Source organism: Diospyros lotus, chromosome 8 (genome assembly GCF_014633365.1).
Source record: "Diospyros lotus cultivar Yz01 chromosome 8, ASM1463336v1, whole genome shotgun sequence".
In the NCBI taxonomy this organism is placed as follows: domain Eukaryota; kingdom Viridiplantae; phylum Streptophyta; class Magnoliopsida; order Ericales; family Ebenaceae; genus Diospyros; species Diospyros lotus.
Window position 1 is genome coordinate 6,501,309 of NC_068345.1, and position 144,179 is coordinate 6,645,487.

Sequence of the window (144,179 nt, forward strand, 5' to 3'; positions counted from 1 at the left end):
ATATGTAGTGACGCGAGACGTCAAGAAGCGAGTAAATGTACCATGTTGTGTTGTAATATGAGTAGTTTAAGAATTATGTACATTGTATTTATCGTCAGATGCTTATGAATTAACCTTGTAATGAATATCATGTTTAGTTATTATTATATGAGCAGGTTCGATTCAACTTTCGCTTTGTATTTATTTTCTAGTGTAGATATTTCGCACTAGATAAGGTCTTAGGGAATTTCGGGATAATGTAAAGATAAAAAAAAAAAAAATAGACCAAATTTTTTAAGGCATAACACGCCCTGAAGAAGTGGGCTGTTACACGTTGACCTTGCCCTTCTTAAGCTAGAACCGCTTCTTGTTGATGTGTCGGTGTGGTGACATGGACTTTAGAGAGATTACTTTTTCCCCGTGATAGGGTTAAGCACTGTGAGATTCTTTTAGGCTAGGGCTTAGCAGGTTGTATTGGTTTATTTTATGTCTTGCATATATTCATGAAAACGTATTTTTGAACTCTCACTTAGATGATTCATCATCTAATTTAGAGTTTGTCCTTAAAATATTCAAATATTCCAGGTAAAGACAACAGTGCGAAACGAAAAGGGATTGCCGAGAAGTGATGGCGATTAGTGGATAGTTTATAACATATCGTTTTCAATTACACGATTTATTTTGATGACGTCATGTAAACGTTTGGTTCGACTTTATGTTATAAATAAAGTGGGTTTGATTATGATTTATTGAGGTTTCGATCTAGTTTACGCATTTGAGATGGTTTACTTGTCTTAGTTTATTAATGGTTTATAATTGATATACTGAGAAAGTGTAACGGGATATTCGGGAATGATTTTTTGTGTCGAGTTTTCGTTGAAAAAAAATATAACCCTAGAATATTACATTACCTAACATCCTGGAAAGACGGGGTGTTACACAACACTTTTCTCTCTCTTGTACTGGTGGTCACCTCGCATTCTATACCTTATTTCTATCTCAACTTGATCTTCTCTCATTATAAATTTTAATTATTATATTTTCAGAAACAATAGTTTTTAATTTTTAGACAATTATATTAATTATTAATAAATGTATTATATTTTAAAATATTTTATTTACTAATAAGAATATTTAAAAATAATATAAATTTAATTATATTTCTTTAAAATACTCGTTAACATTACCTTCAAATGATATAATAAATTGTAATGTAATAATTGATAAAATTCTCAAAATTACAAGTTGTAATGTTGAGCCCCAAGAAGGTAAACAGGGACTCAAAATAACCTATTTCATAATAAATGGTCAAATATTTATATTGCAAGAAAATTTTCATAGAAATAAAGATCCACAAGCACACCTTACAATAATGCCCCAATTATCCGTCGAAATAAATAAATAAATAAAAGAATCCCGTTCGAAGCACGTGTTCACACTTGACGTTAGAAAGGCCTGCTTGCGCTTGCACGTGTTGGAGATGAAGGGAGTGCACGTGTTCGCATTTAAAGGCCAAAAGCCTGCGAGGAAAAGGGAATCTTCGACATGATCGTACGTCTGACCTGTCTTTAACGGCCCTCTATCTGCTTGTTAATTCATGATGTTGTCTGGTGCGTATTAGATTCCTTGGCATTCTCACATTTATGTTGCCATAGGCATAATTCGTGGAGCATCGCCAGCCAAATAATATAATTCTTTTTCTAAATCTTTTATGTTATTTAAATTTAAAAAATGTTAATTCAAATCAAATAAATAAGAAAATTAATATTTCATGCAAAGACATGAAAATACCTCCAACTATTATTAAAAAACAAATACCCAATGGATTGTTCCCACCCAACAAAACCAAATCTAACCAAACTTAAGCCCAATTCAAAAGGCTCGAGGACAGTTTAGCCCGGGACCTAATTTTTGCCCAATCACAATTTAAGGCCAAATCTCAGCCCGATCTTAGTCTTATGTAAATTTGTAGCAGCCATCACTACATTATATATTGGCTCCTTTTGTGCCCATTTCAGATCCTATTCTTATTAATAGGAGATCACATCATCGTTAATATCATTAATGATAGATTCTATCTATAATTAATAAAGATTCGATCGACACCATACCACCATTAGTGAGCTCCATCGACACCGAATATCTAGTTTCATTACCCCTGCAACATCTGATGCGAGCATGCATATAGGGGAATATTTTCTCTCTTTATATAAATTAGCTCTATGAAAAGCCTAAATATATTCTTTTCGAGTCTATTGATACTCTGTCAATTTACTCTCTTACTTAGTTGAGCGTCAGAGTGTTTGCAAGTGTCAGTCACTCCCGACGGACTGATCGCTGAAGCCTGTTTCCTACCGCTACAAGCCCAAGCCTGATCATTCATTTGAAACACCCAAAATTACGAAATATATAAAAATTTAAACTAACATATATATGAATATATAATATATTTACTAAAAATATATTTGTATATAAATTTAGGCTAAATATATATAATTACAAAGATTTACATATGCATTCTTAGAAAAAAAAATTATGTATGTATAAATGTATAAAATTTGGAAATAAAAAATACATATCATTATTTTTTCAAAATATAAACATATACATAAACTATATGCACACAAAAATATATTTTCAAAAGTAAATATATAGGGTAAATTAATGATAGAGGTATTTTGGTTATTTGGCTTGACAATCTTTAAACTTTAAAATTAACCCAATTAGCCTCTAAATTTTTAAAAATTAACCATAACATCCTATCCGTTACTAACAACGTTAAGTAAATAATTGACCATACACTATTTAAACTTTATGTTTTTGACCCAGATATTCCTTAATCTTTAGTTCTTTGGACTAAACATCTTTTAGATTATTTTTTTTTGCCAAATTAATCTTGGCTTTTTGAGAAAATTTAGCAAAAAATTTGGAGAAAAATAAAAATTTAAGAGATTTTTTGGGCCATGGCCTTGGTCTTTCTTCTTTTCTCTAAATTTGGTGTATGACTAATTTACCCAAATGGATGGGGATGTATGATTAATTTACATAAATATATACCATACAAAGATTCCACTAGCCGAACCCTATCACAAGATGCAAACCCCCAATCGATGCTGCTGCAACCCAATGTTGCAATTGATGAGATTGTCACAATATGAAGGAGCTTGCACGAGAGAAAGAGAAAGTAAAGATAGAAAGAATAAAGAATAAGTCCATAACCACTGGATGAGAGAAAAGAGTTTCGCCAAAGCCAATAAGCCAATATATATATATATATAGGGGGAAGAAAGAGAAAGAAAAAGGAGATAAGGAAAGGAAATTTTATACATTTGTAAAAATTTAGCAGTTATTTTATTATTGTAAGGGGGAAGGTGATGTGTGTTTCATAAAGTTTCTTAGGTTTCGTTATTATTATTATTATTATTATTATTATTATTATTATTATTATTATTTTAAGTTAGGGATGTTTGTGTATTTCTTTCAAATATCAGAGGTGTGAAGAGTGTATTTTAGCCTTATTTAAAAGAAAAAATGTGACTGTACCTCAAGATTAAGGATAATTACAAATAATATTCTTAAAGTTTGAAGAAATATAGTGATTATCATTGACTATTAAACCAGATTATAGTTCTTCCTACAAATAACACACTATCTTTAGATTTTTTTTAAATACCAGACTTACCACCTCTTTCATGGTTAAGAGTGATCAAAGATGAGGTATAACACCATGGCAATAGGGATATCTTATTGTTGATCGCCCATCATCAATGATATGAATAAGGTGTCTCGATTGCTTTTCTCTTTCTATATCTCTTCCTTCCTTGATGGTTTTGTAATCAAGAGGATAATACTAACAGTTTCATCTTTAACCTTCAATTAAAACAAAAAATAAAGACTTTTATTATCTCAATGTTATTAATGGTCTTTTTTGTTTAATGGCTTGGTATTCAACTCTTAACAATCTCAAAGATTATAGTTAGGATTGATCTCGTTTTCTTTTATGCAATGATTAATTCTCCTTCGAATGATAGAGTGTAACAACCCTCCCTCTTACCATCAAAATGTTCAAGAGTGAATTATATATAAGTAAAAAGATAAAAATTAAATTGACCAAAATTAAAAGGAAGAGGGCTAATTTGACCTTATTTTCATTTGAAAAATAAGTAAATTATAGAAATTGAAATGTAATAAGGTCATTATTTAATTTGAAATGTCTAATTCAAATTAAATATCATTATTCTTGTCATAAATATCCGATTAGTAGTTAGGTGAATGTGTTCCCAACACCAAGTAAGGTCTGAAATGAGATAACTGGGAAACTTTTGATTAATTTATCTAATAAGCCTGACTTATGGATTACAACGAGCACATGAGAGCATGGACATAATATAATAATTTATTAATAAAATAATAAATACAGTAATCCGATAATATGTGGTGTGGTCCCACCATATCCCCCTCAACTCAGCTTGAGCTCAGTGAAGTGAAGTTTACAATGAGCAACAGTCTCTGCAAGGCCCAGAGAAAGAGCACGAGTAAACCATGAAAACTAAGAAACCTCTGTCTCTCTGTTCCGTAATCGCTTCGCTCCTTCTATTATCCCATGGGACGGTAGACCATGGAGGCCGAAGCACGCGCAGCTCCATTCTCTTCTACACCATGGGTCGCTCCGGCTACGAATTCGACGTCTTCACTCTCCCGATACAGTTCGATTCCACGCCCAAATCCGGCTACGAGTTTCAGATAACCGACGGCCGCTCCGTCAACTACAACGGCCACTTCCCATCTATGATCTCATCATCGTCGCTGTCCATCCTGCCCAACAATCAAATCCTCACCACAAACAAAGACTTGCCGCCGCCAATCAACCTGATCTACGTCTCTGAGCGGAACGGATCTTCGACTATATGCCTCGACGCAGTCTACCATGGCGGTCCTGCTCGCGCCACAAGAAGGTCAGCGCTCGAGGTTTCGAATCGGGTTCAAGTCACTTTGGTCGGGGATCAACAATCCAACGGTTTGAATTCGATGAAGGATAGGCCCAGTTTGGTGGGTGATCATCTGATATACGCTTCGACACATGAAAACATCGGTGCCCCGAGGATGAGTTGGACAGCGGTGTACTCGACTCACCTGCGGACCAGGTTGACTCGGAGATTGACGCCTCATGGGATGACCGATTTCAGTCCAGCCGTGTCGCCGTCGGAGACGTGGACGGCCGTGGCGTCGTATGGAGAGAGAGGGTGGAGCGGCGAAATTCAAGAGCTGAAGACTGATATTTTTATTTTCAAGACCCACGACGGCTCCGACCGGGTCAAGGTGGTAGAGCAAGGTGGGTGGCCGTGTTGGGTGGACGATTCCACTCTTTACTTTCACAGGGTTGGTGACGATGGCTGGTGGAGTGTCTACAGAGCAATTTTTCCTCAAAGTGGCAAAATCAGCGTTGACTCAGTTGTGACTCAGCGAGTCACTCCACCGGGCCTTCATGCGTTCACTCCGGCGACTTCGCCGGCCAACAAGAGATTCATTGCCATGGCAACTAGGCGACCCGATTCAGAGTATCGCCACATAGAGCTATACGATGTTGTTTCGGAACAATTTTGGGAGGTCACTCGACCCGTTTCTCCCAAAGCCCATCACTATAACCCGTTTCTCTCCCCCGATTTCATTCGGATTGGGTACCATAGATGCAGAGGGCTGAGCAACGGGGGGAAAGATACCCACTTGTTACTCGAAAACATCCACAGCCCACTACCTGACGTATCTGCTTTTCGCATCGACGGACCGTTTCCTTCTTTCTCGCCGGAGGGTGATCGAATTGCTTATCTAGATCGCCAAGGCCTTAATGTCATGAACCTGGACGGGTCGGGCCTTCATTGTGTCTATTCCGGAACACTATTCGGAACTGCATGGGATCCAGTAAGGAAAGGGGTAATATACACTAGCGCTGGACCCTATTTTGCTTCCGTGGGCACCGAAGTTGACGTGATCTCCATCAACATTGAGGGCGACAAATTGAGCCACAAAAAGTTGACGGAGGGGACCGAGAACAACGCCTTCCCGTCACCTTCGCCAGATGGGAAGTGGCTTGTTTTCCGATCCGGTCGGTCGGGTTACAAGAACCTGTACATAATGGACGCTGTAAATGGAGAGAAGGGCGGGCTCTACAGGCTTACCGACGGTCCATGGGACGATACGATGGCAAACTGGTCCCCCGATGGTGATTGGATTGCCTTCTCATCGGATCGGGAAAACCCGGGTTCTGGGAGTTTCGCATTATACATGATCCACCCGAATGGAACGGGGCTCAAGAAGCTACTGGACAGCGGGTCGGGTGGACGAATCAACCACCCGTGTTTTAGCCCGGACGGAAATAGCATCGTTTTTACATCAGACTACGCCGCCGTGTCGGCCGAACCAATCTCCATCCCTTCTCAGTATCAGCCCTTCGGCGAAATCTTTACGATAAGATCGGACGGTACTGGATTGAGCAGAATGACCCATAACCCTTATGAGGACGGGACGCCGACTTGGGGACCCGCTTCCATGAGAGCGGCCGACGTGCAGCAAGCGGTTGATGAAGATTGCAACTTCAGCGACAGTTCTTGGCTCAGCGCCGCCAGGCCCTCAGCCGCAGTAGGAGGCCAGTGCGGGGCGGCCTATCGGCAAGAAGCCAGTAACTAGTAAGGACTGTTTCGTAATTATCAGAAGGAATTCGTAATTATCAGAAAGAATTATGTAAAGAAAGAGTCTTGAATTATGTAGTGTAATTGTGCTTGTGCCGGCAGTGGTCCGTCGAGGCATATAAATAAAAGCTTCTCAGTTACGATATAAAAACAGTCTTTATTAGTTGTATTTTGTAAAGTATCATCATAAATTAAGGGCCTATTCTTTTTGCTGTTTTCAACCCGTTTTGAGCTTTCAATTTTTCAAAACACTAAAAATGTGTTCTCTTTGTTATTTTCAAAAACACATTTTCGAAAACAATGAAAAAATTTGTAAAGAAAACCCAAAACAACATTTTGTTGTTTTGGGTGTTTTCGGTGAAAACACAGTTAAAAACCCAAAACACGGAAAACAGCCCCCCCCCCAATCTTGCATCTCTCTCTCTCTCCTGTCTTCTCTCTTTCTCTCAAGCCTACGGTTAGATTATTAGTTTACCAGGACACATAGGTCGCCTGAGAATTGAGCGTCGGTGAAGCCTCGGCAACCAACGTCGGCGACAAAGTGAGGCTCACTGTTGGAGGAGGAGTTGCAGCTGTCTAGGGCAGTGACAATGGAGGTGTCGGTGCTGGTGACAGTGGAGGAGTTGAAGCTGTAGTCGGCAGCAACAGCATCGTCGTTGGGGAATTCGATGAGGTCTTCAACGATGAAGTGGTAGCCGGCGGACTTGGTGTCAGAGTGGAGCCTTTAGGGCTTGAATTAGGCGGCGTTGTAGTAACCTCCTTCGAAGAACTCCGAATTTTCTATTGAATTCTTCAACCCTTTCGGCTCAATAACGAATTTTCAGAATATATATATATATATATATATATAAAGAGAGAGAAACAGAGAGAGTCGGAGAGGAGGTGAAGAAGAGAGTTTCTTTGCATTTGAAGAGGACTGGGGGACGCCTAAAAATGAAGGATTTTGACAAGGGCAAAAATCAACACTGAAAATTTCTGCTTTTTAAATATTCTTATTATTATTAAAAATATGTGCTTCATATATTTGCATTTGCTTTCATATCAACACTGGCAAAATTTTACAGTAACAAATTAATGCAAAAATTTAGACCCAATAATATATGGTTAGATTATTAGTTATCTTTTGTATTATATTTTAAATTTTTTGAATTAAATTTATAATTTATTAATAAGTATTTATAATTTTAAATTAAATTTATTAAATAAAATATTATAAAATAAATTATCTCAAAATTTCAAAGTAAACGCGTTTTCTAATTTTTTGTTTTAAGAAACAATTTTTCAGAATGACAAAAAGAACCCGTTTTCAAAAATCTCAAAACAGACACTCAAAACACAAAACTTAAAATAAATTCAAAACTAAAATACAAAGAGAACACCACTTAAATGGTTCAAATGGCATTTCCATTGTGCAATTGGAAGTTGAGCTGAGGAAAGAGAGACCTGAAGAAGGGTAATTTGAATAGTACATGGAAGAGGTGAAATCCCCAATCCCCATGTAATTTTATTTTAAATTATTTTTACTTACAAATAATCTTAATCTTTTAAACTATATATAAGCTCGTTCATTCTTTCTTTTTCTTTTTTGTCTTTTATAAAAGAAAACTCTTCTGTACTTTTAAGGCCTCTTTGATTGCACTTATTTTTTATGAAAAATAAATATTTTTCATCCAAGTTCTAATTTTGACGGTGTTTGATTGCACCTATTTTTTAGAGAAATTAAGTTCCAATTTTCGATCACGTGATGCTCTTTTCTAGTTTTAGCGAGAAATAATTTTCCTCAGGGGGGGCTTGTTTTTTATTTCCAGGCAATTCAATCACCGCGCACATAGCACATTCACTTCTGTCCACCTCGATTTCTCTAGTTCCTCTCTCATTCGAGCCAGCTTCGTCCCCTTCCTCTTCGTCGCCATCCATCGCCAAAGTCAAGCCTCGACTCGGGCTTTGTCGCCATCTCCGACTTCCTATGAGTCGCCATCCACCATCGAAGACGAGCTCCGTATTGGGCTTCGTCGCCATCTCCACAAAAAAGAGAGACTCACAGTGACAGCGACAACGTTGCGGCTGACCCATATGGGGACGATGGGGTTGGAGAAGTAGATGCTGCAGAAGATCGACGATGGGGTTGGAAGAGTCGATGGCGAGGATCGACGATGGTGAGGATCTAATTGTTGGCCATGGTCGCGGGAGATTGACGCTGACCCAGAAAATCGATGATGGGGTTGTCAGCCTGATCTTCTGCACCTTTAGAAACGCCTAGTGTAACACCCCGCCTTCCAGGGTATTAATATATGCTAGGATTTTTTTTTTCAAACATAACTGGCAATAAATACTCAACATAACTTTTATTTAATAACACTCCCAAACATAGTAAGGGAATGATACAATTTAAACATAAGCGAAAACAAGATCAGAACCTACATGAAATCTTGAAAACATAACTTGGGTTCATTAACATCATTTACCCAACACATTTATTTAAAATCCAAATAATACAGTTGAATGAAACATATGGTCTAGCCCCACATAGGACCCACAAAATTTCTATCGCGATCAAGTCTCGATCACCTCATTGCCCTTCCGGCCGCTTGGCTCGCCTGGAATGTGGAATATTCCAGGGATATAGTCCAATATTAAAAGATGAAATCTTCTAAGTGAGGGTTAGACAAGTATGAATGAATGAGTGATGCATGGACATTTATAAGCAGATACCCTTAGTGTAACTTTCCTGGCCTACCAGCCCGGCACGGAACCCTAGGTAAAATCCCGAACCTCTGTAGGATAACCCTAACGTTGTTTCATCAGTTTTCCTCGGAAAATTACGGCTATGCTCTTAGGGCGACATCCCAACCCCATGCACGAGTTCCAATATGATGATAATATCATGCCATGCGAGTATCACAACTTTCCATGCAATGGTATATGAACAAATATGGAGAAATTGATCATAACATGTGTAATTATCATGCATAGAAAGGTAATCATATCGAATATGAATTATGGGGGTAAAACCACTCACCTTTTACAATTATCGGGATACCTCGAAAAGCATGCAAACTGCCTCAATTTGTGTGCCAGCCTTGAAATTCGCACCAAATGTTTCGCTTCAAGTCCAAAAAGACCCTAGGCAAGATATTTATTCAACTAATCAATAAACACTATTTTTCCTCTATTTTCTTGCTTTTTTCTCTCTTTTTCTTCAATTTTTTCATATTAATATTCCAAAATAAATACCTACGTAACTTATTTTGCAAATATTTTTTTCATGAAAAATTATAAAATAATTTTCCAAGATTTTTTTAAAAAAATTACAAAAATTTTCAAGCTTGCACGCGCCTGGCGTGTGGTAGGGCATGTGAGACTGGCGCGTGGGGCCCACGTGCCAGTCGTCTTCTCCGGCCACGGCCTTGCCGGAAAAATGAGATTTTTCATCGCCAGGAAGCCCATGCCAAGCCGATCACGATGGCAACGGTTTCAGCTCGAAAGGAGCATCGGAGAACGTCCAACCGACCACTTGAAGGCTCGGCCAGGCGGTCCGTTCCACTTTCCGGCGAGGCTTCGAACAGCCCTCAATTCTCAACCAAAATGTTTCAAAATGCACAGAAATGATCCTTACCTTATGGGAAACAGAAGACCCTTATCCTTGCCTCTCAATTCGTCCAAAATAGCCCTCGATTTGAAGCTTCAATTCTTGAAAAATTCGGCCATCTTTGAGCTCTATTTATAGGCGATTTTGAAGCTTCAAATGGCCTTGGGTGCCTTGCCCATTGCCTCAAGAGTCTTCACCACCCCTAGATCGACCTAAAAGCACTGATATTCGCCTACAAAAACGAGTTGCAGGTCTCCCATTTTTGGCCAGCTTTCTTGGTCGATTTTCTCGAAATTCTGGCCACTCTAGTGGCCATTGTCGTCTCATCATCACCCCTTGGCCCTCCCTGACCATTGCCCATGCAACCCCAGAAGCTTTCGGCGATTCCTCGTGGCTTGGTCAAATTCCATGGCCAAAGTTTTCATTGTTTTGCACTTTTGCCCAAACTGTTTTGGTTTTCTCAATTTGCCCCTCTTTCTCTTAACCCTTGGACTTTCCTTAACTGCTATTGAGTCCCTCAAGTTCAAATCTTTCAATTTCTATTTTGAAACTTTTTGAAAAAAAAATGACATTTTGACCCCCTCGAGCAACTTCAGAAAATTACACTTAGGCTCGTTTCTTCGTTTTGACCCTAACCCTAATCGTTTATTCCTGAAAACACTAAAGGGTTGTTTTTTATGAAAAACCGAATCCCCCTCAAGCTTCCGTTGACTTCCCGAAAGTTTTCTTTAACGATTTGGTTTTTGCAGCCTAAATGGCAGCTGCATTTTTGTTGTACCGAAAATTGTTCTTGATTCGATTTCTTTTGGTCTTAAAAATCCTATCTCGATATGCTTGTTAAAGGCGTTCCTTTTTTCTTAGATATTTAAGCTTCAAGGTTCTCCTTCCGGCTGATTCGGTAAATTTTTTTGGGCTTTTCAGATACTTATTTTTCCCAAATTTCTATTTTTCCTTTGAAATAACACCCTAAAGTTCTTGGGTATTACACCTAGTAACGGCTGTGGCGGGAGGGAGATAGAGAGGGTGAGAAAGTGGGTTTAGGGGTGAGAGAAGGTGAGATAATGGGTTTTGTAATTTTTGGGTTTATTTTTATTTTATTTTATTGCTATATTTCATCACAAATTAATAAATAGAGAGTGTTTATTATTATTTTTAATTTTTTGTGATAAATAAAATGTATAGAAATGAAAAATAAAAATTATCAAATTCTAAAGAAAATGTTACCAATTAAACAGCAAAAGATGAAAAATAACATCATTTTTCTAGGTAGAAAATTATACCAATCAAACAGCTTAAACTCTTAGGTGGTGTTCTCTTCGTGTTTCAGTTTTGAGTTTTGAGTTTTGAATTCATTTTTAGTTTTGTGTTTTGAGTATTTGTTTTGAAATTATTAAAAACGCGTTCTTTTTGTTATTTTGAAAAATTGTTTTTCAAAATAGAAAACTGAAAAACGTGTTTACTTTTAAATTTTGAGAAATTTTATTTTATAATATTTTATTCAATAAATTTAATTCAAATTTATAAATATTTATTAATAAATTATAAATTTAATTTAAAAAATTTAAAATATAATATAAAAAATAAGTAATAATCTAACTGTATATAATACATTAAAATTACAAAGTATTTTTTAAAATAATTTTAATTTCACTCAATTATTAATTTCATAATAAATTTATTTTTACCTATAAATTGAAATCTCTCATTAATTTTGAGATTTAGATTACCCACAATATAAAAATTAAAAAAATATATAAATTATAAAATTACAAAATATTAAATTTTCCAAAATTTTAAAATATCATTAAAAAATTATATTACAGAAGCTATACTATTAAAAATATCATTAATAAAAAAACTATATTACAAAAGCTTCTTTGGGCGTGGAGGGCACTGAGGAAATGAAGAAATTGCATAAAGTAAAAATGGCAGAAAGGCAGAGGAAGAAATGGCAGAAGGGCGAGAGGAAGAAACGATCGGCGGTGATGGTGTGATGGTGGATCTAGGCATGGCGGTGATGGCGGATCTGGGCGTGGTGATCCATGGCGGTGGCGGGTGTGGAGGATGAACGAAGATGGTGGTTAGAAGAGGACGAACATCAGCTGTCGATGGCGATGGCGGGTGTGGAAAACGAACAATGATGGTGGCTGGAGGAGGATCTGGGCGTGGCAATCAGTGGCAATAATGGCGGTGGCGGGTATGGAAGACAGTGATGGCGGTGGCTAGAAGAGGACGAACGATAGTGTAGGATGGGGCTGACCTCAATTGCTTGTTGGGAGAGAAGAAAATACCGAAAGAGAAAGAATACAGAAGAGAATTCAAAACATGGCATTTTTCGTGTTTTGGTTTTAACAACGTATTTTGGTTGAAAACAGCCATAACGCATTTTTGATGTTTTGAGTTTTGTGTGTAAATTTGTTGTGTGTTTTGAAAAATGTATTTTTGAAAATGGGTAAGTAAACGCATTTTGAGTGTTTTGAAAAATTGAAAATAGAAAACAGCCCGAAAACACCAAAAAGAACAAGGCCTTAATTTTCAAGAATTCATTTTCCTTGCAATTCAATTATCTGGAATTCATTTTCTTTTCACCCAAATTCCACCCTTGCAATCAAACGCACCCTTAAATTTTGCTTTTTGAGTAATATTATTCGGCCACCCTCAAAACCATCTTTAGCTACATTACAAATTTACCTATTGAGTTAATTATTAACTTACCCTTAATTCACCTTTCTTTTTTCTCTATCGTTATCTCCCGCGCGACCCTTTCTCTCATTCCTCTTTGTCTCTCTCTCACTCTCTTACGCGCGCGCTCGCTTTCCTTCTTCCTCTTCCGGTCGTCTGTCTATCTCTCATTTCCTCTCATTCCTCTCTCTCTAACCCGTGCATCTCGTTCCTTTCCTTTATTGTAGCTTTCTCATCTTTTTCAATGCAGCAGCTCCAACCGTTTCTCTCTCTCTCTCTCCCCTCTGTCACATGTCTTCTTTGGCCTTAATCTAGAAGGAGGTAAGTCTTTTAAAGTGATATATACGTATATATGCGTTATTGTGTTTGGTCGAAACTTTAAGCTTATATCTATGGAGTTTCGGTCGTTGGATTAATTTTGGTAATTTTTGGGTATGTTGGTTAATGGGGATAGGGATGTCAAGTGGTTACCTCTAATCGCTGGAAATCACCGACTATGGTGGCCGGTGGTTGTAACGGCCCGCCTCCCAAAGCCCCTGTGCACCAAGAGGATCCGTGAGAGGGTCATTACTGAAGTGATACCGAACAATAACACAACTACAACTCACACACAACCCTTATTAAAATCATAATCTTTCTTTTATATAACATCTCATAATCGTTTTTTCATAACCAATTACCACTTAGGCCCACCTGGGCTTACATAACATAGGTCAATCTCAAAAACATAAATATTAATCTTAACATAAGCACAATGACACCTAGGACCTAGTCTCGGGAGAGCTCTGCACTTGCTATCATGACTCGACTATTTGGACCTAACTCCGCCGAACGCACCCGCCAACTTAGACGAACCTTGAACCTGGAATGATGTTCAAACGAAAGGTGAGTCACAAGACTCAGCAAGCTCTAGAAAGAAAGCCTGTAGGGTACAAACAAAACTCTACCCATAACATCCCATGCAATTCATGCCAATGCAAGGTCATGTCATGCCATGCCCAATACCTGCCTTATCTTCAGATGCATAAACATATAATAAACTTCACATAAACGGTCCTTGGGGCCCACATTAAACACACATTGACACCCAAGTCCCACATACATACCTGTTGGCAGCCTTCTATAGGCTACCATTCCATTTCCCTTACACATCCATTTCCCTATCACCATCATCTTATTTTGCCATTTACGTGGGACTCTAACTCGCAGTCTTATTGTTGCCGTGGGACTCTAACCCCCGGTCTTGCCATGGTTCACGCCGCCGTGGGTCTCACCCCAAGATCTTACCGTGGCCACACCCACCACACATACTCATCACTTAAAACCGCACATTCTCACCATGCAATGCAACAATTAGGAGATGCAACGGCTTATGTAGCATAAACGTGATGACAAGGCCCCCATAAACCAAGCATCAGGCCACGCTACGCCCACATAAGAATACACACATGCAATATGCTCTAAATGCACCGGCTTACCTAGGGAACCCAAGTTGGCTCTTGGACCGACCGGATCATGCAAATGTTCACACACCCCGTCACACACAAAACATGTCCCAATAATGAATGCAACCCAATCCCTATGTAGCACACATCATGATATGCACAAACCAAGACGAAATTCTGACAGTACTAACTCTTTTGGCCCGTCTAGCGCTTATCGTAATAGTCGATGACTGGCGCCCATACATCCAGCCATCAACTGCCACGACCCACGATCGACAGTTAGTGGATTTGTACCCCATACCCTTAGACACACATAGATGACATTAAACTCAGTCACTTAAGCTCATCATTTTGCACACTTTAACCATAACAACATAGCTACCATCATGTCATTTACATTCTCATCTCTTCTCATACACAGAAAATCATTTCCACATTCATAATAATTTATTAACATAACCCCATAACCTTGACCATAGCCACTTTCTAAGAACCTAACCCCAACGGGTTCGGCATCATTCCCAAGGAAAGTAGAGCGATACGAAGCTCCGTGACGTATGAAAAAGAAGACATCAAGACATCATTGCTTAGCTCATTCCATTAATAATAAACTCATTAATAAAATAAAAGTCATAAAGTGGTTACTACGCGGATTATTATTATTTATGCGTAGAACCGAGTCACGGTGAAGGAGGGTTTAAAATTTGAAAAATAACGAAAACTCTGGCAGGAAATGAAGAACATGAGGAGAGGGTTAAGAGCTTGCCTGAAATCAGCTGATTCCTACCTCTTTTGTGCTCTCGTTGCGAAGTAAAATATTTTGCTGCGTTTAATAGAATCATGGCTTAAATTAATTAAATCTAATCGCATAAAATTTATAATTTAATCATACAACGCTTCTACTAATTTTTATCCACGTACCTGATCACTTTTCACATCGAAATAATACCAAAATCCCTTTATTTTTGCATATATTTTCCTTCTTTTTCTTTTATTTTCTTTCCTTCTCCTTCTTCTTCTTCTTCTTCTTCTTCTTCTTCCCCACCTCTACTCCTGGGCGCCTTGCTTCTTCTTCTCCCTTTCTTTCCTTCTTTTTCTTTTTCTTTTCTTCATTCTTTATTCTTTTTCTTCTTCTTCTTCTTCCCCGTACCACTTCCCCTGCGCCTGCACACGTTGCTGCCATGGCCGACGACTGCTTCAGCCGCTGCCACAGCCCCTCGGCCAGCCATCGGCCGACCACAGTCGTTGCCTCCATGAGTCACCGCGCGCCATCACGCATCTGCTAGCCCGCTGCCCTACTTTGCCGCTGCTGTTGCTTGCTCGGCTGCCATGGCCGAGCTTCACTCGGCCAGCTTCCATGGCCGCCGCTCCCTCTCTCCCTCTTTCTATCTCTCCATCTCTCTCCCTTTCCCTTCCTCTTTCTCTCTTTCTTGGCCTCCCTCTTGGCCAGCTCTCCCCATCTCTCTCGACTCCCTACTCACTCACAAGCTCTCCTCTCTGTTTTAATTCCTGGGGAAGGCCACTGTTTCAATCTTGGCCTCCAAGCCATTCACACACACCACAGCCACACAAATTTAATAATATTAATTAATTTAATTTAATTTAAGTTAATTTCCTTAATTCTTTTATTATTATATGATTATATTAGCAATATATATGTGTATTTATATATTAATTCATTAATTTAAATTAAGTTAACATAATTTACACATTTATTATTATTATCATCATCCTTATCTCTTTTATCAGTATTATTTTACCATTATTTAGTTACCTTAAATCCTCAAATATTCAATACGGACTCCAAATACCGAAATTTAATAATTATTATCGTCTCCAAAATTTCGGGATATTACAGTGGTGGCTAACAATGCATTTTTAAATTTGGTCAAAAATTAAAAATTAGATGTACTAAAATCTAATTATTAAATCTATTTTTTTTTATATATGTTAACTCTCTTGATTAGGTGTTTCTAATGGTAGACTTTGATCTTAAGAAGTTTTGGGTGATGATGGTCGCCAGCAACGTTGGTGGCGGCAGTTGTGACTTTCGTCTGCACATATATACATATATTTATATATATTTACATATTCTCTTTTGTAATTATTTTAATTTATATTATAAATATTGATATTTAATTATGAATTTGTATTGAAGATGTTGAAGTTAATATTGAATTTGTGATTTTTGAATATTGTGAAGGTTAAAACTAAATTGAATTGATTGAAATTTTAATATTAATAAATTGAATTGGTTTGTATTTGTTTTTGTGAATTTTTGAATTGAAATTATTAAGTTTATTTAAGAATTGAATGGGAAGTAGTTGTTGTTAATTTTATTTGAATTTAGATATTTATTAATATGTATATATATATTTTAAATTTATATTAAATAAAATTTTAAAAAATAACCAAATAATTTCATGTGATACATAGAAACCGAGTTGTACTCTTTTAATTTTTTCTAACCAAATGGATAAACACCACAAGGGATACCAACTGCTTGTCCAAAAATTTGTTCATTTGGGTTTTTCTCTATTTTAATTTACCAAATTATGCATCTCTCTTGATTAAAATTTTTATTCTTTTAAAAACTTTATTTAGTACTAAGATCCATAATTTTTTATTCTTTTTAAATAAATAACGGAGGTACCAACTTATTCCCTACTTTGATGGTAGAGTAATCTATGTTGTATGGAAACACCTTATAGGTGTCGTTTCTTCATTTTCGAAACGTTTCTTATTCCGCCTATTTTTTTAGAAAAACGTCCGTTTCCACGTTTTCGTTTCCTATCAGAAACGTATCTCATTTCTATTTTCGTGCAACATAGAAAATAACAGGTTGATTTACTCCATACAAATACTTTTTGTGTTTGGGTAAATAAAAAAAATTAATTAAAAATATATTTTCTTTGGTTTAAAGTAAGTGGATTAGGAAATTACTTTTAAAAATGAAAAAAAAAAAAAAAAGATGAATCCACGCCCTGGTGGGTGAATGTGAATATGGATGAGGCCATGTTAAGTGGCTTTTCGTTTTTTAGAAGCAAGGAACCAATTTTCTTTTTAATAAAGTGTACGATATACATTAAGTGTTGATTTATTGTGTAATTATTACATTATCTACACAAAAACGGTTTTCACCGTGGTATAAGCAACTTTCATATTAATATAAATTTATATGAAGTAAATTTAAATTTAAATTTATACACATTAATAAATATAAATTTAAAAAATATATATACACATTAATAAAAATCTAAATTTAAAAAAAAATTAACAATAACTACTTACCCTTCAATTATTAAATAAAATTAATAATTTCAATTCAAAGATTCACAAAAAAAATACAAACCAATTCAATTTATTAACATTTAAATTTCAACCAATTTAATTTAATTTTAACATTCACAATTCAATATTAAATATCATATTAAATATCAACATTTACAATATACATTAAAATAAGTACAAAAGAGAATATGTAAATATATATAAATATATGTACTTATGTACAGACAGAAGTCACAACCACCGCAGCCAATGTTGTCGGCAACCACTGTTGGCCGAAACTTCTACGATCAAAGTCTACCATTAGAAACACCAAGTCAAGAGAGTTAACATATAAAAAAATATGACAAATTTAACAATTAGATTTTAGTATATCTAATTTTTAATTTTTGGATAAATATAAAAATGCATTGCTAGCCACCATCGGCCATTGTAGCTGGTCGTTTCCGGTGATCAAAGGTAACCACCTGATACGCAAGAGCCCACCAATCAACATACCTAAAAACCAGCAAAATCCAACGACCGAAACTCTATAGATCTAAGCTTAAAGTTTTGGCCAAACTTAATAACACGTATATATTTTTGCTAATAAAACTAAAGACTTACCTCCTTATAGATCGGGATTGGAACTAGCCGAAGGGACGATAGGGACGTTGTCGCACGGGGCTAGAGAGAAAGAGAGAGATGGCCGGAATGAGCCCAAGAGATGCTGAAGGCTCGATCGGACGCGCATGAGAGAAACATACAGAAATGGCCTAAACGAGAGGAAGGGAAGAACGAACCTACTCAAAGGGGAGCATGGGAGAGAGAGAGAGAGAGAGAGACAGACAGACAGACAGACAGAAGGCCAGAATGAGAGGAAAGAGGGTCACGCAGAGATAATGAGAGAGAGAGAGAGAGAAGTGTGTGTGTGACAGAGATAAAGGAATTTAAAATTTGAAATTTTGCTACTCTCTCTTCATTGGAAATATCGTGATATCTCTTGAATGGCATTGAGGGTGGCCGAATAATATTACTCTTGCTTGTTTTCATCGTCAAAAGGAATGATTTTGAAGGGAAAGGGAAATGAGAATAGAATGGAATGATTTTGAAGGGAAATCAAACTGAAAGCGGAATAGATTATTTTATTTTATTACTATATTTGATATAGATGGAAATAAAATGATTTTTTTAAATTTTTTTTCACTTTCAAATTACTTTATTTGTCAAGTTTTTGTATTATTTTATTTTTAAATTTTTTAATAATCTAATATATGAAGCATCTATATGGTACAAAAAGAATATGATTATGCAGAGGCAGTGATGTAGCATGTGTGTTAGTGCCTAGAATAAGGTTGCTTAATTTTTTTGCCCAATTGACTCCTCAATTCTCTAACTTTGTTGTATGGAATTATAATTTTTCTTTTAGCTTGGGCTAATTTAATTCTTCAACTTTTAATATGGATCAATTTCATATTTACTGTTAGTCCAAATAAGGTTTTGGTTAACAAGGAACCGAAACTTCATTTTATATCAACTACTACTCTCGCTAAAAAAAGAAAAAAAAAAGTTTTTTTTTTTTTTCGATAGATCCTTTAATGGCAGTTATGATAACTACTACTATTGACAATTTTTTTTTTGCTGTTTTTCAAAAATCGTCGAGAAAGGACTTAGTTTTTATTGGCATTGAAAACTGTCAGCAAAAGTACCCCTTTCTTGATATATATATATATATATATATATTGAAAATGGTCAAGAAATGTTTGGTTTAACTAGTAAGTCAAAGTGTTTATTAATAAAATTATGTGTTTTAATAAATGAAAGTGGTTTAATTTAATTAGTGAAAGACATGATTTTTATGTAAGAGGTCACGAGTTCTATTCCAACAAGCGATACGCACATGGTATTTTGTCTCACCAACTTATTGCCCTGTCTATTGGCGGTTACCATTTCTAGTGATTAAGGAAAAGACCTTTCCTGACGTCTTTTCTCTCAACAAAAAATGAAATTATTGAAAAAAAAATAGCGAAAATTTTCTATTGTAGGGAAAAGCCTTTTTGCTTGTAGCGCCTTTAGGTGTGTGTTGAGAAATTTATATTTTATTTTATAGAGAAAATAATCTTGAAAAATATATTTTTAGTAAATTTAGTTTATTGATAATTTACAAAACATTTTATATGAAAAACTTTATATTCATATATTTATATATATCTTTCAAAACAATTAAGTATTAGTTTTGGTTGATAAATAATCATGAAACTTATAAATATATTTTTCTTTAAATTGGAGAATTTCAGGCTCATGTATTTTTATATACTTCAAAACAGAAAAATATAGTTTTATATTAATTGAGTTTGATGTTAAATGTTTAAGAAAATATTTTAAAAATTCAAGTTAAGTATAAAAGTCTTTTGTTAAACTAAGTATATGTTTTTTTAAATCTTTTGAAGGCAAAATATTAAATAATTCTTTTAAAACTTCTACACTTGTCTTCAATCTAAAACTAGCTTATGATGTAATCAAATACTGATCAGTGTATCTTTCAAATTAATTGAGTGTCACACAAACTTACTCGAGTATGTGTTATACAAACTCTATGTCTTTTAAAGGTACAATCAAGTATGGTATTTTCATAATTGAGTATCTTTATAGGTATTAAAATCTGAGCATATTTTTAGTCGAGTAATGTTTTGTTTCTAAGAAGGCAATGTTGTTACCATGATTAAAAGATAGAGAGAATGGTTGCTGATATTTGAGTAACTTAGAGCCAAATTAAGCATAGCAAATCAATTATGTTTAGGATAATGTAAATGCTTGAAATGATTGTTCTTCATATTTATTCTTTTTCACTTCAAAGCTATAATCCGGTGAGATTTCCTGTATATCTTTCTAACCAAATTCTAGATAAGAGAGTTGAGTGCTTCATTCATTCAATCTTATAACTTTCTTTTGTTTAAGAGAATAGTTGATAACATTGTACACCTTATATTTTTCTCTTAAGATATCATTTCATAGTTTTGTGAAACTTGTAAAGGTTATGCTTACGGCTTGAAAAGCAATGTCTTTGTTGTGGTTGAGCCAAGTGTGGAAAAGTCTCATGTATAGGTTATTACTAAGTCTGCAAAAACAAGATTTTCTACTTAGTCAGATAAAAGTGGAGGTTACTACAGAACTTGTAAAAGTTGTGGTTCCTACTTATCCTGTAAAAGTGAAGTTTCAGTTGACCTTGTAAAAACTGTGTATAGATTATAGCTGAGCCCTAAAAGCTAATATCTTTAGTGTATGTTTTCAAATACTTAGTGAGGAGTTAAGGTAGTAGATTAGGCAGTTGGCTGAACCACTCTAAAATTGTTTTGTCCATGTTACTTATCTTTTGTATTCCTATTTTAATTGCATTTTTCTTATCCGCTTTAAAAATATTTTTTATTCATAAGCTCATCTCATTGCATTTCTTTTGAACTGTTATTCCAATGCTGTTTTGGTTGGAATTGTAACATTTCAATAATTCGAGAACAGTTAATAATTATTAATTAATGTATCTGAGGTGATTATTGGATATTTGTGTATCTAAGGAGAGGTATTAAATTATTTTGTATTTAGGAAATAGGCAAGTAGTTGTTAGAAAATTTGGGGTGTAAGAGTTAATAATAAGTATGGTGTGTGTGGTAATTTCTGAAAGTTGTGGGGTCTAAATGTAATTTTTGAAAAACTAAGGTGGAGTTACTTTAAAATTAAATTGGTGCATATGATGGTTGACGCAGGATCTAACTGTCGTTTTGGGCAAGGCAGTAGCACCAGCTAGGCTTCCATATGATAGGTTTTAGTGGCCCTTTCTTTTTTTGTAACGACCCTAAAATGGATCTAGGTGTTTTAATACTTAATGTCAGTTTAATGGCATTTAAAATGTGGGTCTAAGTATTTTTAATAATTAATGATAAATTGCTTTCATGGCATATAAATAATTTAGATGGCATAATTTTATTTTATGGTTCATGAAATCAGGAAATTAAGTGAAAGGGCCTCAATTAATTAATTAATGAGGTCACGAGTCTAACCCAAGTGAAAAAATTAAGCTTGTTGGGCTTGGAATATATATAGGGTATATGTGGTTTGGGCTTAAGCCCATGGTGAGAAATAATTTGAAAATAATGGACTTGGTAGTGTAATAAGAAAATGAAAAGAAAAAAAATTAAGTTAGCATTTGTCAGTAGAGCCTCTAGATATTTTTGTTTATAATACGAAGAGAATGACCTTTCAATAATTTCTGGAGTTGGCGTGTAAATCTGTACGCACTCTCTTTTCCAACGGTTATTATGTGCAAATCTCCTATTTTAGAGTAGTGTCTATCCTCTCTTTTTGATTGCATTGTTCCATTGCTCATTCATTTCCTCTCCGTGTTCTTCTTCTTCACCTTCTTCATCTTATTCTCTTACTTCTATTCGTTGCTATTGCTGCATTGCTTCCTGCACGCGGGTAGGACTTATCTCAAATTTTGCATCCTCAACAGGCAAGTTCTTCTTACACTACCACTTTATTTTCAGTGCAAGCTCGTTTATACATTCTGTATTTCACTTCTTTGATTTTCTATTTTCTTTTTTAACATTCTACAAGTTCTTAAACATCCTCTTTGATATTCTGCAAGTTTTCTATTATTATTTACATACACACACAATCTTATTGAGGTTGTAGTGGGGACTCGCATCACCCCTATTTCTTTCCAATGAATGGCACCTTGGTTGATAGGGATGCAAACTTTCGTTCGTTTGTATCCGTAGCAGCCAAGTTATATAGAAATTTATATATATACTTATATATGCCCCACCTTTGTTCGAGCAGCCCTTATAAGAGGTAGACAACCTGAATGTATAGTTCATGGGTGATTCTATAGCCCCTCTCTCTCTCTCTCTATATATATATATACACATATATGTATCACCCCTTGATTCGAATAACCCCTTACACATATATGTATATATATACGAGATGAATAGCTTGGTGTAGATTCCTTCTATTTTAAATAGCCTATGCATATCTATTCAAATCAACTTGCGAGCTATGCCTATATGCCTTTTGGCCACAAACCTTAACTGCGAGCTCATGCCTATATGCTGTATTGCCACAAGCCTTAGCCGCGAGTTCGTTATGCCAACTCATGCCATGAACCCATGCCGCGATCCTTTACCTTGAGCTCTTTCTGCGAGCTTTTGTCTCAAGTCTTTACCACAAGTCCTTGGCCTCCAATCCTTGCCACGAGCTCTTGCCACAGCCCTCTCTGCGAGCTCTTACCACACCCTCGTTGCGAGCTCATGCCTATATGCCTTCTTGCCATAAGACTCATGGCCGCGATCTCCTGCCGCGAGCTCATACTGCGAATCCTTGGCCACAAGCTCCAAGCTTATTGCAGGCCTCTACCTTGGTCATCCCCTTCAAACATTGTTGTAATGTCTTGTTTTAGGAATTGTCTTGTTTCAAGAAAAAAAAAAATATCCTTTCTTCTTGTAGGTGGTACAACATATATATAAAGTTGAATATATCCCATCCGTTTACTGTTATTCCATGAATAACGTAAATTATATATCTAAAAATATATATAAATACTCGGGGCTCATTTGAATAAATTGTAAAGATGTTTATATGGAAATGAATGCATGACGCGTTTTGTACACAGTCAATATGTTCATGTTATGATGGTTCGTATTATTTATCTTTACACACCTATTATTTTGCGCGGAGAGAAAGGGTACCCTAGAGTATCTGGCGCGGGACGAGGTGGTCATATCTTGGCAGGTTGGCTCCATATTTACATTGTGAGATTTTATGTGTATGATGCACTTTTGCATGTATTGATTGATGGCTTGTGAGCCTTCGAGATTTGATACTGATATTAAATTTATATGCACATTTGCATAATGGTACATAGTGGCATGATGCATTTAACTTAGAATTGATCAAGTTATAAATTATGAATCTTGTATATAACTGTTGAGTCTTTGATTACTCGTTTTGGTGTCACCATATTCTTGGATCTTGTTTATTATTTCTCGAATTTGCTGAGCCTTATGGCTCACTTGATCTTTTTTTCCATTCCAGGTAAAGGGAAGACCGTTATTGGGGGCGAGTCTAGTGGGACCAAGGCCACGAGATAGTTGTGTACGAAGACGCGTCCTAACTTGAAGATCCTTATTAGTATTTTGGTGAGACTTGAGATGAAATGATTTTATTTTGTTAGTTAACATTAGAACCTCTTATTTAATTTGTATGGCCTTCGAGCCTAAACTTATGAGATATTGAAAGTGTAACCGAACCTTAATTTAATTTCCAATGCTAGTAATGTAATGAGCTGTTTGTTTTATTATGGTTGTTCTATATCATCTCTGTGATGACCTCATTTTGAATATCCTATGCCAGCAGGAATATTCGAGAATGGGCCCTTACATTTTCCATTTTTGAGCTATGAATAGTGCATAAAATCAGGGAAAATTAATAGCAATAGAGAAGGAAATAAGGAGAAGAAGAAGCTGTGCACATAAGCTAAAATGAAGGAGGAAAATTCAAAAGAAATCTCAGATGAATTCAAGTAAATTGAAGTTTAAATAATTAGGTTAGTAGGGAAGAATATGATAGAAATTCCTGGCAGTTGGAATTTAATTCAAGGTGTGCTTATGTTTTTGGTTAAATTATAATATTTTATAGTGTGTATTAATTTAACGATGTGACGGTAGAAAAATATAGAAATCCACTATTTGAAGGCAAACTTCTTACTCCCTTGCAAGTCTCCTTCAATTTACGGATTCCATTTCCTTTCCTACTCCGATTCGGTAGTAGGATTTATTTATATGCATTGTGGATACCTTTTGTGCAAATTAAATTAAATTAAAATTAGATAGGATACTTCTGGGATTTTATTTGGCAAGTGTTCATGGGGTATTGTATCGCCCTTGCTTCCTTGGGAATGATGTCGAACCATCTTGAGACTTGGTTCTTGGAGGGTTGGCGGGATTCAGTTGTGGTTATCCCTCTTTTGTGAGGGAGTGACTAAAATTCAAGGGTCAAAAGCCCTAGGTCGTCCCAAGTGAAGGTGGACTAATGGCCGAAAGGAACTCAATACCTTCCTCTATGAGAGAGTGGCTAAAATCCCAGGGTTAAGAGTCCTAGGTCGTTCCCAAGTTGAATGTGGACTAATGGCCGGAAGAAACTCAAAACCCCTATCCGCAAGGAAGAGACTAAAATCCAAAGGTCAAGAGCCTTGGGCCATCCCCAAGTCGAAGGTGGACTAATGGCAGGAGGAAACTCAACACCCTCCTCCGTGAAGGAGTGGGTAAAATCCAAGGGTCAAGAGCCCTAGGCCATCCCCAAGTCAAATGTGGACTAATGGCCAGAAAAACTCAACATCCAAGGGTTAAGACCCCTAGGTCGTCCCCAAGTTGAAGGTGGACTAATGGCCCGAAAAACTCAATATTTTCCTTCGTAAGGAAGTGACTAAAATCCAAGGGTCGAGAGCCCTAAGTCGTTCTCAAGACGAAAGTGGACTAATGGCTAGAAGAAACTCAACACCCACATCTGTGAGGGAGTGGCTGAAATTCAAGGGTCAAGAGCCCTAGGTCGTCCCCAAGACAAAGGCAGACTAATGGCCAGAAGAAACTCAACACTCTTATTTGCGAGGGAGTGGCTAAAATCCAAAGGTCAAGAGCCATAAGTCATCTCCAAGATGAAGGTGGACTAATTGCCAGAATAAACTCAACACCCTCCTCCGCAAGGGAGTTGATGAAATCCTAGGGTCAAGAGCCCTAGGCCGTCCCCAAGACGAAGGTGGATTAATGGTTAGAAGAAACTCAACACTCTCCTCTATGAGGGAGTGGTTAAAATCCAAGGGTCAAAAGCTCTAAGTTGTCCCTAAGACAAAGATAGACTAATGGCCATAAGAAACTCAACACTCTTCTCTGCTAGAGAGTGGCTAAAATCTAAGGGTCAAGAGCCTTAGGTCGTCTCCAAGACGAAGGTGGACTAGTGGTCAAAAGAAGCTCAACACCTTCATCCGCGAGGGAGTGGCTAAAATTCAAGGGTCAAGAACCCTAGGCCATCCCCAAGTCAAATGTGGACTAATGGTTAGAAGAAACTCAACACCCTCCTCCATAAGGGAATGGATAAAATCCAAGGGTCAAGAGCTTTAGGTCGTCCCTAAGACGAAGATGGACTAATGGCAAAAGGAAGCTTAACGCCCTCCTTCGCGATGAGTGGCTAGAATCCAAGGATCAAGTGTCCTAAGTTATCCCCAAGTCAAAGGTGGACTGACGGCAGGGAAAAAAAAAGTGTGAAAAAGTGAAAGAGGCAGTAGCCCCAAAGGAGGTCGGCTATGGCCAACCTCGGCCTGAGGGAGATCGGCCGTGGCAGAGCTTGGCTTGGCCAAAACTGTAACGGCTCGCCTCCCAGAGCCTTTACCACGGATAGAGGATCCGTGAGAGAGTTATTATTTAAATGATATCGAACAATGACACATCTACAACTCACACACAACCCTTATTAAAATCATAATCTCTTTTTATTATAACATCTCATAAAAATCTTCACAAAACCATGATTTAAACATATAACACTTATATTAATTTTACCCACTTACCTAAATATTTTAAACACCAATTAATCACCAAAATCTCTTAATTTTCCTCACTTTTTTCTTCCGCCGCTCGCGCTCTTCTTCTTCTCCCATTAATTCCTCTCAATTCCTTTCTCTGTTGTGGCAGCAAAAGTGACCGAACTGGCCTTATAAATGACACAGTCAGGAGCTTCGGGGGCCCTCAGCGCGCCACACGTCCACACACACACCATATCACACACACACACACACACACACACATATATATATATATAATAATTAGGCTCCTTTTCTCTCTCCTCTGATTTTACAAATTGATGCCCCCTGCGCACCTATACATACATATATATATATTAATTCATTCATTTAAATTAAATTAATATAATTTACACATTTACTATTATTATTATTATTATTATATTTTATTTTATTATTTTTATAAATACTTCCAATTAATTTAATTAATCACCTTAATTTTCTATTTCTTCAAAATTTCATAAATAAATATTTTCTCAAAAATCTTCAAATATTCTAAAATATCCTCAAACACCCAAATTAATTATTTTTACTTGTCTCCAAATTTTTGGGATGCTACACTTCTCCCCTCCTTATTAGAATTTCATCCTCGAAATTTGCACTCTGTCCATTTCCTCAAGACACACTCGCAACTCTCATGAATTTACTCAACATCACTTCTAGGACATTCCATATCATCATTTTTCAGTATCTCACTGGGCGTCTTACGTCACCGAATCATCTTTGAGGTCTCGCCTATACTGGTCTTATCTTATTATTATTATTATTTTTTTTTGTACCAAGTCAACTTCCAACCTCAATCTTCTTGTACCACTAATGACTTCTGAATTGCCTTAATACTTGCTTCATCTATAGGGTTAAACCTACTCTAGTTATCATCACTATGCACCCTGCCCACCGAATTCCCATTTGGGAGTCCTTATCGGTTGCAAATTCCCTTAGGTAGGTGCTAGTATTTATCTCTCACCCATTAACCCGTATAATATTTCCTATTGTAGCTTTCCCTCGAGAGTCACACCTGCTACCCTGAGATCATCAAATAACATATCCTCAACAACCTATGGTCACCTATATTGCATGTAACCTTATTTCATGCCTTTCATCAGAGCTGCGATCTAATACCAATAAGGACACCAACACCAAAATTAACTTGAGCGGCTTGCACGTACCTTAAGTGGGGTCTACCCCCGTTTCTTTTCTATAGATAACCTCAACGTCCACAGAACCCTGACTTGAGTCACTAGCCTTCCATTCAGATGTTGCGACATTCCATTCCTCATCACCCATTTTCTTGCATAACAACCATACTTAGAATCCAGGATTTCTAGTAAGCTCGCCTCGCATTAGGAATGCAATCCTAACCTTACAACTGATGACACACTCCTAACTCTACCCGACCGTCCTATATGTGCAGAGTCACCTCCCTTAAACTTAACTTGCTCTGATACCAAACTGTAACGGCCGGCCTCCCGGAGCCCCTACTGCGGATAGAGGATCCGTGAGAGGGTCATTATTTAAATGATATCGAACAATGATGCATCTACAACTCACACACAACCCTTATTAAAATTATAATCTCTTTTTATTATAACATCTCATAAACATCTTCACAAAACCATGATTTAAACATATAACACTTATATTAATTTTACCCACTTACCTAAATATTTTAAACACCAATTAATCACCAAAATCCCTTGATTTTCCTCACTTTTTCTTCCACTGCTTGCGCCCTTCTTCTTCTCCCATTAATTCCTCTCAATTCCCTTCTCTGTTGTGGCAGCAAAAGTGGCCGAATTGGCCTTATAAATGACACAGTCAGAAGCTTGGAGGCCAAGGCAATTTCGGCGGCCCTCAACACGCCACGCGTCCACACACACACACACACACACACACACATATATAATAATTAGACTCCCTTTCTCTCTCCTCTGATTTTACAAATTGATGCCCCCTACGTACCTATACATACATATATATATATTAATTCATTCATTTAAATTAAATTAAAATAATTTACACATTTACTATTATTATTATTATTATTATTATTATAATTATATTTTATTTTATTATTTTTATAAATACTTCCAATTAATTTAATTAATCACCTTAATTTTCTATTTCTTCAAATTTTCATAAATAAATATTTTCTCAAAAATCTTCAAATATTCTAAAATATCCTCAAACACCCAAATTAATTATTTTTACTTGTCTCCAAATTTTTGGGATGCTACAAAAACAGAGCTCAACCCTTGACCCAAATGGCCGAGATCGGGGCTTGGCCATGGCTGAGCTTCAACCTCGACCTGGCTGAGGTCTAGCATAGCCGACGTCTGCCAGTCTATCATCGGTCGGGCCTAGCCAAGCTCGGCCAGGCCTGGCCGCGCTGACCTTGGCTAGGCTGACCCCGATCGTGCCTCGGCCTAGGTTGAACGCGACACTTAGCCATGGCCGACCTCAGCCATGGCTGCCTTTGGCGCTGAAAGGGGCTTAGAATAAAAAATATAAAAAAAAATGGAAGAAACAAAAAGAAAAGCAAAGAAAATGAAGGGAAAGACTAACCTCAAAGGTTGGGAGGTTGTCTTGAAGTTATAATTAAGGGGTGGGGCTTTGGGGCATATATAGAGAGACATAAGCCCTCCAACCAAACACCCTTTATAATTGTAAGGTAATGAATGCCTCCTTCTAACCAAACACCCTTTATAATTTTAAAGTAATAAGTGATGTTGTTGAGTGTTAATCTCATGCTTAAAAATACTCTTGTGCATCTCGGGAAAAATCTATAGTTAAGTAACCTTAGAAATTAAGCTACTCCTCAACCCAACATGATTTTCAGCTCAGCTCAAAGAGTAGGGGGCAAGTGATGTGGCGCTACTTAAATTACAAGAATACCCCCACGCGCTAGTAGTCTCGCTCGCCACATGAATTGCCCGAGAGACTGACACGTGGCGAGTTCACAATTCGAAGCGGAGTTCAAAAAATCCAAACCAGACTACAAGACCTATTCCAGCTGGACCGGGGTCCTCGGGAGCCGTTCTTGCACATCTCGGGTTTTATCATGGGTACCCTCTAACTGACCTTCCTATAAAAAGTAGGGGTCCTCATCAGGTATAGGAAATGACTCTCCAACTCTAATATTTTATGAGACCTGTATTTACTTTACTGACTTGAGTGTCAGAGTCTACCCTAAGGGATCCCAGCCCAGTCACTCTGTTGTTTTGCAGGCTATATTCCCAAGGCCCGACATAGTCAAGTTTAAAGATTTTACGCCCGAGGTTTATTCGTCGAGGCGACGTATAGTGGTTAATCTCAGCTAGACTAGGGGAAATCCCAGCCAAACCAAGGAAATCTCAGCCTGACCAGGGGATATCCTAGCCAGACCAGGGAATTCCAACTTGGTTAGCCTCGTTGCTTTATTGTCTTGCAGGCTACATTCCTGAGGTCATACATCGCCAAGTTCGAAGTTGCCACTCTCGAGGTCCATTTGCTGAGGCGGCATGTGGTGGTCGGTCTCAAACACCATCATCAATTCTTATAAAGCTATATTTTCTTTTATATATTACAATGTATACTTATTTTGTTTAAATTAACTCTAAGAATTTTTACTTCAGTTCTTATGACTTGCATAAAAGTTTTCTAAGCATTGGTTTTCATTGCATATATAAAAAGCTTTTTCAAATCTATCTAAGGACGGTGATGACTGGGAAATGGCGAGGAAATTGCCGTTGTAGTTGACGGAGCAGCCGTCGGTTATCTGAAATTCGTTGGCGGAGTTGGGAGTGGAATCATCGAGTTGTATCGAGAGAGTGAAGATGTCGAACTCTTAGATGGAGGGACCCACCGTGTAGAAGTGGATGGAGTTGCGTGCGCTTCGGCCTTCATGGTTTGTCGCTGTAGGAAACCATAGGCACCAAGTGATTAAGAAACGGAGAGCTAGAGGTTGCTTTATCTTCATGGGGTCGAGTTTAGTTCAGTGACTCAGGGCCTGTTTGTTGCAACTTAAAAGCTGCAACTTTTAGCTTCTAACTTTAAAAAAGTGGAAATGTAGTGTTTGTTGTAGCTTGTAGAATTCTACCTTATAGTTTCTACTAACTTTTAGAAGAGATAGAAGTTGGCTTTTTTCAAAGTTAGGGTACCTCAGCTTTTATAACTTCTGATTAAACTGTCACATTTTAATGACATTTTTTGTAACAATTTTACCCTTATTTTTAACAAAGAATTACCCTTTTGTCCATTCAATCAAGCGTATCTCTTTTCCACCGCCATCTCTATTTTTTAGGGAAATATTGTCAATTTGTTAAAAGAGTAGTAAAAGGGGTTAAAAATTTATTAGTTATAACACTTGAAACTTATACATATACACTAATTAATTTTTAAATTATTATTCTATAATTACTAAGGGTGTTATGAATAATTATATAAAAATAAGTTATTTTACAGCTTATGGTATTAAATATCATAACTGCTTAATTATAATTTTTTAAAAATTATAATAAATAAGTTTACAACTTATTCTAAATTTTAGAAACTATAATGTAAAAAGTTGAAAGTTATAATTATCCTAATTAAGCTATAACAAACGGCACCAGTTCAGTTGAAGCGAAATCGCGCTGTTTATTCAATAAATAAAAGCGGGACTGCAGGCCGGAGAGAGAGGAAATGTGGAGATATGGTGGGGCCGCTGAGTATTTTATTGAAATATTTCATTGGGGGTAAGCTTTGTATAAAAAAACAAACCCATATTGTATATATTGAGTGAGTTTATTTAGTATATATTTAAAAAAATAGTGGTTGCATATATTCTGTCATAGTAAAAAAATGAAAAATAAATAAAATATTTGGGAAGACATAATTATTAATAAGGGGCTAAATTAATGTATGACCAAATATAATTTTTCTTGAGGGAGATGATCGTAATTTTCTTAAATACACATGGATAGATATGACAAAGATAGGGTGGTAAAATAAAAAATATATGCGTGATGCGTCTTAATATAACTTATCTCAACTGATTTAATATTAGGCAATTCCAAAGAGTAGGAATGTAACATTTATTCAACATATCCTGTAGAAAGTGTTGATGAGGTCCCTGTTCCTGTCTGTCAGCAATAGCATTCTTGAAGTTTCCTGAAATCATCGCGATTTGACAAAGAAAGAAAAAGATATATGTTTGAGCTTCAACCCAGTCATCCAGCCACAGCCAGTCAGTCAGCCAGCCCTGCAGTTAGAAGAAAGGCTTCTACCAAATGAGAATGGAATTTAGTGGAGGATCTCAGCCCTGCACTCAAATGGCTCCATCTCCCAATGGATAGACAGACGTTAATGTTTCTCAAAGCATTGGTGTCATTTTCTATTGCCATCCTTTTCAAAATTGTCAAAACATTTTGAGCAAGCAAATATGTGAATTTGTTTGTACGTACAGATAAATTAAAGAACAACCAAAACAGTCTCCCCAAGCTCTTATTCATGGTGTGAAAAGAACCAAACACCATCAGATAATACTCCCCTCCTCGTCATCTTCCCATGGTTTTGACAAATTCATCTCTCTCTCTCTTTTATTTATTTAATTTTCAATTATCTTCTCATCTACTCATCTCTCAGTTTTGATTGGCCACCAAGTGGGAATTAAGGAAAGCGTTCCTGTTAATCAAAGGGTTTAGTGAAATTTATAACTAAAAAATGCTTTGACAGTGAGGTAGCATTTATTAAAATACGTAAGATGAAATTGTATTAAGATAAAATTGAAATAATTTCTGAATCAAAATATGAAATGATCAAGATAAAATTGAAAAATATATTAAGATTTTTATTAAACTGTTCGTTAAATTTTTTGAAATGCACATGAGGACATATGCATCATTTTTTTTTTTTCTTATCTATAAGATTCAATATATGCTTATCTAGATAAAAGAAAGATAAGTATATCTAAAAAATAAAAAATAAAAAGTCATATAACTTCTTTTTCAACGGTCACCGTATAAATTTAATAAATATATTAGAAATGATAAAAATTTTGAATACCTTCTATTATCTTACCTTTTTCAATCTATGCCTTAGTTAAGAAATACTAACTAATAGCACATAAGGTATTGTTCTAATGTGGAGTAAAAGGAGAAATTTACAATTTTTGCTCCCATGTGAAAAATACAATTATTTTAGATAAAATTACCCTAATTAATTACCATTTATAACTACCATCGTCAGATTTACTATTCATATCTAATTCTTATTCTAGCACTTCATAATTTGGGGTGTTTAGAATTCAATCTAAATATCAATCTTGGTTAAGCTCGAGTGAATTACAATCCACTCATTGATCTTAATAATAAGAAAGATTAGCTTTTATCTTGTCTGCAAAGGTGAAATCCCTCGTCTTAAGGGTCCCTCATACACTATCTCAGACACGTGAGAGAGGTAAATCACGATACATGACGACCCCTTAAATAGGAGACACAATACATGGTGCCCACAAAAAATCACCCCCACAAGAAGATGAAACTCCACATTACAGCTACTATGACTCGAATCTGCATTCTTGTCTGTAATTTGTTACTTGGATACTAACCGTGCTACACTTTTGGGGTACTGTCCAAGACCTAAAATCACTTTAAGAGTTATTAAATTAAATATAAATGATAATATATTTTAATAATATTTAAAACAAAAAAGCAATACATAATTAATTACTTATTTACTGTACATATTATACATTGCATACAGTCTCTTCTTTCTCTCCTCCACAGTTTACATACATATTATCCTGTACATATTGCAGTATACATAATATACTTACATGGGTTTGTTTTGTTTAAATTAAATTTGAATGTTAAACTTAGTTATAAGTTTATTTTGCAAAGGTTGAAGTTAAATGTTATATTTTCTTATTATTTTTTTATAAAGTTTGATCTTAAAAAGATAAATTACACTTAGACACCTTTGAAGGAATGAATTTGCATAAATTTCTTATTTTGCCCTTATTTTGAAAATATATATCTCTCTTTGCTAGATTTCAACTGTGGCAAAAATCTAATCTCATATTTGTGAGAAATCGACCCTTGTTTTAAGTATTGTTATTGTTAAAATATAATAATTTATATTAAGTGAATAAATATTTATATTGAAAGTAAATTTTCATAAAAATGAATATCCACAAGTACACCTTACACCCGCAATAATAGCCCAATTATCCGTCGAAATAAATAAATAAAAGAATCTCGTTCGAAGCAAGTGTTCACACTTCACCTCACGTTAGAAAGGCCCGCTTGCGCTTGCGCCTGCACGTGTTGGAGATGAAGAGAGTGCACGTGTTCGCATTTAAACGCCAAAAGCCTGTGAGGAAAAGGGCATGTTCGACATGATCGTACGTCTGACCTGTCTTTAACGGCCCTCTGTCTGCTTGTTAATTCATGATGTTGTCTGGTGCGTATTAGATTCCTTGGCATTCTCACATTTATGGTGGCATAGGCATAGTTCGTGGAGCATCGCCAGCCAAATAATATAATTCTTTTTCTAAATCTTTTATGTTATTGAAATCTAAAAAATGTTAATTCAGATCAAATAAATAGGAAAATTAATGTTTCATTCAAAGACACAGAAAATACTCCAACTACTATAAAAAAACAAATACCCAATAGACCGTACCCACCAAACCAAACCTGGCCCAATTCAGAATGCCCAAGGACAGCTCGACCCATGATTTAATTTCGGCTCAATCTTGACTCACAACCCAATCTCAACCCGATCTTCACCCTATGTTAGTTTGTACGGACTATCATTACACTATATACTTGTTACTCTTGTGCTCGTTCTAAATTCTATCATGTTTAATGAGAGGTCTTATTCTCATTAACGACAAATTCCATCTATATTTAATGAAGATCTCGTCAACACCATGTCACTGTCATGGAGTCCTATCAATGCAGAATATCCAGTTACATCACCCTAGAATGCTCGATGTAAGCATACATGTAAGAGGACTTCTCATCGTTCTATATAAACAATCTCTATCAAGAGTTCAAATATGTTCTTTTCAAGTCTATCAATACTTTACCAATTTACTCTCTTACTTATTTAAGTATTCGAGTGCTTGTAAGTGCCAATCACCCCCCGATGAATCAATTGTCGGAGCCAGTTCCCTGTCATTGCAAGCCCACACTTGACCATTTCTTTGGGCAGAAAGAAACGCTCAGAATTACAAAATATATAAAAACTTAAACTAACATATATATATATAAATATATAATATATTTACTAAAAATATATTTGTATATAAATTTAGGCTAAATATATATAATTACAAAGATTCACATATATATTCTTAGAAAAAAATTTATGTATGTATAAATATATAAAATTTGGAAATAAAAAATACATATAATTATTTTTCTAAAATATAAACATATACATAAACTAAATACACACAAAAATATATTTTCAAAAGTAAATATATAGGGTAAATTAATGATAGAGGTATTTTGGTTATTTGACTTGGACAATCTTTAAACTTTAAAATTAACCCAACTAGTCTTTAAATTTTTAAAAATTAGCCACAATACCCTATCCGTTACTAACAACATTAAGTCAATAATTGACCATATACTCTTTAAATTTTAGGTTTTTGACCCAGATATCCCTTAAACTTTAGTTCTTTGGACTAAACATCTTTTAAATTTTTATTTTTGGCCAAATTAATCTGGCCTTTTTGAGAAAACTTAGGGAGAAATTTGGAGAAAAATAAAAATTTAAGAGTTTGTTTGGGCCATGGCCTTAGTATTACTTCTTTTCTCTAAATTTGGTGAATGACTAATTTACCCAAATCGATGGGGATGTATAATTAATTTACATAAGTACATATCATACAAAGATTCCACCAACCGAACCCTAGATGAGAGAAAAGAGAAAGCAAAGATAAAAGGAAGAAAGAATAAGGCCATAGCCACTATATGAGAGAAAAGAGTTTTGTCAAAGTGAATAGGGGGAAGAAAGAGAAAGAAAAATCAGATAAGGATAGGAAATTTTAAATATTTGTAAAAATTTAACACTTGTTTTATTATTTTTTTTTAAGTTAGGGATGTTTGTGTATTTTTTTTCAAATATCAGAGGTGTTAAGAGTGTATTTTTCCCTTATTTAAAAGAAAAAAAATGTGATTGTACCTCAAGATTAAGGGTAATTACAAATAATATTCTTAAAAGTTTGAGGACATATGGTTTGACTTTTAATCCACGTTGTAGTTCTTCTTACAAATAGCATACAACCTTTAGATTTTTTCCCATACCAGGCTTACCACCTCTTTCATAGTTTAGAAAGATCAAAGATAAAGGTACAATATTATCATGCCATCCCGGACATAGTTAAGTGATAAAAGAGGGGGTTGTAAAGTTATGTTATACACTGTGAGATCGATTTTTGAGGAAAATAAAAATTTACATCTTTTGAGAGTAATGCTTGGTAAGTGTCAGTGGACGCAACTTCATAAAAAAAAAAAAAAATTCTGATTACTCAAGCATATTCTTAATTTATCTCTCTTATGATGATTTTGGGACGAGTTTAGCAAAGACGCAAGTGATAACACGTAATTTAAACAAAAAAATATTATCACAATACAAAAACCTTATTATCAATCGCCCATCATCACTGATAGAAATTCGGGAAGAAGAGTGTGATAGTGTTGTAGCAATGGCGCTTCCTATCACAATAGTGTTCTAAGGATAGAAAATCCCATAACCAATGACATTTCCCATTGTTGGATAAAGAGAGAATAAAAGAGGGGACAACCACAATTGCCTTCTCCAACAGATAACAACATGAGATTAATAAGTTGTCTCGATTATTTTTCTCTTTCTCTCTCTCTTTTTATTGAGAGTTTTATATATAACACAATAATACTAACAGTTTTATCTTCAACCTTCAATTAGAACAGCTCAATATCAAAGACGGGCAAGGATTGATCTCATCTTTTTTGATACAATGATTAGTTTTCCTTTGAGCGGTGGAATGTAAGAAATAGTGTCCTCTTACCATCAAAATGTTCAAGAGTGAATTACAAGTAAAAAAAATAAAAATTAAATTAACCAAAATTAAAAGGAAGAGGGCTAATTTGACCTTATTTTCCTTTGGAAAACAAGTAAATTAGAATTGAAATGTAATAAGGTTTGAGATGATTAACTGGTAAACTTTTGATTAATTTATCTAATAAGCCCGACTTATGGATTACAACGAGCACATGAGAGCTTGGACATAATATAATAATTTATTAATAAAATAATAAATACAGCAATCCGATAATATGTGGTGTGGTCCCACCATATCCCCCTCAACTCAGCTTGAGCTCAGTGAAGTGAAGTTTATAATGAGCAACAGACTCTGCAAGGCCGGAAGAGAGAGAGAGAGAGCAAAAGCAAACCATGAAAATTAAGAAACCTCTGGCTCTCTGTTCCGTAATCGCTTCGCTACTTCTATTATCCCATACGACGGCAGACTATGGAGGCCGAAGCACGCGCAGCTCCATTCTCTTCTACACGAATGGTCGCTTCGGCCTTGAATTCGACATCTTCACTCTCCCGATACAGTTCGATTCCACGCCCAACTCCGGCAACGAGTTTCAGATCACCGACGGCCGCTCCATCAACTACAACGGCCACTTCCCATCTATGTTCTCGTCGTCGTCCATCCTGCGCAACAATCAAATCCTCACCACAAACAAAGACTCGCCGCCGCCGATCCACCTGATCTACGTCTCCGAGCGGAATGGATCTTCGACTATATACCTCGACGCTGTCTACCATGGCGGTCGTGATCGGGACAGAAGAAGGTCAGCTCTCGAAGTTTCGAATCGGGTTCAAGTCCCTTTGGTCGGGGATCAACAATCCAACGGTCTGATTTCGATGAAGGATAGGCCCAGTTTGGTGGGTGATCATCTGATATACGCTTCGACTCATGAAAACATTGGTGCCCCACGGATGAGTTGGACAGCGGTGTACTCGACTCACCTGCGGACCGGGTTGACTCGGAGATTGACGCCTAATGGGATGACCGATTTCAGTCCAGCCGTGTCGCCGTCGGAGACGTGGACGGCCGTGGCATCGTATGGAGACAGAGGGTGGAGTGGTGAAATTCAAGAGCTGAGGACTGATATTTTTATTTTCAGGACCGACGACGGCTCCGACCGGGTCAAGGTGGTAGAGCAAGGTGGGTGGCCGTGTTGGGTGGACGATTCCACTCTATACTTTCACAGGGTGAGTGACGATGGCTGGTGGAGTGTCTACAGAGCAATTTTTCCAAAAAGTGGCAAAATCAGCGTTGACTCAGTGGTGACTCAGCGAGTCACTCCACCGGGCCTTCATGCGTTCACTCCGGCGACTTCGCCGGCCAACAAGAGACTCATTGCGGTGGCAACTAGGCGACCCGATTCAGAGTATCGCCATATAGAGCTATTCGATGTTGCTTCGAAACAATTTTGGGAAGTCACTCGACCCGTTTCTCCCCAAGCCCATCACTATAACCCGTTTCTCTCCCCCGATTTCATTAGGGTTGGGTACCATAGATGTGGAGGGCAGAGAAAGGGGGGGAAAGATACCCGATTGTTACTTGAAAACCTCCACAGCCCACTACCTGAGGTATCTGTTTTTCGCATCGACGGATCGTTTCCTTCTTTCTCGCCGGAGGGTGATCGAATTGCTTTTTTAGATCTCCAAGGCCTTAATGTCATGAACCTGGACGGGTCGGGCCGTCACCGTGTCTATTCCGGAACACTGTTCGGAACTGCATGGGATCCAGTAAGAAAAGGGGTAATATACACTAGCGCTGGACCCTATTTTGCTCCCGTGGGCAACGAAGTAGACGTGATATCCATCAACATTGACGACGACAAATTGAGCCACAAAAAGTTGACGGGGGGGACCGAGAACAACGCCTTCCCGTCACCTTCGCCAGACGGGAAGTGGCTTGTTTTCCGATCGGGTCGGTCGGGTTACAAGAACCTGTACATAATGGACGCTGTAAATGGAGAGAAGGGCGGGCTTTACAGGCTTACCGACGGGCCATGGGATGATACGATGGCAACCTGGTCCCCCGATGGTGATTGGATTGCCTTCTCATCGGATCGGGAAAACCCGGGTTCTGGGAGTTTCGCATTATACATGATCCACCCGAATGGAACGGGGCTCAAGAAGCTACTGGACAGCGGGTCGGGTGGACGAATCAACCACCCGTGTTTTAGCCCAGACGGAAATAGCATCGTGTTTACATCAGACTACGCCGCCTTGTCGGCCGAACCAATCTCCATCCCTTCTCAGATGCAGGCCTTCGGCGAAATCTTTACGATAAGATTGGACGGTTCTGGATTGAGCAGAATTACCCATAACCCGTATGAGGACGGGACGCCGACCTGGGGACCCGTTTCCATGAGAGCAGCCGACGTGCAGCAAGCGGTTGATGAAGAATGCAACTTCAGCGACAGTTCTTGGCTCAGTGCCGCCAGGCCCTCCGCCGCAGTAAGAGGGCAGTGCAGTGGAATATCGGCAAGAAGCCAGTAACTAGTAAGGACTGTTTCGTAATTATCAGAAAGAATTATGTAAAGAAAGAGTCTCGAACTTTTAATGTATTTGTATTGTAGTTGTATTGTGTAGTGTAGTGTAGTGTAATTGCGCTTGTGCCGTCGAGGCATGTAATTAAAAGTTTCTTCAGTTCCTATATAAAAACAGTCTCTATTAGTTGTATTTTGTAAAGTATCATCACAAATTAAATGGTTCAGATAGCATTTCCATTGTGCAATTGGAAGTTGAGCTGAGGAAAGAGAGATCTGAAGAAAGGCAATTTGAATGGTATATGGAAGAGGTGAAATCCCCAACCCGCGTGTAATTTTATTTTAAATTATTTTTACGTACAAAAAATCTTAATCTTTTAAATTATTTATAAGTTCTTTCTTTCTTTATTATTATTTTTTTTATATAAAAGAAAGCCCTTTTGTACCTTTAGATTTTGCTTGTATCTATTGTCAAAAGGAATGATTTTGAAGGGAAATTAAGGGAAATGAAAATGGAAATGAGAATAGAATGGAATGATTTTGAAGGGAAATTAAGGGAACTGAAAGTGGAAATAATTATTTTATTTTATTACTATATTTGATATAGATAGAAATAAAATGAGTATTCTATTTCATTATTATATTTGGTAAGTTTTAATTTTGATGAGATGAAATGATAAAAAATAATCTGTTAACAAGAATGTTCTTTTAAATTAAAAAATATTATTTAATTATAAAAATCATATAATTATCAAATATAAGTTAAAAAATTATTATCCTTTTTTAGCTAAAAATATTTTAAAATTGTATAAAATATAATTTTATTTAGTTGCCAAACAAAATTTATTTGTGGAGGGGGAAAAAGGTAGTGGTGGTTTTTGGTGATCTAGCTATGACAATAGAAGAGACGAGGTGGGTTGGGGTGGTGGTGCCGACAGTGAAAGAAGGGCAGTTCATGGTGATTTTTGGCCATATCTAATTGGGAGGAGATAGATGGTCGTAATGGTCGATAGCAAAAGAGAAGGGGTGGATGGTTGTTTTTGACCAAATCTCGTCAGGAAAAGATGAGTGGTTAGTGGTGAAAGAGGGGGGAGGGGTGGTTTGGTGGTGGTGGTGGTGGTGTTAGCGACAAAAGGGAAGGTGGTGCCTGTGAAAAAGGGGAACAGTCTTTCTCTGGCGGTGAAAATGAACTTAAATTGCTGAAGGCAAATGATGGTTGGCGATGGAAAATTGAGAAATATCAAAGAAAGATGAAAAGTAAAGAGGAAGACGCACCTAATGCCAATTTCTAGTAGACCACTGTAGGAGGCAGCAACTAGATCTATTTAGAAGAAATTCTTCATACCAAATGGGTTGGTGGAGATGTGAATGATGATTTGGGACAAATTTCTATATGTGATAACAGGGGCGGATCCAGTGATGGATTCGGGAGAGGGCTGATCACTAGTTTCAGAAGCTTTTTTAGCCTCTGATTATCCAAATCCCATAACAGATTTGAGGAGGGTTGGAGCGGGCACCGGCTGCAGCCCGTGCCTGCCCCCTCCTAGATCCAGCCCGTGTGATAATATGTAATTTTTTTTTGAAAAAGATTAAGAGTAAAATTATAACGATAACATAAATTCCATGATATGAGAAGACTTTCCATCTATTTTGTGATGGAAAGTGTTTCCATCAATTTGATGGAATGCATCATTCCATTCCTCCGTAAGAAACTAAATACAAATTTGCGGGAGTTCCATTTCTATTTCCATTCCCTTCCCTTCCATTCTATCCAACTAAATATGATCTAAGTTTATAATACTTTAGAAAAATAATTTTTTTTCAGTCTTTCAAATTACTTTTTTGGTCAATTTTTTGTATTATTTTATTTTTAAATTTATTAATAATCTAATATATGAAGCATCTATATAGTACAAAAAGAATATGATTATGCACAGGCAGTGATGTAGCATGTGTGTAAGTGCCTAGAGTAAAGGTTGCTTAATTTTTTTGCCCAATTGACTCCTCAATTGTCTAACTTTGTTGTATGGAATGATAATTTTTCTTTTAGCTTGGGCTAATTTAATTCTTCAACTTTTAATATAGATCAATTTCATATTCATTATTAGTCAAAATAAGGTCTTGATTAACAAGGAGCCCAAACTTCATTTTGCGTCAACTATCGATCTTGCTACAATGGATCCTTTAATGACAGTTTTGATAACTACTACTTTTGGTAGTTTTTTTTTTTTTTTTTTTTGGTTATTTTTCAAAATTCATTGCGAAAAGGACTTAATTTTTATTGGCATTGAAAATTGTTAGTAAAAGTATCCCTTTCTCGACAATTTTTTTCTTTTGAAAATGATCGAGAAATGTTTAGTTGAACTAGTAAATCAAAGTGTGTAGTAATAAAATTATTTGTGTTCTAATAAATGAAAGTGGCTTAATTAGGGAAAGACATGGTTTTTATGTAAGAGGTTGCGAGTTCAATTCCAATGGACGACAAGCACAAGATATTTTGTCTCATCAACTTATTGCCCTCTTTATTGGCGAGTGATTATGGAAAAGACTTTTCCTAATGCCTTTCCTCTCAACAAAAAATGAAATTATTGAAAGAATTTTTAGCAATGATTTTCTATGACAAGGAAAAGCCTTTTTTACTTGTAGTGCCTTTAGGTGTGGTGAGAAATTTGTATTTTGATTTACGGAGAAAATAATTTTAGAAAATATATTTTTAATAAATTTGGTTTGTTAATGATTTTTAAAATATTTTATATGAAAAATTCCATACTCATATATTTATATATATTTTTTCAAAACAGCTAAGTATTGATTTTGGTTGATAAAGAAGTATGAAATTTATAAATATATTTTTCTTTAAATTATAAAACTTTAGACTCATGTATTTTTATATACTTCAAAACAGCAAAATATAATTTTATATTAATCAAGCTTGATGTTAAATGTTTAAGAAAATATTTTAAAATTTCGACTTAAATATAAAAGTCTTTTGTTAAACTAAATATATATATATATTTTTAAAACTTTTGAAAGCAAAGTATTTGATAATTCTTTTAAGCTTCTACACCTTGCCTTCAATATAAAATTAGCTTCTGATTTAATCAAGTACTGCTTACTATATCTTTCAAATTAATTGAGTGTCACAAAAACCTAATCGAGTATGTGCTATACAAATTCTATGTCTTTTAAATCTACAATCGAGTAAGGTATTTTTATAATTGAGTATCTTTATAAGTATTGAAATCTAAGCATATTTTTAGTTGAGTAATGTTTTGTGTGTTTTTTCAAATCAGTTGATTATATATTTTAGCAAAATTTCTTTTAATCAACTGTTAAGCTTTCTTACTCGAGTATTTTATACAAGTTCTCTGTATTTCAAAAATCAATTGAGTAAGAATGATTTTCAATTGAGTATCTTTCTGTTACTAAAAACTCCAAGTATCTCCTAGTCGAGTATATATTTCTCTCAATTAACTAATGTATTTTTATAATAGAGTATTTATATATTTTAATCGAGTAAAGATTGGATTAAATCTAAGTCTCTATGCTTAATTTTAATCAAGTATCAATTATTTATGCACGAGTATATGTTTTTGTTAGTCGAGTAAGTTTAGCTTAATAGTCTAGTGCTTAATGCAAATTTCATGTGACTTGTGAGTCAGTCGAGTAATGACTTAGTCTTGCTCAAGTGAGATATATATATTATGACTTGGTCTCTGTGGCATCTATATTATTTTTCTAATCGCATCATTTGGTATCAATGTGCTTTAATATTTTTTTTTTATCTGTATGATCTTATGATTTTTATGTGCATTGATAAAATCGTTTTTTTTTTTATTTTTCCTCTATGATTATCTATAAAATTGTTTTTTCAAAATATTTTTGATATATCAAAAACTTGCATATGTTTTATCAACTCTAACCCTTATTTGAAAAGAAATAATAGCATCTAAAGCATTTCTTCTGAAAAGCATTATTTACGTAAGTGTGCTTAAATCTAAATGAATGAAAAAGAGAAGGTAGTCTCTATCTCTACATGGGTCACGTTATTCGTACAGAAGGGATTCACAGAACTCCTTCACAGACGTGATATATCGCAAGATTTTGACATCAGAAAATCGTGATATATCACGATTTGTTCACCCCATTCTCTCTCTCTCGCCGCCCGCCTCGTCCTTGCGCTTGCAACGTCGCTGCCGCCTCGCCCTCGTCTGCAACCTCACCGCCTCTCGCCTTTTCTCTGCGCCTCGCTGCCTCACCTACTCACCGCTGCAACCTCCAACAATCGATGAGGGTGATGGCGAGGCGCAGAGACGAGCGCGAGAGAGAGAGATAGATAAAGGAGAGGAGAGTAGAGACGAGAGAGAGAGCGTGTGTTAGGTTTAACAAATTAGGGGTATTTTGGTCATTTCATACTTATGTAAAACTATCTATACACCACATTCTATACAAATAGCTTTATCCATCTCTACATTCTCTATCAATCATGAGTAAAGTGCTTAAATGTTAATATTGATAAATCTCATGAATATGTCTGCCTCTGAGCTATCATTGAATGTTGGTTTTTGAAAATTGCATTTCATTATACATATTTTCTAAATCATTTGCATTTTCCCATTAAAAATGCATTACATCATATCTCTTCTCAGAATCATCTGCATTATTCATGACAAATATCTATTGCAAAATGAATTTCATATCAAATATTTTACATTGTTTCATGAAAATCAGTTTTGATAAAAAGAGCTATCATGACACAGAAAAGTTTTTCATGTTTTATCCTTATTATTTTTGAAAACAAAAATTTAGACCACATTGAATACATATTTAAAGTCTTCATGTGGTTCTAAGATATTTATGAGTCCTCTAAAGGGTTGATCTTATGTTATATCTATCATACTAACCCTTAAGGACCCAAGAAAAAGGGATGCCCATATGTCCTGTGTGTACTTTGCAGTTTATATCCAAAAAGACAGCATTATAATAAGATGATTATGCTGACAGATCTTTTGATCTGGTCAATACTAGAGCATGCTCAAAGGAACTATCTTTTTATCTAACAAAACAATTTGCTAAAGTGTGCATTCAAGGTAAAGTATGCCTAAGGTATACTTCTTACTCTAATCTCTTAGCATTATTGATATAGAGTGCTATTTGACTGAGCTAAAATCTGTGATCTCATTAGTTATGTCATTAGCATACATTTCAAATCAGATTTCTCAAAGTTCTCCAAAGAATATTCTATTCAAATGATAAATGAGAAATCAAATTTTTAGCCCCTCATGCTCTGTAAAGTGATATCATCTTTTAAGGAGAGAGTGTCTCATTTTTGCTTATATAGGTGTTTACATTGTACTTATCTACTTTAGCTTTTTAATTAAAACTTTATGAATTAATAGTTCAAGTTATATTTATGTCAGCTTTCTTACATTTCCTTTAAATTTATGCTTATTTAGTTTACTGTCATTAATATATATTTATTCTTTAACTCATTGATCTTGCGGTTTAAAATTCTGTTTATAAAATTTGCATTTGAATTTCAATTAATTCATGTTTGTTTAATTTATTTCATTCTTGATGCTCATTATAACTTCTATTTATTAGATTTCAAAAAAATTAGAAAGAGTAATATTTATTAGTCAAATAGTTCTTACAATGAGTGTTTGTTGAAGGGTATCTATAAGCATGCATAAATCACTCAACTACGGTTAAAGTTGAGTGAATAATAGGCTTTCCTTTATTGTCAAATCTTTAGGAGTATTCGAAAGCTTAGTTCCATTATTAGCTCATTATAGGAAACTTTATTGCCCACTCATATGGATTCTTAGGCTTTTAGAGAACCAAGATGAGTATAGGCGGGGGCGGAGCTAGTGTAGGCCCTGGCCCTCACTGGGCCTTGGCCCGCCATTGATTTGGCCTACACTCAAGCCCGGGTATAAAATCTAAAACCCTCCCTCAATCCTTCTCTCGCTCAAGCTCCAGCCGCCTGCCCCCCTGGCCCTGCCTTTCTCCTTTTCTCGCTCTTGCTAGCTGTCGATTGGGCTTTCTCTTTGTCGCTCTCACTCACTCCGGCCTCCGTCTGGCGACTCGAACCATCCGACCATTGCTGAGGTGAGGTCGCTGACTCGCTTCGCTCGCCCTCCCCTCCCCTCCTTGGTCTACGGTCGCTCTCCCTCGCCTCGCTCAATTCGTCACCGTCAGTCACTCATGCTTGCTAGTTGCTGCCTCTCTTCGGGCCTCTGGCTGCATCGCTCGCCGACGTTGCCACCTCAGCCTCAGCCTCACCGGCTCGCCCCTCAGGGCTCTAGCCCTCCATCGTTGATCGCTTGCTAGAGCTGGACGTTGTCTGCCTCTCCGACTCCAGCTCTCTCTCTCCCTCGCTTAATCAGTGAGCAGTAAGGCCTCACCAATTTTTGTCTCAAAAAGGTATTTTTTTTTCATTTTTAAAATTAAGGTATTGATTAAATTATGTTAATTTTTTTTTGTATATTTATATTATTATATTATTTTTTAACTTTTTAATTTTTCCTTAATAAATTTTACCTTCACTAAAAAATATTGCTGGCTCGCCCCTGAGTATAGGCTAGATCAAGTAAATAGGTCTAGAATAGTAGTCTTAGAAGTTCAATATCCCTTGAATATTAGCTTTAGGAGAACATATAAATTGCCAAGCCTATTAGGCAATCAATCTAGACCAAAAGTTGGATCAGCTTCAGCCCAAAAGTACCTAGACTAGAAATTCTTAAGGCAGCATCATGTTAGATAATTTAAGAGAATATCTTCAAAGAAGAAATGTAAGCTGAACCATTAAAGAAATCTCAATATTCTAAAGTTAAAGAACAAAGTTAGAGGTTATCAAAATTTGAAAAGAGAAAATAATCATTTTTACAGCATATCTAATTTGATAAAAATGTGATTTATAGTTGAAGTATGCTAGGTCATTAGTCAATTAGACAAAAATCCTCAATCGAGTGAAATTATCCGACTAATTGAGTAAGTAGAATCAATAATCGAGTAAAACTCCAGCCTGAGAGGTTGCAAACCTTATTTGAGTAACTTGTCTAAGTCACTCGACTAATCAAATGCCTCAATCAATTACAATATTCAAACACTTGAGTATCCATAAAATATTCAAAAGTCACTCGGGTAAACTAAAAACTTAGTTGAGTAAAACAATATCACTCGGAAAGCACTAAATCCACCAATATAAATAAAACATCCAATCGATTAAAACCCAAACCCTATCTCCTGTATTTCTCTCAACTGATTATTCTCAGTCTCTGAATCCCAGGTAGTCTCTCATGTCTAATCTCTTCATTTTCGTTTGATTCGTGCTTGCTTCCAGCTTGTTTCTGTTAAATATCTTACCATTATCTTATCAAAAAACTTTTCTTCGTAACTCATTATTGTATCGAGTTCGAGCTTTCTAAAATGGCTTCGAAAAGAAAGGAAACCTGTCTTCCTTCCTCTAACAAACCTTCCTCATCTAAGAAATCTAGGTCTAGGCAACCATCAAACACAAAACTTATTCCCGACAGAAAGACTCACAATAAGAGGCTGTTTGGCTTAGCAATTTGACCACTTATAAGTTACTTTGCAGCTTATAAGCTATATAGTTTTTGATGGTTAAGTGTTTGGCAAAAATAGTAAACTTAAAAGCTATCTCACTTAAAAGCTATTATACCCGCGTTTAGCAAAAGCTGGTACCCCCAGCTTTGCAAAAAACGCTACTAAATTGACCAACAAAAATATCAAAATGCCCTCAAAAGCTGGTACACATGTATCCTTCGTTACCGTTACGAGGTTGTCATCTTTTCTATAAAGTTCTCATCTCCATCATCTTCTTCGAAGCTGTGCTCTGTCATTACCACCGCTGCCGTCATTGCCCCTCTTCCATATCGCCATCGTCTAGTTGGGTAGTCGCAAGCAGCTCGTGTTGGTGGGTCGCGCCATCGTCACATCTAGTTCCAGATCTGCAACCACAAGTTGTCGAGTGTCGTCAACCCTCCTCCATTACCGTCGTCGCCATCAAGTGCTGCCTCCAGCCTCGATCGCCTCCTCCTCCTCCATCGCTAGTGGCATTCCTGACCTGTAAGTGTATATATATATATATAGGTATATATATTGTATATATATTAATGGTAATATTTTTTAAGAAAAAAAATAAAAGATGTATATATTATATTAATATATTTTTTAATAAGTATGTATAATTTATCTAATATTTAGAAATTAATTTATATATTTTTTATAAAAAATAGTATTTTTATAAATTTTATTTGTATTATTTAGCATCATGTTTATTTTAGTCTTTTTATCAAGTTTTAATAACTTATTAGTTTTTACAAATCAAATACATAACTATTAACTGATAGTTTAAAAATATATTTATCTAAACACGTTATTAATTAAACACGATATGACTTTTATACTAGCAGCTAACTAACTTAAAACTTCTAATCAAAAAAGGAAAGGCAAACAGCCTCTAACTCTCATTCCCAAGTATAACGCTTTAGAAATGAACGTCATGAAGCTCTGTTTTCAAAATTCCTATCTAGAGGCTTTATTCCAAGAAGAAATATTAACTGGGGTGAACTAGAATCTAAGAATTTCAGTAAAAATTTAAAGCAATGGATTACTAATATGGGATGGTTTAATTTGTCAACTCTGAATCTTCCAGCTTATCCTGATGCCCTACCTGAGTTCTATTCCAGTCTTCCTAAATCTCCAGTTGAAAATAAAAAGGAAGAATATAGCATGGTATATCTCAGGTTTAGATACCAAGGAATCGAATATGAATTCTCAGGTAATAGACTAATAGAGCTTTTAAACTTAAAACCTTGTGATAAGTCTAAAAAAGACTTAAAATTTAACTATGATGAAATGTGGTTAGCTTTGACCAGGAAAAATGAACCATTTTCAGACAGCATGCGATCTCATGATCTCCTTGACCCAGAACACCGAGTATTACATCATTTTATAGCCACATCCATAAATGCTAGCTAGCAGTACCTCTTTTCATTTCATCTCCTACTTTGATCTTAAATTCATCTGGTGTGCCATAAAAAATATCCAATTTGATCTCGTCGGTTTCCTCTTTTCTCACATGAACTACTTAGTGATTTGCAAAGACAAAGGCAAGCTTCCTTTTGGAATGCTAGTCACATTTATTCTTCAAAACTCTCACGATCCTTTGTTTGGGAGTTATGTTTCTCATTATCATCACAACTCTTACTCTATCCCAACCTTGAAGAAAATGGGAATCTTCTATGAAGATGAAATTTGGAAAATGCCAATTAAACAAGATCATCCAGTTAAATCAAGAAATGCTCTACCTAATCAAGAGGCTAGTTCTTCTCAACTTGCTCCTCCTTCTTGAGGTCAAGCCTCTTTTTCTTATCCACAAAATTCTTCAGCACCTAATCAAACTCCTGGTGCAATCAGAATGCCTTTAGCTGAGTTTATAATCCAATCATCTCTGACCAGAAAGCATTAATAGATCAAGTAGCTAAAGTAGAAAAAGACTGGGTAAGGTAAAAAGGAGTTTGTGTAAACTTTGAAAATACAAGTCAAAAGCCCAAAAGTCTTCCAGGACAAAAAAAGAGAAAGACAAGGTAGAAGAAGAACAAGGAACTGAACCAGACAAAGGGACAAGAGATCAAGAAGATCAAGCAAAAGGAGACCAAGAAGCTAGGAGGAAAGGGAAGGAGAAAGTTGCAGAAGAATAGGCAGAAAGCAAGATAGAAGCAGAATAAAAATAGAATAAGCTCATTCATTATCTCTAGGGTCTTTGTATCTAGTGAACTATATCCTTTGGAAATAGTTGGAATATTGTGAAATTGTCTGTATGATTTGATGCTTCTACCATAGGAAACTCAAACTAATTTTTTTTTTTTGGGTACAGTTAAGTGTGCTTAAATGCTTATCTTGGATTTGTTTTAGGAAATAACTTATTGTACATTCTCTGTTTTATATTTCTTAAAATTGTCTTGCATTATATTCTGTGTACTTGATATGCCTATGTGTTATATATTAGGTTAGTCTCCCTAGTGTTAAATTATGCTATGAACAAGGGGGAGTTAACTCTTCCTTTTCAAAATCCCTAAGATTTGTTTTTATGCTCATTAGTGGTCATACACTTTATAAGTCTGGGGGAGTTTCCTTCTAACTCCCCTTCTAAGTTACAAGTCAATGTTTTAGGGAGAGCACTTTACCATTTTTTTCTAAAACCTTTTTGAGCAATTCTGATTTCTGACAAAAAAAAGGGGAGAAATAGAGTATATTCAAAGGGGAAGAAAAATAGGATTTAGGAAGATAGAATATATACTAGAAAAAATAGGGATAATAGTTTTAGGGGGAGTTTTCTTAAAACTTTGTATTTTCTTAAAAACTATATTTTACACATATAATAGTTTCTAAAAAATGTCTCCTTATATTTTTTTAAACCCTTTGAGTTAAAATATTTTGTCATCGTCAAATGGGCTCATAAATCAAAAAGAGAGAAATTGTTGAGAAATTTGTATTTTGATTTATGAAAAAAATAATATTAGAAAACATATTTTCAATAAATATGGTTTGTTGATAGTTTTTAAAATATTTTATATGAAAAACTTCATACTCATATACTTATATATGTCTTTTAAAACAACTAAATATTAGTTTTAGTTGATAAAGGAATATGAAATTTATAAATATATTTTTCTTTAAATTAAAGAACTTCAGGCTCATGTATTCCAATATAGTTCAAAGCAGTAAAATATAGTTTTATGTTAATTGACCTTGATGTTAAATGTTTAAGAAAATATTTTAAAAATTTAGCATAGGAATAAAAGCTTTTTGTTAAACTAAATATATTTATTTTTTAAATTTTTAGAAGGCAAAGTATTCAATAATTCTTTTAAAGCTTTTGCACTTGCTTTCAGTTTAAAAGTAGCTTTTGATTTAATCAAGTACTGCTCACTGTATCTTTCAAATTAATTGAGTCTCACAAAAACCTAGTATGTGGTATGCAAACTCTATGTCTTTTAAAGCTATACTTGAGTATCTTTATAGATATTTAAATCTAAGCATATTTTTAGTTGAGTAATGTTTTGTGTGTTTTTTTCAAATCAGTCAATTATACATTTTAGCAAAATTTTTTTCAATCGGCTATTAAAATTTTCTACTCGAGTATTTTATATAAGCTCTTTGTATTTTAAAAATCAATCGAGTAAGGATAATTTTCAATCAAGTGTCTTTTTGTTGTTAAAAACTTCAAATATCTCCTAGTTAAGTATATGTTTCTCTCAATCAACTAATGTATTTTTATAATCAAGTATCTATATAATTTAATCAAGTAAAGATTGGATTGAATTTGACTAAGTCTCTACGCTTAATTTTAATCGAGTATCAGTTATTTGTATTTAAGTATATGTTTGTGTTAGTCAAGCTTAACTTAGTAATCGAGTGTTTAATGCAAAGTCTTTGTAGCTTGTGAGTCAGTCGAGTAATGATGTAAGCACCCCTGCTCGGATATCCCAACCACCCGGTCTATCCGAACGAGTGCGCTCACAGAAGGGAAGAGGAATAGACAAAAGACAGAAATGCCCTGGCATGCATAAATAAGAAATTTAACAGCGGAAGCAAAACGGTAAACATGCATGCCCACAAGCACCCCGCTGATACAGCGGTCATGAAGTATATAAAAATACATACAGACCCTGTGCCAACAATAGGAGGTACAAATGACCACCTGGAACAGTCAAAAATAAAAGACAACGACTCTAGCAAAACATCAGAGATGACGGAGGCAGCTAACTGTACACCTTACCAACGCGGCCGGCTGCTAAGTGGAACGATCCTCGCCCTCGGCCTTTGCTTTACCCTTACCTGGAATGATGGAAAGCAAGGTGAGTCGCAAGACTCAGCAAGTTTATATGAAAAGGAAGGCTATAACATGAATCGAAGAAGAGATCACCCCAAATACAAACCCACATGTACACACAAGCCATGTGACGCAACCAAACAATAGTACCGCGTAATAAAAGCACATACCGGTCCTTGGGGCCCACATAAGACACCTGGCACCCAAGTCCCATACCAACCTGCCGCTGCCCTGAAAGGCAACATATATCTCCATAAGCCTGTGCGCACTGTCCCGGGTCGGTACTCCCGTCACCCGTATCCCTGCCGGTACTCCCGACAGCCGAGCCAAAGGCTCCCTCGGAACGGTACTCCCATCCGAGAACTAAATAATACCAGTATCCATGCAATGCACATAAAATGCAATGGCGTATTGAGCATCAACATGATACAAGGCGCCCATACATCCAGGCATCAGGCCATGCTCCGCCCACATAGTAAGCCACACGCAATGCATATGCCCGTGCTGGATGTATCCTAGTCAAGCTAAAATGCCCGTGACCAAGCATAACCAAGTCATGTTAATCCCAACATGCAGCCTGTACCCATGTGCACATCAAAACATGCAACGAGAATAAAATATAAGCAAGTATGCTATAATCACATAATGGCTAAGCTAGTCAGCAGTGCCTGGCACCGATCAACGATCAGTTGGTAGGAGAGACTCGCCGGCGGCCTAAGGTAGACCGTACGATAGTCACTTCGTCACCGAACCGCCGCTCCTAGCCCCCACTGCACAACCGCTCCAGCCAGAAAATAACCAAAAATCCAATTAATACCCGAACCGCTAAGAACCTAGCCCCGGGTGAGTACGGCATCATTCCCAACAGGCAGGGGGGTGGCACAAACCCCCGTAGGCAACCAACGAATAAAACCCACGAGATCCATTTAATAAATTAAATCTTAAACTAATCGTTTAAAAACTTCATAATTAATTAATAGCCAAAACAAATGAAGGGAGGCCCAATAAATCGCCAACGAAAGAAACGACGAGATAGGTAAGAAGAACTTGCCTTATCAAAGATATCCTTAGGCTCGTTGGGTCCAAAAGCAGTAAAAATTATACAAACTGCAATATCCCAATTATTTGCCAAAATTAATAAAATTGGACGCAAAACGAAATTCTGACCGTACAGAATATTAATTACTAGCTGCTCTACATACCTGGATAATTAAATCTGGAATTAAACGCAATTTAATCCGAATTTTTCAGCCCCAAAATCTCACAAATTTCTCTCGTGCGCGCGCTGGTTTTTCTCTGAAATTGCTACTGTTTCTATGCTCAAAATCACGCCCGAAATCGGGCTTAAATGCGGCCAAAAATAAGCAGAGGAGACGCGGCCACGTGGCAGCGCGCAGGCTAGCCACTGGGAGGCCACCGCCTCACCGAAATGACGTCGTTTCGGACGTCCAGTGGCTGATTAAAATCAGCAAAAAATCCCCCCCCGCACGCAGCCCCCGCGACTCGAAGCCGGGTCCACCGCCTGGCAGCCTCACGCGCGACCGCTCGCGCCCGCATGTGTCTTCAACCTATATGTGACTTATATTATATTTAAGGTGATTTTGAGCCCTTTTCTGCAACACACGCCAGCACCCGAAACTTTCCATTAATTGCACTAACGCCCACTTAATTAATTACATTAACTCCCGAAATTTCTGAAAATCCCATTATTGAATTTCTTTTAATTTTCCTATAATTCCATAAATTCCTAAAACAAATTAATTAATTATTTTAATTTATTATTTCCTTAAAATCACATAAGTAAATTTTATTAAATCATAACAAATTATTTTAATATTTCTTTTAATTTAAATTACCCCAAAATTAAATTAAATTGGCATTTACGGGGCGTTACAAATCCTCCCCCCCTTAAAAGAATTTCGTCCCCGAAATTCGTACCTGGCTAGGTAAACAACTGAGGATGAAGTCGCCTCATGTCCTCCTCTAGCTCCCAAGTAGCCTCCTCAGGGGTATGCCGCTGCCACTGGACCTTTACATAGAGAATCGTGCGGCTACGGAGCACTTTTTCTTTCCGATCCACGATGCTGGTAGGCAACTCGATGTACGACGCGTCCTCTTGCACCACAAGCGGATGATAATCAATGACATGCCCGAGATCTGCCACGTACTTGCGGAGCATAGAAACATGAAAGACATCATGTACATGGGCTAACTAAGGGGGTAAAGCTAATCGGTATGCCAACGATCCGACTCGCTCCAATATCTCGAACGGTCCCACATAGCGAGGACTCAACTTGCCAGATACTCCGAAGTGTCGAACACCCCTCATCGGCATAACTCGAAGGAAAACATGATCACCCACATCAAACTCCAAATCTCGGCGTCGTCTATCAGCATAACTCTTCTGACGATCCTGAGCTGCCTTCATCCTAGCCCGAATCAACTGGATCTTTTCTGTCGTCTGCCCCACCAACTCCGGTCCAAGTAACGCTCGCTCCCCAGTCTCGGTCCAGCAAAGCGGTGACCTACACGGCCGCCCATATAATGCCTCAAATGGTGCCATCCCAATACTGGCCTGGAAGCTATTATTGTAAGCAAACTCCACCAACGACAAATGGTCATCCCAGCTCCCATGAAAGTCCAGTACACAGGCACGGAGCATATCCTCCAAAGTCCGAATGGTCCGCTCCGACTGCCCGTCAGTCTGAGGATGGAAGGCTGTACTGAAAGTCAGCTGGGTCCCCATAGCACTCTGCAACGCCTCCCAAAATCGTGAGGTAAACCGAGGATCCCTGTCTAACACAATACTAGCTGGGACTCCGTGCAGTCTCACCACCTCATCAATGTATAGCTTGGCCAGTCGATGAATAGGATAGGTCTTCTTGACAAGTAAGAAGTGCGCTGATTTAGTCAACCGATCAATAATTACCCATATCGAGTTGTACCCCCGGCTGGATCGTGGCAATCCTGAGACAAAATCCATAGCTATGCGTTCCCACTTCCACTCCGGCACAGATAAAGGTCGTAACAATCCTGCGGGCCTCTGGTGCTCAGCCTTAACCTGCTGGCACACTAAACATCGCGATACAAATTCTGCTACGCTCCTCTTCATGTCGCTCCACCAATACTGACGCCGTAAGCCCTGATACATCTTCGTCGCTCCAGGATGGATAGTATAGGGAGAACGATGAGCTTCCTCTAGGATCCTCTGCCTGATATCACCGTCACTCGGTACACAAATCCGCCCATGGAATAATAGCAAACCATCATCCCTCTGGCTGTACCCCAATGGGCCAAATCTCTCCATATCAGCCATAATCTCACCAAGCTCCACATCCTGTCGCTGTCGATCGCGAATCTGACCCTCTAGATCTGAATGGATACTCATGGCAGCACAATAGAGTGTAGGATTGTCTGGTGCCACAGAGATAGTAAGATCGCTCATCTGCTCCAGTAAGAACCACTCCTGCACCATCATAGCTGCAACTGATGCTCAACGGCGACTCAGTGCATCTGCTACCACATTGGCTTTACCTGGGTGATAGAGGATCTCGCAATCATAGTCCTTAAGCAGCTCCAACCAACGGCGTTGTCTCATATTAAGTTCCTTCTGAGAAAATAAATACTTGAGACTCTTGTGATCTGTATATATCTGGACTCTCTCACCATAAAGATAATGCCTCCAAATCTTCAAGGCAAACACGACAGCCGCCAACTCCAGATCATGTGTGGGATAATTCTCTTCGTGCCTCTTCAACTGTCTGGATGCATAAGCATTCACCCGGCCGTCCTGCATCAAAACACATCCCAACCCTGCATACGAGGCATCACTATATACAGTAAATAACTCACCACATCTGGGTATCGTCAGTACTGGCGCTGAAGTCAAACGCCGCTTCAACTCATGGAAAGACCTCTCACAAGACTCGTCCCAAATAAATCTGACGCCTTTCCTTGTCAACTTCGTCAGTGGCGATGCAAGCCGAGCAAAACCTTCTATGAATCGTCGATAGTACCCGGCAAGGCCAAGAAAACTCCGTATCTCTGTCACTGTCATTGGTCTCGGCCAATCTATCACGGCTTTAGTCTTCTCTGGGTCTACTGAGATACCCTCTCCTGAGACCACATGTCCTAAGAATACCACTCGGGTCTGCCAAAACTCACATTTCGAAAACTTGGCATATAACTGCTCCTCTCTGAGCTTCTGCAGAACCACGCTCAGATGCGCCTCGTGTGTCTCAGGGCTCAGTGAGTAAATTAGGATGTCGTCAATGAAAACTATGACAAAAGAATCCAAATATTCCTTGAATACCCTATTCATCAGATCCATAAATACTGCAGGTGCATTGGTCAGCCCAAACGGCATGACCACAAATTCATAATGGCCGTAACGCGTGCGAAATGCGGTCTTTGCAATATCCTCATCTCTGACTCGCACCTGATGATAACCTGACCGCAAATCTATCTTGGAAAACATCGATGCACCACGCAACTGATCCAGTAAATCATCCACACGGGGTAGGGGGTACTTATTCTTGATTGTTACCTGATTAAGCTGTCGGTAATCTATACAAAGTCGCATAGACCCGTCCTTCTTGCGCACAAATAATACTGGGGGCCCCCATGGCGATGTGCTCGGCCGAATAAAACCTTTCTCCAAAAGATCTTGCAATTGCACCTTGAGTTCTTTCAGTTCATTGGCGGCCATACGGTAAGGAGTCTTGGAAATAGACTGCGTACCTGGCATCAGATCGACTGCAAAATCAATCTCTCGGTGCGGTGGTAGTCCCGGCAACTCATCTGGGAACACATCTGGAAAGTCTCGCACCACAGGATAGGCAGCCAACTCCTTCTTCTCCCCCGCTATCACGGTCACGAACGCAAAGTAGGCTTCACACCCACGTCGAATAAGTCTCTCGGCGTGCATAACCGATATCATCGGCGTAGTCACCACTGGCTTCACACCCCGGTATGTAACAACTGGTCTCCCCGGATGCTCAAATGAAATTACCTTCCGACGATAATCAACCCGAGCATAGTGCCGAGAGAGCCAATCCATACCCAACAGTAAGTCAAAATCCTGGATCGCCAAAACAACAAGATCCCCCACAAATACCTGGTCGTAAATCCCTATCTCGCAATCCCTGACCATCTCACTCTCTAACAACACCGTCCCTCCCGGTGTCGAAATAGATAAATCATATGGTAAGGGGTTACACGGGATTGGGATCTTATGCAACAAATGGGGTGCTATGAAAGAGTGGGTGGAACCTGTATCAAATAGGGCACGTGCGTCATGGCCATAGAGAGTAAGTATACCTTACACTATATCACTGCTCTCAGCTGCCTCGGCTGCTGACACTGCAAATGCTTGTCCCTGCATCTGAACTCTCTCTGTAGTTCCTGGGCGCTGTGCTGCTGGAAGAGGTAATGATGCTCCTGCACCCTGCGTCCTAGGTGCAGACTGTCTCTGAACTGGTCTGGGCCCCACACCTCCAGTCCGTGGCCCTCCACTCTGTGCTGGCTGGGTGCACCTGTTCGCTCGGTGGCCCCTCTGTCCACAGCGAAAACAAATAATCTCCTGCCCTGTGGCCGGTGTAGCTGGTGGGGCTGATGTAGTCGGTCTAGGCGCCTGTGGACAGTCTCTCTTCAAATGCCCTGGCTGACCACAGCGATAACATACATCCCGACGTACCTCCCGACACTGCCCCTGGTGTCTCTGCCCGCACTGTCGGCACTGTGGAAACCCCGAACTCTGGCTGCCTGTATCCCACTTCCTCTTCTTACTGCTGCTCCCTGCACCCTTCAAGACTAACTGCTCTGCTCGGGCCTCCAATCGATCCCTCTCCACCGCGTGGGCTCGCTGAACAGCCGTAGGGAAGTCAGGGGCCTCAATACCAGCCATGGCATGACGGATCTCTGGTCGTAACCCCCTCTGAAACTTGCTAACTCGACGCGACTCAGGGGTCACTAACTCAGGAGCATAACGAGATAATGCCACGAACTCAGTCTCATACTGTGTAACTGTCTTACTGCCCTGCTGTAACTCGATAAACTCAAACACCTTCTGCTCTCTGATCCAAGCCGGTACATAGGTCTCATTGAACGCCTCGACGAACTGTGCCCATGACGGACCTCCATCGCCATATCTCTGTCTGGTGGTCTCCCACCACCGCTTGGCGTCACCTCGTAACAAGAAAGTCCCCAGCCGAACTCTGTTGGCCTCTGCACAGTCTATGGATCTCAAATGCTTCTCCACCGCTAGTAACCAATCCTCAGCCACCGTCGCATCAGCGCCTCCACTAAACTCTGGTGGTCGCAAGGCCATAAAATCTCTAAGCACTGTAGCACCTGAACCGTCCCCTGCTCCCGACGTACCTGAATGCGACGCTTGGGCCGTAGCGGTCCTATCATCATGTCTGCGCTCCTGTCGCAACTGAGATGCTGCCAGTACATCTACAGCTCGTAAAATACCCGCTAATGTCTCCTGCATATCTGGTGGCCCTGGCTGTCTCTGCTCTCCCGCACCTGTAGCCTGAACCTTCGGAGTAGGGACAAGGTGTCCTCTACCTTGTGCTGGCGGTCTACCACGACCTCGCCCACGTCGTGCGTCCATGATACCTATACAACCAGAATTAATTAGAACGCATTTCGTAATAACAGACACGTCCTAACACTCTAACTCTACCTAACAGCCTTGGTGTACAGTTACTTGTCCCCCAAATTGACTTAATGACGCTCTGATACCAACATTGTAAGCACCCCCGCTCGGATATCCCAACCACCCGGTCTATCAGAACGAGTGCGCTCACAGAAGGGAAGAGGAATAGACAAAAGACAGAAATGCCCTGGCATGCATAAATAAGAAATTTAACAGCGGAAGCAAAACGGTAAACATGCATGCCCACAAGCACCCCCCTGATACAGCGGTCATGAAGTATATAAAAATACATACAGACCCTGTGCCAACAATAGGAGGTACAAATGACGACCTGGAACAGTCAAAAATAAAAGACAACGACTCTAGCAAAACATCAGAAATGACAGAGGCAGCTAACTGTACACCTTACCAACGCGGCCGGCTGCTAAGTGGAACGATCCTCGCCCTCGGCCTTTGCTTTACCCTTACCTGGAATGATGGAAAGCAAGGTGAGTCGCAAGACTCAGCAAGTTTATATGAAAAGGAAGGCTATAACATGAATCGAAGAAGAGATCACCCCAAATACAAACCCACATGTACACACAAGCCATGTGACGCAACCAAACAATAGCACCGCGTAATAAAAGCACATACCGGTCCTTGGGGCCCACATAAGACACCTGGCACCCAAGTCCCATACCAACCTGCCGCTGCCCTGAAAGGCAACATATATCTCCATAAGCCTGTGCGCACTGTCCCGGGTCGGTACTCCCGTCACCCGTATCCCTGCCGGTACTCCCGACAGCCGAGCCAAAGGCTCCCTCAGAACGGTACTCCCGTCCGAGAACTAAATAATACCAGTATCCATGCAATGCACATAAAATGCAATGGCATATTGAGCATCAACATGATACAAGGCGCCCATACATCCAGGCATCAGGCCATGCTCCGCCCATATAGTAAGCCACACGCAATGCATATGCCCGTGCTGGATGTATCCTAGTCAGCCTAAAATGCCCGTGACCAAGCATAACCAAGTCATGTTAATCCCAACATGCAGCCTGTACCCATGTGCACATCAAAACATGCAACGAGAATAAAATATAAGCAAGTATGCTATAATCACATAATGGCTAAGCTAGTCAGCAGTGCCTGGCATCGGTCAACGATCAGTTGGTAGGAGAGACTCGCCGGCGGCCTAAGGTAGACCGTACGATAGTCACTCCGTCACCGAATCGCCGCTCCTAGCCCCCACTGCACAACCGCTCCAGCCAGAAAATAACCAAAAATCCAATTAATACCCGAACCGCTAAGAACCTAGCCCCGGGTGAGTACGGCATCATTCCCAATAGGCAGGGGAGTGGCACAAACCCCCGTAGGCAACCAACGAATAAAACCCACGAGATCCATTTAATAAATTAAATCTTAAACTAATCGTTTAAAAACTTCATAATTAATTAATAGCCAAAACAAATGAAGGGAGGCCCAATAAATCGCCAACGAAAGAAACGACGAGATAGGTAAGAAGAACTTGCCTTATCAGAGATATCCTTAGGCTCGTTGGGTCCAAAAGCAGTAAAAATTATACAAACTGCAATATCCCAATTATTTGCCAAAATTAATAAAATTGGACGCAAAACGAAATTCTGACCGTACAGAATATTAATTACTAGCTGCTCTACATACCTGGATAATTAAATCTGGAATTAAACGCAATTTAATCCGAATTTTTCAGCCCCAAAATCTCACAAATTTCTCCCGTGCGCGCGCTGGTTTTTCTCTGAAATTGCTACTGTTTCTATGCTCAAAATCACGCCCGAAATCGGGCTTAAATGCGGCAAAAAATAAGCGGAGGAGACGCGGCCACGTGGCAGCGCGCAGGCCAGCCATTGGGAGGCCACCGCCTCACCGAAACGACGTCGTTTCGGACGTCCAGTGGCTGATTAAAATCAACCAAAAATCCCCCCCGCACGCAGCCCCCGCGACTCGAAGCCGCGTCCACCGCCTGGCAGCCTCACGCGCGACCGCTCGCGCCCGCATGTGTCTTCAACCTATATGTGACTTATATTATATTTAAGGTGATTTTGAGCCCTTTTCTGCAACACACGCCAGCACTCGAAACTTTCCATTAATTGTACTAACGCCCACTTAATTAATTACATTAACTCCCAAAATTTCTGAAAATCCCATTATTGAATTTCTTTTAATTTTCCTATAATTCCAGAAATTCCTAAAACAAATTAATTAATTATTTTAATTTCTTATTTCCTTAAAATCACATAAGTAAATTTTATTAAATCACAACAAATTATTTTAATATTTCTTTTAATTTAAATTACCCCAAAATTAAATTAAATTGGCATTTACGGGGCGTTACAAATGATTTGATCTTACTCATATGAGACATCCATATAATCAATTATATGAGATATTCAATCGAGTATGTTCATATATTAGTCAAGTATCTCTTGGAGTTAGTCGAGTAACTAGTATCTGATTACAAATTTTATAGTTGTTACTCAAAAAACTAAAAGATGATAGTTTTGACCATTATAGTTTTATGTGCTTATCCCAATATGTCTAACTATGTTATCTTATAAAATATTAATAAATTATATTTATACAAGTGTGCTTAATGTTTGTCTACATAATTTGCATATACTTTTTAACAAATTTGATCGTCATTGGTCAAATTAAAGAAGTTGTGAGTGTGTGCAGGTTTTTATGTCAAATTCTCAAATCTTAAGCTTATGTATAAGGCCAAGTGTTTCAAAAAAGCCGATATAGTTACCATGATTAAAAAATAGAGAGAATGGCCACTGATGCTCGAGTAACTTAGAGCCAAATTAAGCACAACAAATCAAATATGTTCGGGCCAATGTAAATACTTGAAGTAAGCATTTTTCAAATTTATTATTTTTCACTTCAAAGCTATAATCTAGTGAGATTTCTTGTATATCTTCTTAAAGCAGATTCTAGATAAAAGAGTTGAGTGATTTATTCATTCAATCTTATAATTCTCTTTTATTCAAGCGAATAGTTGATATCATTGTATATCTTATATTTTGATTCTTATAAAGCTATATTTTCTTATATATTTTACATTGTATACTTATTTTGTTTAAATTAACTCTAAGCATTTCTACTTCAATTCTAATTATGACTCGTGTAAAAGTTTTCGAAACATTAGTTTTCATTGGATATATAAATTTTTTTTAAATCTATCTATGTACTTTTATTTCTCAAATACACATTTAATTTGACAAGTTTCAAATTGTTTCTTCTATATGTAAAAAGGCTTTTTAAATCATACATTTTCATATTAATATTTTTATATATAAACTTATCAAATACCTAAAGTTTTCTCAATTTATTTTTATAAAAGATCTCGTATGCTACATACACATTTATTCTCATTCTATATGTTATTGCATTTGTTTGTAGTTTAAGAAAATTATTTTCTTTAAATATTTTTACTGTATCATAATTAAAAGATATTTTTATTATTTTTAAAAAATAATCAAAATACCCAATTCACCCCTCCAATTATCTCTCAGTGTGCACCGTGCATACACATAATAGCCCCAAACCAAGTGTGCAAAGTAGTCTATATCACTATAGTTTAAATTTAATACCTATCTAGTAATAGTCATTTGATTGAATTATTTAGCGTTTACTTTTGCCACCTTAAGAATAAAAATAACGGTTATAATTTTATTTTTTTCTAGAATGATTTTAATTGATAAGAAAGTTGATGAGGAGAACGCCCTCGGTCCCATAATTACGCCAAGACGAATACCTAACGGCGGTCAAAAGATACACAGCAGACAAGCATCGCCACGTCAATCAGATAAGCACTCAATAGAGAAACCCCCGAGACCTCAGGAACAGGCTAACCCACCGAAGATCATGGAGGCAACAGTTATCCCGAACTCCTCGGAGACGGAGGCTATCGCGAAACCCTTATCGGGAAAGTCCCGAAGAAGGCGGAAGGAAGATCCCGAAGATCCCTCATGATCCCTATCCCGAAAAAAGGTAAGAGAAGAAGGTGGGGGATTCTTCTTAATTTTCATCAATTAACATAGTTTAAAAGGGACAAGGAACCCTAGATCAAAGAACTAACTTGATCATCGGAGATCGACCGGGGGAGCAAGCCCCGTCTCCATTGCAGGTACATTCAGAGAGGCAAGAAGGGAACGTGCGGCTACCACTTCCGAAAATCCTTCTTCAATTGGCGCCCACCGTGGGGCCGACATTCTTCTCTTCTATCTTTCCAGTGCAGCGAACAATCTTCTCAACCGTGAATGGCGACTAGAAGACAGCCGTCTAGGGCCGTGGGGAGCAACCCCGTTCCAGAACCGAGTCAGCAGAACCCTCCCCGAAGCCCGCCGGGGAGGGCTCGGAGTCTGGAGGGCCCTCCGCCTCCTCCTGATCGGATAGCACTTCTGGAGGGTCAAGTACAACGATTGACGGAGTTACTCATGGGTTTTCTAGATGGCCAGCATCAGCAAGCCCAACACTCTCGGGCGGAAGAAAGGCGCGAGCCCCCAAGAGAAGAGAAATCTTATCGACGGGACGAGAATCCGCAGAGGCCAGGGCCAGATGACGGCGAGGCGGCCGAGTCTCTTGACTTGTCGTTTGTGCAGCAGCGGCAGGAAAGAAGATTACGGCAGTTGGAGGAGGAGATGGCCGCCCTAAAGCCAAGGGCCGGAGAGGCTCAGGGACCAAGGATAAATCAGCCCCTTGGCCCAGAGATCATGGCGGCCATACCACCAGAACGTCTCCGTATCCCGGCCATTAAGCCCTACGCAGGGACCACCGACCCGATGGATCACCTGGATCTCTTTACCTCGCATATGATGGTACAGGACGCCTCAGACGCGATGTGGTGTAGAGTTTTCTTGGCCACTCTGGAGGGGCACGCACAGGCGTGGTACTCAAACCTGGCTCATCATTCCATCGTAAGTTTTGCGCAACTCCGGAGCAGCTTTCTGGCGCACTTTGCACCTCTCCGAAGACACCGAAGGTCCACCATGGCCTTGGTGAGTATGAAGCAAAACCAAGGAGAGCCCTTGAAGGATTTCGTTTCACGATTTAATATGGAAGCCTTGAGCATCGAGAACTTTGACCACAATGTTGCTATGGTGGCATTCCAGAACGCCCTGAGGCCCGGCCCTTTCGCCCAATCATTAGCCAAAATGCCTCCGAGCGCGTTCACGGACATATTGGGCCGGGCCACGAAGTACATAAATGCCGAAGAGGTCATGCAGGCTAAGAGGGCGGAGCATGTGGAGAAGAAGGATAAAAAGAAGCATCCCGAGGAAAGGAGGAGTGACGACCGAAGGGAAAAACATCGCCCTCGGTGGGATTCGGCGGGTTTCACTCCTCTGAACGCCCCGAGGGCAGAAATCCTGGCTACTATTGAGGGAAAAGATTATTTGAAAAAGCCTCGACCGATGAAGGCACCATCTGACAAAAGGAACAGAAGTAAATATTGCCGATTCCACCGAGATCATGGTCATGACACGGAGGAGTGTCACCAATTAAAGGAGGAGATTCAGGAACTTATCAATCGGGGTTTCCTGAGGAGCTACGTGGCAAAAACAGGTGATTCTCAGGGGAGAAAGGATCGACGGTCGCGATCAAGAAGCCCCCCCAAGAGAGACCGCGCGGAGGATCGAAATCGGGCCCAGCGGGAGAGATCACATCGAAGAGAAGATGATCATCCTCAGCCTCCGATATTCCACACACTCGCGGCTGGGGAGGTCCCAGTTATGAAGGACGAAAAAAGTAATGCGACCCGGCTGAAAAGATCGAGGAACGTGGATCCAATCTCTTTTTCAGATAGCGACCTCCCGGGGTACCCGACTCGAAATGACCCACTGGTGATAACAGCTGAACTCGGGAAGTGGGAACTTCGGCGGATCCTTGTGGATCCAGGAAGCTCTTCAGAAATCTTGTATCGGCAAGCCTTCTTAGGCATGGGGTATGAAATGACACAGTTAAGGGCAGCGAGGGTCCCTTTGGTGGGATTTGATGGTGAAGCCGTATATTCAGAAGGGATTATTCAACTCCCGTTGACGGTAGGGAGAGGTTCCCGAACTTCTCGTGTTATGCTAGATATCCTGGTAGCAGACGTGCCTTCGGCTTACAACATGATTCTAGGAAGATCGGGTCTCAATGCCCTTCGAGCCATCCCAAGCACATATCATATGATGATGAAGTTTCCCACGGATAGGGGGACGGGCGAAGTGCGGGGAGATTTGCGCTTGGCCCGTGAATGTTACATAGCCTCTATAGGCATGGCGAAGAGTAAAGAAGCAGGGTTGCAGAAGGATGCTGACCCCCCGAAGGAGGTCAGTTTTCTACTAGAAGGACCTGAAGATCCCAAAACAGCGGAGCTGGTGGATGAATTGGAAGAAATACCTCTGGAAGAAAATTGCCCAAGTCGATGTGTAAGAGTGAGTATGGAGTTAAAAGATCCGCTAAGGAGTCGAATAATATCACTCCTTAGACAGTATGCAGATATCTTCGCGTGGACAGCCCGGGATATGCCAGGAGTAAATCCAGAAGTAATGATATGAAAATACTGTTTCAAAATTCTACCTGATCTCAGTCTCATATACAATGCACAAACAAAAATAAAGTAAAAGAGAAATAGAGTTACCGATTTTATCAAGAGATGCTTATTCTTTTTTATTTTTTTTTTATTTTTTTCTTTTTGTTTTTGCCTTAATCTCCCCGGCAACGGCGCCAAAATTTGACTGCACTCTCACCCTGCAATTAAAACACAATAAAAACAAATCATAATAAAACTTTTATATTTTTTTTATTTTAGTGAGAGGTTTATACTCGCCAGTGTACGAGTGCAGTTGTAGTCCAAATTTAAATTTATATTTTCTGGATGAATCCAGGTCGTCCACTGAGAGATTTATTTATGACAAAAGAAAAAGAATGTCACACACACGCACACGCATTTGAACAAATTGACAACAAGATTTTTTATGGTTTTGTTTTTAGACAACAGATACTAGAAAATAAAGTAAAACATTAAACGTAAAAATATGAATTTGGATAGTGCTTGAGTTAAGACAATTTCAGTACCAACCCGTTGATTCCCAAATTTTAGCATATAAGATTAGCAACATTAATTTAATTTCAGATATGAGGGTTTGTTATTAAATGCAATTAGAGATGATGATAGTTCTAGGTTAAGCAATCCCCATACATGATATGCGGGATTCTAATTTAAGCAACTACCATAAATCCAATTACAATTAATATACAAAACAACTAAATTAATCATCCGGGTTTGGGTATGATAGCGTTTCCAGTTCTAGTAACTCTTATACATGGCATGAAAGCTCTAAGTTAGGCTTACGCTCCAATCCAAACCTAGTGATTTTTTAATAATTAATACACACTCATACTGAAATTTAAATTAATGTTACTTATTTAAAGCGCAACTTTCTTTGGGAATCATTGGCATTGGACACTGTCCTTGCCTTAACCCAAGATTAGATTTAACTACTCATTTTTATTTGAAAGTTAATTGACAGAAATTTAAATGACGTAATTTAAATAACAGAATTTAAATGACAAGAAATTTAAAAGCATAAACTAACCGGCCATTTAGGCGGTGGATAATTAAATGACAAGAATTAAAATTGCAGAAATTTAAAGGCATAAACTAACCGGCCATTTAGGCGGTGAATAATTAAATGACAAGAATTAAAATTACAGAAATTTAAAGGCACAAATTAACCGGCCATTTAGGCGGTGAATAATAAAGTAATAATAAATGACATAAGAATTTAAAAGAAGAAAGAAAAAAAAGTAAGATTATAAGAGAAAGTACTAAAGAAAATGAAAAAGAACAAGAACAATTCTCAAAAAGAGAATTATAAGGAAACAACTAAACTTTTATTCAAAAATAATAATCACACTTACAAATGCAATCAAGTGAGCTATTTATAGGCCACAAGATGCAATACAAACCACACAATTTCAATTATTCAATTAGACATAATTATATCTAATGGGCACTCACACACTTAAAGTTAAATGGATTTTAGCTATAATACACACCTAATATTAAATGGATTTTAGCTAAAATACATACCTAATAAAGCACTCATAAAGTTAAATGGATTTTAGCTATAATATCCACCTAATAGTTAAATGGATTTTAGCTAAAAAACACACCTAATAAAACTCTCACATAAAAAATAAAAATAGATTTCTATAAATTGGTTTTTAATCTTCATTAGGATTAAAAATAATCCTTGGGCCTTCTCTAAATAATATTTTCCATGGGTTGCTCAAATTGGGCCTTAATTCTTCATGGGCTTGAATTCTTCATGGACTTTAATTTTTCATGGGTTTGATTTCTCCATGGCTTTGATTTCTCCATGGCTTTGATTTCTTCATGGACTTGAATTCTTCATGGGCTTGAATTCTTCATGCCTAAAAAAAAAAATAAAAATAAAAATAATTTAATGTTATTAATAAATTATATATTATATATATGTATTACACATGGCACATATATATATATTAGATTATATTATATATATATTACATACATGCATATAATGATATATATGTATTATATATAATTTTATATATTATTATTATTTACTTTAGAACTTCATTTCATTCATCTTTCAATTTAAATTTACATATAACCATAAAATATATATTAATATCTAATTTAAACCATATTTAAGATCGAAAGAAGGGTATAATTATAACAAAATTTTTACAAAATTAACCACTAATCAGTATAGACATCCTGGGACCTTTTCCCCCAGCAGCTGGACAGGTCAAGTATATCATGGCTGCTATCGATTACTTCACAAAGTGGGTTGAAGCTGAAGCAGTGGCCTCTATTACTTCTCGGCGGGTGAAACAATTTCTATGGAAAAATGTAGTCTGTCGCTTCGGAGTTCCTCGGGTGCTGATCTTAGACAACGGCACTCAATTTTCTGACCGGTCCGTTCGGGAATGGTGCCAGGAGTTGGGAATCAAGCAACAATTCACTTCGGTAGCTCACCCCCAAGCTAATGGCCAAATCGAACTCGCTAACAGAACTCTGTTGCGCGGTTTAAAAACAAGAGTAGATAAGGCGAAGGGTAGCTGGGTAGAAGAACTGTCGAGCATTCTGTGGTCTTACCGAACTACGGCGAAGGTCTCCACGGGAGAGACTCCTTTCAGTTTATGCTACGGCTCGGAAGCATTAATCCCAGTTGAAATTGGAGTGCCTACGCTACGAGTAGAGCTGTTCGACCCTGAATCCAATGAGCAGAGTTTGAAGGACAACCTAGACTTCCTTGATGAATTTCGTGATCAGGCGAGGATTCGACAAGCTGCTTATAATCAGCGCATAGAGAGATACTACAATCGACGAGTAAGAACACGAAACTTTCTACCAGGAGATTTAGTATTAAGGCGAGCAGACGTTCAGGGAGCCCGAGAAACAGATAAGTTAACACCAAATTGGGAAGGTCCTTACAAAGTAACAGAAGTCCTCAGCCCGGGGGCATACAAACTACAGACCCTCGAGGGTACGACGGTGAAAAATGCATGGAACGTGCAGAACTTGAGGAAGTTCTATCAGTGATAGCTCTTTATTATCTTCATATGATCTGTTAGTAATAATTTTACATTATATGTCTTGGCATCTTTTCTTTTTATTGCTTTGCGTATGCTATCCAGGAATAAATTCATTTTTTCTCCTATGTGTAAAAACTCATCATTTCCAAAGATCTGGGAAGGCACATCAGCGCAAAGGGAAAGAATTGACATACCTTCAACGGGGCTAGACCCCTCAACTATAACGAAGGGTCAAATATGATCCTCGGGGGGCCCGAATCCCCGACGAAAGCAAAGGATCAGATATGATCCTCGGGGGGCCCGAACCCCCGACGAAAGCAAAGGATCAGATATGATCCTCGGGGGGCCCGAACCCCCGACGAAAACAAAGGATCAGATATGATCCTCGGGGGGCCCGAACCCCCGACAAAAACAAAGGATCAGATGTGATCCTCGGGGGGTCCAAACCCCCGACAAAAACAAAGGATCAAATATGATCCTCGGGAGGCCCGAACCTCCATCAAAAGCAAAGGATCAGATGTGATCCTTGGAGGGTCCGAACCCCCGGAAAAGGCTTAAGATTGCGAGGATCAGGCGCGATCCTTGGGGGGCCGGAGCCGAACCCCTTTGAGCAAGCGACGAAGACCAAGTCTTGCGATGAGCAGGAGCGGTAAAAAAAAAAAAAAAAAAAAAAAAAGGGAAGAATCAAGCCTGATCCCAAGCGGCCTTCTTTTTCTTGTTTTTCAAAAGAAAATTATGTGAAAAATCTAAACACTTGTATTATTACAACAACAGGTTTTAATACAAAAAATGTCTACTCTAAAGAAGACAAGGCGGCGACAACATCGAAGGGGATGGAGTCTACATCCAGGTTTGGGAAGCGCTCTTTGATGAGTTTTCTCATATGCTCAAACCCACCCCGAAGAACTCCTTCCAATTCCGCGGCATAAGCTTCAGAGCTTCGGAAATCCTCGCGACCATTCTGAAAAGCCACTTGGGCATCCTTGAGGGCAGATTGAAGTTGGGCATGAGCGGTACGAAGGTCTTCTTTGCACCGGGAATAAGACTCCAACGCTTCGACCTGTCCCTTCTTGGCCTCCTTCAGCTCTAGAGTAAGTCTTTTTATATCCTCCTGAAGCTGGCGATTAACAACCTTAGTGGAATCCAGCTCCTCCCCAAGTCGGGAATTGGCCTGATTAGCCTCAAGCATGTTCTTCTGGACCAACTCCAAATCCTCGCGAACTTGAGCTTCGGCTTCGTTGGCAAGTCGGGCATCTTCTTGCGCCAGCTCCACAGACTTGGTTAAAATATGAACACGGTGCTCGAGACCCGACAGTTGGGAAGAAAGAGATTCCAACCCCCGAAGCCTTTCCACTTCAGACTCCAGGGAGATGATCCGGGTTTGAAGTTCGGATTCTCGTCGAGAGACCAGACCTTGGAACTCCGTAAGGTTCTGAGGAAGTAAAAACAGAGTATAGATTAAGACCTACTCGCATAGAAAAAGCGAAAAGTCAAAAGAAGAAGGAGTACGGTCGCACCCTTAGAATTTCAGCGCAATAGTCGATTTCGTTCGGAGTTCGTAGAGTCTCCGGTAAGACTAAAGCCGTTGAAGGAGCATTGGTGGCTTCAGGAGCCGAAGGCTCGGAGGGAGCAGCAGCTGGGGAGGCGGCTCCCATCCTGCGACGCTTCGTCCGGCGCGCTAAAATTTCCTTCGTCGACAACACCGAAGCCTCCTCCAGCGAAGCCTCTCCCGTCAGCTCCGAATGCCCCGCTGGTGCCAATGGCGTTAAAATTCGTTTAAAAATCGAACTGATAGGGATGCTGGGAGGCGTAGCACTGGACTCCGTACCTACCATGGTTTGCCTTTTCTGGGCCTCTGCGCGAGCTACAGCAAGCACCTGAGCGATGGTCGCCGAATCGTCTTCGGGAGAGATCGGCAAGCGCGCAGGCATGGTGGAGGCTTCTCGCCGCGCGGTCGGAGAGTCTCTGGTTTGAGAAAGGAGAAGCGGGGAAGATGGGTCCCCCGAACGGGAAGATGGGTCCCCCGAACCCCCAGCAATGCTCCCCTTGGAAGCCTCTTGGAAGGTCCCGGGGTCTTCCTCCACCGCTCTTCGCGACCTGGACGGTAATGAGTTCTTCTTGTTACTCTTCTTGCTCTTTGGAATTCGCTCGGGAGGCGCAGTCCTCTCCAACACCCTCTGGTTGCCGGAAGGTGCCGAAGGGCCCTTACTCCCAGGGAAGTCCAAAATCATTCCTTTGGTTATAGCAGAATAAGATATTTCCCAGACCTCTTCAACTAAGAAAGAGATAACAACGAAAATCAAATACAGACAAAGGAAAAAGAGAGAGTAAAAGAAAAAGATGAAGGAAAAAGAGCTCACAGTTCTCGCCGTCCAAACCCGCTTGGGAAAGGCTGGGATTGGAGAGCCATCCTTCTTCCCAGTTCCGATTGTTCTTCATAAGTCGGCAGGCGAAATCTTCAATGGTCTCGACACTCGAACGTTTGTGCTTAGTGTCCAGAGTCCACTCGTTACTGACAGACCAGATCTCTTGAGAAGAGCCGGATGGCCTGGGGCGGACGAAGACAAAACGCTCCTTCCAATCATCAGAATCTTTCGACCCGCCGGATTGCATGAGAGTCGAGGCAGAAATCTCAAGATTGGAGTATCCCTTGCAGGCGAGAAGACGGCTATCTTTCACGATCCGAGGGGAGATGGAGATCCACCCTCCGGGGTCGCGGTTGGTCGTGAAGAAATAGTCGAAGAGGTCTCCAGTTGGCTCAATTTTGCCAGAATGACAAATAAGGAGGAACCCCATCAAGTATTGCCATCCGAAGGGAGACAGTTGGGCGGGAGCGATAGTAAGATGTTGAAGTAAGGTCATCACTCTTCTCCGGGGAGGGAGCCGAAAGCCCCTGTCAAAAGCACACTTATAAATGCAAAGGCGGCTGGCGACGGGATGACATGCTCGTAGATGGCTGTTGAACTCTACCTCCCACTCTTCGGGGACGTTGTACTTTTCTCTGAACTGTTGACATTCCGCTTGGCTCATCCATTGACATGGAATCGACGCAGCAGGATGTTTTTCCCACTCAATAAGCTCTGCACCGGCGGGATTAAACCTCCCAGAACCAATTATCGCCATGGTAAAGAGCTAGAAGAAAGAGAGGTGGAAGAGGTGGAAAACGCTTGCGGGCACAAGAAAAGCTAAAACTGAAGGAAAGTCGCACGGAAAGAGAAGTAGAGGGACTGAAGGGTTCCCATTTTAAAAGATCAAACTGCGGGGATAAGAGACCAAAGGACGAGCAATAATGAGCATTGATCATCCCGCACTGACAGAGCTCGAAAGACGAAAAGGCCTCGGACAGCGCATAGGGAAGGGATACCGCCGTCAAAACCGATTGATTTTCGCGTCTGCCAGACGCGCAAAAAAAAAAAAAAAAAAGGGAGTTAAAGTGAAGAGCCTCAGGGGCCTTACTACTCCTCGGGCCCTTCAAGCCGAAGAGCTCAAGGAGTGGGGGGGCAAGTGATGAGGAGAACGCCCTCGGTCCCATAATTACGCCAAGACGAATACCTAACGGCGGTCAAAAGATACACAGCAGACAAGCATCGCCACGTCAATCAGATAAGCACTCAATAGAGAAACCCCCGAGACCTCAGGAACAGGCTAACCCACCGAAGATCACGGAGGCAACAGTTATCCCGAACTCCTCGGAGACGGAGGCTATCGCGAAACCCTTATCGGGAAAGTCCCGAAGAAGGCGGAAGGAAGATCCCGAAGATCCCTCATGATCCCTATCCCGAAAAAAGGTAAGAGAAGAAGGTGGGGGATTCTTCTTAATTTTCATCAATTAACATAGTTTAAAAGGGACAAGGAACCCTAGATCAAAGAACTAACTTGATCATCGGAGATCGACCGGGGAGCAAGCCCCGTCTCCATTGCAGGTACATTCAGAGAGGCAAGAAGGGAACGTGCGGCTACCACTTCCGAAAATCCTTCATCAAAAGTAATTTTATATTTTAATTTATTTCTTCTCTACAACACAAAAGTTTTACTTAAATATTTTTTTTTGGGGGGCTAGTTTAATACTTACATGGGGCGCTTCTTCTTGCTAATATAGTAAATGGGCTGTCTTGGCCATTTTGAAAAATGTTCAATGATTGATTTGATAAAAAATAAAATTTAAAAGGTGTTTAGAGATCGATTGGGTGAAACATAAAGTTCGGGGTATGCTAAATGCAAAAAATTCTTTGCACCCATGTGAAAAATAAAATTATTTTAGATAAAATTACTCTAATTAACATTTAATTTATTATTCATATCTAATTCATATTCTATCCCTTCATAATTTGGGGGTGTTTAGAATTCAACCTAAATTAAAATATGTCAAGTGAATTAGAATTCGCTTTTTGATTCTAATAATAGAAAAATTGACTTTTATTTTGGGATGACTGTTCTTGCACAACTCTCGATGGTAGTGTTCTCAATTACGTTAAAGGAGATAAATCGCATATTGAATCTTTGACCCTTGCGTAAGGCAATGATCAAATTCACAACTCATCGAATTAACACCAATATATTATTTATCTAATCGCTTGATCTATGTCCTGAGGGCAAATTGACTTTCATCTTATTCGATTCGATCCCCATCTAAGACCTAAAATTAGTTAGAGTTATAAAATTAAATATAAATAATAATAAATTTTAACAATAATTAAAATAAAAAAGCAATTCATAATTTACTTATTTGTTGTCCATTATATACGATCTATTTTTTCTCTTCTTCACAATTTACTTAGAGTGCGTTTGTTAGGGGATAAAAAATGAGGGTGAAATTTATTTTTTATTCAAATTCTAAAAAATTCCATTAGACAGTTCTAAGAAATGAATTTGCATAAATTTTCTATTTTACCCTTATTTTGGAAAATATCTGTAGGCACCCCCGCCCGGATATCCCAATCGCCTGGTCTATCCGAACCGCCCGGTCTATCCCCGCCCGGATATCCCAACCGCCCGGTCTATCCGAACGAGAACGCCTACATAAGAGAAGAGAAACAAACACAAGACAAAAATACCCTGGCATGCATACATATGAAAAATACAACAGCGGAAGCAAAACAATAGACATGCACGCCTACAAGTACCCTGCTGGAACAGCAGTCAAGGAGTATATAAAAATATACAGACACCTGTGCCAACGATAAATGATACAAGGAACAACCGGGCACAGTAAAAAATGAGAGTCAGAACTCCTAACAAAACATCAGAGAAAACGGGGGCAGCTAACTGTACACCCTACCGACACGGCTGGCTGCTAGGTGGCACGGTCCTCGCCCTCGACTTTAGCCTTACCCTTACCTGGAATGATGGAAAGCAAGGTGAGTCGCAAGACTCAGCAAGTTTATATAATAAGGAAGGCTGTAAACGAAACAGAAGAGAAGATCACCCCAAATATAAACCCACATGTACACACAAGTCATGTGACGCAACAACGCAACAGTGCCGCATAATAAAACATATACCGGTCCTTGGGGCCCACATAGAACACCTGGCACCCAAGTCCCATACCAACCTGCCGCTGCCCTGAAAGGCAACATAAATCACCACAAACCTGTGCGCACTGTCCCGGGTCGGTACTCCCGTCACCCGTATCCCTGCCGGTACTCCCGACAACCGAGCCAAAGGCTCCCTCGGAACGGTACTCCCGTCCGAGAACTAATAACTACCAGTAACCATGCAATGCATATAAAATGCAAGGCGTAATGAGCACCAACGTGATACAAGGCGCCCATACATCCAGGCATCAAGCCATGCTCCGCCCACGTAGTAAATCACACGCGATGCATATGCTCGTGCTGGATGCAACCTGACCAATCTAAAATGTCTGTGATCAAGCATAACCAAATCATGATGATCCCATCATGCAGCCCGAACCCATGTGCATACCAAACCATGCAACAAAAATGAAATAATCAGGCATGCTATAATCACATAACGATAGAGTAGGTTAGCAGTGCCTAACACCGGTCAGCGGTTAGTGACTAGGAGAGACCATCTGACGGCCTAAAATAGACCATACAACAGTTTCACCGTCACCGAACGACTAACCCTTGCCCCTACTGCCCAACCGCTCTAGCCAATAAATAACCGAAAATCCATAATAATACCCGACAGCTAAGAACCTAGCCCCGGGTGAGTACGATATCATTCCCATAGGATTGGGGGTGATACAAACCCCCGTAGGCAACCAACGATTAATACCCTCGAAACCAGGTTAATAAATTAAATTATTAAACACACCGTTTAAATTCCATAATTTATTAACAGCCAAATCTAACGAAGGGAGGCCAAATAAATTGACATCGAAAGAATCGACAATGAGGGTATATAGAACTTGCCTTTCCGGAGATAACCTTAGGCTCAATTTGACCAAACACGATCAAAGTTATACAAACTGCAATATTCCAATTATAGACAAAATTAATAAAATTGGGCCCCAAATGAAATTTCAACCGCAGAAAATATTAATTACTAGTTTAATTACATACCTGGATAATTAAATCAGAGATTAAACGGAGTTTAATCCGATTTTTGAAGCCCCAAAATTCTCAGATTTACGTCGCACGCACTGCTGTTTTTTTCTGAAATTTTTGCTGCTGAATTCCACTCAAAACACGCCCGAAATCAGGCTAAATCTCGCGCAAAAAGGGGGTAAGGGGGCGGCGCCACGTGGCAGCGCTGGAGCGGCTGCTGGGGAGGCCACCGCCTCCTTCAAAACGACGTCGTTTCGACGTCCTTGGGTTGATTAAATCAGCCCAAAAATCCACCCCTCGCGCACGCCTGCCCGCGGACTCGAAGCCGCGTCCACCGGCTGGCCGCCTCGCGCACGAACCGCCCGCGCCCACGTTCACATCTAACCTATATATGTTTTAAGTTATATTTAATGTGACTTTTCCCTCTTCTGCGATTCATGCCAGCACCCCACAACTTCCATTAATCACACAATCACCCCCTATAATAATTACAGAAATGCTCGAACTTTCTAAAAATCACACAACTCGATTTATTTTAATTTTTTTTTTAAAATCCCAGAAATTCCTAAAATAACACAATTAATTATCCTAACTTCTTATTTCCATAAAATCATATAATTAAATTTTTATTTAATCCCAACAACTTATTTTAATAATTCTTTTAAATCCAATTACCCCAAAATTAATTTAATTACCATATACGGGCGTTACAAATCCTCCCCCCCTAAAAAGAATTTCGTCCTCGAAATTCGTACCTGGCTAGGCAAACAACTGAGGATGAAGTCGCCTCATCTCCTCCTCTAGCTCCCAAGTAGCCTCCTCAGGGGTATGTCGCTGCCACTGGACCTTCACATAGGGAATCGTACGGTTACGGAGCACTTTTTCTTTCTGATCCACAATGCTAGCAGGCAACTCGGTATATGACGCATCCTCTTGCACCACGAGCGGATGGTAGTCAATTACATGCCCGGGATCTGCCACATACTTACGAAGCATAGAAACATGAAAGACATCATGTACGTGGGCTAACTGAGGGGGTAAGCTAATCGATAAGCCAACGGTCCGACTCGCTCAAATATCTCAAACGGTCCCACATAACACCCCTCATCGGCATAACCCGAAGAAAAACATGATCACCCACCTCAAACTCCAAATCCCGGCGTCGTCTGTCAGCATAACTCTTTTGACGGTCCTGAGCTGCCTTCATCCTAGCCCGAATCAACTGGATCTTCTCTGATGTCTGCTCTACCAACTCCGGTCCAAGCAATGCTCGCTCCCCAATCTCGGTCCAACAAATCGGTGATCTACATGGTCGCCCGTACAACGCCTCAAATGGTGCCATCCCAATACTGGCCTGGAAGCTATTATTATAGGCAAACTCCACTAACGTCAAATGATCATCCCAGCTCCCATAGAAATCCAATACACAGGCACGGAGCATATCTTCCAAAGTCCGTATGGTCCGCTCCGACTGCCCGTCAGTCTGAGGATGGAAAGCTGTACTAAAAGTCAACTGGGTCACCATAGCACTCTGCAATGCCTCCCAAAATCGTGAGGTAAATCGAGGATCCCTGTCTGACACAATGCTAGCTGGGACTCCGTGCAGTCTCACCACCTCATCAATGTATAGCTTGGCTAGTCGATGAATAGGATAGGTCTTCTTGACAGGTAAGAAGTGCGCTGATTTAGTCAACCGATCAATAATTACCCATATCGAGTCGTACCCCCGGCTGGATCGTGGCAATCCTGAGACAAAATCCATAGCTATGCGCTCCCATTTCCACTCCGGCACAGATAAAGGTCGTAATAATCCCGCAGGCCTCTGGTGCTCAGCTTTGACTTGCTGGCACACTAAACATCGGGATACAAACTCTGCTACGCTCCTCTTCATGCCGCTCCACCAATATTGGCGCCGTAAGCCCTGATACATCTTCGTCGCCCCAGGGTGGATAGTATAGGGAGAACGATGAGCTTCCTCTAGGATCCTCTGCCTAATATCACTGTCACTCGGCACGCAAATCCGCTCACGAAACAATAGCAAACCATCGTCCCTCTGGTTGTACCCTAATGGCCCAAATCTCTCCATATCAGCCATAATCGTGTCAAGCTCCACATCCTGTCGCTGTCGATCGCGAATCTGATCCTCAAGATCTGAATGGATACTCATGGCAGCACAATAGAGTGTAGGATTATCTGATGCCATAGAGATAGTAAGATCGCTCATCTGCTCCAGTAAGAACCACTCCTGCACCATCATAGCTGCAACTGATGCTCCACGGCGACTCAGTGCATCTGCTACCACATTGGCTTTACTTGGGTGATAGAGGATCTCGCAATCATAGTCCTTAAGCAGCTCCAACCAACGGCGTTGTCTCATATTAAGTTCCTTCTGAGAAAATAAATACTTGAGACTCTTGTGATCTGTATATATCTGGACTCTCTCACCATAAAGATAATGCCTCCAAATCTTCAAAGCAAACACTACGGCCGCTAACTCCAGATCATGTGTAGGGTAATTCTCCTCGTGCCTCTTCAACTGTCTGGATGCATAAGCATTCACTCGGCCGTCCTGCATCAAAACACATCCCAACCCTGCATACGAGGCATCACTATATACAGTAAATAACTCACCACACCTGGATATTGTCAGTACTGGCGCCGAAGTCAAACGCCGCTTCAACTCCTGGAAAGACCTCTCACAAGACTCGTCCCAAATAAATCTGACGCCTTTCCTCGTCAACTTCGTCATGGGTGATGCAAGCCGTGCAAAGCCTTCTATGAATCGTCGATAATAACCGGCAAGGCCAAGAAAACTCCGAATCTCCGTCACTGTCATCGGTTTCGGCCAATTCATCACGGCTTTAGTCTTTTCTGGGTCTACTGAGATACCCTCACCTGAGACCACGTGTCCCAAGAATACCACTCGGGTCTGCCAAAACTCACATTTCGAAAACTTGGCATATAACTGCTCCTCTCTGAGCTTCTGCAAAACCACGCTCAGATGTACCTCGTGTATCTCAGGGCTCGGTGAGTAAATTAGGATGTCATCAATGAAAACTATGACAAAAGAGTCCAAATATTCCTTGAATACTCTATTCATCAGATCCATAAATACTGCAGGTGCATTGGTCAGCCCAAATGGCATGACCACAAACTCATAATGGCCGTAACGTGTACGAAATGCGGTCTTCGCAATATTCTCATCTCTGACTCGCACCTGATGATAACCTGACCGCAAATCTATTTTGGAAAACACTGATGCACCACGCAATTGATCTAGTAAATCATCCACACGGGGTAAGGGGTACTTATTCTTAATTGTTACCTGATTAAGCTGCCGGTAGTCTATACACAGTCGCATAGACCCATCTTTCTTACACACAAATAATACTGGAGCCCCCCATGGCGATGTGCTCGGTCGAATAAACCCCCTCTCCAAAAGATCTTGCAACTGCACCTTGAGTTCTTTTAATTCATTAGCAGCCATACGGTAAGGAGTCTTGGAAATAGGCTACGTACCTGACAACAGATCGACTGCAAAATCAATCTCCCGGTGCGGCGGTAGTCCCGACAACTCAGCTGGGAACACATCTGGAAAGTCTCGCACCACAGGATAGGCAGCCAACTCCTTCTTCTCCCCAGCTATCACGGTTACAAATGCAAAATAAGCTTCACACCCACGTCGTATAAGCCTCTCGGTGTGCATAACCGATATCATCGGCGTAGTCACCACAGGCTTTACACCCCGGTATGTAACAACTGGTCTCCCCGGATGCTCAAATGAAATTACCTTCCGACGACAATCAACTCGAGCATAGTGCCGTGAGAGCCAATCCATACCCAACAGTAAATCAAAATCCTGAATCGCCAAAACAATAAGATCTCCTAAAAATACCTGGTCATGAATCCCTATCTCGCAATCCCTGACCATCTCACTTCCCAACAATACCATCCCTCCCGGTGTCGAAACAAATAAATCATATGGTAAGGGGTCACACGGGATTGGGATCTTATGCAACAAATGGGGTGCTATAAAAGAGTGAGTAGAACTTGTATCAAATAAAGCACGTACATCGTGGCCATGAAGAGAAAGTATACCTTGTACCGTATCACTGCCCTCAGCTGCCTCGGCGGCTGTCACCGCAAACGCCTTCCCTTGCATCTGTACTCTCTCTGTAGGCCCTGGGCACTGTGCTGCTGGAAGGGGTAGTGGTGCTCCTGGACCCGGTGCCCTAGGTGTAAACTGTCTCTGAGCTGGTCTGGGTCCCACACCTCCCGTCCGTGGCCCTCCAATCTGTGGTGGCTGGGTGCACACGTTCGAACGATGGCCCCTCTATCCACAACGAAAGCAAATGACATCCTGCCCTGTGGCCGGTGTAGCTGGTGGGGCCGGTGTAGCTGGTCTGGGCCCTTGTGGACAGTCCCTCTTCAAATGTCCCGGTTGACCACAACGATAACACACGTCCCGACGAACATCCCGGTACTGACCCTGGTGTCTCTGTCCGCACTGTCGGCACTATGGAAGCCCAAAACTCTTACTGCCCGCATCCCACTTCCTTTTCTTACTGCTACTCCCAGCGCCCTTCATGACTGACTGATCTGATCGTGCCTCCAATCGGTCCCGCTCCACTGCGTGGGCCCGCTGTACAACCGTAGGAAAGTCGGGTGCCTCGATACCAGCCATGACGTGACGAATCTCTGGTCGTAGCCCCCTCTGAAACTTGCTGACTCTGCGAGACTCAGGGGTCACTAACTCTGGAGCATAACGAGATAACGCCACAAAATCAGTCTCGTACTGTGTGACTGTCTTGCTTCCTTGATGTAAGTCAACAAACTCGAACACCTTCTGCTCTCTAACCCAAGCCGGTATATAAGTCTCATTGAATGCCGCGACAAACTGTGCCCATGTCGGGCTTCCATCACCATATCGCTGTCTGGTGGTCTCCCACCATCGTTCGGCGTCTCCGCGCAACAAGAAGGTCCCCAGTCGAACTCTATGGGCCTCTGCACAGCCTATAGATCGTAGATGTTTCTCCACAGCCAATAGCCAATCCTCGGCCTCTGTCGTGTCGGCACCTCCACTAAACTCTGGTGGACGTAGGGCCATAAAGTCTTTAAGTAATGCGGCACCAGAACTGTCCCCTGCTCCCGGTGTACCTGAATGTGACGCCTGGGCCGTAGCGGTCCTACCATCGCGACTGCGCTCCTGACGTAACTGAGATGCCGCCAGTACGTCCACGGCCCGTAGAAGACCTGCCAATGTCTCCTGCATGTCCGGAGGCCCTGGCTGTCTCTCATCTCCTGTATCTGTCGCCCGTACCTCAGGAGTAGGAACAAGGTGCCCTCTACCTCGCATCGGTGGTCTACCACGACCTCGTCCACGACGTGCGTCCATGAGTCCTACATAACCAAAATTAATTAGAACGCATTTCGAAATTAAGGACACGACCTGACACTCTAACTCTACCTAACAGCCTTGGTGTACAGTTACTTGTCCCCCAAATTGACTCAATGACGCTCTGATACCAACATTGTAGGCACCCCTGCCCGGATATCCCAACCGCCCGGTCTATCCGAACGAGAGCGCCTACATAAGAGAAGAGAAACAAACACAAGACAAAAATACCCTGGCATGCATACATATGAAAAATACAACAGCGGAAGCAAAACAATAGACATGCACGCCTACAAGTACCCTGCTGGAACAGCAGTCAAGGAGTATATAAAAATATACAGACACCTGTGCCAACGATAAATGATACAAGGAACAACCGGGCACAGTCAAAAATGAGAGTCAGAACTCCTAACAAAACATCAGAGAAAACGAGGGCAGCTAACTGTACACCCTACCGACACGGCTGGCTGCTAGGTGGCACGGTCCTCGCCCTCGACTTTAGCCTTACCCTTACCTGGAATGATGGAAAGCAAGGTGAGTCGCAAGACTCAGCAAGTTTATATAATAAGGAAGGCTGTAAACGAAACAGAAGAGAAGATCACCCCAAATATAAACCCACATGTACACACAAGTCATGTGACGCAACAACGCAACAGTGCCGCATAATAAAACATATACCGGTCCTTGGGGCCCACATAGAACACCTGGCACCCAAGTCCCATACCAACCTGCCGCTGCCCTGAAAGGCAACATAAATCACCACAAACCTGTGCGCACTGTCCCGGGTCGGTACTCCCGTCACCCGTATCCTTGCCGGTACTCCTGACAGCCGAGCCAAAGGCTCCCTCGGAACGGTACTCCCGTCCGAGAACTAATAACTACCAGTAACCATGCAATGCATATAAAATGCAAGGCGTAATGAGCACCAACGTGATACAAGGCGCCCATACATCCAGGCATCAAGCCATACTCCGCCCACGTAGTAAATCACACGCGATGCATATGCTCGTGCTGGATGCAACCTGACCAATCTAAAATGTCCGTGATCAAGCATAACCAAATCATGATGATCCCATCATGCAGCCCGAACCCATGTGCATACCAAACCATGCAACAAAAATGAAATAATCAGGCATGCTATAATCACATAACGGTAGAGTAGGTTAGCAGTGCCTGACACCGGTCAGCGGTTAGTGACTAGGAGAGACCATCTGACGGCCTAAAATAGACCATACAACAGTTTCACCGTCACCGAACGGCTAACCCTTGCCCCCACTGCCCAACCGCTCTAGCCAATAAATAACCGAAAATCCATAATAATACCCGACAGCTAAGAACCTAGCCCCGGGTGAGTACGATATCATTCCCATAGGATTGGGGGTGATACAAACCCCCGTAGGCAACCAACGATTAATACCCTCGAAACCAGGTTAATAAATTAAATTATTAAACACACCGTTTAAATTCCATAATTTATTAACAGCCAAATCTAATGAAGGGAGGCCAAATAAATTGACATCGAAAGAATCGACAATGAGGGTATATAGAACTTGCCTTTCCGGAGATAACCTTAGGCTCAATTTGACCAAACACGGTCAAAGTTATACAAACTACAATATTCCAATTATAGACAAAATTAATAAAATTGGGCCCAAATGAAATTTCAACCGCAGAAAATATTAATTACTAGTTTAATTACATACCTGGATAATTAAATAAGAGATTAAACGGAGTTTAATCTGATTTTTGAAGCCCCAAAATTCTCAGATTTACGTGCGCGCACGCACTGCTGTTTTTTTTCTGAAATTTTTGCTGCTGAATTCCACTCAAAACACGCCCGAAATCGGGCTAAATCTCGCGCAAAAAGGGGGCAAGGGGGCGGCGCCACGTGGCAGCGCTGGAGCGGCTGCTGGGGAGGCCACCGCCTCCTTCAAAACGACGTCGTTTCGACGTCCTTGGGTTGATTAAATCAGCCCAAAAATCCACCCCTCGCGCACGCCTGCCCGCGGACTCGAAGCCGCGTCCACCGGCTGGCCGCCTCGCGCACGAACTGCCCGCGCCCACGTTCACATCTAACCTATATATGTTTTAAGTTATATTTAATGTGACTTTTCCCTCTTCTGCGATTCATGCCAGCACCCCACAACTTCCATTAATCACACAATCACCCCCTATAATAATTACAGAAATGCCCGAACTTTCTAAAAATCACACAACTCGATTTATTTTAATTTTTTTTTAAAATCCCAGAAATTCCTAAAATAACACAATTAATTATCCTAACTTCTTATTTCCATAAAATCATATAATTAAATTTTTATTTAATCCCAACAACTTATTTTAATAATTTTTTTAAATTCAATTATCTTAAAATTAATTTAATTACCATATACGGGCGTTACAATATCTCTCTCTTTGCTAGATTTCAACTGTGGGCAAAATCTAATCATGAATTTGTGAGAAAGAGACCATCTCTCTTTTAAGTATTCTTTTACAACGGATTATATAATTTTTAAAAATTTATTGTAAAAACGAAAAAAAAATCCTTAGATTATGGGGCACAATGCTCTGCTCTCTTCTTTGCAGCAACTATCTCATCTACCACAGATTTCCATGGCTGCCTTGCTCCTGTCGATGTCGCCTTCAAGTTGGCATGCACACAAATCGAATATCCATGATGAATTGTCCCGTAAACAACTATCATGGTACATCATACTTCGTGGTATAAGCTGAAATATATATGGTACATCATATTTTTCAAATAGGTCAATCTGAAAAATATAAGCTGCAACTAGTGGTACAACATGGTATAACACAAACAAAATATGTACAAATCAGTTTTACTTCAGGCAGGCTACAAATCACTGGCCGCCGCACCGGGCTTTTACGGTGACAGAATTCTCAACGGCTCTAAGCCAAGGACTGTCTTCGAATTTGCATTGTTCGTCAACGGGTCGCTGCACATCGACCCGCCTCATGAAAGCGGGTCCCCACGTCGGTGTCCCGTCCTCGTACGAGTTATGGGTCAGTCTCCTCAACCCGGAACCGTCCAATCTCATCGTAAAGATTTCGCCGTAGGGCTGAAAGTGATGAGGGTTGCAGATTGGTTCCGCCGACACGGCGGCGTAGTCTGACGTAAAGACCATGCTCTTTCCGTCCGGGCTGAACCACGGGTGGTTGACCCGTCCACCCGGCTCGCTCTCGAATACCTTCTTCAGAGCCGTCCCGTTCGGGTGGACCATGTATAATGCAAAGCTTCCTGAACCCGGGTTTTCTCGATCCGATGAGAAGGCGATCCAATCTCCATCGGGCGACCAATTTGCCATCGTGTCGTCCCATGGCCCTTCCGTGAGTCTAAACAGCCCGGCCTTCTCCCCATTTACGGCATCCATTATGTACAAATTCTTGTACCCCGAGCGGCTCGACCGGAAAACGACCCATTTCCCGTCCGGCGAAGGCGATGGGAAGGCGTTGTTCTCGCCTCCCTCCGTCAATTTTTTGTAGGTCAATTCGTCGTCGTCAATACTAACAGAGATCACGTCAACTTCGGTGCTCACTGAAGAAAATGAGGGTCCAGCGCTAGTGTATATTACCCCTTTCCTTATTGGATCCCAAGCGGTTGCGAATACACTTCCAGAATAGACCTGGCGAAGGCCCGACCCATCTAGGTTCATCACATAAATGCCTTGGAGGAAACTTACAAAAGCAATTCGATCACCCGCCGGTGAGAAAGAAGGAAAAGAGCCGTCGATGCGGAAAACTGATACATCTTTTAGTGGGGTGTGGATGTTTTCGAGTGACAAGTGGTTATCTTTCATGCCGTTGCTCAGCCCTCTGCATTTGTGGTACCCGACTCGGGTGAAATCGGGGGAGACGAATGGATTAAAGTGATTGGCTTTTGGAGAAACATTTCGTGTGACCTCCCAAAACTGTTTCGAAACAACGTTAAAGAGCTCTATGTGGCGATACGCTGAATCGGGTCGCCGGGTTGCCACGGCGATGAAGGTCCTGTTGGCAGCCGAAGTCGCCGGAGTGAAAGCATGAAGGCCCGGTGGAGTGACTCGCTGAGTCACCACTGAGTCAACACTGATTCGACAGCTTTTAGGAAGAATTGCTCTGTAGACGCTCCACCACCCATCGTCACTCTCCCTGTGAAAGTAAAGAGTGGACTCGTCCACCCAACTAGGCCACCCGCCGTGCTCCACCACCTTGACTCGGCCGGACCCGTCCTTGGTCCTGAAAATAAATATATCGGTCTTCAGCTCTTCCACTTCGCCGCTCCACCTTCCTTCTCCATACGAAGCCACGGCCGTCCAAGTCCCCGACGGCGACACAGCGGGGCTAAGATCAGTCACCCCTTGAGGGGTCAATCTCTGAGTCAACCCGGTCCTCAGGTGAGTTGAGTACACCGCCGCCCAACTCGTCCTCGGCACGCCACTCTTCTCTTGGGTCGAAACGTAGACCAGATGATCACCCACCAAACTGGGCCTATCCTTCATCGAAATCCGACCGTGGGATTGTTGATTCCCAACCAAAGGGACTTGAACCCGATTCGAAACTTCGAGCGTTGACCTCCTTCTGCCGCGATCAGGACCGCCACCGTGGAATACTGCGTCGAGGTATATAGTCGAAGATCCGTTCCGCTCGGAGACATAGATCAGGTGGATCGGCGGCCGCGAAGCTGGGTTTGTGGTGAGGATTTGATCAAGCAGAATGGACGGTGATGATGGGGAGATGGCGGGGAAATGGCCGTTGTAGTTGACAGAGCGGCCGTCGGTTATCTGAAATTCTTTGGCGGAGTTGGGCGTGGAATCATCGAACTGTGTCGGGAGAGTGAAGATGTCGAACTCGTAGTTGGAGCGACCCACCGTGTAGAAGAGGATGGAGCTGCGCGCGCTTCGGCCTTCATGGTCTGCCGCCGTAGGAAACCATAGGCACAAAGCGATTAAGAAACGGAGAGCCAGAGGCAGCTTCATCTTCATGGGGGTGGAGTCTGGTTCAGTGACTCAGTTCAGTTAAAGGTAAATCGCCTTCTTTGTTCAATAAATAAAGCGGGAAATGTTGGAATATGGTGGGGCTGCTGAGTATTTAATTGAAATATTTCATAGGCTTTGTATAACAAGAAACCCGTATTTTTATTTATTAAGTGAGTTTATTTAGTATATATTTAAAAAATAGTGGTTGCATATTCTGTCATAGTAAAATTGATTAAGTAAATAAAATATTTGGGAAAACATAATTATGAATAAGGGGCTAAATTAATGCATGACCTAATATAAGGGGTTAATTGAAAATCTGTAATGGCTTGGGGGAGGTAATTGTAATTTTGGTTAAATACACATAGATAGGTATGACAAAGATAGGGTGGTAAAATAAAAAATACATGCGTCTTAATATAAGTTATCTCAAATGATGTAATATTAGGGAATTCCAAAGAGTAGGAATGTAATATTTATTCAACATATCCTATAGAAAGTGTTGACGAGGTCCCTGTTCCTGTCTGTCAGCAATAGCATTCTTGAAGTTTCTTGAAATCATCGCGATTTGATAAAGAAAGAAAAATATATATGTTTGAGCTTCAACCCAGTTAGTTATCCAGCCAGAGCCAGCCAAGCCTGCAGTTAGAAAGGCTTCTACCAAATGAGAATGGAATTTGGTGGAGGATCTCAGCCCTTGCCCTTAGCGTTCACATTGAACAAGCAAATGGCTCCATCTCCCAATGGATAGACGTTAATCTTTCTCAAGCATGGTGTCGTTTTCTATTGTCATCCTTTTCAAAATTGTCAAACATTTTGAACAAGCAAATATGTCACTTTGTTTGTAGCGATAAAACAATCGCCAAAACAATCTCTCCAACCTCTCTCATTCCTAGTCAGGGACGGAGCTAGAAAAAATTTTAAATGAGAGCAAAATTTATTAAAAAAAAAAAAGAAATAATATAACAATATAAATATACTAAAAATTAACATTATTTATTTAATACCTTACAATAATTCTTTGCGATGTTTCATATTTTAATAAAGTTGTATAATAACTTCATTATTAATTTTTAAAAATATCTATTTCTCAACATAAACAACTAGGCTATCATTCATCCACTGATCTTACATTCGATTGCGCAATCTATCATTCACAATGTTCATTACAGAAAATACTTTCTCGACAATAATAGTAGCAATTGGAAGAATTAGTGCCAAAGTCAGAAACTTGTATACAAACAGATATATTGTGTTTTTTTTTTGTCATAACCAACTTCTCTGCAAAATCACCAAGCCCTTTCAATCTTTCGAGCTCTTTGTTAAAATGCATATTAAAAATAAAAGTTTCAAATTGATCATCAAGTGTTAGGAGATTTATTGATGAAAAATCTTCTAGATAAAACTCAACAAGTTGAATCGATCCTTCCTTATCAAAAGTAGAGAATGAATCGTTTTGTAATGACCCATAATTAAGATTTAAATTAATTATTCAATTATCAAGGTAATTTAATTTAAAAAGGAATATTAATTAATGATAATAATAATAGTCAACCATAGTTGCTGTGGGGATTCTGTGTATGTAATATAAATATAGGTTGTGAGGAGTAATAGTATGTTAAGAATAAATTATTAACTATTATAATTTTAAGTGTAAGAATAAGTTATAATCAAGCAGCATAATGATAATGTATTATGAGATTAAGGAGTTGGAGGGTAGCAGTGCGTGAAGTGCTAACTTAATGAAGGAAACTCAAGTTAACAATTAAAATAAGTGAATGGGTATACTATTATCTAGGTGCTTAGTAGATCAAGTGGCGCATGCGCATTGGGGCTGGGATTTGGATGCAGGACCGAGCATTTGAAGAAGGGTTGACTGCTGCTGACTTCGCTGGAAATTATTTTCAGCCAATTAATGATGGAACGGTGCCGTTTTTCTTGAGGCGGTGGCCTCCCAGCAGCTGCTCCAATGGCTGCCACGTGACTCCCTCCCCTCCACTCCTTTTTGCACAAATTTAAAGCCCAAATCGGGCGTTTTTAATGCAGCGAACAGTGAGCGATTTACAGAAAATTCAGCGAGCTCGCGATCGTGAATTTGAGAAATTTGGGCTTTCAATCAGGATTAAATCAGGTTTAATCAGCGATTTAATTAGTCAGGTATATAGCCTAGCTAGTAATTAATATTCTGTACGGTCAGAATTTCGTTTTGCGTCTAATTTTATTAATTTTGGCAAATAATTGGGATATTGCAGTTTGTATAATTTTTACTGCTTTTGGACCCAACGAGCCTAAGGATATCTCTGATAAGGCAAGTTCTTCTTACCTATCTCGTCGTTTTTTTTCGTTGGCGATTTATTGGGCCTCCCTTCATTTGTTTTGGCTATTAATTAATTATGAAGTTTTTAAACGATTAGTTTAAGATTTAATTTATTAAATGGATCTCGTGGGTTTTATTCGTTGGTTGCCTACGGGGGTTTGTGCCACCCCCTGCCTGTTGGGAATGATGTCGTACTCACCCGGGGCTAGGTTCTTAGCGGTTCGGGTATTAATTGGATTTTTGGTTATTTTCTAGCTGGAGCGGTTGTGCAGTGGGGGCTAGGAGCGGCGGTTCGGTGACGGAGTGACTATCGTACGGTCTACCTTAGGCCGCCGGCGAGTCTCTCCTACCCACTGATCGTTGACCGGTGCCAGGCACTGCTGACTAGCTTAGCCATTATGTGATTATAGCATACTTGCTTATATTTTATTCTCGTTGCATGTTTTGATGTGCACATGGGTACAGGCTGCATGTTGGGATTAACATGACTTGGTTATGCTTGGTCACGGGCATTTTAGCTTGACTAGGATACATCCAGCACGGGCATATGCATTGCGTGTGGCTTACTATGTGGGCGGAGCATGGCCTGATGCCTGGATGTATGGGCGCCTTGTATCATGTTGATGCTCAATACGCCATTGCATTTTATGTGCATTGCATGGATACTGATATTATTTAGTTCTCGGACGGGAGTACCGTTCCGAGGGAGCCTTTGGCTCGGCTGTCGGGAGTACCGGCAGGGATACGGGTGACGGGAGTACCGACCCGGGACAGTGCGCACAGGCTTATGGAGATATATGTTGCCTTTCAGGGCAGCGGCAGGTTGGTATGGGACTTGGGTGCCAGGTGTCTTATGTGGGCCCCAAGGACCGGTATGTGCTTTTATTACGCGGTGCTATTGTTTGGTTGCGTCACATGGCTTGTGTGTACATGTGGGTTTGTATTTGGGGTGATCTCTTCTTCGATTCATGTTATAGCCTTCCTTTTCATATAAACTTGCTGAGTCTTGCGACTCACCTTGCTTTCCATCATTCCAGGTAAGGGTAAAGCAAAGGCCAAGGGTGAGGATCGTTCCACTTAGCAGCCGGCCGCGTTGGTAAGGTGTACAGTTAGCTGCCCTCGTCATCTCTGATGTTTTGCTAGAGTCGTTGTCTTTTATTTTTGACTGTGCCAGGTCGTCATTTGTACCTCCTATTGTTGGCACAGGGTCTGTATGTATTTTTATATACTTCATGACCGCTGTATCAGCGGGGTGCTTGTGGGCATGCATGTTTACCGTTTTGCTTCCGCTGTTAAATTTCTTATTTATGCATGCCAGGGCATTTCTGTCTTTTGTCTGTTCCTCTTCCCTTCTGTGAGCGCACTCGTTCGGATAGACCGGGTGGTTGGGATATCCGAGCGGGGGTGCTTACACGTTTGGACATAGACATGCTACACAAAGAAGCAACTCGGTATTTGCCTCCGATAAACGATCATTCAACTCTTGAAGTTGCATATCAATAGCAACATAGAATAAATCTACACTGAAATAATGCAAATATGTTATTTCTGGAGCTTGACATTGTAGGCAACCACGAGGTGCACGTCGTATAAACATATCATCCATGTTTGGGACATCAATGTAGTGCACTTGACAAAAAGAATGGACTTGTTGCAAAAACGAATCACACCCATTATCTCTGAAAGACTGGAGTCATTATTTGCATAGTTTCACAAATTCCATTGCATTTACAATATCTTGATTTTTTTCTCTATAATGCATTTGATAATTCATTTGTCATCGCCAAAACAGTTCTCATCAAGTGTAGATTAAATGCAAAATCAAATGATAGTATTGACTCCAAAAAATTGTATACTTCACATTTTTTATCAAAATTTGATCATCAGCACTAATAATTTCAAGTACAACAATAATAGCTGAGAACATGGCAAGCAAACTAATCAAAGAATTATAATGTGAACCCCAATATGTATCACCAGAACGTTGAAGGGTAGTTTTTTGATTAAGTCCATTCCACTTAAAATATCACCATTCTCCAATGCTTTTGCAACAATATCTGCTTGTTTCTCTTGAAAATGATCACAACGTTTAGAAGATGCTCCAACAATATTGACCACGTCAGCAACCAAACAAAAAAAGTTAGAAATTGAAATATTCTTCTTTGCCACGGCTACAAGAGCTAGTTGAAACTGGTGAGCAAAATAATGAATGTAAAAGGCACAATGATTATCTTTTAAAATAAGTAATTTGAGACCATTGAGCTCACCCTGCATATTACTTGCCCCATCATAACCTTGTCCTCTCAATTTAGACAAGTTTAAGTTATATTTAGAAAATATCTTGTCTATTGCAACCTTAAGTGAGAAAGCTGTAGTACTAAAAACATGCTTAAGACCAATGAAATGTATATTTGTCCATTGTTATTCACATAACGTAAAATAATTGACATTTACTCATTTGTTGACATATTAGGAGATTCATCAACTATAATAGAGAAAAATGAATCCTCAATGTCTTTGATAATAACATTGATCGTTTCAGCAACACAAGTACTTACAATATCCTTTTGAACATCGGGTGATGTTAATTTGCAATTTAGAGGAGCTTTGTTCAATGTAACTGTCTTAATCTTATTATTATGATTAAGTAGAAATTGCAATAAAATGTTACCTAGATTCTCTGAATTCTCAGATTATCATGACCCTGAAACGAAAGCCCCTGTCGTAACAAAAGTCTAACACAATCAATTGATGCAGTAAGACGAATACGATAGTCACTCCGTACTTATTTTGACTACTTGAAGAAAGCTAACTGAATGTGTTGCTCTTGATTCATCAAAGCCTCACACTTGATATAAGCTTTGTTGTGTGAACTATCATGATCCCCAGCATGAATAATAAGCCTGTCTTTACTTTTCCAATACAAAAATCCTTCACTAACAAAAGCATTGTCTCCTCCTTATTTATCCACACTTGTTTTAAATAGATAACAATACAAGCAAAAAACAGCATCTTTTGATACACTATACTTCAACCAAGAACCAAACTCTTTAAATCAAGTAGGATTGAATCGTTTAGTTTGTGTCTATCCAAATGGTCTATATGGAAAGTTATGATCTAGAGGCTAACACGGATCTTTTTGCATATATGCTCTTCGAACTTAATCTCGAATATTAACATCGTGATCCAAAATTGGAATCCTTAGTCCAGGATCGGTGGAAAGTTGTGTAATATCAAAAGTAACACTATTTGATTTTTCCATATCAACATCTTCTACAACCGACAGAGATTTTTCGTTTAAAAAATCTATCCATGACTATTTCAAATTCAAGATAAAAAATGATAATTAGAGAATACACAAATTCATAAATTTATCAAGTGCGCGTGTGCAAATTGTAATTGATTAATATCCACATTATGTGTGGTTGTTCAATTGATCCAACAATCAAATATTAAATTATGTATGCCTCTACAATTGATCCAACAATCAAATATCAAATTACGTACGCCTGTGCAATTAATCTAATAATCAAAATATCAAATTATGTGCACTTGTATAACAATTAAAATATCAAATTACGTGTGTCTTTATAATTGATAAACTTATTTATCAATCTTAACACCACATTAACAAATTTATTTTTGAAAACACCCCAACATTAGTTAACAAAATTTAAGTTCATTTAATTTTAAAAATAGGATAAAAATCTTTACCTTTTTGGATAAAAGTGATTAGCAATGGATAGAGGGGTTGTCGGGTTGGAGCCCGGGAGGGCTAGCTGGTGACGAGGGTGAGGGTCGAGTCAAAGGTGGCGAGTCAGCAATGCCGGTGAGCGATGAAGCAAGAGGCCCAGAAAGGCTAGCTCAGCGAGTCGGCGACTGACGGATTGAGCAAGGCAAGCCGCGAGTAAGTGAGCGACCGATGAGGGTGAGAGAAGCAGCGGCGACCTCAGTAATGGTTTGAGTCGTCTAATCCAAAGCAGGCACGGAAGGAGGTTGGAGCAAGTGAGGGTGAGAGACAAGAAGTTGAAGCCGGCGACACCGAGCAAGAGCTAGTGCAACTGGTGCGAGAGAGGGAGAAGGGAAGAGGGGGTGGGCAACGAACAAGTGAGAGAGAGACTGATTGAGGGAGCCAGGAAAGGTCTCTCCCAGTATTCAATTTTCTAGCATGCCTGAGTGCACGCCAAAATCAATGGTGGGCCAAGGCCCTGAGAGCCTACATTGGCACCGCCCCTGGCTGTTTTATTTCTTACTAATATAGTAAACAAACTTTTGTTGACGGATAGTCAAGATGTTAACTTACTATACTTGAATCTAAACTTAGTTCTCTATTCATGATTTATCATTATTATTTTCATGTTAAGACTTAATATATTCATTAAATATTTGGTGAAAAAGTTAAAAGTTGGAGGGCAAATTAATTGCACATTTTCTGAACTTGTTTTTGGTCAAACAAAGGTTATAAAATTACCCTAATTAGAGATAACACCTCTTCTGTTGCTAATTGTGTTAAATAAATGTATAGTGAACTCATAAACTGTGGGTTTTAACATTTCTTAAACTTTATTCTTAACTAAATTAGTCCTTAAATTTTTCCAAAATAGCCAAGACACATTTTTTTTGCAAGAAATGTCGATAATTAAACTAATTTATGTTAAATTATTCTTGTTCTTTATCGAATTTTGTTTGACTACCATATTTTCATTCAAATGAATTGTCTTGGTCATTTTGAAAAATGTTCAATGATCAATTTGACAAAAAATAAAGTTTAAAGGGTGTTTGGGTTAATAACCCAAAGTTCAAAAAGTATTAAGCTAAAAATCTAAAGTTTAAAGATGTATAGTTAATTAACTTAATAAGATAGTGATAAAACGATATCGTGACTAATTCAAAAAAGTTTAGAGATCGATTGGGTGAAACATAAGTTCGAGTGTATGCTACATGCCCAAAATTCTTTGCACCCATGCAAAAAATAAAATTATTTTACATAAAATTACCCTAATTAACATTTAATTTATCATTCATATCTAATTCATATTCTATCCCCTCATAATTTGGGGTGTTTAGAATTCAACCTAATTAAATGGGCTCTCGTCTTGTTCGATCCATACTCGTCCAAGACCTAAAATCAGTTAAGAGTTATTAAATTAAATATAAATAATAATATATTTTAACAATAATTAAAATAAAAAAGCAATACATAATTTACTTATTTATTGTACATATTATACATTATATACAATCTCTTCTTTCTCTTCTTCACAGGTTACATATATATTATCCTGTACATATTGTAATATACATAATATACTTATACTGGTTTGATTTGTTTTAAATTTGAATGTTAAAAATTTTAACATTATAAAATTTGACAAAAAATTGGGTTTGAATGATATATAAATATATATTTTAAAATCTTTCTCGTCTCTTCTCTCTCTCTCTCTCTCTTCGCTAGATTTCAACTGTGGGCAAAATCTAATCATGAATTTGTGAGAAATAGACCATCACTCATTTAAGTATTCTTTTGCGACGGATTATATAATTTTTAAAAATTTAGTGTAAAAACGAAAAAAAACCCTTAGATTATGGGGGCACAATTCTCTGGTCTCTTTTTTGCTGTAATTCTCTCATCTATCACAGATTTCCATGGCTGCCTTGCTCCCGTGGATGTCGCCTTCAATATTGGCATGCACACAAATCGAATAGGCCAATCTGAAAAATATGTACAAAACAGTTTTACTTCGGACACAAATCGAATTGTCCCATAAACAACTATCATGTCAAATAGGTCAATCTGAAAAATATAAGCTGCAAGTAGTGGTACATCATGGTACTACAGCACAAACAAAATATGTACAAAACAGTTTTACTTCGGACAGGCTACATATCACTGGCCGCCGCACTGGGCTTTTACGGCGACAGAATTCGTAACGGCTCTAAGCCAAGGATTGTCGCTGAAGTTGCATTGTTCGTCAAGGGGTCGCTGCACATCGACCCGCCTCATGAAAGCGGGTCCCCACGTCGGTGTCCCGTCCTCGTACGAGTTATGGGTCATTCTCCTCAACCCGGAACCGTCCAATCTCATCGTAAAGATTTCGCCGTAGGGCTGAAAGTGATGAGGGTTGGAGATTGGTTCCGCCGACACGGCGGCGTAGTCTGACGTAAAGACCATGCTCTTCCCGTCCGGGCTGAACCACGGGTGGTTCACCCGTCCACCTGGCGCGCTCTCGAATACCTTCTTCAGACCCGTCCCGTTCGGGTGGACCATGTATAATGCAAAGCTTCCTGAACCCGGGTTTTCTCGATCCGATGAGAAGGCGATCCAATCTCCATCGGGCGACCAATTTGCCATCGTGTCGTCCCATGGCCCTTCCGTGAGTCTAAACAGCCCGGCCTTCTCCCCATTTACGGCATTCATTATATACAAATTCTTGTAACCCGAGCGGCCCGACCGGAAAACGACCCATTTCCCGTCGGGCGAAGGCGATGGGAAGGCGTTGTTCTCGCCTCCCTCCGTCAATTTTTTGTGGGTCAATTCGTCGTCGTCAACATTGATAGAGATCACGTCAACTTTGGTGCTCACTGAAGAAAATGAGGGTCCAGCGCTGGTGTATATTACCCCTTTCCTTATTGGATCCCAAGCGGTTGCGAATACTCTTCCAGAATAGACCTGGCGAAGGCCCGACCCATCTAGGTTCATCACAGAAATGCCCTGGAAACCAAAAGCAATTCGATCACCTGCCGGAGAGAAAGAAGGAAAAGGAGCATCGATGCGGAAAGCTGATACATCTTTTAGTGGGGTGTGGATGTTTTCGAGTAACAAGTGGTTATCTGTCATGACGTTGCTCAGCCCTCTGCATTTATGGTACCCGACTCGGGTGAAATCGGGGGAGACGAATGGATTAAAGTGATTGGCTTTTGGAGAAACATATCGGGTGACCTCCCAAAACTGCTTAGAAACGACGTCAAAGAGCTCTACGTGGCGATACTCTGAATCGGGTCGCCGGGTTGCCACGGCAATGAAGGTCCTGTTGGCAGTCGAAGTCGCCGGAGTGAAAGCATGAAGGCCCGGTGGAGTGACTCGCTGAGTCACCACCGAGTCAACACTGATTCGGCCGCTTTTAGGAAGAACTGCTCTGTAGACGCTCCACCACCCATCGTCACTCTCCCTGTGAAAGTAAAGAGTGGACTCGTCCATCCAACTAGGCCACCCGCCGTGCTCCACCACCTTGACTCGGCCGGACCCGTCCTTGGTCCTGAAAATAAATATATCGGTCTTCAGCTCTTGCACTTCGCCGCTCCACCTTCCTTCTCCATACGACGCCACGGCCGTCCAAGTCCCCGACGGCGACACAGCGGGGCTAAAATCAGTCACCCCATGAGGGGTCAATCTCTGAGTCAACCCGGTCCGCAGGTGAGTTGAGTACACCGCCGTCCAACTCGTCCTCGGCACGCGACTCTTCTCATGGGTCGAAACGTAGACCAGATGATCACCCACCAAACTGGGCCTATCCTTCATCGAAATCCGACCGTGGGATTGTTGATTCCCGACCAAAGGGACTTGAACCCGATTCGAAACTTCGAGCGTTGACCTCCTTCTGCCGCCATCAGGACCGCCACCATGGAATACTGCGTCGAGGTATATAGTCGAAGATCCGTTCCGCTCGGAGACATAGATCAGGTGGATCGGCGGCCGCGAAGCTGGGTTTGTGGTGAGGATTTGATCAAGCAGAATGGACGGTGATGATGGGGAGATGGCGGGGAAATGGCCGTTGTAGTTGACGGAGCGGCCGTCGGTTATCTGAAATTCGTTGGCAGAGTTGGGCGTGGAATCATCGACCTGTATCGGGAGACTGAAGATGTCGAACTCGTAGCTGGAGCGACCCACCGTGTAGAAGAGGATGGAGCCGCGCGCGCTTCGGCCTTCATGGTCTGCCGCCGTAGGAAACCATAGGCACAAAGCGATTAAGAAACGGAGAGCCAGAGCCTGCTTCATCTTCATGGGGTGGAGTCTGGTTCAGTGACTCAGTTCCGTTAAAGGTGAATCGCCGTTCAATAAATAAAGCGAGACTGCGCGACGGGGAGGAAATGTTGAGATATGGTGGGGCCGCTGAGTATTCAATTGAAATATTTCATAGGCTTTGTAGAACAATAAACCCATATTTTTATATATTGAGTGAGTTTATTTAGTATATATTTAAAAAATAGTGGTTGCATATTCTGTCATAGTAAAAATGATTAAGTAAATAAATAGTGGTTGCAATTTTTTAATTAGTTCCCATACTATACATTAAATATGGCTTAGGTTAATTCAAAACTATTTTTTAGGGTAGATTACAATGAGCAACCCTTAGGCAATCACTTGAATTTAGTGTTAGATTACATGAGATGAGAAATAATGTGTAGAATTTAGTTAATTATATTTTATCATGGTTGTCGACATTTATTCAACATATCCTACAGAAAGTCTTGAAGTTGATTTGATAAAGAAAGAAAAAGATATATGTTTGAGCTTCAACCCAGTTATCCAGCCAGAGACAGACAGACAGCCAGCCAGCCCTGCAGTTAGAAGAAAGGCTTCTACCAAATGAGAATGGAATTTGGTGGAGGATCTCAACCCTTGCCCTTAGCGTTCACATTGAACAAGCAAATGGCTCCATCTCCCAATGGATAGACGTTAATCTTTCTCAAAGCATTGGTGTCATTTTCTATTGTCATCCTTTTCAAAATTGTCAAACATTTTGAACAAGCAAATATGTCACTTTGTTTGTAGCGATAATTAAACAATCACCAAAACAATCTCTCCAACCTCTCTGATTGGTAGTGCTACTGGGGTAGTTCGAAAAAATAAAAAAATAATATTAATGGTGTGAAAAGAACCAAAGACCATCAAGAATCACTCTCTTCGTCGTCATCGCATGATTTTAACAAATTCATATATATATATATATATATATATATCTCCCCTTATTTATTTATTTAATTTTTTAATTATCTTCACCTCTACTCATCTTTCAGTTTTGATTGGCCACGCAGTGGGAATTAAGGAAAGTGTTCCTGGTAATTAGAGGGTTTAATGAAATTTATAACTGAAAAATGCTTTGGTCCATTTATTATCCTTTAAATACAAGCTTAAGCTGGGGCAACTCCGTGCACACTTCATGGATGTGTGCCACCTGTCTCATTACCAATATTTTAAGAGGAATAAATACCTCCTACCCTTTATTTACAAGAGGACAAATCACAACTAAAACACACCAATCTCAAATACTTAAAAGGTTAAGCACGTCATTAAATTATTTATTTATTTGAAGGAGCGACCATTTCTTTTCTTGGACTACTTCTAAATTACTTTTTTATTATTGAGCTAAATTGTTCCAATCAACTTATTATTTATTTTGATATTTAATAAAACATAATTTTAATATATTTAAATCCCCTAATAGATCTTTGATATGTGTTATGGTGGATAACATATTTTAAGTATTATAATATTTTATATATCAAAATGAATCAAGAAATGATATTTGTTCTAAGTGGAATATTAGCGCATTATAAGATGACATATATATATAAGAAAATATTTTTCTTTTGAAAAACTATTTTTTGATATATTTTGATAGCTAATATCCATTGTTGTTAAAATAATTTTTAATGAATTTTTTAATAAATAGAATGCATGTATTTTGAGAGTAGTAAAATCACTAAATCTCGAATTTATACTAAATATAAAATTCTATTTTCTTATTGATTTATATTTTGATTTTTTAGATATTTTTATTAAATCCAAATGGAGGTACTTTCTTATTTATATTTATGTATTAAAGTAAATAGAATGTAAAATATAAATTAAAAAAATATAAATTAAAGAAAATATAAATATGTTGTGATGTATACATATTATAAATTATATCATCAAAGCAAATCTAATTTTTCTGAAAATCTAGATTGAGAGTCGACTCCCAATGAGAGAGAATTGACTATTGGTTATGCAGAGTCGAGATAGCCGATAGCAAGTTTTGGCCAGTCGATTGGAAGTTGACTGTAGACCAATAAGAGTCGAGTATGGGTGTCGCAGAGTCGACTATTAGTTAAAACAGTCGACTGTCAGATTCCAACAGTTAGATTCTTTTAACATTTTCACAGATCCGTTGAAAGCTCAAGTATATATATCTTCAAGAAATTTTTGGAGAAGGCTAATACACTATTAAGATCTATCATTTTAAAGCATACCAAAGCTCTCAAGAACTCAAGAAAAACAATCTAATGTCCAAGCATTAAAGATATATCATTTAGAGCCTAAAGCAAAGGAGAAGAACTTTTTCTTCTTATTGGTAACTCTTGTATTATTTATATTTTGCTTGTAATATCATTATTTTTAATTTCATATTGGTCCAAGGTTATTTTGGACATAGGATTGTTTATTTGTATTAATTGTGGATTGTTAGTGGTCTCCTAGAACTCAAGTAATCTAGGTGTTTTGTTGTATTAGTTTTCGAGATGAGTTAAAGGAAAAATTTCAGTATGGTGTAAAAGTTTCCTAGGTGAACTTGTTTGAAAACCTAGATGTGATTTTATTGGAACCTCAAGTGTCAGGTTGACTTTGAGAGAATGAAATAGGTGTTGGAATCAACGAACCACTATATATTCTTGTATTGTTATTGTTGTTTGCATATTTATATTACTATCACTCTCAAATAATATATATATTTATAACAAGTATTTTCTTTATATAAGAAAAGTTCAAAAATTTTAAAAGCAAATAATTCGATTTGATAATTTTTTTAATATTCAATTTACCCTCAGGGGCGGACCTAGGATTTTTCACCTAGGGGGCCTTAAAAAAAAAATTTCAATCATGAGCTTCACCAATATAAATTTTTTATTTTCCAACTGCTGCAGCAGTCAAAGGGTGGGAACTAAAATTTTCCCAGAATCTGGGAAAGAAAAGAAGGGTGGCCGGGGGGGCGGGGGGGACTTGGGCTAGGTTGTGGAGACTTATAATAACAAAATTGGATGGGTTGAAGCCCACCCTGCATCCGCCCTATCACCCCACTCTTAAATGTCATTATGTGTCAAGGGACCAATATTTATTATTAGTATGACTTGTATTAAATTAAATGTCGGAGGGTCTTTACAGACGTTATTGGAAGAAAATCAAAGAGTCCAATCTTTTAGTTGTTAGTTTTTCATATTTGAATTTAAAGTCCGTAACAATCCAATTTTTTAGATTTTTAGTTTTTGAGACTTGAATTCAAAATACACAATAATCCAATCTTTTAGGTTGTTAAGTTTTTGATATTTGAATTCAAAGTTTTCTTATTTTTGTATATATTTGAATCTTTTAAATAATATACGTTCACAAAATAATTTATTCTTCTTTTCATTTTATTTTTACAAAATATCATAGCAGTGAACTATATCATTTTCCAGTTTTCTATTTCTTCACTATGTCTGATGAAAATCTTGCCACCAACATCATACCATCATCATCATCATCATCCCCACCATCATCAACACTTATCAAAACAATTTTGCTAGTCAGTTGACATCTGAACAATACAACAAGCTTCTTGTACTTCTAGCCAAAGAGGAATTTGGTGGATCATTAGCCCATTTGGCAGGTACAACTCTTACTTGTTTACTTTCTTGTTGGATAATCGATTCAGGTACTTCTAATCATATATGTACACATCCCTTTTATTTTTTTCTTCACGTTCTACCGTTCATAAAGGTATACCAGTTCAATTGCCTGATGGTTCTCAAGCGCCTATGACACACACATAGGCATGGTTCATTGTTCATCATCTCTTACTCTCACAAATGTTTTTCACGTTTCTTCATTTAAATTCAATTTGTTATCTATCTCACAACTAACAAAGTTAACAAATTGTGATGTAATTTTTTCATCTTCTGAATGTATATTTCAGGATCGAGCAACGAAGAAGATGGTTGGTCATGATAGTGCTCAAAATGGTCTTTTTTGTCTGGATGCAAATTTAGTTTTCAATTTTGCCTTTTCTTCCAAGTATTGTAATAAATTTGATCTATGGAATTCTCGTCTCGGTCATCCATCATTGTTAAAAATTCTTCAAATGTTATTGCAAATGTAGACTTTGTTTGTGATGTATGCCCGCGTGCTAAACTGGCACGTCTTTCTTTTTCTCAAAGTACATTTTATTCTTATTATTTTTAAATTATTGTTGATTATTATTCAAGGTGTACTTGGATTTATTTAATAAAACATAAATCTGACACTTTCAACATGTTAACTCATTTTTTTAATCAAGTCAATCGTTAATTCAACACAAAAAATTGCTTGTATCAACTCTAGTAAAGGGAACATTTTTCTTCCTCAACTTCAACTCATACGTACAAACAACAGCTCTAAATTTCTTTCTAAACAAATTCAAACATGGCTCCATGAACATGGAGTTATTCACCAACGTAGTTGTGCTGCAACCCCTCAACAAAATGGCATTGTAGAACGTAAGCATCGGCATCTTCTTGATGTTGTTAGAGCTCTACGATTTCAAGCAAACTTGTCTCTTTCTTTTTGGGGTGAATGTATACTCACTACTGCTTTTCTTATTAACAAACTTTTCACTCTGATTCTTAAATATAAATCACCTCATGAAGTTTTACTTGGAACTATTTCATCATATTCCTCTCTTCGAGTTTTTAGATGTTTATGTTTTGCTAAAAATATGAATATTCAACATAAATTTGATAAGCGAGCCAAACCTAGTATTTTTGTTGGTTATCCCTATGGTCATCAAATTGGATGTCGCATATATGATTTCAAAATTCATCAAATTTATGTCTCTCGTGATGTCATATTTCATGAGTCAATTTTTCCATATCATGATCTCTCATCTCTATCATTTAAAAATTCAATCACCATTACTTCAATTAAAGATGATGGAACTTTTGAATACCCCACTACACCACTGGTTGTTCCCATTGATGTTTCTTCTAGTGCTTTTATTCCTCATAATTCGATTGATCATTCCAATGATTCTCAGTTGACTATTCCCACATCTTCTCAATTTGATAGCTCAACGAATTCTCCATCTATTTTTGAGGACATTCTCCCCATTAGTTGTCCTTCAATAGCACCTGCTCGTATTATTAATAATCATCCTGAATGAATTCGTCGCCTACTGAGTCATCTCAAGGAATACATTTGTAATCATATTTCTTTATCAATTGATTTTCCACTAGCAAATTATTTTTCTTTGTCTCATCTAAGTCATTCTCATCGTGCATTTCTAACTAATATCCTTGAAACACAAGAACCAAGATCTTATTCTTCTAACTAATATCCTTGAAACACAAGAACCAAGATCTTATTCTCAAGCCATGAATTTTCCCGAATGGCATGATGCCATGGCCAAAGAAATTCAGGCCCTTGAATCAAACAACACTTGGTCCTTATGCTCACTTCCCAAATAAAAGTCACCCATTGGTAGTAAATAACTCTACAAAATTAAATATTAGTCCAATGATTATATTGAGAGATATAAAACTCGTTTAGTTGCCAAAAATTATACTCAAGTTGAAGGCATCAATTATCATGATACATTCACACATGTGGACAAAGTAGTTATTATTCGTCTTCTTCTCTGCATTGCTACCATTAAAGATTGGTCACTATATCAACTTGATGTCAACAATGTTTTTCTTTAAGAAAATCTCAATGGAGAAGTTCATATGAAACTTCCTCTTCTTTTCTCTCGTAAGGGGGAGACTCTTGTATGCAAATTAAAAAAATCTTTCTATGGTCTTAAAGAAGCTTCTCGTCAATGGTTCTCCAAATTTTTAACCACTCTTATTTGTTGCGGCTTTCATCAAACTACTTCTAACTATAGGCTTTTCACTTATATTCATGAGCAAACTTCTATTTTTTGTTCTTGTCTATGTCAATAATATTATTATCACTAGAAATAATGGTGATGCCATCTCTGACATCAAACAATTTCTTGCTCACTTTTTCTTAATAAAAGATCTTGGCAATCTTTGATATTTTTTAGGTATTGAAGTATCTCGCTCTAAACAAGGCATTTTTTTGTGTCAATGCAAATATACTCTTGATATATTATCTGATTCTGGTATGAGTAGTTCTTGGCCATCAGATTTTCCTATGGAGCAACATCTTCGTTTACAACAAAAAGATGGTACTCCCCTTCCCGATTCGACAATCTATCATCAACTCGTTGGTCGTCTTTTATATCTCACTATAAAAAAACCTAATATCCAATATGTTGTAAATTAACACTTTCAGTCAATTCATGCAATCTCCATATTCCTCCACCTTGATACTGCTAACCAGGTTCATAGTTACCTTAAAGGTAGCATTGGTAAAGGTTTATTTCTTTCTGCATCTAGTTCTTTTACTTTAGTTAGATATGCTAACTCTGATTGGGCCGGTTGTCCTACTACTCGTCACTTCACCAATGGTTATTTTACCATGTTAGGTTCTAGTCCTATATTTTATAAACCAAGAAACAAGCAATAGTTTCTCATTTTTCTGTAGAAGCAGAATATCATTTCCTTGCAACACTTCTGAGTTGCAATGGTTAAAATATCTTCTATTGGATCTCGGTATTAAGCATCCACAACTAATTCTAGTTCATTATGATAGCCAAGCTAATATTCACATTATTAAAAAACCTGTCCTCCACGAACACATCAAACATATTGAAATTGATTGTCATTTTGTTCAAGAAAAAATTCAAGCAGGTTTTCTTGCTCCTTCCTACCTATGATCTAGCGACTAATTGGTAGACATTTTTACCAAACTACTTGGAGGTGACGCTTATTGCTGACTACTTTGCTAATTGGGTGTTCTTGACATTTCAATCCCAACTCCAACTTGAGGAGGAATATTGAACGAAAATCAAGGAGTCCAATCTGTTAAGCTTTTAGTTATTTATTAGTTTTTGATATATATTTGAATTCAAAGTTTTCCTATTTTTTTGTATATTTGAATCTTGTAAATCTGCCTATATATACATAACAACTAAATGAAATAATATGCGTGCACAAAACAATTTATTCTTCCTTTTGTGTTCATTTTTTACAAAATGAGTCCCTCTCTTGCCTTCTGACTGCATTCTGTAGTGCAGCTCTCTCTTGACCAATAAAGCTTTCCCCTGAGTAGCCATCAATTTTCCTCTTGCTTTAACAACACTATTGCTTGTTTGAACCCACAAGTGCTTCTTTAATGGACATAAGCCTATCGAGCTTTCTCTCGAACATGCAAGTTCTCTCCTAGGTGGCAACATTTTCCTTTGTCCTGGACTAATGGTCACCTAGCATTCTGTACCATGTTCTACCTCAGCCTAATCTTCTTGCACTATAAATTTTAATTGTATATTTTTGACAACAATAGTTTTTAATTTTTAGACAACTATATTGATCAATAATTGATATGCCTTGCAAAATAAATGGACAAAGTGGATTAACAAAAATATGCAAAGAAATTGAAGGTAAGAGTTTGCGCCATGTGCAAGCCTGAGAGGTTACTTCAGGCCCCATCTAGGTAGGGGATGGGGGTATCAGCCACACGCACCCCCGAGTAAGGGTCACTTGGGGGTGTCAGGGGCCCAAGTCACCTTAGTACCCAAAAACCCTGAGTGACCCTCACTCTAAGGTGCCATGGGCGTACCTATGCCCATGCCCACATGCTCATGCTCACACTCTATTTTCCTTCACTTCCACGAGATGTGGTCAGAACCACCTTCGAATTATTTGGTGAGAAGATCGAAATGCCGGACACCTATTAGCATCTTTCATCACTACAAATAGGGGGGGTTATCTCCCCCATTGGGTATGCCATCTTTGACACTCACTTCCCTCTTGCATTCAACTATTCCATATTTACGAGAGATTAATTTAGGCATCAGAGGGTTTGTGCGAGAATCCATGCATGCACCCTTAATCGATTCTCTTTCTAGACAGGTTATCCATCACTTAGAGGGGTCATTCATCGTTGTCACTCTCATGCGGATAAGTCATCAATTATCCAGATAAGCCATCCTTGTGCCATCTTAAGAAGGTATCCCATACCTAAATTAATTTTTTTAGTATATATTAATTTTAAATAATATATACTAAAAATAATATTTAAGAATATTTAAATAAATTTACTAAAAATATATTTGTATATAAATTTAGGCTAAATATATATAATTACAAAGATTTACATATAAAGTAAATATAGGGTAAATTGATCATATACTTTTGTTATTTGATTTGGAGACTCCTAAACTTTAAAATTAATCCAATTAATTCCTAAATTTTAAAAGAGCTATTAGCACTAAAAAGCTAAAATTTTTCGAGTTGTGCCAATTTTATCCAATCCTTCTAATTTTGGTAATTAAGGTTGAATTTGTAAAGTCATTAGCATTTTATCCAAATTGAAAAACGGGCTACCCGGCCTGTTATTTCATTTTTTATAATAAAATGTTAAATACATTTTTTTGAGTGTGTGAGTTTAATTTTTTTGTTGCAGGAAGATCAGCTAAATAAATCACCCTTACGGGCTGCCCGATCGTGGCCGTACAATTTTGTTAAATATAATTTTATATAATAGTTTAACATTTTATTATAAAGAAAAATATACCATTCAAATGTAATATATTTGTTGTGTGATTCTAAAAAGAAATGGTCTGTTTTAACATTTATGTGTAATATAGCAAAAGAGTTTATGTTTTTTTTTTGGTACCTTTTTAAGGGAGTATAATATTCTATTTTGTATTTCAAAAAATTTTAGTGAATGTATATCTATGTATATTACTTTAGTTGCCTTCATGAAATAATTATTTATTATTGCTTATAAAATGACTTTGTTATCTGTTGAATTTTTTTTTAGCATAAATTTATGTTTGGACTTTCTAAGTGGGACAAATTTTTTATTTTTGTTCTACTTGGACCACCATCATAGTCAATAATAGTGACAATTGTTTGTTTGGAGCTATTTAAAAAGAAAGTGAGGGTGATTTATTTATCTAATCTTTCTGTAACAAAAAAATTAAACTCACACTCAAAAAAATGTATTTAACATTTTATTATAAAAAAAATAAAATAACAAGTCGGGCAACCCGTTTTTTCAATTTGGATAAAATTGTTACTAACTTTACAAATTCAGTCTTAATTGTCAAAATTAGAAGAATTGTATAAAATCACCAAAACGCACAAATTTTTAACTTTTTGGTGCTAATAGCCCATTTTAAAAATTAGCCATAACACCTTATCTATTTAAGTAAATAATTGACCATACACTCTTTAAAGTTTAAGTGTTTGACCTAGACACCCCTTGATCTTTGAGTCTTTGGACTAAACATCTTTTAAACTTTTATTTTTTGTCAAATTAATCTTGGCTTCTATGGGAAAACTTAGGGAGAAATGTGGAGAAAAATAAAAATTTAAGGTTGCATTCTCTTTACTTTTCAATTTTCAGTTTTGAATTTTGAATTCATTTTCAGTTTTCTGTTTTGGTAGTCTATTTTTAGAAAATTAAGAACGCGTTCTTTTTATCATTTTGAAAAACTATTTCCCAAAACAGAAAATTAGAAAACGCGTTCTCTTTGAAATTTTAAAAATAATTTTTTAATGATATTTTATTCAATAAATTTGATTATTCAGTAAATTAGAAATATTTAATGTTAATATTTTATTAAAAAAATATATACATTTTAAAATTAATAAATTTTGTAATATTTTTTCCCATTACAATAATAAAATATGAATAAATAAGTAAATAAATGTGTTTTGAGTTTAAAGTTTGTTTTGAATGAAAACACTCAAAATAATTTTTTGTTATTTTGAGTTTTCTTTATAATTTTTTTTTTGTTTTCATAAATACATTTTTAAAAATAATAAAGAGAACGCGTTTTCATTATTTAAAAAAATTGAAAATTAAAAATAATTTAAAAATAGTAAAAGAACGCAGCCTAAGAGTTGTTTTTTTTTGCCATGGCTTTAATCTTTCTTCTTTTCTCTAAAATTTGATGTATAATTAATTTAATCAAATCGACAGGAGATATATGATTAATTTGCCTAAATATATATTATACAAAGATTTCACTGGCCGAACCCTATCACAAGATGGTGCTATAACACAATGTTGCAATTGATAGAGTTGTCACAATGTGAAAGCTTGGTATGAAAAGAAAGAAATTGGAGAGAAAAGAAAAAGAATAGGGCCATAGCCACTGGATCAGAAGAGAGAGTTTCGTCAAAGCTAAGAAAGGAAAGAAAGAGAAAGATAAGGGAACAGAGCCTTATATATTTGCAAACATTTAACAGTTATTTTATTAGTGCAAGGGGGATGGTGATGCAGTGACGGAATCATTGGTGAGCTGCATAGGTAGCTCATTATTAAATATGATCTCGTCGTCGTCATCGTCGTTCATCCTGCCCAACAATCAAATCCTCCCCACAAACAAAGACTCACCGCTGCCGATCCATATGATCTACGTCTCCGAGCGGAACGGATCTTCGACTATATACCTCGACGCAGTCTACCATGGCGGTCCTGATTGTGCTAGAAAAAGGTCAGCGCTCGAAGTTTTGAATCGGGTTCTAATCAGGGCCCGACTCTTAAGCCATGTATGTCATAGCGTTAGGCCCCCAAAATTAGAAGGCCTTAAATTTTAAAAATTTATAATATTTATGTATATATATTTTTATTTTTTAATAATTAATATTTTATTAAAAAAATTAAATACAAAACATTGTAAATTTTTTTTAACTTTCCTTCACCATTTTTCAATTTTTAACCATTGCTGTGGTGTTCCCAAATCTCAATATCCCATAAAACCCATTTTCCCTCCTAATATCCCATGAATATATAGTTTTTTTGCTGGTATTGATCTTCTTAGAGTTTCAAGAAAAATTAATTTTATTTTTTATTGTTTATTATTATAAGTTGTTTGATTTTTTTTTTTCTTATATCTGAGACAGTATATTTTAGTTAAAAATTTATTATCATTAAGAGATTATTATATTTTATAATTGATTGAATTTTATTTTATTTTTTTTTAATTTAATAAAATAATAAAATATTTATATAAAAAATATATATTATTTATTTTTTTATAAAAAAAATTAATACTCGAAGTTCTCAAAAAAAAATTCTTCGGCCTAAGGCGCCCAACTCTATTGGGCCTTCTCTGGTTCTAAGTCCCTTTGGTCGGGGATCAACAATCCAACGGTTTGATTTCGATGAAGGATAGGCCCAGTTTGGTGGGTGATCATCTGATATACGCTTCGACTCATGAAAACATCGGTGCCCCGCGGATGAGTTGGACAGCGGCGTACTCAACTCACCTGGGGACCGGGTTGACTCGGAGATTGACGCCTCATGGGATGACCGATTTCAGTCCAGCCGTGTCGCCGTCGGGGACGTGGACGGCCGTACCGTCGTATGGAGAGAGAGGGTGGAGCGGCGAAATTCAAGAGCTGAAGACTGATATTTTTATTTTCAAGACCGACGACGGCTCCGACGGGGTCAAGGTGGGTAGCCGTGTTGGGTGGACGATTCCACTCTTTGCTTTCACAGGGTGAGTGACGATGGCTGGTGGAGTGTCTACAGAGCAGTTTTTCCAAAAAGTGGCAAAATCAGCGTTGACTCAGTGTTGACTCAGCGACTCACTCCACCGGGCCTTCATGCGTTCACTCCGGCGAGTTCGCCGGCCAACAAGAGACTCATTGCCGTGGCAACTAGGCGACCCGATTCAGAGCATCGCCACATAGAGCTATTCGATGTTGTTTCGAAACAATTTTGGGAAGTCACTCGACCCGTTTCTCCCAAAGCCCATCACTATAACCCGTTTCTCTCCCCCGATTTCATTAGGGTTGGGTACCATAGATGTGGAGGGCAGAGAAAGGGGGGGAAAGATACCCAATTGTTACTCGAAAACCTCCACAGCCCACTACCTGAGGTATCTGTTTTTCGCATCGACGGATCGTTTCCTTCTTTCTCGCCGAGGGTGATCGAATTGCTTATTTAGATCTCGAAGGCCTTAATGTCATGAACCTGGACGGGTCGGGCCGTCATCGCGTCTATTCCGGAACACTGTTCGGAACTGCATGGGATCCAGTAAGAAAAGGGGTAATATACACTAGCGCTGGACCCTATTTTGCTTCCGTGGGCACCGAAGTAGACGTGATCTCCATCAACATTGACGACGACGAATTGAGCCACAAAAAGTCGACGGAGGGGACCGAGAACAACGCCTTCCCGGCACCTTTGCCAGACGGGAAGTGGCTTGTTTTCCGATCGGGTCGGTCGGGTTACAAGAACCTGTACATAATGGACGCTGTATATGGAGAGAAGGGCGGGCTCTACAGGCTTACCGACGGGCCATGGGACGATACGATGGCAACCTGGTCCCCCGATGGTGATTGGATTGCCTTCTCATCGGATCGGGAAAACCCGGGTTCTGGGAGTTTCGCATTATACATGAGGGAAATTCTATCGCGAACCCGAAAAATTACTCTTCATAACCCACGTCCCATCAAAATTTCTAATAATTTTAAAATACCTATTTTATCCCCCACAACCACAGCCAACCCTCTTCTCCGATCACCTCTCATCGCCGACTATCATCTCGCATCTCTCTTTCCCTTCTACATCATATACACACAGACACATATATATATACACACAACAACCCAACACACACACACACACATATATATATATATACACACACACACACTCATACACACCTATATATATATATATATACACACTCACACACACAAACGCATGGCCGCGGCCATGAAAACCTCCGCACCTCGCGGTGCGGAGGTTTTTAGCAACTCCCGCACCGTGAGGTGCGGGGATTTCAGCAATCTCCGCACCTCGCGATGCGGGAGTTTCAGCAACCTCCGCACCGCGAGGTGGGGGGATTTTAGAAATTCCCGCATCTCGCGGTGCGGGAGTTTCAGCAACCCCCGCACCGCGAGGTGCGGGGATTGTTGAAATCCCCGACTGCCAGCAGTTGGGAAAACCAAGTTTCCCCGACTGCCAGCAGTCGGGAAGACTTTTTATATTTTTATATTTTTATTTTAATTAAAATTTTTATTATAATAAAATAATACAAATAAATAATTTTTAAATTTCTGGATTTTAAGTAATTATAATTTAACTAATTTTAAATTTTAAATCATGGTGTTGAATTTTTAATACTTAAAAGAATTTAAAATTAATTAATTTATCTTATTAAATTACTTAAAGATACACATATCTAAAAATTCTATCATCATTTAAAATATATTTTTTTTATAATTACATATATTTAAAAAGAATATATTTTAAATGATGATAGAAATTTTAAATTTATCTTATTGAATTAGGTAAAGATATATATATTTAAAAAAAATTATTTTAAATGATGATAGGATTTTTAGATATGCATATTTTTAAGTAATTCAATAAAATAAATTTTAAATTTTTTTAAGTATTAAAAATTCAACACTTAATTACAATGATTTAAAATTTAAAATTAGTTAATTTATAATTACTTAAAATACAGATATTTAGAATTTATTTATTTATATTATTTTTATTTTATTTTATTATAATAAAACAAATTTAATTAAAATAAAATAAATAAAATAAAACAAATTTAATTAAAATAAAACAAATTTAATCAAGCCTTCCCAGCAGTCGGGGAAGGCTTGATTCCCCGCACCACAAGGTGCGGAGATTTTAGAAATCTCCGCACTTCACGGTGCGGGGGTTGCTGAAACTCCCGCATCGCGAGGTGCGGGGATTTAAAAAACTCCCGCACCTCGCGATGCGGGGATTGCAGAAACCCCCGCACCGCGAGGTGCGGGGGTTTCCATGGCCGCGGCCATGGAACTTGTATATATATATATATATATAAGTGTGTGTGAGTGTGTGTATATATATTTATATAGGTGTGTGAGTGTATATGTGGGTGTGCGCTGGGTTGCATGGTCGCAGTTGCCATGGCCGCGGCCATACTGTGTGTATATATATATGTATAAGTATGCGTGAGTGCGTATTTATATAATTTAGGTGATGGCTGAGGATGAGAGATGATCGGAGAAGAGAGTTTGTTGTGAGTTGTGGGGGTAAAAGAGGTATATTAAAATTATTAAAAATTTTGATGGGACGTGAGTTTTGAAGAGTAAATTTTCGGGTTCTGAATAGAATTTCCCTATACATGATCCACCCGAATGGAACGGGGCTCAAGAACCTACTGGACAGCGGATCGGGTGGACGAATCAACCACCCGTGTTTTAGCCCAAACGGAAATAGCATCGTGTTTACATCAGACTACGCCGCCTTGTCGGCCGAACCAATCTCCATCCCTTCTCAGATCCAGGCCTTCGGCGAAATCTTTACGATAAGATCGGACGGTTCTGGATTGAGCAGAATGACCCATAACCCGTATGAGGACGGGACGCCGACTTGGGGACCCGTTTCCATGAGAGCGGCCGACGTGCAGCAAGCGGTTGATTAAGAATGCAACTTCAGCGACAGTTCTTGGCTCAGCGCCGCCAGGCCCTCCGCCGCAGTAAGAGGGCAGTGCGGCGGAATATCGGCAAGAAGCCAGTAACTAGTAAGGACTGATTCGTAGTTATCAGAAAGAATTATGTAAAGAAAGAGACTTCAACTTAATGTATTTGTATTGTAGTTGTATTGTGTAGTGTAGTGTAATTGCGCTTGTGCCGTCGAGGCATGTAAATAAAAGCTTCTTCAGTTACTATATAACAACAGTCTCTATTGGTTGTATTTTGGAAAGTATCTTCAGAAATTAAATGGTTCAGATAGCATTTCCATTGTGCAATTGGAAGTTGAGCTGAGGAGAGAGAGATCTGAAGATTGGCAATCTGAATGGTATATGGAAGAGGTGAAATCCCCAACCCTCATGTAATTTTATTTTAAATCATTTTTATTTACAAATAATCTTAATCTTTTAAATTATGCATAAGTTCTTTCTTTCTTTCTTTTTTTAATAAAAGAAAGCTCTTTTGTACCTTTAGATTTTGCTCGTTTCTATTGTCAAAAGGAATGATTTTGAAGGGAAAGGGAAATGAAAATGGAAATGAGAATAGAATGGAATGATTTTGAAGGGAAAGAGAAATGAAAGTGGAAATGATTATTTTATTTTTATTTTATATTTTATATAAATAGAAATGAGATGAGAATTCTATTTCATTATTGTATTTGGTATGTTTTAATTTTGACGAGATGAAATGATAAAAATAATCTGTTAACAAGAATGTTCTTTTACATTATAAAATTAGAAAAAAATTTAAAAATATTATTTAATTCTAAAAATATATAATTATCAAATATAAGTTAAAAAATTATTTTCCTTTTTTAGCTAAAAATATTTTAAAAATTGTATAAAATAAAATTTTATTTAGTTGCCAAAAAAAATTATTTGAGGAGAAGAAAGATCCTGGTGGTTTTTGGTGATCTATGACAGTAAAAGAGACGAGGTGGGTAGGGGTGGTGCCGGTAACATAAGAAGGGCGGTTCACGGTGGTTTTAGGTCAACTAGACGGCTGCAATGGTCTCTAGCAGGAGAGAGAGAGAGAGAGGGTGGATCACGGTTGAGTTCCATGTAAAGTTGTCCCTTGCCTGGATTTTTGAGGGCATGGCCTGACACAGCTCATAGACATGGCCTATATGGGTTGTGCTGGGCTGGCCTATGTGGCAAAGCCAGGGCTGTCCATTAATACTAAATAATGCCTCCAAATATTTTTGTTGTTTCCAAATGTTCAAATCTATTATATATAGGACACATGTTTCTGTCATCATGTTCCTGCCTTTTATCAGCTAAGTTTAGGAAGTTCAGTGTTGACATAATCTTGAATTGTAGAAATTGGTTCCCTTCCCTGTCCTTGCTTTTGCTGTATTCTACAGCAATGCATTTTGATTAAGTTAGATTGTAACTTTGCCATATGCCACTGTTCCCTTATGGCCTCTATTTGGCGGTTGCTGGACTATTGATCAAGCATAAAAGTTAAGCTGCTCTTAGTGTTCCTAGGAACATCAACATCCAGTTGAAGTTGTGTGTTTGGAGCTCTGTTTTTGTTTCCAGGTTTATGAGGTGGGTCCTTCTGTTCCATCCTTTTTAAGCATCCTGCCATTATCATATCTTCACAAAAAAAAGGGGCCATTGGGGTTGGAGAATGATTTGTGTTTTTTCAATTTAAAGATTAAACATGAATTGCCTTTGGTTTCAGACTTGGTTACAAGAAAAAAATACAACTAACCATTGGTCATTGCTACACTGCATATCCTTTACATCAACAGTGATAGATGTTGGCTTTGGTAGCTCTTTACAGGCAAAATATCTAAAATATCCTTTAGTGCCTAAGACCTGGAGCAACCCAATAAATTCCTTCGCATATCAGTTCACAGACCCCACTAGTGGATCCTTGTACACTGGGCTGAGTCAGTGGACACAAAATACTAAAGGAATTTTATTGTATTTAATGAAAAAAAGGGATGCCTGAGACTATATCTATTAGGTGCATTTGATTTGATAAGGGTGAAAAATGATGGTAAAATTTATTTTTTATTTAAATTTTAAAAAATTCTATCAAATAGTTTTTCAATTTCTTAGAATTTGGATTCTATTTTAGTTCAAAAAGTGAAGATTTTTTTTGAAATCAATGAATTGGAATTCCTAAGAGTTGGGATAAGAATTGAAATTTCATAAAATTAGAATTTTATCTTCATTTTTTACTTCTATCAAACGCACCATTAGATTTTGAAATGCATCCACAAAATTTGGCCTGCGTCCTTTCTTTGCTGTTAAAGTGTTATTGTACCTGGCATGGGTACGATTAACTTAGCAAAATAACAATGTGTTTTCTCTGTTGTTCTCTTCCTACAAGTTGTTTTGCTTCTTGGGATTCTCTGCTATCTACTGGCTCCTAGACTTCAATCAATCAGGTGATTCCTCATGAGGTTGTTCACTCTCTGTTTTCAGCTTGCAAAAGTGGTAATTTTGACTGGGGCAAACATGGAAGTCAATAACATAATGGCCGAGGGATATCCGGTTTCTCATATGCTTTCTCAGGTATAGTTGTTTCCAACTTTTTTTTGTCTTAAATGTCTTTTTACTTCCTTTGGTTTGAGCATAAAGTCAAATCGCTAGTGTTTTGGAAGTGAAAATTTAACTTTGTGCTAAAGTACTGGTTCACTGTTTATTAATTTAATGATTCAGCTGTTTTTTTTTTTGAAATTGAACATGTTTGATGAAATATTATATGTGAAATATAAGTAATCAGAGATGCTAAAGGGCAAAGTGGGCAGGTGATTCTCATTTCACTTGCATGGCTGAAGGTCAAGCCTCACTTATTGACAGTGTAGCATGGCAAATTAAAGAAAATACTTAATTAATCCTCTCACAGACACAAGGAGTCAGGAATTAGAGAAACACTCTTAATTATGAAAAATAAAACTATGTTTGTATTTGCTAAAATAAACTCCAAGCCCTCCTAGTTATAGGCTTGAAGTTTTAAACTTCATATTTCTAAGAGGTAAAGGAATTTTAATTTTAAAAAAAAGTAAAACTAATTAAGAACAAAATAGGAATCCTAAATACAATAAGGAATCCTAGATTAACTAAGAAATGATACAATCTATCCATATGATCTTTGGTGGGATTGTTCATAAATTGGTTGGTTACACTTACTGCAAAGTCATATCAAGTTTTATGTGTTAGAGATATATAAGTCTTCTAACCAATCTCTAATATCTTCCTTTGTCTATAGAATTATTTTTTCCTTCTCCTCTATCTTTGATGACAATTTCCATTGGAGTATATGCAAGTTTGCATCAAAATATTTCGATTTCTTTAAATAAATCAAGAACATACTTGTATTGAGAAAACACAATACTTGTCTTAAATCTTGGCATTTCCATTTCGAAAAAATATTTTAGATTTCCCAAGTCTCTTACTTCAAATTCATATGTAAGAAACCTCTTAAGTTTTTCAATCTCCTCTTTGTGATCTCTTGTTAGGACTATATTATCCACATACACAATAATAATAGGTATCCTTCTACATACACAATAACAGTCATCGCCGTCATCGTCCTCCACGTGCATTCCTTTGTAAATATATCTATAACACACACACACACATATAATATATATTTAACATTATTTTAATTTTTTTACTTTTTTTACACATGTGCATGTGAGACTCACTTAAAATGTTTTCAAATGCTAGATGGCATGCCATGTCAATGGGTCTTGGACGCTGACGAATCGGATCCAGGTCGTAAATAAAATTACAACCAATTGATCAAATTGAGACCTTATTATCAAAATTAAAACTTTTGGATAAAATCACAAAAACGTAAAAATGTTTAGATTTTTTACCCTAATAGCCTTTTTTTTACACATGTGCATGTGAGACCCACTCAAATTGTTTTAAAATGCCATGTGGTATGCCACGTCAGCGAGTCTTGGACGTCGACGAATCGGATCTGAATTGTGGATAAAATTGCAAGCAATTGATCAACTCAAACCTTATTATTAAAATTGAAATTTTGGATAAAATCACAAAATGCAAAAAGTTTTGAATTTTTCGTACTAATAGCCCTTAAAAAATGTTTTGAAAATCATCTATAAACCAAGTTTACTGAAAATATATTTTTTAATATTATTTTATCTATAAATCAAAATAGAAATTTCTCAACACTATCAACCCAAAAAGAAAAATATTGTGACCAGAAGCAGTGCAGAGGTGGAGTTCAGGTCAATTGCTCACGAAATTTGTGGGGTATTATGTATTAAAAGAATTCTAGAAGATTTGAAGGTTTCTACACCATCACCTATCAAGATTTACTTTGACAACAAGACAACTATCTCAATTGCTCGTAACCCAGTCTTACATGATAGAAAAAACATGTAAACGTGGACAAATATTTCATCAAAGAGAAACTGAACAATGGTTTGATATGCATGCCTTATATACAAACCATTAGTCAAGTTGCAAACATCTGGATCAAGGCCTTTTACAAAAACTAGTTCAATAGTTTAGTAAGCATGCTTACAATGAATGACATCTTTATGCCAATTTGAGAGGGGATGTTGAAAGACATGAATTAATTTTGTTTGGAAATAGAAAAGAGAAAAATATTTAAAAAAATTAGTTTTAAAATAAAATCTCGATTCTTTCTCTTATAGTCGATAATTAAGTAATAAGATTGTTAGAATATAAGAGAAGATTACAATATTAAAGGTTCTAAAATTAATGGCATGAGGCAGTTTGCAAAAAATAAATTCTAACAATTTTAAAGTTCAATTGACATATTTTATCTTCTTAAGTCTAATTCAAATTTGTTTCTATTTTTTGGAAATATTTTAGATGATTTGTTGTGTTAAATATCCCAAACTTGTATGCAATAAAAAATTAATTAAACTTTTCAAAATATTCATGCTTATTTGATTCTTTTTCATTTACTTTTAAGCTAAATGCACGCATCAAATTTTACTTTTTTTTATTGTGTCACTCTCAACTTTATTTGATCTCAATTATACCTTTGAACTAGTTAATATTGCATAAATTCACCTTTCAACTTTCATTTTCTTTTTTATTGTAACATTCTCAACTTTACTTGGTCCCAATTACACCCCTAAATTAGTTAGTTTCATGCTATATGAATATTTGACTAGTTTTGAAGCTACGACTAATATTCATGTTCTAATAAAAACTTGAGGTTCATTGCCTCAAGATTTGGATTAATCGTACAGTTTATTATTGATGTTAATTTAAATAGAATTCAAACTTTCGACATTATCTTTATTCCAATTTTGAAGCTTTACAATCTAACTCAGTCAAATAATATTATTTCTACTTTTGTCTTCCAACAAAAATGATGATGACAATGAAGGTACAGTGATTGGAATTAGAATTGGGATGGGGATTTGCTTTATTTTTTTAGTTTTTGTGAGTGGATTTTGGTGTTACAAGAAGACTTCATTTAAAAAAAAGAAAAATAAAATAGAATTAAATTTACCTCTTCTTTTGATTTTAAATTTTTTAATATAAATAAAATCCACATTATTAACACGAATAACCTATCCCTACCAAATAAATTCATATCATGCGTTATGAGTCACGTTGCCCAAGTGTTCATATGACGTAAAATTAACTAGTTTAGGGTTACAATTAGGATCAAGTAAAGTTGAAGGCGCCATGATAGAAAAAATTGAAAGTTGAAGGATGAGTTTATGTCATGCTAAGGGTGCAATTAAGATATATTAGGTAAAATTGAAGGTGTGATAATAAAAAAAAAATTATGAAGTGAATTATGCGTTTGGGCTCTGTTGCTATTATGACATCTTAATACTGTTAGATAATGTTGACGCGGACAAAAGCCTTGTTAACTAGATGATGTGAGCATCGGCCTTGGGTTTTGTGATTTATTTAAAAATTAGTTTCAAAAGATTTGCCTTGAGTTCTTTTTTAGGTTGACCATGTGATTGGCAAGCCATCTTTAGATCTTCAAACCTTTCCAAAATGGGAAAAACGGCAGATCTCTACTGCACTCCTTGTCTTCCTTTTCAATGAGTTGACTTCCCCAGATTGTGAATGATGTGTGGCATTTCTCATAATGCATCAAGAGGTAATGGAAAACTCACTTTTTAAGTGGGAAATTTCCAAAACCCTTATGGAATTTTGAAGAATGAAATAGTACATATAGCTCTACTCATTTGATGCTTTTATCTGTTATTATTAGAGTGAAAGAGAGAGTTGTGATTAAGGTGTTCAGATTGTGTTTGTTGCAGGTTGCTGGAAATTGTGGATGTCAATGTTCCACATCTCTGATTATTTTTTATGGCAGGGTCTTTGAAGCTCCATTTTTGCATAATTGGAAAACCATATAGGTAAATAAGCTAGCTAGCTAGCTAGGAGGAATTTGGGGACTCGGAAGTGTTGTTAATGCCTAGTTTTTTGTTGCTAAAGATGGACCCACATAATTTCTCGTCTTACTAAATTACCTCAGTTTCACTATAACTGTTGGGATCTGGATCTCCTGGTTCCTTTTGTGGATTCAGTTTTGTTCAACTTTATATAATAAAATACTTCCAATCTTCAAATTTTATATGTTGCAATTTATTTGTCTGGAAGAATATTTTGTGAGGATTGCACTAGAAGAATGTTTCTAAGAGAGCTAGGTGATCCTGGCTATATTGACCACTATAACATGATTTGAATGTGTTGCCCTTAAAAAAGAAGGTAAACCATGACAGCATTGGATTACGTTCAATACAATAATCATTAATATACTTAATTTTGAGGCCTTTTCGACTCTATTTCTGATATAAAGCTGAAGAGGAGTGTAGATATCTCTAAAGATTGAACATTCAAACTCTCTCCCCCTCCTCTCTATCCATGATCAGCATATCTGAGGCAAGATCAGGAGTACTTTAACCCTAGTAGTATACAAAGTTTGAAGCCAGACTTTTGAATGTTTTTAATTTAGATTTGGTACTGTTGGTAAACCATTTTGCCGAAAATACACGTCAAATTAGGAGTGTACTCAAGTAGATTTAAGAACCCAACTGAACGAATGTCTTTGGTTTGTTTTTTTTTATAGTTCGGTTCTATTTTAGTCCGAATTTTCTTTGGCCCCAATTGAAATTTGTTAGGTTCTAAGTCTACCATTTAGGTCCATGGACTTGAGCCAAATTGATCTATATATACAAAAATAAATTAAAAATATAAAACATATTACATAATAACATGATAGTAGTAAGTATTTAGTAACTTAGGAAATAGGAATCCAAGCAAATAACTAGTAAATAGTAATAGAGAGAATATATCTTCTATAGTTGTGTTAGGTCCATGGTCATGTTTTTTTCCTTTTGTTTTGTCTTTTCGGAAAGGGATGAAGAATTTTATTAATGATACATTAATACAAAGGAACCAAATCCAGAAGCCTCAACAGACTGAGAGCCGGGAGAGTGAACAACTAACAGCACTACCCAAACCAAAACCAACAAATACAAAGTACTAAGTTGGCTACGCCAATGAATACTATACCTCAACTACTGTAAAGAATCATCAGTAACAAACCCAGAAATAAAACATCTGGAGACATGCCCCAAACCCTCCTAATCAGTGAATAAAAGGCAACAATGAAGAAGCAAGAAGCAGCCAACTGAATGTGTTAACATAGTTAAACTAGTGTTGTCTGTTTTTTCCAGAATTTATGCAAGTCAAAATTTGAGATTATTATATATAAGTTGGAACCGAGAACCAAACCAAACCAATCCAACTTTTATTGGATTTACTTAGTGATTGGTTTGGTTCTACTTCTAGTTTTATTGAACTGATTAAGATCGATTCGTTCTATTAGCATGGTTCAATTTTATATCATAAAATACTTCCAATCTTAAAATACACAAACACACATTCCAATCTTAAAATACACAAACACACACAGACATACTGTTGAGCAACACCAAACAAGAATTCAAAGTTTGAAACCCCAATTTATTTCTTCCATGTCTCTGACAGCTTCGGTAATGGCTGATTTAGCTACGCTGGATTCATTCAGTTAACTGGCACTGAACGGTTTGAAGATTTGTGATCAACAACGATGCCGGCGATTGATCCGCTGGCCGCGGCGACAGAGATCACCAGGCAAGCGACGCTCAGGATTTGGAGGCACAGCCATCTGGTGCTCCACTTCGGGATCTTCTTCTGGACGATGTACATCTCCACGGGAAAATACACAGTGAGCGGCCAAAATCCGAAGGCTCCGAGGATCTCAACGACGTAGTTGAAGAACGACATCAGCATCGAGATCACGGTCGTCACGATCACGAAGATTGTTCTCCAGACCAGCCGGAAGAGATTGAGCTTGTAGGGCTTGATTCCTGGAATTGGAATGTCGATTTCTTTGGAGATGAAATCGCTATCTGGAAACCACTCTGTTGCTTGCTCCTCGACGAAGGCGAAGAGCGGCTGGCAGTAGACCTGGTAAGCTCCGATGAGGTGGATGACTATGGCGGCGTTGGCAATGTCGAGGAGCCAGTAAGGGTTGTAGAAGCCGAAGCCGGTGAGGAGGTTGTGAGGGGACAAGTCGCCGAAGGCGGCATAGCCGAAGCAGCCGCAGAGCATGTAGAAGATCGTCACAGAAACGTTTATCAGACAGGCCTTCTTCATCGTCTTCGATTCCGTCGGGAACGACCGGATTGTGTCCTGTGATGAATATCCGCCACATTTCAGTGAAATTATAGTCGGTTTGAAGATGAATCAGAAGAAATTAGTGTTATCTATACCTGAATTTCGATGAGGACGATGGAGTATGAATAGGCGAAAGCAATGTCTCCTAGTGCTCGGAAGGTCCTCCAGATCTTCTGAGCTTCAGTCACCGTTCCTATGCTTATTCCGGTGAGACTTCCCTTGAAATTTCCTGTTTCTGACCATTACTCAGGGAAAGAACAAGCCCACATTAGCTTCAAAAAATCCAATTTCAGCTCTCAGAGCAGAAAACAAGAAGCCATTGACGGTACCTGCAACTTTGGCTATTCCGAGGCCAAGACCAATTGTAGAGTAAGTGAAGGACATGACGGCGGGGACAATGGAGAGCCACCATATCTGATCGAAGTTCGGGAGTTGGGAGAAGATGATCTCTGCAACGCCAAACGAGATCATGTACGGTTTGCTTGATAATCTGCAGGGGTTCTCCCCGCCGCTCGCGTGGAAGCAGTTGGACCTTTTGATCGCCCTGTTTGATCAGAACCCAACAAAGAGTCCATTATCCCAAAGACTCCCAAGAAGCACGAGATGAATTGAGTGGGTTCAGGATTTTTATATACATTCTTACATCATACTCATAGATGATGCAATGGTGAAGCCAATGGCATCTCGAAAGAGGTTCAGGTACTGAATCAGCCCACACATCTTCACCTTAACCCCACCTGACAAAATAAATAAACATGAAAGCAGAGTTTATTTCTTGGTCTTTCAGAAACAGCCCACTATTCTTCTCGCTTTGCTAAGAGTCAAAAGCGGAAAGAATCGTATTTGTATTTGTATGCAATCGTTCAAGAATAAGCAACCTTGATAGGCAATTTGTATGAAAATTATGTAGAGATTTTAAATAATTGGATCATATGAATTTACTTAGAATTCATAGATAAAAGGTAAGATATCTAAATAAGATCTATATGATTCGATTTTATACTGTTGACGTCATGTAGAATCTTAAGTCAAAATTAATATTACATAACAAGAACTTATGTAATTGAATCTAGCCATAAACACTAAATTTTTTAAAAAATGCTATTTGTACATCATTACGTATATATTAGACTACACAATGATATTAAAATATCTAAAATATCTCTTATTAAAAGTGGTGAGACACAGAAGCGCAGTCATGCGCGAGGGGTATTTTTGTCATTTATATGCATTGTGTAAGGGAAATTCTATTGGCAGCCCGTGTTTTTACTCTTCACAACCCGCAATGCATCAAATTTCACACCAATTTTAAAATATCCATTTTACCCCTCCCACATCCCACAGTCACTTTCTTCTCCGACTAGCAACCTTCGCCTCGCCTCTCTCTTTCTCTACCCCACACACACAAACACATACATATATAATTTTATATACACATATGTTGTTGGGTACACAAACACATACACATACATATATATATACACACACACACACATACTACTGGCCCACTGGGTCAGCCGCTATGGCTGACCCCCCCTCACACACACGCATTCTCTCTCTCACACACACACAAATACATACATATATATATACACACACACACATACGACCACCATGGCCGACCCAGCTGCTAGGTCGGCCATGGCAGTCGACCCCCCTTCCCCCCCATATACACATACACACACACACACACTCTCTCTCTCTCTTTCCCCTCCCCCCCCCCACACACTAAAACCATGGCCGCGACCATGGCAACAGTCGGGGAACCCAACGTTCCCCTATTGGTCCGAGCAGGGGAATGATGGGTTCCCCGACTGTTGGCAGTCAGGGAACCCATCGTTCCCGGACTGGCTCGAGCCGGGGAACAATGGGTTGCAGTAGGGGAAACCTGGGTTCCCCAGCTGCTGGTAGTCGGGGGCCTTTTTTTATTTTTTATTTTTATTAAATTTTTTATTATAATAAAATAAAATTAAAAAATAATACAAATAAATAAATTTTAAATATCTACATTTTAAGTAATTATAATTTAGGTAATTTTAAATTTTAAATCATTCTATTAAATTTTTAATACTTAAAAAAATTTAAAATTAGTTAATTTATCTTATTAAATTACTTAAAGATACATATATCTAAAAATCTTACCATCATTTAAAATAATTTTTTTTTAAATATATGTATCTTTACCTAATTCAATAAGATAAATTAATTAATTTTAATTTTTTTAAGTATAAAAAATTCAACACCTAAGATGAATTTTAGAGAGGTTAAATTTTTTATTAAAAAAATTAAAATTAATTAATTTGTCTTATTGAATTAGGTAAAGATACATATATGTTAAAAAAATTATTTTAAATGTTGATAAGATTTTTAGATATGTGTATCTAAGTAGTTCAATAAGATAAATGACCTAATTTTAATTTTTTTTTAAGTATTAAAAATTCAACACTTAATTACAATAATTTAAAATTTAAAATTAGTTAAATTATAATTACTTAAAATATAGATATTTAAAATTTATTTATTTGTATTATTTTTAATTTTTTTAATTTTATTTTATTATAATAAAAAAATTTAATAAAAAATAAAAAAAGGCCCCCAACTGCTGGCAGTCGGGGAATCCATCGTTCCCCGGCTCGGGCCAGTCGGGGAACCTATTGTTCCCCTGCTCGGACCAGTTGGGGAACGCTGGGTTCCCCGACTATTGCCATGGCCGCGGCCATGACAGCCGCGACCCTGGTTTTTGTGTGTGGGGGGGGGGGAGGGGGGTCGGCCATGGTGACCGCATGTGTGTGTGTATATATATATATATATATATGTATGTGTTTGTGTGTGTCTGTGTGTGAGAGAGAGAGTACGTGTGTGAGGGGGGGTCGACCGCCATGGCTGACCCAACAACATATGTGTGTGTATATATATATATATGTATGTGTATGTGTTTGTGTGTGTAGGGTAGAGAAAGAGAAAGGCGGGGTGGAGATTGCTGGTCAGAGAAGAAAGTGACTGTGGGATGTGGAGGGGTAAAATAGAGATTTTAAAATTGGTGTGAATTTTGATGCGCTACGGGCTGTGAAGAGTAAAAACACGGGTTGCCAATAGAATTTCTCATTGTGTAACTCAAGATGTATATAAATGATTTACCAATAACACAACTCAAATTTTTATCTAATAACTCTTCCATTATAAGTTAATTAGATAATGACTTATATTTTGTCTTAAGCCACACATTTAAAAAAAAAAAATACGATACGCACATTTAACAATTAGTTAGATCACTATCAATAATGAAATCATCTTGCGGGTATATGAGAAAATAATTAACTATATTATTAGCTCATTTTTAAAAAATTAAAAAAATAATATTATGAGTCATGAGTGATGACAGTATTATCAATTATGTAATGCTATTTTATTGAAGGAAATTAAAGAGACTATCCGTCATTATTATCTTTGTCTAACACCTCCTTAAGTGAAGATGCAATAAATGACTGATATACCGTCATCAATCATAACTCTTAATATTATAAAGTAAAAATGATTAACAATTAATGATAGACACAACATATTTCCAACAAATTATTGACTAGAGAAAAATTTACCGAGGTTGGACCGGACAGCGTCCATGTAAGTGTGGTTCCTCTCGCCGGGGACGAGGTCGCAGGAGCCGTAACAAGCAGCCAGAAGGGTGGAAGTATAGAAGTAACAAAGGAGAAAAAGAGCATCACAGTTGGGCCGGCAATCCATCCAAGCTGAGCAGTGGTCCAAGCCGAGGAGAGCACTCCGGAGCCGATCACCGCCGTTATTATGTAAGCATTTGCCGTATTGAAAGTCCCTAAATATCAAGCCAAACAGCATGAACACGAAAAGGAACTTAGGACAATTAATGGGAGCCTAATTAAGATAGAAATAAAATTTGTAACCCGTCCATTAATGGCGGGAGAGTTTTACCAATTCGTTTGAGACAACTCTTTGCGGAGTTGTTCTCACCCATCTTTGTTGTCTTGTTGAAGGAGACAAATGAAGATCAGACAAGCGCTATTCTCTGTAAGTGAAGAAGTAGTAGCAAGTAAGAAGAAGAAGAAGAAGAAGTAGTAGCAAGTAAAGTGCGCCCTCGAAAGCTTGCACGGCCCTAAAAGCGACATCTTGCATCTGGGCAGTGGCTGCTATGCAACATCTTGCATCCGGGCAGTATCCGGGCAGTGGGCGCTTCATACGTATGCAGGGAAGAAGAAAAAAAAGTAGGAGCAAGTAAAGTGCGCCCTCGAAAGCTTGCACGACCCTAAAAGCGACATCTTGCATCCAGGCAGTGGCCGCTATGCAACATCTTAAATCCGGGCAGTATCCGGGCAGTGGGCGCTTCATACGTATGCAAGGAAGAAGAAGAAAAAGTAGTAGTAGCAAGCAAAGTGCGCCCTCGAAAGCTTGCACAACCCTAAAAGCGACATCTTGCATCCGGTTAGTGGCCGCTATGCAACACGTCTTGCATCCGGGCAGTATCCGGGCAGGGGGCGCTTCATACGTATGCATGCAGGGCCCCTGCCCGGCCGCTTCATACGGGCAGTACTGCCCGGATGCAAGATGTCGCTTTTCCCCATCGAAAGCTTGCACGACCCTAAAAGCGACATCTTGCATCCGGGTAGTGGCCGCTATGCAACACATCTTGCATCCGGGCAGTATCCGGGCAGCGGGCGCTTCATACGTATGCATGCAGGGCCCCTGCCCGGCCGCTTCATACGGGCAGTACTGCCCGGATGCAAGATGTCGCTTTTCCCCATCAAATTAGCCTTGGGCAAACGGCGTCGTTTCTCCCAAGGCTACTGTTTCCCAAACTTCGTCTCGCCCCACATGCGTTTCGAACTCGAGACTAGCCCAGCTAAGAATCTCACCCGCGTGCACGTAACAACAAAGCTGAGAGAGTTGTCGGTTTTATACATGCAAACACTAATTTTATACCAATCGAGCTCCCTTTTTTTGTAATTACACTTAAACCCCGAGAACCTTCAAAAACATTCAATCGACTTCCTATTCAAAAACAAAATAAATTTTAATTTTTATCATTAAATTTCTCCAACCCACAAATCCCCATTAAATCATTTTAAACTCAAAAGTTATTTTTTTTCCTAAGATATTGAGATGTTACAATCTCTCATTCTTAAAAATTTTTTACTCAAAATTTTTAAATAATTATTTATATCACAAATAAATTTTCTGAATTAACCACAATTCATGAATAAGTAAAGAAATATTCCTGCACAGTCCTCCAAAAGGTGGACATAAATCGACTATCTCTATCAGACACAATACTCATTGGAATTTCATGCTACTGAATAATTTTGAATATAAAGTCGAGCAACTTGTTCAGCCTATGGTACTTTTAACAGATAAAAAATACACCAACTTTGCTAAATGATCCACAATCGCTCAAATAGCATCAACTTTCCTTAAAGTTTGGGGTAATCCCATGATAAAATCTATTGTCACGTGTTCCCATTTCCATTCAAAAATTTTCAAATATTGTAATCTCCCCGATGGTTTTTGGTGTTTAGCTTTTCTTCGTTGGCATGTATCACATTTGCTCACAAATTCAGCCACACTTTTCTTTATTCCTGGCCACCAATATACTTCTTGAAAATTTCGATACATTTTGGTGGTTCCCATGGCGTATTATATATGGAGTATAATGTGCCTCACTCAGAATTTTTTATTGTAGCTCACCACAGGCAGGCACATACACTTTTCCATTCATTTGGAGTATGCTATTACGAAATTCAAATTCAGGTTGCTTGGGTTGTCTGTTCTTATCCATCCATTGCTTCAGACTACCATCATGAGTCATAGCTTGCTTAATTTCTTCCTACATATCAACTTACAATTGCATTTGTGCCACAACCCTAATGTTCTCGCATGGTTCTATCTTGAGAGTTAACTTTGCAAATTCCTCAGTCAAGGTTCACAAATAGACAACTAATGAGACTCCCAACATGAAACTCTTTCGACTCAGTACGTCTACGATGACATTTACCCATCCAAGGCGATACTAAATGGTATAATCATAATCCTTTCAAAGTTCCATCTATTAACGTTGGCAAATGTTTAATTTTCACCGGGAGAAAATATACTCCAATCTTTGATTATTTAATACATTTTAATATTTATTTAATCTTTATTTAATACATAATTAATAAATTTTATTTTTTTAATTTATTTTTTTCTTTTTTAGCAACTGACTATATTTTTAATTATTAATTTATTTTTTAATTATTTATTGCTAAATATATTTAATTTAAATTAATTTTTTATTATTTTATTTTTTTTATTAATTAGCAATGGAATATTCAGTTGTTAAATATATTTAATTTAATTAAATAAAAAATATAAAATTTAGCGACGGGATAGCCTTCATCGCTAAAAAAAATAAAGAAATAAAAAATACCAAATTTAGCAACTGGATAGCCCTCGTAACTAAAAAATAAAAATAAATTAAAATTTAGCGACAAGTCACTCCGGTCACTAAAAAAATAAAAATAAATTAAATAAAAAATGCCAAATTTAGTGACCGACATTATCCAGTCGCTAAAAAAAATTTAATTAAATAAAAAATATAAAATTTTGCTACAGAGGTTATCCAGTGGCTAAAAAATAAAAATAAATTAAATAAAAAATACAAAATTTAGCGACAGCATTGTCCAGTCGCTAAAAAATAAAAGTAAATTAAGTAAAAAATACCAAATTTAGCGACGGGATAACCCCATCACTAAAAAATAAAAATAAATTAAATAAAAAATACAAAATTTAGCGACAGGATTGTCCAGTCGCTAAAAATAAAAATAAATTAAATAAAAATACCAAATTTAGCGACGGGATAACCCTTTCGCTAAAAAATAAAAATAAATTAAATAAAAAATACAAAATTCAGCGACAGGATAACACCGTTGCTAAAAAATAAAAATAAATTAAAAAATTAATTAAAGATTATTTAGCGACGGAATGTTCCATCACTAAACAAATTAATTTAATTTAAATTTTTAAATCCTTTAGCAACGAAATATTCTATCGCTAAATAATTTTAATTTTAATTTATTTTTTTAATTATTTATCGACGAAATATTCTGTCGCTAATTCCGTCACTAAATAATAAAAAAATTAAAAAAATTGACGACGAAATTTTTCGTCGCAAATCCATCGCTAAAATTTAGCAATAGACTATCCGTCATTAAGACGTCTCTATTTAGCGATGAAAAAAGTCATTCGCTACATCCGTTGCTAAATTACTTATTTTTTGTAGTGTTAGAGGGGAATCTCTTGAAAACTTCTTGCCCCTGGTGCCTTTCAGTGACCTCCCCAGATCGTAAGCTCGCTTCTTCACTATTTTGTGTCTCTATCACGAAGCAATCTTCAGAATTTGAGGTATCATCGTCCCCTATGATATGGTTGCAGTTAGACATGGCCAAAATTGAACCGGACCGGCGGTTCGAACCGGAACCGGACCCGGACCCGGAACCGGCCGAACCGGAACCGAACTGAACTGGCGAAATTCGGTCCGGTTCCGGTTCAAGGTTCCGGGGAACCGGAACCGCCGGTTCCGCGGAACCGGATCCGGAACCGCCGGTTCCGCGGAACCGGATCCGGAACCGCCGGTTCCGGTTCCGCGGTTCTGGTTCCGCGGAACCGGAACAACCCCCCCCTCCCCCCGTGCAGCACCCTTCCCCCCCACCACCCCCCCCTCCCCCCGTGCAGCACCCTTACAAAAAAGAATTCTTGCGTATCGATGTTTTGATGAAAGTCATAATGCTGAAAATATTTGTAGATTAATTCAACAAATTTTACAAGAATATAGATTAGTTAATAGAATTTTTTCAATTTCTTTTGATAATGCATCGGCTAATACTGCTTCTATTAATGAATTGAAAAGAATTTGTCAACCAAATTTTGGTGGAAGATTTTTTCATGTTAGATGTGCATGCCATGTTTTAAATTTATGTGTTCAAGATGGTATTAAGTCACTTAATTCTTATTTAGATCCAATTAGAAATGTTATTTCTTATATTTGGGTACACCCTCGAACTGCAAAAGCATGGGCACATTTTTGCACCTCCAATGGTCAAACCCCAAAACGTTTTTCAAAAGATGTCCCTACTCGTTGGAACTCAACTTTTAAATTACTTAATCAATCTTTTGAATATAAAGATTTATTGTGTTCTTTTGCAGCAAATTATATTCCACAATATCCTATTTTTCCAACTATGTGGAATGTTTGTAGTTCAATTTTGAATATTTTATGAATTTTTAATGATGCTACTCATACACTTAGTAGTGTTTATAAACCAACTTCACATCAATTTTTAATAGAAGCAATGAATGTGGCCGGTGTATTAATGGAAGGAATTAATGTTGAAGAAATTTGTCATGCTGTTTTAGAAATGAGAGAAAAATGGTTACGTTATTATCAATTTATTCCTGAAATTTTTCTTGTTACTATGGTATTTGATCCTAGGTGTAAATTTGATGGTTTAATTGAGTGTTTGTCTAACTATTATTCGTTGTTAGGATTAGAAAATAATGAAGAAATTGATGTGAATATTATAATTTCTAAGGTTAGAACTTTATGCAATCAATTATATGAAGCATATGTTATTGCTCCTAGTAGTGAAGAATCATTTCCATCCATGGCTTCGCATTCCTCTTCCTCCCAACCAATGAAATGGGGTCATAAATTTTTAGATCAAAGGAGGAAAAAACCTAGATCGAGCTCACATTCGGAGCTCGAAACTTATCTAACCACAGTTTTTGAGTTTGGTAATGATACAGGTTTAAATTTTGAAATTTTGGAGTGGTGGAAAAGGCACAAGGAGACATTTCCAACTCTTGCAATTATTGCAAGTCAACTTCTTGCAGTTCCAGCTTCAACTGTAGCCGTTGAACAAACATTCAGTAGTGGAGGCAACATTTTGGACGAAAGAAGATCAAGATTGGCTCCAGAATCATTGGAAGCTCAAGTTTGCCTCGATGATTGGGAAAGAGCTAACATGCGACGTCAAGAAGAACTTATCCATTCATCATCATCTGACGAATGGGTTAATGATGGTTCAACAACGGCGACTTCCGACTCCAATGAAGATGCGTAGGATCCAAGTCCATATTTTATTTTTTTTCACATTTGTAAAAATTAATTACTTGTATTACATTTTTGTTGTAATTATTTTTTAATGAAATTAAGTCTAATTCTATTTTTTATTTTTTATTTTTCACATTTGTAAAAATTAATTACTTGTATTACATACTTGTTTAGTTGTTTTAATTATTTTTAATGAAATTATTACTTATATTTCTTCAATTTTTAGTAGTGTTTTTTTATTAAAAATATGGTTGAGAATATTTATATTTACAATTACATTTAACAATTAAAAATCGAAACCAAACCGAACCGAACAACGGAACAAGGACCAAAATTGAATACAACAATATTTAAAAAAAATTAAAAAAATTCGGTTTGAACCGGAACCGGAACCGTTGACCGAACCGGCTCAAACCGTTGATCGAACCGGCACGAACCGGAACCGGAACCGAACTGTCCCAAACCGCCCTTGGGCGGTTCGGTTCAGGTTCAAAGATTTCTTGAACCGGAACCGGCAGTTCATGAACCGTGGCCATGTTTAGTTGCAGTGCTTTTAACCCAAGATCTCACGAGCAGTATCAGACATCTACAGATGAAGAAAAAGACAATTAGGCTACAACTCGCTAACCAAATCTCGAAGAACCAGAAAAACCCTAAAGGTGCTCCCTACCTAACGGGTCATGTGCTTTGCAAAAGAGTTTCGCCTAGGACGGAGGGGTTTCGACTACAAGCTCGGTCTTCCATAGGAGACTAATGTTAAGGTCATTGGGCCCGAAGGCTCAGGGAACGCCTAATAAATTGATTCAAATCGGTGCACCAAAAAATGAAAGGCACCACCGATAGAATTAGGAAGACCAAAGGACCATGGACGGTTAGCTGATGATGGATGGCCTAAAGAAAGAAAAAGACAAAGGATGGAAAGAGCTTACCTATCAATGAGCTTCTCGCCAGTGCAGTAACTGGGAACAAGCTCCGGACAATGGTGGACGCTTGAACAACCACAGCGGGGAAAGCTTCGTCGCATAAGATATGCTTGGGAGATGAAGAAGGCGAGGACGAGAAATTTCAAAATAGCGTAAAGGGGGGGAAAATAATAAGGCATCTCTGATATTTATACCTTCACCTCGAATGATCTCGGCCATCGGATCAAGACGACAAGTTGCTGGAAATTTTGGATGTCAGGATACTTGAAATTTGCAAATTATTTAATCTGTTTAAAGTATCTAGTTTAATAATCTGCCCAAGACTGGAGTCAACAAATATTTCGCATCACAAGAGGAGTTCAAAAGTAAAAGGTTTTTATTATTCATGCATGTCAGTGTTCCACATCTCTGATTATTTTGGATGACAGGGTCTTTGAAGTTCCATTTCTGCATAATTGGAAAACCATATAAGTAAATAAGCTAGCTAGGAGGAATATGGGGACTCGGGAGTGTTGTTAATGCCTAGTTTTTCCCTTAAACAAGAAGGTCAACCATGACAACCTTAACTAGTGTGTAACTAGTGTTGGCTCCTAATCAGTAACAAACCAAGAAACAAAACACCTGGAGACATGCCCCAAAGCCTCCTGAATGTGTTAACATAGTTAACTAGTGTTGGTTGTTTTTTTCAGAATTTATGTAAGTCAAAATTTGAGATTATTACATGTAAGTTGGAACCGAGAACCAAACCAAACCAATCCAACTTTTATTGGGTTGGATTGGATCGGGTTTACTTGGTGATTGGTTTGGTTCTACTTCTAGTTTTATTGAACTGATTAAGATCGGTTCCTTTTATTAGCATGGTTCAATTTTATATAATAAAATACTTCCAATCTTAAAATACACAAACACATACAGACATACTGTTGAGCTTATTTAAAATCCACAAACACATACAGACATACTGTTGAGCTTATTTAAAATCCACAAACACATACAGACATACTGTTGAGCTTATTTAAAATCCACAAACACACATAAACACACGGAGACACACAAACACACCAAGGCGAAGAACAGGCTGACAGCTTCGCTAATGGCAGATTTAGCTACGCTGGATTCATTCAGTAACTGGCGTTGAACGGTTTGAAGATTTGTGATCAACAACGATGCCGGCAATTGATCCACTGGCCGCGGCAACAGAGATCACGAGGCAAGCGACGCTCAGGATTTGGAGGCACAGCCATCTGGTGCTCCACTTCGGGATCTTCTTCTGGACGATGTACATCTCCACAGGAAAATACACAGTGAGCGGCCAGAATCCGAAGGCTCCGAGGATCTCAACGACGTAGTTGAAGAACGGCATCAGCATCAAGATCACGGTCGTCACGATCACGAAGATTGTTCTCCAGACCAGCCGGAAGAGATTGAGCTTGTAGGGCTTGATTCCTGGAATTGGAATGTCGATTTTCTTGGAGATGAAATCGCTATCTGGAAACCACTCTGTTGCTTGCTCCTCGACGAAGGCGAAGAGCGGCTGGCAGTAGACCTGGTAAGCTCCGACGAGGTGGATGACAATGGCGGCGTTGGCGATGTCGAGGAGCCAGTAAGGGTTGTAGAAGCCGAAGCCGGTGAGGAGGTTGCCAGGGGACAAGTCACCGAAGGCGGCATAGCCGAAGCAGCCGCAGAGCATGTAGAAGATCGTCACGGAAACGTTTATCAGAGAGGCCTTCTTCATCATCTTCGATTCCGTCGGGGGCGACCGGATTGTGTCCTGTGATGAATATCCCCCACATTTCAGTGAGACCATAGTCGGTTTGAAGATGAATCGGAAGAAATTAGTGTTATCTATACCTGAATTTCGACGAGGATGATGGAGTATGAATAGGCGGAAGCAATGTCTCCTAGTGCTCGGAAGGTCCTCCAGATCTTCTGAGCTCCAGTCACCGTTCCTATGCTTATTCCGGTGAGACTTCCCTTGAAATTTCCTGTTTCTGACCATTACTCAGGGAAAGAACAAGCCCACATAAGCTTCAATAAATCCAATTTCAGCTCCCAGAGCAGAAAACAAGAAGCCATTGACGGTACCTGCAACTTTGGCTATTCCGAGGCCAAGACCAATTGTAGAGTAAGTGAATGTCATGACGGCGGCGACAATGGAGAGCCACCATATCTGATCGAAGTCCGGGATTTGGGAGAAGATGATCTCTGCAACGCCAAACGCGATCATGTACGGATTGCTTGATATTCTGCAGGGGTTCTTCCCGCCGCTAGCGTGGAAGCAGCTGGACCGTTTGATCGCCCTGTTTGATCAGATCCCAACAAAGAGTCCATTATCCCAAAGGCTCCAAAGAAGCACTGGAAAAATTCAGGATTTTTATGTACATTCTTACATCATACTAGTGGAAGATGCAATGGTGCAGCCAATGACACCTCCAAAGAGGTTCAGGTACTGAATTAGCCCACATATCTTCACCACGTTAACCCCACCTGACAAGATAAATAAACGCGAAAGCAAAGTTCATTTCCTGGTCTTTTAGAAACAACCCACTATTCTTCGAGCCCAGATCTACTCTCCCATCCCCCGTCTCCTTGGCTTTCTTTTCAATCAAAATAACTCACATCATCAAATTAATAGACATTACTAAATAATGATGTGTATTAATAATAAAAAAAAATAAATAACATTCTTCTTCTAAAATTCATTATATAATTAACAAAAAAAATTCATCTCTTCATCTTCATCTAGATAGATTTTTTTCTATTAATTACAAAATAAATTTTCAAATAAAAATATTAAGTTTTCTTTCATTATTAATATACATTACTATTTGGTGATGTGTATTAAGTTGGTGACATGATTTATTTTAATTAGAGAGATAACCAAGAGGACAGAGAGATGGGACAACAGATCTAAGCTCCTATTCTTCACACTTTACCAGAGTCAAGAATGAAAAAAATCATGTGATCTATTGCCCGATGCTAACATGGAAACAGCTACGTCAAGGCAACAACGCACCCCCCCTCAATTTACCCTAACCCAAAATGATTTTATTATTTTTGGTAAATATTATTATAATATATTTTAATGTCATAATTTTATTTATTGAATAATGTTGTAAATAAATTATTAGTTATGGTTATAGTTGTAATTATTAAAAAATAACTGTAATTATAACAGTAATTATAATTGTAATCGAGGTAATTATAATCAATTTATAACAATTATATATAATATTTAGTTTTAGTTTATATATATAATAGTATTAATTTATAAATTATTATTTTAATATTTAAAAAAAAATAGTTAAATCATTTTAATTGGGTGAGCGAAGGGGGGGTGTTGAATTACAAGTCACCGCTCTTTGAATTGGTTTGCCATCCTGCAAGTCACCGCTCTTTTATATGATTTAACTTTATATTATATTATGTCACGTAATCTCAAATTAAAATTAATCATAGATGATAAAAAATTTATTTAAAGTAGTTGAGAGAGGATTTAGTCGTAAATAAAATATTTATTTAATAACGAGATTATTTTATATGTATATAAAAAATAATTGATTATATTATTAATTTATTTTTAATAATATAAAATCATTAACATTTAATGATAGCTGCAACATATTTTCAACAAATTATTGACTAGAGAAAAATTTACCGAGGTTGGACCGGACAGCGTCCATGTAAGTGTGGTTCCGGTTCCTCTCGTGGGGGACGAGGTTGTAGGAGCCGTAACAGGAGGCCAGAAGGGTGGAAGTATAGTAAGTAAGAAAGGAGAAGAAGAGCATCACAGTTGGGCCGGCAATCCATCCAAGCTGAGCAGTGGCCCAGGCTGAGGAGAGCACTCCGGAGCCGATCACCGCTGTTATTATGTGAGCATTTGCCGTATTGACAGCCCCTAAATATCAAGCCAAACAGCATGAAGACGAAAAGGAACTTAGGACAATTAATGGGAGCCCAGTTACGATAGAAATAAAATTTGTAACCCGTCCATTAATGGCGGGAGAGTTTTACCAATTCGTTTGAGACAGACGTCCTCGTCGAAGCATTTGGAGCCGGTCTGAGAGGGGACATCGATGGAGAGGTGTCGCTGCTTGTGATTCTGATTCTTTGCGCAGGTGTCCTCACCCATTTTTGTTGTCTTGATAAGCGCTATTCTCTGTAAGTGAAGAAGAAGAAGAAGAAGGAGAAGAAGTAACAAGTGCGGTGCGCCCTTGAAAGCTTGCACGGTTTTTATAAGCAGCCTTGGGCGTTTGAGTCAATGGTGTCGCTCTCGGACTCAAGCGGGCGTTAGTGTCGCTCTCTGGCGACGCCCTTGGACTCAAGCGGCCCTTGACTCGGACTTTGCTCAAATGCTTGAGCAAATGCTTGAGCAAAAGTCCGAGTCAAGGGCCGCTTGAGTCCAAGGGTGTCGCTCTGCAAATGCTTGAGCAAATGCTTGAGCAAATGCTCGCTCAAGTCCGAGTCAAGGGCCGCTTGAGTCCAAGGGCGTCGCCAGAGAGCGACACTAATCTGCGTTCGCCCAAGGCTGTTTGTAAGCTTGATGCTTCTTTTATGTGTGGCGCCCCAAAACGACGCCGTTTCTTGTCCCGAGGCTGCTGTCAACAGGTATTCGTCTCGCCTCACCTGCGTTTCGAACTCGAGACTTGCCCACCTGAGATCCTTTCTCGCGCGCACATAACCACAAGGCTGTGAGCCTTCTCATTCCTGCATATGCAAACATTAATTTTATACCAATTCAGCTCCCATTTTTTGTAATTACACTTAAACCGCGAGAACCTTCAAAAACATTCAATCACATTTCTATTCAAAAACAAAATAAATTTTAATTTCCCCTATTAAATTTTCCTAACCCACAAATTCCCAGTAAATCATTTTAAACTCAAGTTAAATTTTTTTTTCAAGATATCAAGATGTTATAATTTTTCATTCTTATAAATTTCATTTTTTAAATTTTTAAATAATTATTTATATCACAAATAAATTTTCAAAATTAACCACAACTCATGAATAAGTAAAGAAATATTTCTAACATTTCTTCCTCAATCTCTCATGTTGCTTCCCACTCCGAGTAATGACTCTATTGTACTTTCATCAATTTGACTTTACGTCATAATCAACTAACAATACTACCCAAACTAAAACCAACAAATACAAGTACTAAGCCAGCTATGCCAATGAATACTATACCTCAACTACTGTAAAGAATCATCAGTAACAAACCCATAAATAAAACACCTGGAGACATGCCCCAAAGCCTCCTAATCAGTGAATGAAAGGCAACAATGAGGAAACAAGAAGCAACCAAATGAATGTGTTAACATAGTTAACTAGTGTGTAACAAGTGTTGGTTGTTTTTCTCAAAATTTATATATATCAAAATTTAAGATTATTATATGTAAGTTGGAACCGAGAACCAAACCAATCCAACTTTTACTGAATTACATTGGATTGGATCGAGTTTACTTAGTGACTGATTTAGTTCTATGTCTAATTTTATTGAATCGATTAAGATCGAATCAAGTCTTGGTTACCATAAACCCCCAACTAACCCAACTCATGAACACCCCTACCAAAAATAAATGGACCACTATATATATAGCCATGGTACATAAGCCTAATTACTTAGCCAAGAATTAGGATGTTATTTCATATATACCTGTTGACGTTTTCATTCTAAACCATTATAATTTCTTTTCTTTATTTCTCTGTATGAAGTGCTTTGGTCATTAAGCACTTGAAAATATTTTTAACAAATTTTAGGCTGCATTTTTTTTACTGCTTTTAAGTTATTTTTAATTTTTAATTTTTTAAAATAATAAAATCACGTTCTCTTTACTATTTTTAAAAATATATTTTTGAAAATAAAAAAAATTATAAAAAAAAACTCAAAACAACAAAAAGTTATTTTGAATATTTTCATTCAAAACAAACTCTAAACTCAAAAGACATTTATTTATTTATTTATTTATTTATTTATTTATTCATATTTTATTATTGTAATGGAAAAATATTACAAAATTTATTAACTTTAAAATGTATATATATTTTTAATAATATAATAACATTAAATATTTCTAATTTATTGAATAATCAAATTTATTAAATAAAATATTATTAAAAAATTATTTTCAAATTTTCAAAGAGAATGTGTTTTCTAATTTTTCATTTTGAGAAATAGTTTTTCAAAATGATAAAGAAGAACACATTTTCAATTTTCTAAAAATAAACTACCAAAATAAAAAACTAAAAATAATTTTTAAAACTCAAAACTGAAAATTAAAAATAAAAAAGAACGCAACCTAAGTCTCTGAATGTAGAACCCCAATGTGTGTGTGCATGATGACTGGTGTATTACTTTTCCATCCCATGCGGTTTATTAATGAAAGCATCGGTATCTTGCTGCTGGTAAACTTTGTTTGCAAGAGCATAGGTTTGGTATTTTGAGAATGCATGAATTTATGAAATCGAGTTGTTTTGTTCTTTTTTTTTTTTGGCTCCCATAATATTCTCTGTCGTCAGATGAGCGTAATGTTTTAAACAATAATCTCATATTTTTCTTTGTGCGGATCCATCAGCAAATCAAGTATTCTCCATTAATGACTGATAGTCAAGTGCATGGATAAAGTTATGTTATGTTAGGTGTGTGCAAAATTTTAGTTTAACTAAAATAACTAAATCTAATTAATCAAAATTGTCGATTTAATTCGGTTTTTGATATAGTTGATCAATTTTTGTTCAGTTTTTGGATTGAAAATAACCAAATAGACTGAACCGACAATTTTTCTTGAATGGCGTTTTTGACCCACACTAGCACTGTTTGCCGCACGCACTAAATCAAGTTGGTGATTTGTACAAGTTCTGCATTTGCAACATTCAATTTAATTTCTTTGTTAGTTTGGACATAGGATCATGGTCCCAGAAATTCTTGGTCGTAGCTAATTTTGAAGATCACTCTAATATTACTGTTGTTCTTGTAAGTACTTGTTCCCATTGTTGTTTTTAGCTTCTCTGTCTATTTTGAAATATGAAACTGCATTTAGACTTTTTTATAGAACGAATCTTACTAATGTTTCAAACAAGGAAATAAGGAAGTGTTGTGATGTCAAATGAGTTCATTTTGTCATCAGCCCTAAAGAGACAAGTTAAGTTGGTTCTGACTCATTTATGGGACTGGCTGAGCTTGGGCCTAGCTGGCAACAAAAAATAGTGATCAAATCGGCCCATGAATCCACCTAGAGTTGGTTGGCCCTTTGGGCTCTCGAGTTTTAATGGGTTGAGCCTAGTTTTAATGAGTTTGCCCGCAACTCATTTTTAAAGTAGTTTAAAAATAATTTTTAAAAATATATTTATTTAATAAATATATAATACATAAAATATTTTTAAAAATGCTAATTTTACTTGTAAAATAAAGATTTAGAATGTTGAAGTTGAAAGTTTGAAAATTAAAATTTTTAATAGTTTATAATTTCGCTTTTAAAGTAGTATTAAATCTTATAAATATTTAAAAATTAGAAAAATTACTTCCTATTTTAAATTTAAACTCCAATAGTTGTGTATGAGATATATATATATATATTTTGTATATGAGATATAAATTTTCTTGTTAAAAATGAAAAAAATTATGTATGAAATATAAATTATTTAGAATTTTATTGATTGTCATTGGTAATTTGTGATGATGTTTATATAATTTTTTAGATACTAAATCTATTATATTAAATAACAACAACTCAAATTCAAAAATTGAATTATAAATAGAGAGCCAAGTTTAGCCCAACCTATTTGACACATAAAAATAAATTAGGTCCAACCCTATTCACTAAATAAATGGTGAGTTGAGTCGTTCTCAACTCGCTCCAATAATGGTTTGGTTATTCACTAGTTGAGTTGATTGGACCAACAAGTCACCTTACCTTTTGACATCTCTAATTTTTTTGGTGTAAAAGGTGAAATCCCTCATCTTAAGGGTCTCTCACACACTATCCTACGCACGTGAGAGGGGTTAATCATGGTACACGGTAGCCCCCAAGGCAGGAGGCACGGTGTATAGTGCCCACAAAGAACCACCCCTACAAGAAAATGAAACTCTCACATTGCGGCTGTCATGACTCGAACTTTCATTCTTAGGTGCAATCTTCTATCCTATAAACTATTCATGTTACACCCACGAGGGCGACATCTCTAGTTTGTTGTCTAGGAGCAATGTTAATTTTGAATCCTTGTCTCCATGTGCCCCTCATGATAGTTGAGTTATTCATTTTATGGCATCAAAAAATTAGTATGTATGAAAGTCTATGCTCTTCAAGGGTTTAGAGAAGGTCATTTTTTGTACATGGGAAAAGGAACTGACAATACAAAAAAAATTGACCACCAATATATTTGTTTAGAAAGTTTGAGAGTTAGTTTGGACCGTGGGTAAAACTTCAAGTTCATAAATCTGTAAAACAAAGTTTTAAAGGACTGTAGCGGGACTTAAAATCACTCCAACATGAGGCCAAAGTAGTGTGTATGAAAGTTAAAAAAGAGCCAAGATGAAAAAAAGAGAGAGAGAGAGAGAGAGAGAGAGAGAGAGAGATTGGGAGATTATTTCTTTTGTAGGTTGTGGGAGCCTTTATTTATTAGACTGAGGAGTTTGTATTTTGCTCGAATTTTGGAGGGTGATCAATTAGTGGATTAGGTTGATCTTGTTTCATTGATGGTGCTTTTATCTCCAAATTTGATTTGATCTAGCCCTTTACCAAATCAAATTTGTAGATCTGCATCATCTTGACAAGGATTCACCTTTATAAAAAGATGGGAAATAATATTCAACCATGTAATTACTTAGTAATAATTACTATAGCATTGAGCAACACCAAACAAGATGAGTGCGATTTTGTTCACCTCCTTTTAATGGGGGGTGAACGTAACCCCCGTCAGTAGGGATCCCTTTTAATGGAGTGAACGTCACTCTCGTAAGTGGAAATTAATTTTAATATTATAATACAAAAAAATAAATAAAACATAAATAATAAATAGATATTGAATTTTTTAATCAACATAACCCCTTTTGACATGTATAGATATTGAAATTTTTAATGAAAAATAAATAATGAAAAGAAATAAAGTTATATATGTATATTTATCTTTTAAAATTAAAAAAAAATAATTTTAAGGGTATGTCTGGTATTTTTATTGTAGTATGTTGTATTATATTGTGTTGTAAAAGTATTTGATAAGAAGTGTATTATTGTATTTGTCAATGTTACTAGTATTGATACACAATTGCTATTTAAAAAAATAAATTAAATTTTTTTAAACTAAAATAAATAAATCTCCCCATGGCTTAATTTTAATATTTATAATACAAAAAAAATATTAATTAAATACTCATTAGGTGCTTCCAAGTAACATTAACAAATACAATAATACACTTCTTATCAAAAACAATTTTTGTTAAGATTACTTTTACAACACAATATAATATAACATACTACAACAAAAACACTAAACATATCCTTAAAATCAATTTTCTTTTTAACTTTAAAAAATAAATATACATATATAACTTTATTTCTTATCATTATTTATTTTTTATTAAAAAATTCAATATCTATACATGTCAAAAAGGAATTACGTTCATTAAAAAATTCAATATCTATTCATTATTTATTTATTTTTTATTTATTTATTTTTTTATATTATAATATTAAAATTAACCCCTACTGACGGGTTACGTTCACCCCCCGTTAAAAGGGGGTGAACAAAATCGCACTCAAACAAGATTCACAACTGTTTACTTTGAGCAACCCCAAACAAGAATTCAAAGTTTGAAACCCCAATCTTCAGTTCTTCCATGTCTCTGACAGCTTCGATAATGGCGGATCTAGCTACCCTAGATTCATTCGGTAACTGGTGCTGAACGGTTTGGAAGATTTGAGATCAAGAACGATGCCGGCGATTGATCCGCTGGCGATGAAATTAAATGAAATTAAATTAAGATTTGATCCCCTGGAGAGATCACGAGGCAAGCGATGCTCAGGATTTGGAAGCACAGCCATCTGGTGCCCCACTTCGGGATCACGGTCGTCACGATCACGAAGATCGTTCTCCAGACCAGCCGGAAGAGATTGAGCTTGTAGGGCTTGATTCCTGGAATTGGAATGTTGATTTCCTAGAAGATGAAATCCCTATCTGGACAGTGAAACCATTCTGTTGCTTGCTTCTCGATGGAGGCGAAGAGCGGCTGGCAGTAGACCTCCGATGAGGTGGATGACAATGGCGGCATTGGCGATGTCAAGGAGCCAGTAAGGGTTGTAGAAGCCGAAGCCGGTGAGGAGGTTGACGGGGACAAGTCGCCGAAGGCGGCATTGCCGAAGCAGCCGCAGAGCATGTAGAATATCTTCGTCACAAAAACGCTTATCAGAGAGGCCGCCTTCATCGTCTTCCATTCCGTCGTTGTGTCCTGTGATGAATATCCGCCACATTTCAGTGAAATCAAAGTCGGTTTGAAGAAGAAATTAGTGTTATCTATTCCTGACTTTCGATGAGAATGATGGAGTATGAATGGGCGAAAGTAATGTCTCCTAGTGCTTACAAGTGGAAGAGATGGATTGCGCCCCTCCAATGGAATAATAATAATATAAAAAAAGGAAAACACGCGCAATAATATATATATATATATATATACGCGCGCACATACAATTATATAATTTTGGTCTCTAAACATAAACATGAATATTAGTTATTTAATTCCATACAAGGTCTTTCAAACAAAGTTTAGAATCAAATAAGATGAATTATATTATTTGTAATTCTTTCTTCTCACTTGATTTGAATAAATCAATAAGTAAACACGTGTCTAACATATAAAAGTTATGTATGTTAAAAATAAAATATTTTAAATAAAAGTTCATTAAGTAGGTTTGATAATTACAGCATAATTTTTTTTTCTTTTAAAAAAAAGATTTGGAGTAATGACAAATGAGGTATTTATAAATTATAATGAATTATTTTAAATAAGAATTAGAATTATGTAAAAAAGAGTATTGGAAGTAGGCTGTTGTATTAAGATTTAAAGTCTTTTAATTTATAGAAATAGAGAATTGATGAGGCTGTATTTGAATGACTTTTAAAATATAATGTGAAAGAAAATGCATTGAATTAAATTGAGAAGTCAAAAAGGTCACTGACATGCTTGACTCTGAATTTTATTGGGGGAGTTTTAATATTTTTATATTATATATTTAATATTAATTAATCCTATATTTAAATAACATTTATATTTATATTTGCTTTTATCAGCTTGCCATTACTAGCTCTAGTTAGTTTCTTCACATCTTCTATCATTTGTATAAAATGGGGAAGCGCAGAAAAATGGTTATGGAGAGTGCACTTCGCACTTGTAGTCTTCAAAAGAGCATAATTTATATTTTTGTTTTTTTATTTTAATATTTTTTATATAATTATTTAAATTTTTTATTATTTTGATTATATTCTTATATCTACACTTTTTAATCAATTTAACCATTACATTTTGATTTTTTTTTATATGTCAATTTAAATTTTTCGTTATTTCAATTACACCCAAAAACTTAGGTCGTGTTCTCTTTACTGTTTTCAATTCTTTTTTAGTTTTCAATTTTCTAAAATAATAAAAACGCGTTTTATTTGTTGTTTTTAGAAATACATTTTTGAAAATAAAAAAAAAATTGTAAAGAAAACTCAAAATAACAAAAAATTGTTTTGAGTGTTTTCATTTAAAAGAAACTCTAAATTCAAAACATATTTATTTATTCATATTTTATTATTGTAATAGAAAAAAGTATTATAAAATTCATTAACTTTAAAATGTATATTTTTTTAATAATATATTAACATTAAATATTTCTAATTTACTAAATAATCAAATTTATTGAATAAAATATCATTAAAAAATTATTTTCAAAATTTCAAAGAGAACTCGTTTTCTAATTTTCTGTTTTGAGAAATAATTTTTCAAAATGACAAAGAGAACGTATTTTTAATTTTCTAAAAATAAATTATTAAAATAAAAAATTAAAAATAAATTTAAAATTCAAAACTGAAAATTAAAAAGTAAAGAGAACGCAACCTTAATATTTTCTCTGATCAAAAGTCATTATATACAAATACCATACCCATAAAATTGAATGTGTAAAAGAATATATACGTCTAATTAATATTTTTCTCAAATTTCTTTAATTGGATTTATAAAAAATTATTAGTCTAAGATGCCCGTCTCTTTAATACACGTTTAAAATTAAAAGATTTATAAATAATTTATAACGAGACAGATAATATTAAAAAATTATAACAACAAATAAAGCAAAAATACTATATTGCTCTATTATCAACTGTAAGAATTTCACAAAATATACACATATAACATATTGTCCTCCGATCATTATTTGAATGTAAAGAACCACTACAATTGGATAGATAATTCTGATTAATGAGTCAATTATACAGTAATGGTATCTGTCCTCAAATTTGCTCTTGATTGGGGAGCTAAATTGCTTTCTAGTGTGTGTTTTTCGAGAAAGAAATCCCTCAATTTATAGACTGACTACATGTTAATTTTCTTTAAAATTAATCTCATTAAATTAGTTTTAAATTTAATTTTAAAAGTAGTTATTACTTTTTAGTTAATGGATAAATATTAAGAAATTAACTTTTTAATTATTTAAAATGTGTTTATCAAATAGATAAAACTATCTAATAGGACAAATAATTACAATCTTATCTTATAATACAGTATGGTATCTTGGGATTGCTATTCTTGTGCTGCTTATGCCTTTAATTTTAACATAAGAAATAAATTGTATGCAAGTCTTTAACCCTTGATTAGACCAAATATTGAACTCGCGATCTACAGATACTAATTTTAGTATATCATTTATCCATTACTTAATATATATTCTCGAGCTACAGTATGACACCTTACGGTAGGGTCTGGGTCTGGGGGTTGAAGGGAAGGAGACGAGGGTGGGGGAATTAAATGATGCCCTGCTACCAAGTTCGCGACTCGCTCAAGTGAAAAAGATGGACTTCGCACCTGCAATTGAAAAGGATTGATTGATTAAACAATGCCATGGTACCAAAGTTCGTGAATTACTAGCATTAGTAAAAATAAATAATTAACTAGTGGCTAGTACGTTTGATTATTCAAAATTTTGTGAATTTGCATGATATTGATGTGATATTCTCTCACATTTTTTTAAAAGAAAAAAGTATATGAAAACCGAATAATATAAAGCAGAAAGAAGAATTAAAGACAATATATATATATATACACACACGCACGCACACATACAATTCATTGATTCATATAATTTTGGTCTCCAAACACAAGCATGAATATTAGTTGTTTTGTTCCTTAAAGGTCTATTAAACAGCTTTTAGAATCAAACAAGAAGAATTATATTATTCTTAATTCTTTCTTCCTCAATAAATAAACGCGTACGTTTAATATATAGAAGGGGTAATTTGTCACGCACATGCAATTAACTGATTGCATATAATTTTGGTCTCCAAACATAAACATAAATATTAGTTGTTTTGTTCCTTGAAAGGTCTTTTACCAAAATTATAATTATTATAAATGAATGATTATTGTCGGCTCTATAATTTTAATTTTGTTATCTCTTACGTTAATTTGTACAGAGATAGATACAAGAGAGTCAAAAAATTTCAAATGTTATTGTCACCTTGTATGGATATATTTAGAAGTGGGATTAAATTCTTGAATCAGTGAGAAATAAGTTATAACTTCTTTTTATATTTAATTATTTAAGTTTTATATGTATCATATAAAAAAGTTAAATTAAGAATTTTTTTTTTTTTAAATCTGTTATTTAAAGCAGCCAGGGCCCAAGTGGTTTTCTTCGTCACAACTTGCCCTCTCTACAAAAACCTATAATTTTTTCGACTAACGAAACGTAAGTGATAATGCGTAATCTAAAAAAAAATTTATAGTTTTTGTTGTTCGCTGTGAAAGAAGCCGCGGCGGCGTCCATGGCCCGGCCCGCAAGTTGGAGCGCCAGGTACCCATCAAATCAGAGGGCGATGTGTTCCACGAGATCCTCAGAAAAAGGCCGCATCACATCTCTAATATGTCCTCGGCTCACATCCAAGGCTGTGCTTTCCACGAAGGTGAATGGGGCAAAGTCAGCTCCGTCGCCTTCTAGCTAACAAACTCTAACTATTTTACAGCTTTACCTGTTTAAATTTTATGTCGGGAGATCTAGAGAGTTTGTAACTTTACTACGCGGTCGTTCAATTCATGGAATGCAACCCCTTTATTTCGTGAGAGCTATTTGTGTTTAATTGCACAAGATGGTAAGTATATTGGGTCGTTCATGGATGTGTGCCTGCCTCCATACTCACTTCTATAAGAAAGGAAAATTTAATCTAAACATTATATTAGACCGTATGTTGTTTCTTATTAGAATTTATTTGATAATATCATAAGCCCTATATGATTTATATGACCATGACACCACCTGGAGACATAACGAATTTCTGTGTCGATACAATACAGATGGGAAAGAGAATGTTGCAAAGGCGTTGATAGAAGCAGTAGATGAGGCAAACAAGTCGGTGACATACAAAGTGATGGAAGGAGATCTGATACAGCTGTACAAGAGCTGATACAGCTGTACAAGAGCTTCGTCATCACAGTCGTCCACGTGGACACAAGGGGCATCAACAACTTATGTTGTACGAAACACCTAATAAGTGTCATTTCTCCATTTTAAAACATTTTCGAAACATTTCCTATTCCTGTTTTGGATCATATTTGTATTTATTTTTTTAAAAGAATGTCCATTTTCACGTTTCCATTTCTTATTAAAAATATTTTTCATTTTCATTTTCGTGCAACATAGTCAACACCTTGGTCACATGAACCTTCCAATACGAGAAGCTCAATGATGATGTCGAAGATCCAAACTCACTCATGGACTTCCGCATTAACATCACTTGGCTCACCATATCAGGTGATGTACGATGTTGCCTAATATTTATATATACACATAAATATTATTCTTAATTATTTCTTCTTACTTAGTTTAAATAGATTAATAAATAAATGGGCCTTTAACATTTAGAAAAGTAACTCATATTATGTATATTAAAAATAAAATATTTTAAATAAAAATTCATTAAGTATTTAAAATATTTTAAATAAAAATTCATTAAGTACGTTTGAAAATTATAGCATAAATTTTTACTCTTTTTCAAAAAAAAAAAAAAAAGATTTAGAGTTATTGTTGCTCAATTATAATAATGAATTTAGATATGAAAAACCACGTTAAGATAACCCACATGTAGCTTATCCAAACGATGGGTGATTATTTGGAGTGATGGATGACTCACTAGGGATATAATGGCAGTGATGGGTGACTCCTCCGAGCGATAAATGACCTCCCTCAACCAATGGGTGACTTGATTGAAAAGAAAATCGATTAGAGCCACGGGTGAGAATCCTCGTGCAGACTCCCTGATGCGTAAGTTAATCTCTTACAAGTATAGAGTAGTCGAATACAAGAAGGAAATACTAGTGTGAGAGATAACATACCGTATAGGGGGAGGACCCCCTTTATTTATAACAATGGAAGAGGCTACTAGGTATTGGCTGCCTCGATTTCTTTAGCAAGTAACTCGGAGATGGTTTTGATCGGATCTCACGGAAGTGATGGTGAATGGGTCGCGGGCACAAGCGTGCACATGGCACCCCTAAGTGAGGGTTACTAAGGGGTGTGGGCGCAAGCACGCGCTGACGCACGCAGGGCTGCTTGGGCTAGGAGGTGTGTTGGCTCACGCTAGGTCGCACATGGCCAAACGAGCGTGGGGCACTCCCAAGTGGGGGTCACCCTAGGGTGCGAGCGTGCGCAGGGCGTTAGGCCATACTCGAGTGACATCACTTGGGGTGCAGGGTGAAGTCACTTGAGGGTGTGGGGCACTCTCACAAGCTTAGCCTCAAAGGAGTGCGCACACGGGGCTATGAGGTTGTATGGTTACGTGGGGCTATGTGGCTGCACAGGTGCACGCGGGCGTGGGGTTGTTGCAGTGCATGCGTAGCAGGTCTTGTATATACACATGAGGGCTCTTCGCCTGGACACGTGGCACAGTCTCTTTCCTCTGATTTTTTCATTTATTTTCACTAATCCACTCTATCCACTTATTTTGCAGTGTATATCAATTGCTCCCTACTCTTTTGTCTGGGAGTCATGAACGGAAGAGTATCTGGCCCTAGAAATCTCGCACATGCCTTCCTTTTACTTATTTCTCTTAAAGTTCTTCTCCATGCAAGCGACTTTCCTGATCGTTTCGAGTTTCTGTATCATTTGTAGCTCTGGCATTTTCGTATTCTCATAAGTGCCAATGGTTTAAAGATGACGCGACAGAGTCTTCAAAGGACACATAACGTGCTGAAGCTTCTACTCTTGTAGTAGGGGTCCATGAATTCAGTTTTTTTATCCTATAGAAGCGTAGACATGATTCCTTCATGCTCTTCTGGCTCTCGACGTGGCAAGGGCTTTGTTTGCTGATGATTCAACACTTTTCGGGAAAGATCTTCAAATCAACTCAAGAGTGTCAGACATGGACTTGGTGACCGTATCTATATTTTGCCAGGAAAAGCATTAGCATATTTGGAATTTTCTCTAAACCGAAGGTGTTTCATTTCCTGGTTGTCGGATTATATGTGCAATGAAGAATGACGTATATTCATTGTCGGGCTTCTTACGGGACAATGGTTATTATGTCATTCGATCATCAGGCGAAGCAGTGTAAGTCATTTGCAG

The 144,179-nt window shown here is 37.8% G+C and overlaps 4 protein-coding genes and 3 pseudogenes across 5 annotated transcripts; 2 read left to right on the forward strand and 5 right to left on the reverse strand.

Annotated features, from left to right (window-relative positions):
• The first annotated feature begins 4,503 nt into the window (after positions 1–4,503).
• LOC127807101 (uncharacterized) lies at positions 4,504–6,811 on the forward strand. The gene has a single exon (XM_052344725.1). It carries the CDS (start codon positions 4,522–4,524, stop codon positions 6,661–6,663), a length of 2,142 nt encoding a protein of 713 aa, XP_052200685.1. The 5' UTR covers positions 4,504–4,521; the 3' UTR covers positions 6,664–6,811.
• A 29,813-nt stretch (positions 6,812–36,624) lies between these two features.
• On the forward strand, positions 36,625–108,654 carry LOC127807102 (uncharacterized). 2 transcript variants are annotated; one of them, XM_052344728.1, is made up of 2 exons: positions 36,625–38,666; positions 108,576–108,654. In XM_052344728.1, exons 1-2 carry the CDS (start codon positions 36,685–36,687, stop codon positions 108,625–108,627), a joined length of 2,034 nt encoding a protein of 677 aa, XP_052200688.1. In that variant the 5' UTR covers positions 36,625–36,684; the 3' UTR covers positions 108,628–108,654. The 2 variants fall into 2 exon arrangements, with proteins under 2 accessions (XP_052200688.1, XP_052200686.1); XM_052344726.1 differs by lacking the exon at positions 108,576–108,654 and having other exon boundaries at positions 36,626–39,082.
• On the reverse strand, positions 81,533–83,861 carry LOC127807103 (uncharacterized). Its single transcript, XM_052344729.1, has one exon. It carries the CDS (start codon positions 83,809–83,811, stop codon positions 81,691–81,693), a length of 2,121 nt encoding a protein of 706 aa, XP_052200689.1. The 5' UTR covers positions 83,812–83,861; the 3' UTR covers positions 81,533–81,690.
• On the reverse strand, positions 91,836–94,174 carry LOC127807104 (uncharacterized). Its single transcript, XM_052344730.1, has one exon. The coding sequence runs from the start codon at positions 94,122–94,124 to the stop codon at positions 92,010–92,012; it is 2,115 nt and encodes a 704-aa protein (XP_052200690.1). The 5' UTR covers positions 94,125–94,174; the 3' UTR covers positions 91,836–92,009.
• A 7,842-nt stretch (positions 108,655–116,496) lies between the features above and the next one.
• Positions 116,497–121,324, reverse strand: LOC127807745 (amino acid permease 3-like; annotated as a pseudogene).
• Positions 121,325–128,492: 7,168 nt separating this feature from the next.
• LOC127807193 (amino acid permease 3-like) lies at positions 128,493–131,503 on the reverse strand (annotated as a pseudogene).
• A 5,740-nt stretch (positions 131,504–137,243) lies between these two features.
• On the reverse strand, positions 137,244–137,794 carry LOC127807746 (amino acid permease 3-like; annotated as a pseudogene).
• Positions 137,795–144,179: the final 6,385 nt, after the last annotated feature.

Excerpts from the sequence above, each read along its gene's own strand:
- LOC127807103 (XM_052344729.1), bottom strand. The coding sequence starts at position 83,811 with ATGAAGATGAAGCTGCCTCTGGCTCTCCGTTTCTTAATCGCTTTGTGC.
- LOC127807102 (XM_052344726.1), top strand. The coding sequence starts at position 36,685 with ATGAAAATTAAGAAACCTCTGGCTCTCTGTTCCGTAATCGCTTCGCTA.
- LOC127807104 (XM_052344730.1), bottom strand. The coding sequence starts at position 94,124 with ATGAAGATGAAGCAGGCTCTGGCTCTCCGTTTCTTAATCGCTTTGTGC.
- LOC127807101 (XM_052344725.1), top strand. The coding sequence starts at position 4,522 with ATGAAAACTAAGAAACCTCTGTCTCTCTGTTCCGTAATCGCTTCGCTC.